The sequence below is a fragment of the Oryza brachyantha genome, chromosome 2, assembly GCF_000231095.2.
Source record: "Oryza brachyantha chromosome 2, ObraRS2, whole genome shotgun sequence".
NCBI lineage: Eukaryota > Viridiplantae > Streptophyta > Magnoliopsida > Poales > Poaceae > Oryza > Oryza brachyantha.
The window spans coordinates 26,123,323-26,256,838 of record NC_023164.2 but is presented as its reverse complement, the minus strand read 5'-3'; the positions used below and the strand labels follow the sequence as shown (position 1 = coordinate 26,256,838).

At 42.6% G+C, this 133,516-nt stretch overlaps 18 protein-coding genes and 1 long non-coding RNA gene across 27 annotated transcripts in view; 11 read left to right on the top strand and 8 right to left on the bottom strand.

The window, feature by feature from the left end:
• Positions 1–13,107: 13,107 nt before the first annotated feature.
• Positions 13,108–17,915, top strand: LOC102708689 (E3 ubiquitin-protein ligase WAV3-like). 2 transcript variants are annotated; one of them, XM_006648016.3, is made up of 2 exons: positions 13,108–13,952; positions 15,554–17,915. In XM_006648016.3, the coding sequence occupies exons 1-2, from the start codon at positions 13,665–13,667 to the stop codon at positions 17,447–17,449; spliced, it is 2,184 nt and encodes a 727-aa protein (XP_006648079.2). In that variant the 5' UTR covers positions 13,108–13,664; the 3' UTR covers positions 17,450–17,915. The 2 variants fall into 2 exon arrangements, with proteins under 2 accessions (XP_006648079.2, XP_040377438.1); XM_040521504.1 differs by lacking the exon at positions 13,108–13,952 and adding an exon at positions 14,011–14,739.
• Positions 17,916–24,072: 6,157 nt separating this feature from the next.
• Positions 24,073–29,644, top strand: LOC102708411 (clathrin interactor EPSIN 2). Its single transcript, XM_006648015.3, has 14 exons — positions 24,073–24,285; positions 24,685–24,780; positions 24,895–24,946; positions 25,105–25,184; positions 25,269–25,347; positions 25,470–25,553; positions 25,665–25,810; positions 25,926–26,255; positions 26,415–26,456; positions 26,545–26,643; positions 26,722–26,927; positions 27,135–27,334; positions 27,726–28,662; positions 28,744–29,644. Exons 2-14 carry the CDS (start codon positions 24,746–24,748, stop codon positions 29,289–29,291), a joined length of 2,838 nt encoding a protein of 945 aa, XP_006648078.1. The 5' UTR covers positions 24,073–24,285; positions 24,685–24,745; the 3' UTR covers positions 29,292–29,644.
• Positions 29,645–33,871: 4,227 nt separating this feature from the next.
• Positions 33,872–36,728, top strand: LOC102708127. The gene is made up of 2 exons (XM_006648014.2): positions 33,872–35,618; positions 35,707–36,728. Exons 1-2 carry the CDS (start codon positions 33,872–33,874, stop codon positions 36,726–36,728), a joined length of 2,769 nt encoding a protein of 922 aa, XP_006648077.2.
• A 1,498-nt stretch (positions 36,729–38,226) lies between these two features.
• LOC102711784 (GATA transcription factor 11-like) lies at positions 38,227–43,444 on the bottom strand. 3 transcript variants are annotated; one of them, XM_040520531.1, is made up of 3 exons: positions 42,539–43,444; positions 40,599–40,966; positions 38,227–39,929 (listed from the first exon to the last, which is right to left on the bottom strand). In XM_040520531.1, exons 2-3 carry the CDS (start codon positions 40,926–40,928, stop codon positions 39,015–39,017), a joined length of 1,245 nt encoding a protein of 414 aa, XP_040376465.1. In that variant the 5' UTR covers positions 40,929–40,966; positions 42,539–43,444; the 3' UTR covers positions 38,227–39,014. The 3 variants fall into 3 exon arrangements, with proteins under 3 accessions (XP_040376465.1, XP_040376466.1, XP_040376467.1); XM_040520532.1 differs by having other exon boundaries at positions 39,015–39,929; positions 41,097–43,444; XM_040520533.1 differs by having other exon boundaries at positions 39,015–39,929; positions 40,599–40,949.
• A 17,355-nt stretch (positions 43,445–60,799) lies between these two features.
• On the bottom strand, positions 60,800–65,796 carry LOC102707841. Its single transcript, XM_006648013.3, has 3 exons — positions 65,598–65,796; positions 64,779–65,175; positions 60,800–61,488 (listed from the first exon to the last, which is right to left on the bottom strand). Exons 1-3 carry the CDS (start codon positions 65,725–65,727, stop codon positions 61,209–61,211), a joined length of 807 nt encoding a protein of 268 aa, XP_006648076.1. The 5' UTR covers positions 65,728–65,796; the 3' UTR covers positions 60,800–61,208.
• A 163-nt stretch (positions 65,797–65,959) lies between these two features.
• LOC107303562 (mRNA-decapping enzyme subunit 2) lies at positions 65,960–69,271 on the top strand. Its single transcript, XM_015833326.1, has 8 exons — positions 65,960–66,119; positions 66,238–66,389; positions 66,484–66,611; positions 66,936–67,034; positions 67,530–67,682; positions 68,253–68,356; positions 68,516–68,580; positions 68,911–69,271. Exons 1-8 carry the CDS (start codon positions 66,034–66,036, stop codon positions 69,102–69,104), a joined length of 981 nt encoding a protein of 326 aa, XP_015688812.1. The 5' UTR covers positions 65,960–66,033; the 3' UTR covers positions 69,105–69,271.
• Positions 69,272–70,211: 940 nt separating this feature from the next.
• LOC102711509 (protein ACTIVITY OF BC1 COMPLEX KINASE 3, chloroplastic) lies at positions 70,212–75,857 on the top strand. Its single transcript, XM_015834066.2, has 17 exons — positions 70,212–70,686; positions 70,777–71,013; positions 71,107–71,273; positions 71,370–71,550; positions 71,638–71,690; positions 71,828–71,971; positions 72,121–72,225; positions 72,689–72,814; positions 72,903–73,100; positions 73,368–73,474; positions 73,616–73,778; positions 73,922–73,987; positions 74,086–74,179; positions 74,294–74,406; positions 74,626–74,696; positions 74,843–75,041; positions 75,166–75,857. Exons 1-17 carry the CDS (start codon positions 70,284–70,286, stop codon positions 75,607–75,609), a joined length of 2,871 nt encoding a protein of 956 aa, XP_015689552.2. The 5' UTR covers positions 70,212–70,283; the 3' UTR covers positions 75,610–75,857.
• A 601-nt stretch (positions 75,858–76,458) lies between these two features.
• LOC102711234 lies at positions 76,459–78,084 on the top strand. Its single transcript, XM_015834106.2, has 4 exons — positions 76,459–76,667; positions 77,256–77,367; positions 77,453–77,503; positions 77,667–78,084. The coding sequence occupies exons 1-4, from the start codon at positions 76,498–76,500 to the stop codon at positions 77,745–77,747; spliced, it is 414 nt and encodes a 137-aa protein (XP_015689592.2). The 5' UTR covers positions 76,459–76,497; the 3' UTR covers positions 77,748–78,084.
• Positions 78,085–78,158: 74 nt separating this feature from the next.
• Positions 78,159–80,024, bottom strand: LOC102707557 (quinone oxidoreductase PIG3). Its single transcript, XM_040521027.1, has 6 exons — positions 79,683–80,024; positions 79,409–79,588; positions 79,256–79,337; positions 79,044–79,151; positions 78,707–78,865; positions 78,159–78,517 (listed from the first exon to the last, which is right to left on the bottom strand). Exons 1-6 carry the CDS (start codon positions 79,938–79,940, stop codon positions 78,321–78,323), a joined length of 984 nt encoding a protein of 327 aa, XP_040376961.1. The 5' UTR covers positions 79,941–80,024; the 3' UTR covers positions 78,159–78,320.
• Positions 80,025–81,815: 1,791 nt separating this feature from the next.
• On the top strand, positions 81,816–84,639 carry LOC102707282 (PAP-specific phosphatase HAL2-like). Of its 3 annotated transcripts, none has more exons than XM_040520727.1 (4): positions 81,816–82,466; positions 83,087–83,771; positions 84,089–84,450; positions 84,531–84,639. In XM_040520727.1, exons 1-3 carry the CDS (start codon positions 82,085–82,087, stop codon positions 84,390–84,392), a joined length of 1,371 nt encoding a protein of 456 aa, XP_040376661.1. In that variant the 5' UTR covers positions 81,816–82,084; the 3' UTR covers positions 84,393–84,450; positions 84,531–84,639. The 3 variants fall into 3 exon arrangements, with proteins under 3 accessions (XP_040376661.1, XP_040376662.1, XP_015689503.2); XM_040520728.1 differs by having other exon boundaries at positions 82,085–82,466; positions 84,521–84,639; XM_015834017.2 differs by lacking the exon at positions 84,531–84,639 and having other exon boundaries at positions 82,085–82,466; positions 84,089–84,451.
• Positions 84,640–84,988: 349 nt separating this feature from the next.
• LOC102710955 (kelch-like protein diablo) lies at positions 84,989–86,639 on the bottom strand. The gene has a single exon (XM_040520729.1). The coding sequence runs from the start codon at positions 86,464–86,466 to the stop codon at positions 85,300–85,302; it is 1,167 nt and encodes a 388-aa protein (XP_040376663.1). The 5' UTR covers positions 86,467–86,639; the 3' UTR covers positions 84,989–85,299.
• LOC102710672 lies at positions 86,424–90,917 on the top strand. Of its 4 annotated transcripts, XM_015834015.2 has the most exons (11): positions 86,424–86,479; positions 86,668–86,761; positions 87,711–87,837; positions 87,933–88,130; positions 88,227–88,319; positions 88,475–88,598; positions 88,689–89,670; positions 89,763–89,928; positions 90,045–90,215; positions 90,291–90,443; positions 90,562–90,917. In XM_015834015.2, exons 3-11 carry the CDS (start codon positions 87,760–87,762, stop codon positions 90,760–90,762), a joined length of 2,166 nt encoding a protein of 721 aa, XP_015689501.2. In that variant the 5' UTR covers positions 86,424–86,479; positions 86,668–86,761; positions 87,711–87,759; the 3' UTR covers positions 90,763–90,917. The 4 variants fall into 4 exon arrangements, with proteins under 4 accessions (XP_015689501.2, XP_040376660.1, XP_015689502.2 ...); XM_040520726.1 differs by lacking the exon at positions 86,668–86,761 and having other exon boundaries at positions 86,447–86,479; XM_015834016.2 differs by lacking the exon at positions 86,424–86,479 and having other exon boundaries at positions 86,602–86,761.
• A 3,886-nt stretch (positions 90,918–94,803) lies between these two features.
• LOC102707003 (transcription factor PIL1-like) lies at positions 94,804–97,335 on the top strand. Its single transcript, XM_015833864.2, has 8 exons — positions 94,804–95,241; positions 95,319–95,417; positions 95,496–95,561; positions 95,674–95,739; positions 95,950–96,252; positions 96,364–96,433; positions 96,531–96,672; positions 97,040–97,335. The coding sequence occupies exons 1-8, from the start codon at positions 94,816–94,818 to the stop codon at positions 97,095–97,097; spliced, it is 1,230 nt and encodes a 409-aa protein (XP_015689350.1). The 5' UTR covers positions 94,804–94,815; the 3' UTR covers positions 97,098–97,335.
• Positions 97,336–97,681: 346 nt separating this feature from the next.
• Positions 97,682–99,732, bottom strand: LOC102706724 (proliferating cell nuclear antigen). The gene is made up of 4 exons (XM_006648010.3): positions 99,308–99,732; positions 99,065–99,217; positions 98,863–98,960; positions 97,682–98,179 (listed from the first exon to the last, which is right to left on the bottom strand). The coding sequence occupies exons 1-4, from the start codon at positions 99,624–99,626 to the stop codon at positions 97,958–97,960; spliced, it is 792 nt and encodes a 263-aa protein (XP_006648073.1). The 5' UTR covers positions 99,627–99,732; the 3' UTR covers positions 97,682–97,957.
• Positions 99,733–102,277: 2,545 nt separating this feature from the next.
• LOC102706447 (auxin-responsive protein IAA9-like) lies at positions 102,278–103,429 on the bottom strand. Its single transcript, XM_006648009.2, has 3 exons — positions 102,986–103,429; positions 102,741–102,843; positions 102,278–102,636 (listed from the first exon to the last, which is right to left on the bottom strand). The coding sequence occupies exons 1-3, from the start codon at positions 103,368–103,370 to the stop codon at positions 102,594–102,596; spliced, it is 531 nt and encodes a 176-aa protein (XP_006648072.1). The 5' UTR covers positions 103,371–103,429; the 3' UTR covers positions 102,278–102,593.
• Positions 103,430–109,487: 6,058 nt separating this feature from the next.
• LOC102706167 (AP-1 complex subunit gamma-2-like) lies at positions 109,488–118,269 on the top strand. Its single transcript, XM_006648008.3, has 20 exons — positions 109,488–109,592; positions 109,662–109,964; positions 110,063–110,204; positions 110,566–110,739; positions 111,064–111,243; positions 111,713–111,867; positions 112,190–112,280; positions 112,717–112,880; positions 112,957–113,011; positions 113,378–113,500; positions 113,590–113,685; positions 114,363–114,490; positions 114,723–114,827; positions 114,919–115,208; positions 115,928–116,035; positions 116,153–116,218; positions 116,297–116,371; positions 116,454–116,623; positions 116,945–117,049; positions 117,815–118,269. The coding sequence occupies exons 1-20, from the start codon at positions 109,513–109,515 to the stop codon at positions 117,908–117,910; spliced, it is 2,706 nt and encodes a 901-aa protein (XP_006648071.1). The 5' UTR covers positions 109,488–109,512; the 3' UTR covers positions 117,911–118,269.
• Positions 118,270–119,215: 946 nt separating this feature from the next.
• LOC102705882 (ribonucleoside-diphosphate reductase large subunit) lies at positions 119,216–125,513 on the bottom strand. The gene is made up of 17 exons (XM_006648007.2): positions 124,871–125,513; positions 124,691–124,752; positions 124,518–124,605; positions 123,046–123,309; positions 122,728–122,968; positions 122,566–122,642; positions 122,311–122,481; positions 122,143–122,235; positions 121,906–122,055; positions 121,745–121,831; positions 121,470–121,634; positions 121,275–121,394; positions 120,697–120,899; positions 120,473–120,622; positions 120,240–120,387; positions 120,026–120,109; positions 119,216–119,659 (listed from the first exon to the last, which is right to left on the bottom strand). The coding sequence occupies exons 1-17, from the start codon at positions 125,096–125,098 to the stop codon at positions 119,558–119,560; spliced, it is 2,433 nt and encodes an 810-aa protein (XP_006648070.1). The 5' UTR covers positions 125,099–125,513; the 3' UTR covers positions 119,216–119,557.
• A 1,254-nt stretch (positions 125,514–126,767) lies between these two features.
• LOC107303586 lies at positions 126,768–128,742 on the bottom strand. The gene is made up of 2 exons (XR_001549543.2): positions 128,280–128,742; positions 126,768–127,093 (listed from the first exon to the last, which is right to left on the bottom strand). It is a non-coding gene; the product is annotated as an uncharacterized LOC107303586 (long non-coding RNA).
• Positions 128,743–130,558: 1,816 nt separating this feature from the next.
• The window catches only part of LOC102710382 (chaperone protein DnaJ), a 6,849-nt gene continuing 3,891 nt past the window's right edge, over positions 130,559–133,516 (top strand). The window contains exons 1-5 of the mRNA XM_040521013.1: positions 130,559–130,986; positions 131,843–131,911; positions 132,109–132,201; positions 132,389–132,510; positions 133,247–133,442. Of these exons, the coding sequence (XP_040376947.1) occupies positions 130,690–130,986; positions 131,843–131,911; positions 132,109–132,201; positions 132,389–132,510; positions 133,247–133,442 (777 nt within the window). The 5' untranslated portion in view covers positions 130,559–130,689. The remainder of the gene's footprint in view (positions 130,987–131,842; positions 131,912–132,108; positions 132,202–132,388; positions 132,511–133,246; positions 133,443–133,516) is intronic.

The window sequence follows — 133,516 nt, the reverse complement described above, 5'->3', positions numbered from 1 at the left end:
AGCTCACTTGGGCCTAGGACCCTACCTGGATCGGCCCTAGGCCATCCCCTATTCACCATGGCCCGCTTGGTTGTAGTTGTACCATCGGATTTTCCGTTGCAGCTGAAAACTCAAAAAAAAAAAGTAAGGAATAAAATGCCTTGTGTCTCTCAAGACCTCACTTGATTTCCATCATGGAGGAAATTTTAGTAGGAGTGAAAGAGCATTCCCAATAACTTATCTATCTCATTCTTCATCCTAAAAATAAAAGATAAAGACTGTAAATTAAGCTCCAACAGAATGATCATTCTATCATTTATTTTTGGATATCATCCATATTAGGAGAGAAACTTTATATTTGGATGATCTCTCTATCCTCCAAAAAGATATAGAGGATGTTATATATGGATGATCTCTCTATCCTCCAAAAAGATATAGAGGATGTTATATATGGATGATCTAGTGAAGTACAAAGAGATATAAAGGATAAAATTATTTTAGATGATCATTCAAATGAAGATATAAATAACCAAATTTAGATGAGCCGTTATATGAATAACCAAATTTAGATGAGCCGTCAGGAATGATCTTATGCCGTAAAAACTGCGTATCTATGATTGTGCATATACCATAGCATTAAGGGAATAAAGTAGTGGTTCTGTTGAACCAACCGATTCATTAATCTAACTCATAAAAAATGGCCGGTTCACATGTAGTTTCCAGTGGTCCAATCACCGGGGGCCCCTTGATTAGGTTAGTACTCTAACTGTTGGTCCGCTACTAATAATAAGTGTAGTGTGCTAGCTAAAGGATGTCACAAAGAGTGAGAAGAGAGATTGAGCTGACTTCAAAGAAAACAAGGCCCAAAACCAATCCATATGAAATATCAATATGTACGAAGATAAAAGGCCGAGTGACTGTCTGGCTTATACAGCAAGATTGCAAGAAAGCCTATCGATATATTTATAAATAAAAAATATTCTATAAAAAATGATGTATGTTTTTATAATCTAAAAGAGAAGACTAGAAAATAAACTATAATAAAAACTTTAAAATATAATTTAAATTCAATATTAAAAATTCAAAATTTAACTTATAGACATAAGAAGAAACAAAAATATGAGACCGACGGTTGAAAATATATATCTTATTTATTATTATGTTAATAGTCAACTATTATATGCCATATATATGAGTAAATTTACATGACATGGCGTAGACATAGTTAATTACACTATTAACCTTACTCTTTCTCCGTTTCAGTTTTAAAAGTATTTTTAGGCATTTTATCATAGACTAAAGATTTAGTAAAAAATATCATTATCATTAAGTCGCTTTAGTGGTTAAAAAATTGAATTAATTAATTCGCTTTCAAGTATCTAACTAGCTCTAGAGTCATTGAAATAATTAAAATCAATACATAAATATTTATATTATGGTATAATATTTGAATCCTATAAATACAATCATATTTTGTAACGCTAATTGTGTAACTCGTGAGCATTCGCCAATTGAATGCGCTCATAGGCCCATCCAAACAAGGCCTCGTTGTAATGGGCCGTATTAGGCCTGGCGGCATGATATGGGCCTCGCTATCTCCTTCGGCCTTCTCAGTGTTCTTTGTTTTCTCCAAGTGGTTCTAACTTCTATCTCGTGTTACCTTTTATGCAGCCGTCAAAATTAAGCTGGAGTCTAGCCTTTGATAATCTATCCATGAATTATGTCACCACTTAGAGGTTAATTCAAGACCTAATCCTGATTTGAGTAATATGACGGCAAAAGGACAAGCATCAATGCATCATTATCTCTTAGCTGTCTCTCTGACTCTACTTGTGTCCTGGCCGCCAACTCCATTCAGAGTATGTGGTTGCTCCCCAACTCCAATAGCACATGTCATATTGTACGCCAGTGACAGTTGATCCACAATTTCTCTGACTGGTCTTTTCATTTTTTTTTAATATCTCCCTTCAGAAGTGAAGTTATACAGAATGTGTGGCCATAATTTTTCTAATTTAAAACTATTTAGGTTGTGATCAGCTGATAAGCAGAAGCCACATGAAAGGAGCTACAAAAAATATTTTGTGGATAAAACTTTTATATATGTAGTATTGATTGTGGTTTTGAAATCCAATGCTGGAATAGATAGACTATGATAAGAAAAGTCCAAATTAATTCCAAAGTTAAGTAAAAATTCAAGATGATGAGAATGTTAGATTGATCATGAATGTTTTAAATGGTCGAAGTTTTTGTATTTGAAATGATTCCAGGTCCAGCGGCTTATGTTCTTGTGTATATGAAACACAACCTTTTATTTGCTTTAGCTTCGGTTCTACAGTTGTCTGATGAAATAGAAAACGTCAGGGATTTTGCTACTGTCCGACAAATCCATATTGCTTTACACATCACATTGATTACTATCTAACGAGACTAATACCTAATTTTAATTAGTGGTCACTACAAAGTTGAGTGATGGCTAAGCTCTCCTGAGAAGCACATGCGGCATCACACGGTTAATGGCATCTTACCTTTGGTTCTGGCCTCAATTAACTACTGACTGGTTTTTTTTCAATGAAGTCCAGCACTTGGTTAAAAAGAGAAGCATGCTTATTAGATAAAGTGGGTACTAATTCTATACCCTTCTTGTAAAAGGAATTAAACATGATTCAGAACTCTTCAAAAGGCAAGGAGATGAGCTGCACATCATCATTGGACATATGTTTATATATGAAGCATGTAGTCCTAGAACAATGACCTGGGACTAATATATTTGAAAAGTGATTACTTAGTAGTATTCTGTATGTTATGAATGTACTTTGTTATGCAGAAAAAAGTAACACAATGCACATATATTCTCCAAATGAAACAGCACCAACACCCCACCTGAAAAGCATGCGTCAGTCAGATACCACATAAAGCACTGGCACAATCAAACAGTGGACATCCATAGGATTCTCTCATGATATTTTGTTGGCATATGGCATAATTCTCTCTCAGGTTTTTGGATCAAGGCAAGAACAGAAGAAAAGAAGTGCTCAGAAAAGAAGATGTGATGGATGCGTCCATTGGAATTGGGGAATCCGATGCAGCAATTTGCAACCTGCTGGCCATTTTTATTCCTGCTCTGCGCGTCTGAGCTGCTATCTACTACTGCTAGAACAGATAGACTGCGCCCAGATGTGTGTTCTTGCCTGCAATTATTCAGACTTATCCCTACATTTTTGCAGTTACATTTTCTCTCCTATTTCTCAGACAAGGAAGAAGATAGGATTCATCAGCATCAGATTATATCAATTTATCTATCATGGCCTGCTTAGTAGAAAAAGATTGCAATCTTTAGTAGTATATCAGATTGCTGACAGCCGAATATATATCAGTGCTCAATGTGTCAGCCTTCAGCAGTAACCTCTTCAACTCTGTCGAAGGGCGAGTTGCTCGTCAAAAAACTGAATATTTCAGAACGGCGACAGCATTGTATTCTGCTGTCAAATGATTGTGGATCAGAATGGCACATGTATTTCCTTCCGAAGACAACAAAATAAAAATACAATACAATACAACACGCATGCACACAAGAAGCTCGTCACATGCTTTGTCTGAACAAACAAATGACAAATCTCTAGATCGAATATGTTTGCGTACAAGCTAAGTACTCTACGTCTACGATCGTCCAAGAACGACGAGGAAGACGGCTACTTGGTGAGTCGCTGCCATGCATTAGAACCAGTGGTGTGTATATATATATATTTTCCATCTCAGAAAGGGCTAGAAATTTCGTGCTTTCTCTGATGGCAATGGCGTTCTGGGCGGCGATTCTCCCTGCTGGGTTTCGATCTGACATGAGCTGATGAGTGCTACATGACCACACGACCAGTCGAATTGTTTGTGTGGACCTCAGGTCGGATCTGAACGAGTCAAGCGATCGACTTCTGATCCTATCAAAACGACATCCATCCGCAGCTGGCTGAGCTGCCTGATCAAGAGGCACCATGTCGTAGTCAGGATTGAGCTAGCTGGAACGCAGCTTAACCGGGCTATTAATCGCCGGCCAATATCGAATTGGCCTCGGTAAGTAAATGCAAACCGAAAAAATGTTGTGGCTTCAACTGTAGCTGATCGATTTTGAACGGGACAGTGATCAGTGATAGCTGCATTGCTAAAAAAACCTACAGAGACTGTGATGCAGATAAGAGGATGGAGACCACATCTTGCGAAGAAAAAACCAACACGGGATGACGATCAACGAGAGAGAAGCTGTAGAAAGAACTAGAGTAATTCATTCATTAACAGATGGAGCACATACATCGGGTTGAGACAGAAAACTAATTCGATTTAATTCAGTAAAAAACGCAGCCTGAACTTGAGTACCAGTCTTCATTTCCAGAGAGTGACTCCAAGTAATAAAAGCAGGAATGCTCTCTTTGATAAATACTACTCTGAATTCTTTGATAAATACGTCATATGGAGATAAACTAATTTAATTTACACGCTTCAGTAAAAAATGGAGCTGAGCCTGGATTTAATCCCGAGCCTCATATTCTGGAGAGCTACCCATGAAACGGAATACTGGATTGATGTACAGTCTTGCCGAGCTTCTAAACAGTGTCACTTTAGTAAAAGTTTACATATATAAATTTCTTATATTTCTTATAGCACTGTTTTAAATTCATTTTTTAACTTTATAACATTTGATCTATTCGTTTGTACCACTCAAATAGTTATTGTTAAATTACTCGCTATATATTCAGAACAGAATAATTCAGGGCTACCTTCTTTGACAAATGGGTACCACAATCTGAAGTCTGAACCTAATGTTAACCTTTTGTGCGCCTGCTAATGCAAACACAGTAGACCCAGCATATTCTTAGCGTGCGGATCAGGTAAAAACATCCAAGTCAATCACTAGCTAGTGGCGCATGTGGGAGGCAAGAATAAGAGCACCTCGAAGACTAGCACTGTACAGCCATTCCTTCTTTTTACTTGGTTGCGACAGACAACGATTTATTCCCCTACACATGATATTGAATATTCCCTTTTTTATAAATTACGGAATAATAGAAAATATAAAGACACATGAATATGAAAGTACCTTTCATTATTTTTGTCCCACGCTTGAAGTGGTTTATACCACTTCATCAGTTGTAACTCTTTATTTATAAGAGATGTATCAAAAGTTCACATTTATATCTTATCTGCTCTTTTAAGTTTTTTTCCCAGTAGCTAGTTTTTATGAACTAAAGACAATAATGTCAACTATGAGATGATTTATACTGCGGTACTGCCTTACAAGCACCGGAGAAGGTTATTCGCACTATCGTCCATACATTTTTGTTCTAGTTAGAATAGAGCACTTGTCAATTATATTTGATAGATTTTCTCGATATATAGCTACCCAAAGGATAAGCGAGACCCTCCTTAGACGAATAGAGTGAACATCACCACACAAAGCACAAATTACACACAGCCAGATGTTTTCTTATTTTCCCAATAAAACTGTGTGTTCATATGCAGCAACCATCTTTTCACATACTCCCTATAATTTTTTTTTTAATTGACATCATTGACTTTTGGATTTACGTTTAATATTTCGTCTTATTCAAAATTTTTGTCCAAGTATAAAAAACTATAAATCATACTTATAGTTGCTTTAGTAATAAATCAAATCATAACAAAATAATCAATAATTATATAAAATTTTTAAATTAGATGAAATGTCAAACATAAATCAAAAGTCATCAGCGTTAATTAAGAAAACGGAGGGAGTATTTTTTTCCCTGATTGATCTGCACTAACATGTCAGAATACAAAATAGCCGTAAAAATAGCATTACAGAGAGAATGGTGCCGAATTGGCGAGAGATTGCGTGCAGCGTCCCGGCGCTGACCGCAACCGGGAGACTCCAAAAGAGAAAAGGAGGGCGACGGGGGAAGGAGATGCAAGCGCACAAAAGGGAAAGAAAGCCGCCTCCTTTCACGGGATTCAATAGCGACCCAAAGCCCTCAAATCGCTTGCTTAGCATCGTGGCCAATCCTTGAATTGAATGGGGATCGCCGTGCCACCATCAGGACTCCTCTTTTGTACTCTTGCACTACTCTAATGCGCACAGCTTGGCACAAGGTGATAAAAAAAACAAACTTGACATATTTGTAAAAGGAAAAAATATTTGTGAATAAAACTTTTATGCATATATTCTTTATGATCTAAAGGACCAGTCTAAAAGATAAAGTATGGTGAAAAGACTCCAAAATTAATTTCAATTTTAAGGTTAAAAATTTAAATTTTAGCTTATAAACAAAAAATAAAAGTGAAAACATGGGTGGAAAAGAAAATCTCATATATGAACGGTGAAAGGGACGTAATATGTAAATTAAATTCGATCTTGCGTGTGTCATGCTTCCACACAAAAACCCTAGTAGTATATCTCTCCTAAAATCGTCGCTAACCGTCACGAACAAACAGGTCCAGTCAAATTGTATGGTAAGCGAGACTCACGTGTCAGCGACCGTTTATAACGATTTCGTAGAATACAAGATATGGCTGAGAGTGGGAGGCGTTGATGATGCGTTACAACTAATCTATCCATGGATGTCCATTGCTGCTGCTGTTGCCGCACTGATCTGCTTAAATTAGGGTCAAGTGCTGGAAATGGGCAGCGGCAGCTCGCTCTATTGGCGCTGCGAAAGAGACGCATCATCCAATCCACCGTCAGAAGAAACTTCCGCCTTTTAAGGCCATTTCGTCAATTTGCCAAATGCGATCGCGATCGCCATCTCCAATGGTAGGGACAAAACAAAGCAAGACTTTCACATGCTCATCTCTTGTTACATTGCATTACACTGCTAGCTACCACTTTGGTCTTCGGAAACAAAGCGAATCCGCTTAGTTTAAGCACAGCAAAAATCTGATGAGCAAAAGTCATGAGATGAGTCGTAGACCAATCTTTTTCGAACACAGCCGATAGCTGAGACCAGTGTAGTTTTTGCAGCAGGTTCCAAACTCCAAAGGCAAAAGGCAGCAAAGAAAGTGAGCCGGATTCAGCTCAGCTCAGGCTCAGCTCAAGCCTCGGCATGCATGTGCCCGGCCGGTTGAACAGTCTACACTGCTGCATATGGATGCTACAATGCTTTGACCCGTCTCTCCCAGAGTCGCCACATCGGGAGAGGAGATTTATTATTCGCTCCTTGGCTGAATCCAGCATGGCATCGGAGACTGCAGCGTCTGCTCTGTCTACTCCATCTCTGAACAATGTAAAAATACTGCAACTGCACACACGGGATTAGTGCTAACAACAAGTTGAGAGCTGGGTGCATGGATGGATGGAGGAGTGGGTGGGCGTAGGCATCATGGATTGATGGCGAGGGTCAAAGAAAAGCGCATGGAATGGATGTGTCGTGCAGAGGCAGAGGCAGCATCTCAGCTGGGGGCATGCAGTGGAGCCAGGCCATCCACCAAGCAACAAACCGAACCAGGCCGAAACAATCTCTGCACTGTTGCGTGGATTGACATGTGTGGATTGTGGGGGCTTCTCCTCTCTCCATTTTGGTAAACTAGAGACAGTACTACACTAGAGAGTGTAGCAGTAGCTTGAGGCTGGGGAGGGGAGGACCCCCCTCTGATTGATTCAGCTCATGGTCAGGTCACTCACATGCACGCCATTGCCATTGCCATTGCCACTGCCAACCCCACTGGCCACTCCTCACTGGCTCACTGCCGACGGCCGGCGCCCGCCCGGTGGCGTTGCGTTTGTTTGCTTCCGCCGGTTTGGTGCGTGCGCGTCCAAGAATCATCAGGTTTGCCGTGCCGGTGGGTGATCGTGCACCGGCGCAACAGATTGATTAATCGCGAAACGTATGGGTGCTACAGTGCCCGTAAAGCAACGTTTCTCCTCTTGTTTATTAGTTTTCATCCATCCATGGTCCGAAGGTCAAAGAATGCGGTGGATATGATATGGATCGGGCGTGCAGCCTAATTCCAGTCCGGTGTAACGATCGGCGGCGCTTTTAATTATCTGTTGCAGATTCCATGCTCTACCAATGCTTCTCACTGTCGACTGGCGAGGGAGGATGTGAGAGCGAGACCGAAAACGCTAGGAAATGATGCCATTCTCTTTTTTTTTTCCCCAAAAAAACAAGAACGGGTCAGAAACTTTTATACTCCGTATTTGTTAACTTTACTATTTATTCTCGATTTATAACAAGGCATCAGAAGAACTTACAGAACAAATCCAAGAGGAGAAAGATTATAAGGGTTGTTATGGATTTTAATCGTATTCAACCTAAAATTGGATTTAGGGAGAGGGGGGAAAGGAACTCACTTGTTTTCTCGAGCACGCAAAAGGCTTGCGCGCCAATATATTAGAAGAAACACAGTTTTGATATACAAAGTCAGACTGATATCACGAAGAGACCCCAAAAGGACGACGCTAGTACAAACACAATAGACATGAGCCAGAAGGAGAGGAAGGGCAGAGGACAATACACTAGCTATTCTCCCAAAAGGCCGACAATAGACATGAACTAGATAGAGTCAGGGACGGAACCAAGAGCAAATCAAGTATAGAGTTGAATTAGCATGCACTTTATTATTTGTAAAATTTTTATGGTGAATTGATAAGATATAAACGTGATTATATAGCTATGAGTATGGCTTAAACCTTAACTAGCAGGTGGCCCGCGCATTTGCGGGGCTAGATTTAGTGTATATTTAACCTTTGTTTCCTTTTGTTATCCAAAGTCTAAAAACATATTAATATATATCGTTTACTTCACTTAATTGTTGTCTATTTTAATTATATCCAATATCTATATAATGCAAAATTAGTCTATTATAATGGTTGATAAGCGAAAGTTACTTTCGTTCATCTATAGTTGTCGATTTTTATTAGCTTTTCACTTTATTTCCCTTATCATAAATCACAAAACAAAATAGCTAAACTACTCCTTTGTCCTTTCTTTTCCTCCAGCCTCGCACCCCCGACCACCCAATCTTACAACTTAACAATACATTGTTGTTCGTGAGACCATACCAAATATCATCCTCTCGAGATCACTTGACACTAATAGCGCTTCTGCCCTCGCTCTTGCATGTTGTGCTTCTCGAGCTATCTTGCCTTCTTTAATCTCTGTCAGGATCCCATACAACACTATTTTATATGTCCTTGAGCTTATCTATAGTCATTTGATATTGAGCTCGTATGGGTTGTTAGTACGGAAACGATAAATCGATCTGTCGAGAATTCCCGTTTTCACCCGAGGCGGTGAGCGTGGGTCTTTCTGATGGAAACACAAAGAAAACAGCATGGTGACACGTACGGGCGGCGCCTCCGCTCCGCTCGTCCATCCACCTATCTATCTATCGAAATCGGGTTAGGCCGCTTCCCACCACGAACCGCACGCGGAAATCCTCCCGCGGCACGCACTGTTGTATGCTGCTGTTGTGCTGGTCGCTCGGCTCGCTCACAACGCGCGGCGCGGCCACTTCAACTGGGCGCCGGGGTAGAGCATCGTATCGTAGACCGCGCGCGTGCGGGTGCGGGTGCGGGTCGTTGCTGCTCTCGCCTCGCTCGCTCGGCACAAAAGATTGCTGCACAACACGGCTTGCTTGCGTGGTTCGGTCGTCCGCCCGGCGTTTGTCCGTTCCACGCTGCCGCCACGGCGTCGGCACGGGGATGCACGCCGCCGTCGTCTGCGTCCTCGCTACCCACTGCTCCTCCTGCACCTGCGTACGCCTGCGACATACTCCCACATTAAGGATTTTCATCGCTACTATTTTTCTATACTTATATAAACGGCGTCGTAACAAATATATACTACTGGTACTACCCCCTCGGTTCTACAGAAAGTGTATTTTTTTCACTAATTATATTCCACGTAATATTTTTATTATTATTAGATGATAAAATATAGATAGCACTTTATAAATGACTACTGTTTCAAAAAAATATTTTATAAATTTTCTAAATAATATAAATAGTCAAAAACATTTAACACGAAGATTCACAAATAATTATATTGAGACGGTGACAGTTCTATCCACCGAGCACCAAATTTACTGCGGCATTGCAGTCAATACCTCCATGGGGGTCGTAGAATTACTGTTTGGTCTGTACAAACCAGAACGCCAGTGTCATCAAGGGGTGTAGGATAGGTGACTGTTGCTCCTCATTTTGGTACAGCTAGTGGCGCCCTTAAGGGCTTGTTTGGTTTCTTCGAAATTTATTTAGTCACTGTTACATCTAATATTTAGATATTAATTAGAAGTATTAATATAGACTATTAATAAAACCTACCTCATACTTTAGACGCGAGACGAATCTATTGAGCCTAATTGGTTCACAATTAGCGAATGTGGTGCTACAGTAAACATTTACTAATTGTGACTTAATTAGGCTTAAAAATTTATCCTGTGAAATAGTCTTTGATTATACAATTAGTTTTGTTATCAGTCTATATCTAATACTTCTAATTAACGTCCCAATATCTGATGTGACAAGGGACTATAAAAAATTTCTGGATCCAAACAGCCGCTAAATATAGCCCACGATGGGAGGTTGAGAAAATACGAATATGGATGGCATACACTCCTTTTGTTAATGCAAATTGTACAATTATATTAGCGTTTCAAATAAGAGCAGGTACAGTAGCAGACTATAAGCTAGCTATAAGCATATTTAAAAGAGATAAGAGATGAAAGAGAAGAGAATGTGTTATTAATTTGTAGCCAGCTGTACACTGGCTCTAAGATAAAATGTGTGTATGACATGTGAAACTATATATTAATATTTTGTAAGTACCTATTATATGAATTGATTATTAGATTGACTATAGATGAATCGAAGCCGGTAGTTGACTACGCTGTTGAACTTGCTCTAATACTGCTATTACTCAAATCAATAATTGTGTATTGGAGGAATAGTACTAGTAGTAGTACAAGCAAAGTTGCAGTTGACCTCATCAGTGCTGGAGGACAGAAGAGTCACAGACATCACAGCAGGGCGAGCAAAAGTGACCGGCCCCCACACCACATAGGAGTAGATTACTCCATGCATTTGCTCTCATTCCCTCCTTTATATAAAGTCACAGCCTGCTTTTCTATGACTATTTGCTCACTTATTATTATTAAACTGATTTTTTCTCTCCTTGGCCCTTGCTTGCTGCTGCTGGTTTGGGACTTGGGATTCCTATTTTGGGTCATGTTTTAAGGTTCAAACTCTGGAAAGGTGTCACTCTGCTTCCCTGGACTGGATTATGAATATAGTCACATTTGTTTAATGGCTGTAGTGAAAATAAAAACTTACACCACCATTTTTTTCCTTTTTTCTGGATTAATTAAATACATGATTTGTAGTAATTGCTAGTAGGCCCAACAAATGACACTGGAGTAAACTAGTGGTAAGAGTACATAACAGCAACTCGCCAATTGTAAATGCCTGTGCCCATCAATGGCGACAGGAGGAAACCCGTGAAGAGAAAAAAAAAGCACAAGCAATTAAACAGGAAAGGCAAAAAAAATAAATAAAAGAATTTGACACATTCTTTTTTTATCCTTTAATCATCGGGAGAATAAAAAGAAGGAAACAAAACGGAACACGTCCGAAAATAAGTTGAGGCAGAGGAGGCAGAAGGCAGCAGAGGGAGACAAAGCAAGCCAGAGATCCAGCTCCGCTTGTCGGAAAGAAGTTGCCTAGCTCTCCCACACACACAAAAACTCCAACAATCGAGTGAGAATAATAACAATAAAGAAACGCCGCTAGTTAATCTTTGAGTAAAATTCACGGATTGTTCTTAAACTTTAAACTTGTATATGAGTGTGTCATTTAGTTATCTAAACTTTTAAAATATATATGTCTAAATTATATAACTTGTCAAAATATATCGTTTTGGTTCTGATTTGCCGCTGTCCTCTAGGATCCTAGATACCAATGACCCGTGTTACGACACACGGATATTGACGTGATATCATCGCAATGTCACCCACTTAAAAATCACTTTCCATATAAGTGGTTCCATATTTGTTCTAATTAGCTAGTATTCCCTCCGTTTTTTATCTCAGTATGTTGACTTTTATATCTTCATTTGATCATTTGTTGCATTTAAAAATTTTGTGCAAATATACAAAATTATAAATTATGTTTAAAGCACCTTTGATAATATTGTCAAACAGATATCCGACTATAGTATTAAAGGATGTAGAGTCGTTCGATACCAAGTTATTCGCTGGACGATAGCAATGAGAAGAACATCGATGTTTATATGGGTTCAACCAACCCTAGGCTTATTCCTATTGACTAGAGCCAATTTTGGTATTATATCGATCTCATATCAATAAACATGTGAGGACAAAACCTTAGTTTAGTCTGTAAGTATATTGACATGGTTGTCGACGGTAGGCATTGTCGAGTCTTTCTAATAGCAACCGGACGAAATTGTCTTATATGACTTTTATCCACCCTAATGATCTATTCATCCCCCAATGCTTATTTTATGAGCAATTTTCTCATCGTTAAGTAGGTAACAAAGAGGTATCACTGTTTTCTATGTAAAATTTAGTACCTTTTGATATTTTATGTACTAGAATGTATTAAATTTTATATAGAAAATAGCGGTACCTCGTGATACTTACTCAAGATAGGAGAAATGCTTTTATTTTATACCCATGACTGCTTATTCGTCCAAATAAAACTAAGGGAGATAAGTATAAAATCTACTAAATACTTTTTTACCCCCGGTTACATGATCTTTCCTCAAACGTATCATTTTCTATTTGCTTCGGGATTACCGATTGTATGGAACTTCCTTCTGTAAAGAATTTGATATGTTGTAATCATACCAAAGTAAATATACAATTATAATATATCCGATATCCATAACACTATACATGAAAAATAAATCACGAAAATAAATAATAATTATGTAAGTTTTTAGTAATATGAATATCTGAACATGGTTTTAAAAGTTAATCATGCCAAATAAATATACCAAAGTAGTATATTTCAGAACGAAAAAATTAATACGAAAGGAGTACTATTCATATATTCTTAAAACGGAGGAAGTGTATTTTTTTCTCGCAAATACTACTGCTGCCAGTGGCCAGTATACAGCGCCACTAGACACACACAGCTCGGACTTTGAGCTGAGGTCTCCACTTCTTCTTCACTGCTCGCCATCATCTCCTTCTTTCCAAGCCTCCTCCTTTTTTTTTTCTCGCCATAGGTGCCCTGTGCTCCTGCTTGCTTTGCTCGCTGCTGCTTTTCTCTTTCTTAAAAGGCTGCTCCCTCACTCACAGCTCCCCCCCCCCCCCTCTCTCTCTCCTCCTCTTCTTCTTCTTCCTCTCTCCTCACAGTCACTCATCTCATCACTCTCTCTGCTGAGCTTGGTGCTCGAGCTGAGGTCAAATAGCCATCGATACACCTCTTTCTCCTCCTTTTCTTTACCCCATTTCTTTCTTGTTTTCCCAAGCTAAGCTCTAGCTGCCTGCTGCTCCCACCCATGGCTTCCACGCCGGCGGCTGCCAGCGACCCGTCGGAGCAAAAGCGCCACCAACTCCGCCTCCTCCGCCTCTGACCTCACCTTCCACCTACCTACAAGTAGCTTAGCTAAAAGCGAAGCTCCGCTCAGATCAGACAGTAGTAGTATATAGTAGAAGCAGTAGTTGAGTGTGGGGGAAGACGTAAGCTTGCTTTGCCGCGGATGGAGAGCAGATGGAGGAAGGCCAAGATGTCCCTGGGGCTCAACCTCTGCGTCTACGTCCCCAGGACGCTGGACGACGGCGACTCGCCGTCCACCGGGTCCTCCACGGCGGCGCTGGTGTCGCCGGTGGCCTCCTCGTCGTCGGCCGCAACCAGCGCGAACACCACCCCCACGGCGGAGCAGACCGGCGGCAAGGTGAAGGGTGGCTCCGGCGCGCTGATGCCGACCACCCCGACGCCGACCTCCGCCGGCCTTCGCCTCTCCAAATCCGGTAGCAAATCCTTCAAGGTACAGCCCTCCTCACATCCCTACCTACCATCTCTGCCTGCGTATCATCAAAAAAAGCTTGCAACTTTGCAAGCAAACAGCCAAGATCTATCACACTACCTTATTTTTTTCCTCTCTTGATTTATGCCTGCTGGGTTAATTTCAGTTCCAGTTATTGTAGCAAGTTCTGGTTCAGGTTGTACACCTGTGATGGATGTTCTTTTGCCCACACACGAATACATGATGCATGCAACTGTGCTAGTACTCCAGCCTTGCTTTCATGATTTCATCACACACACAGAAGAAAAAAAAGAAAGAGAGAAAGAAAGAAGAGCTCAAGAGGAAAAAGGAGATGCAGGAGAAGATGGGCAGAGAGGGCAATGGTGGAGGAGGAATATAATCATGAAGTGGGGGGGAGTTTGTCTTTCTTTAAGGATGGGGTCCTCCTCTACTCTCCTCTCTTGCAGCTCACTCTCACTGCTCCATAGTCCAGATAGCCCATAGTCCACACCTCTTTTCTTCATCACTCACTTTTTCCCCCCCTTTCCTCTAGCCTCCTCTCACTTCACTCCTTTTCGTGGAGGAGGCATAAAGAAGAGGACAGTGCCATTGCCATTGCCATAGCATCCTTTTCAGAACAGCTTGGGCACTGTTCTCAGATCCCTTCTGCGTTCTTGGTGTTCCAACTTACTTACAGCACAGGATGGGGGTACGGATTCCACAGAGCCCACCACCGTCTCTCTTTAGGGCCGCCCAGAGCCCAGAATTGCAAAAGGAAGCTATATTCAGAAGATGCCAGTTTGCAAATGTTGTTAGTAAATTGACGCATCCTAGCTAATCATATGCCAAAACCGGTGTACTGAAACTCAATAGAGACATGCCATTAGAATCGTGTTTTCAAATGTCTGTGGGTGATTGCTGGTCAACCGTTTAATCTTCTGTCATATAAGGGTGAGGTGTGTGTTTGTTAGTCAGCAATGACTAATCCGGATTAAACCACCTACCTCACTTGATAATGTTAAAGATTCCTTCTTCCATTTGTAAAATTAGCTTGACCATGGACTGCAACTTGCCACATGACTAATGAGCGATTGATGTTTTTTTTTCTCTATGAGACAAATTGCTATTGTAATTTTCTTAACAAGTTTGTTTCTGATAAAAGTCTGAAACTACGGCATTTGACCAAGGTTTTGGGAAGACTGAGGAATCATATTAATATCTCCTTGGGGATCAGACAACTCTGGACTTTTTCATCGTTGTGAAAAAATACTTATGAGCCAGCTGCATAATTTCTGCCTTTTTTAACTTTGTTTTGGACGTTCTTGATGTTGCTTTATAGTATTGTTAGTTATTCTTTGTATTTCTATTATATTGTACAAACACGTCTTCAACAAATGGAGATAAACCAAGTATATATATAGTACCTGATTAGAGATTATCACAACATCGTCTTCTTGAAATATGCCTTTAATCTTGCAGTCTCTAGGTGGTTGTCTCCTTTCTTTTCAGCTTCACCAATAAGTATGTCTTGTATACCATAGAAGCATGCATGCTAAACACTTCAAGTTTCATGTTTGACCATTGTTCATTGTCTAATCCCTTTGCAATTTTTTTCCTTCCAGAAAACATGCGCAATATGTTTGACCACAATGAAGCCTGGTCAGGGCCATGCTCTATTCACAGCAGAGTGCTCCCATACCTTCCACTTCCATTGTATAGCTGCAAATGTTAAGCACGGAAGCAACAACTGCCCAGTTTGCCGCACCAAATGGAAGGAACTTCCATTTCGAGGTCCCTTGCCTGCTGAATTTCCTCAAGGAAGTGCCAGGATTAATCCAGTTAATGGGCACCAAAATGGTGGGCAGATGACCATACTGCGACCACTCCCCCGTGCTCGTTCTTCTGGTCGGCTGCATCATATGACATCTTTGTTGCCTGACACTGACCGTAGTGTTTTTAATGACGATGAACCCTTGGACTCACTGTCTGAAGCAAATGAAGGATCAGAGCAGGGGTGTTTAAGAACAGTTGAAATAAAGACATATCCCGAGTTCACAGAAGTTCCAGAAAGTACTTCAGAAAGAAATTTCACCGTTCTAGTTCATCTAAAGGCACCCCTTGCTCAGACTTTGCAAACAGACAGCAAACTTGGAGATGGCAATAGCTTGAGCACAACGCGAGCCCCTGTTGATCTCATCACAGTGCTTGATGTCAGTGGAAGCATGGCTGGTACTAAACTTGCATTGCTGAAGAGGGCCATGGGATTTGTCATTCAGAACCTTGGCTCTTCAGATCGACTTTCTGTCATTGCCTTCTCATCATCTGCACGCAGGCTCTTCCCGCTCCGGCGGATGACTGAGTCTGGTCGTCTGCAAAGCTTGCAAGCGGTTAATTCGCTGACGTCAAACGGTGGGACCAATATTGCTGAGGGCCTGAGGAAAGGCTCCAAAGTGATTGAAGAGCGGCAGGCCAAGAATCCAGTGTGCAGCATCATCCTACTATCAGATGGGCAAGACACATATACAGTCTCACCAACTGCTGGCGTACACAAAGCAGCACCAGAGTACTGTGCACTACTGCCATATACTACTAGCGGTTGTCAGCAGGTACCAGTTCATGTCTTTGGATTTGGTGCTGACCATGATTCAGTATCACTGCATTCAATCTCACAAACCTCTGGTGGCACCTTCTCATTCATAGAGACAGAGGCTGCCATCCAAGATGCATTTGCCCAATGCATTGGTGGACTCTTGAGTGTTGTTGCACAGGATTTGCATGTAAAGGTGGAGAGCCTCCACCCCGATGTACACTTTGGCTCAATCAGATCAGGCAGCTATTCTAGCAGGCTTGCAGATGATAAGAGGAATGGCTCCATAGATGTTGGTGACATGTATGCTGAAGAGGAAAGGGATTTCCTTGTGTCAGTAAATGTTCCCCCAGGTTATGGTGAAACAGCACTTCTCAAAGTTGGCTGTGTCTACAAAGATCCACTGATGAAGGAGACCATCAATATGGCTGATGTGCAAGTCAAGATCTCCAGGCCAGCATTTGTCTCAGTGCAAAGTGTGTCAATCGAGGTGGACCGCCAAAAGAATCGTCTTCATGCAGCAGAGGTCATGGCTGAAGCAAGGTTGTCCGCAGAGCGTGGTGACCTTACACATGCCGTTTCTTTACTCGAAGACTGCCGGAAGATGATCATGGGGTCAACATCAGGACAATCTGGTGATCGGTTGTGCCAAGCATTGGATGCGGAGCTGAAGGAGATGCAAGAACGGATGGCCAATCGCCAAAGGTATGAGGCATCCGGTCGCGCCTATGTCCTCTCGGGCTTGAGCTCGCACTCATGGCAGAGGGCAACAGCACGAGGTGACTCCACAGACAGCGAGAGCCTAATTCAGGCCTATCAGACTTCATCCATGGTCGACATGCTGCTGCGTTCGCAGACAATGAGCCGCTCCTCGACCCCTCGACAGATGAGGCACGTGAAGTCCTTTCCAGCACGCCCGCAGCCTAGGTAAACTGCGATTCCAGTGTTTCGGCAACGCCAATAAGGGTTCGGCTAAAATCCTAATTGTGAATTTGGGTGAAGGTAGTAGTAGTAGTGTCAGTTCAATTCTTGGTTTTGTGGTGGGAGGATGGGATGGGGGTATAGTTTGTGTGGTATAAGGGGGATTTTAACGGTGTAAATTAATTCGGTGGCGGTGCGGATAAAAGGGGAAAAGAATCTGTATTTGGGAGAGGATGGTATAAGTGTTGGGGAAATGGGGTAAGCTAGGGTGGCTATCATTTTTTTTTCTTCCTTCCTTGTTGGTTACTTGGTATACTCCAGTATTGTACTAGCTTCTCCTTTGTGTGGTGATGTACATAAAGAGAAGGGTATACATTTGTGAACTGAAATGTGGCCGGGGATGGGGATGGATACCTGATCCTTGCAAGGCTTGCCTCTTCCTGGAAATTGGGAATTCTGATCCTGGCATTGTGTTCTGTTTTCTTTCTGTTTGCATCTGCTGTGAGTCTGTGATGCTGCTTCTGCCGCTGCATGGTGTCATCTTTGGAAATTTTTTTATTTTTTAAACATTTTTAAGAAATAATTTTATTACTGAACCTTCGGATAAAATATTTTCACCGCAGGAACCTTTTGGCCACGCCATCAACATTAGCGTGGTCAAACGGCTTGCCACGCCATTGTTAGTGGCGTGGTAGCATTGTCTTGCCACACCACTGACAGAGACTGCCACACGACGTCGAAAAGGCTGCGTGGCAGCGTTATCTTGCAACGTTAATGTGGTGGCGTGACCAAAAAGTTTAGATTTGGAAATATTTTCTCCGGAGGTTTAGTAATAAAATTATTTCTTAAAATGGTTTAAAAAAATAAAAAAATTCTCATCTTTGTGTGACGCAATATTGATTTGCTGTTAGCTTGGTAGACTAGTAGAGTGTGATGCCACCTGGGATCTTCAGCATGAGGAGGCTCAGCTGGGGATTCGGTTGGCAGATGAATCTGATGAGGAAAAATCTGCAATTCAGGGAGATGAAACGATACAAACGGGAACATATTATCATCTTAGCATGTACTCGATCTGGCGAGACGGAATAAAGGAACAGGAGGAGATCTGCGGAGATGAGTTGACACCTCCACCGCCGGCCATGCGGCGGCGTTTCTCCTGCACGATTTGCCGCACCGAAACCGCGCGGCGGCGAGGAGAAAAAGCAAAACGACAGGAGCGGCGGCGCCAGGAAACGCAATTTGACCTGTGGCCCATATCACCAGAAACCCGAGACAGAATTTCGATTCGATACGGGAATAACGGGGGCCTACCTGCGGCCCATACGACGTCCGGCCCGTTTGTTTTGGGCTGGGGAGAGTTTTTTGGGTCTACGAGTGGGCCGAGGTATGTTTGGGCCATGAAGAATATAAAAGAAAAAAGTCAGAAAAGGTCCCTGAACTTTAAGCCCTGAACTTTAAGCCGAGTTTGTTTTTCGTCCATTAATCGGAATACCAGAAATGTATACCTTAAACTTGCATAACCTGTTAAAAAAGGCCCCTCTGTTAAAAAAGGTCACTCGGCAGTATTGACTTATTTCTTGACTGGTTTTGCTGAGGTGGCGTCTAGTAGGTCCCACATGTCAGTTTTTTTATTTTTTTCTCACCCCTTTTTTTTTTTCTCACCCGTTCTCTTCCTTCGTCTCCTCTCTATTCTTCCTCCCTTCTCTGTTGCTTGATTGGTGGCAGCGCGCAGCTCTGTTGCCGGTAGCAGCGTGCAGCTCGGTTGCTTGATTGGTGGTGGTAGCCGATGGAGGTCGGGACGTGGACGGTGGTCGTGGCAGCCACGGCCACGTCCTCAAGGGCCCCTTCTAGCACGGCGTGTTCGGAGACCTGCACCTGCTCGGCGACAGCATCTTCAACTCCGACGGGGAGACGTGGGTGGCGAAGCAGAAGACGGCGGCGCTCGAGTTCACCGCTCGCACGTTGCGCGCTGCCATGTCGCGGTGGGTGTTGAGGTCCATCCACAACCGCCTGCTGCCCATCCAGTCTGACGCCGCCGAGGCCGGCGCAAGCGTCGACCTCCAGGACCTCCTCCTCCGCCTCACCTTCAACAACATCTGCGGCCTCGCGTTCGGCAAGGAACCCAAGACGCTCGCCCGTGGCTTGCCGGAGAATGACTTCGCCTCGGCGTTCGACCGGGCCACTGAGGCCACGCTCAACCGCTTCATCTTCTCGGAGTGCGTGTGGCTGTTCAAGAAGTGGCTGGGGCTCGGCATGGAGACTACGCTGGCGTAGAAAGCCGGGGTCAAGTGCGAGGGCGCGGTTGCAGTCGGCAATGGCGTCGGCTGGTCGCCCCGACGAGCGAAATGCCTCAGTGCGTTTGACGAGGCAAGCGGTGGCGAAATGGCGCACGGCCTCAGCAGGGAGGCCAGCGTCCAGCGCCACCACCGCGACGGCACACCGACGGAGCAGGAGCTTCACGTGCGCGAGGAGCTGCGGCACCGACTCCCCGTCGCTTGCCACTGTTCCTGACGCCGCACCGGACTTGGAGGCCCTTCGGCTGGCCAGCACGGACATAGCGTTGCTCAGTCTGGAGCAGCGCGGCGACGTCCTCCATTAATCCGAGGTGGAAGCAAGCTTGGCCCAAGATCAAGTATCTCCATTGGGTCTCGGCGGTGGTGTTCTTGGAGAAGCCGGCGACGACACGGTGCTTCAGCTCGGAAATGTCGAAGCAGCAGAGGAAGCGGGTCGCCCCGGAGCTAGCGTCGGAGCGGGTCGCCTCGGTGGTGTTCTTGCTTAAGAAGAGCGCCGCGGCCCGCCTACCCCCGCCGCCGCTCGTCCACCGCCGTCCGCCCTAGCTCGCCTGCCACCGGTAGCCCACCGCCCAAGACGGGAGAGAAACGGAGAAGAGAGGAAGAAGAGAGAGAGGAGACGAAGGAAGAGAAGAGAAAAAAGGGCTGAGAAAAAAATAAAATAATCTGACATATAGCACCTACTAAACGCTACTTTGGTAAAATCAGTTAAAAATAAATCAATATTGCCGAGAAACTTTTTTTTAAGACAGACTGTATAAGTTTAAAGATATATATTTCTAGCATTTCGGTTAAAGAAAAAAAAAACAAACTCAACTTAAAGTTAGGGATCGGACTTAATCTAATATAAAATAGTTGCAGGCCCGCGTGGCGGAAAGGAAAGGGACGTACGGGCGGTTGGTGGTGGGCTGACGTCAATGCCTCAGCGACGACCTGCGCTGCTTCTGCTGCGGTCGGTCAGGTAGCTACGCTTCGCCAATCTCCGATAGCGATCGACGCAATCACGGAAACGCAAACGCAAGCGCAAGCGCAAGCGCTGATCGATACCATACGCACCGCCCGGACCCGTCGGCGACGTATTCGTACCTCAGGGGTGTAAACTGTATAAACAAGATGTTTATATTATCTTTTTTCGACCATTTTCCTTTCTAATATTTATTTTTTTAATCAACAAAGTTGTCATGAAAATAGTTAAATTCATAAATATAGAAAAATACTAATTGTTTACATAAAAACTGTTCTATATTGCAAGTGTTTTGGCCCATCTAAATTGATTAAAAAAAATAAAAATATATACACACTATCATCCATATTAATGTAGGAAAAAGAGAATATCTTATGACATGAAACACCATTTTCTTCCGTACAGTTCCTCCTTAGTACTGCATCTTTTTTTTTCTTTTGTTATTATTTGTGCACTACTGTTAGCTGATAGGAGTACTTTTAATTTTTTTTTCTCTAGTTTCATCTGAATCCGGGGTCGCCGGTCTTGCTCGGTCGGCTGCCAGCGTTCAAAGCGAAAACGACCCCAAATCATCGTGTTACGGCGCAAGGCGTCGCCGCCACCACTCGCCCGCCCGTCGTCACCTTTCGTGCTGCATTACCATTAAAAAAAAGACATTCGTAAATTTGCCACTGATTTTTTCTAAATTACAAAAATACCACTCGAACGACAGTTCTAATGGTATTTTTATAATTTTTTTAGTAGCAGTTTTATAATAATATTTCAAATTTGTAATTGTAAAAAAAACGAGAGAGTAAAAAAAAGAGCGAGAAGAACCACCCGCCCACACGTAATCACGACACGGCCATATGGGTAACGCATAGCATCGAGTGCTTCCTGCTGCTTGCTTATCGTTAGATCTGGCCACCAACAAAATGCGAGTAGGATTCTTTCTAATCTCCTTTTTTTTAATCATGGCGTCTGCGTGACTGCGTCGGTGCAAATGCTGCTGGGTTGTTGGTGAGATTAATACGACTGTATCACAGCTTGTTTGGCAACATTTGTGAAGACGGCTGGAGGTTTAAAGGAGGGACCTGATAATTAAAATGTGAGTTTTATTTATTTTTTTACTTCCATTCGCTTATTTGAAAGTATATACAAGAATAAAAAAGTTTCTGTGATGGGAATTATTAACTCTATTTTATGTTATAAGATATTTTGTTACTCTATAATTAACGTGCTAATTAATCTTAACACGTATAAAAACATATTCATCATTAACTATATATATATATCCGAAACATATTATAATATATTAGAGAGGGAGTAGATTTTAAGTGATGATCCACTGTTCCTCAAATCTATTCTCTCTTTTTTATTTTTAGAGAAGAATATTTTTACCTAATCGATACTTTTTTATTTTTTTGAGAAGGGACTTAGCCCCTTAAATAACCAATATGAAATTCCTCTCATGAGGATTTGAACCCAGGACCTTTCGTGCTATTCAGATTATTCAGGTCACTGTAACCACTAGAATACATTCCCTCCTAATTTTCAGTTTGCGCATACACTGTCCCATCAGTCCCTCCCAGAACTTCCATACTCATCCATGGTACTTCGCACGTTTCATATTTTAAGACGTTATAATTATATTAATGTACATTGTTTATATATATATTTATTTATTTATATCAATTAGAATATGACATCGCTATAAAATCTTATACCGTAAAATAGTAATAATTTCCCACACCAAATTTGCCCTTAGGAAAAAAATAAAACGAGTAAGCAAGGACAGTAGACAGATCCCGTTCGAAGCCAACCGAACGTTGTTTGGTGTTTATATGGGAGGGGGTTCACATAATCACATGAGGAGGAGGAGGAGGGAAGGGGCAGGCAGATCTGTGTGGTTCACAGCAAGATGGCCAGCTAAGATCCACGAGGAGGAGAGATGGTCGCCTGTCGGTTACTATATCGGTTGACGCCTCAATTTCTTGCAAGTTTTTTTTTCTCCATTTTTTTGAGTAGAAAAAGAACAACCCACATAAAAAGTTATTCCATCCATGGAATCTCATAACAAAATAAGTCAAGGAGCATAAAAAAAGGGTTTTCACGCACTCATTTGCAACTTTTCTGGAAGTCTAGAGGAATTGTTCGATCTGCCTGCAACTTTATTTATTTAGTTGGAATATCTTTTTTCGACATACTCCCCCGTTATATTTTTTAGCTATGTTTAGATTTATAAATGCGAATTACTCTAGACATATATATAAATTATATATATTCATCGATGAATTTAGACATGACTAAAAGTCTTAGGATCTAAAACAAAGGTAGCAGTGATTTTAAGTTTTTCATATAACAAATTCCCTTGGTGTTCTAAACTTTTCACAATAGCTACCCCCTTCTTGCATTTTCCATGACTCTCCTGGTCACTGTGATTCTGTTTGTATTTTTTCACAGATACAAAATGTTTTTGACATAGCAACAATAACAAACAGTAGAAGAGAAAAACAGAGTAGCTGTAGAAACAAGTAAACAACATAATTAAGGTCTTTTTTGGGTGGCAGAAAAACGGTTTGAATACAACAGCTGGAAGTTTTAAAAAAAAACCCTTCAAATCGTGGAATGCGAAAGGCACGAGTTTTCTCTAGAAGGAAGGAGCGTTCAACGTGTTAGTCAGTTGACACCGTCGCAATACGCGGGCTTTATTCACAGTGGGCCCAGCTGTCAGCCAACAAGAAATAACTATGTACGACGTACTTGCCATCCAAAATCTATTAAAAACAGAGTACAGACGAAAATTATAATACAGAGTCATAAGTACACACAGTTAAAAAAAAAAAAGGAAAAGAGACCTCTCATGTCATGTGCTTTCCCTTTCCACGAAGCCAGAAAAATATATTCAAAAAATATAGATACCGCATACGTAGTTAGATACTACTTCCTCTCTGTTTCGCTATATAAGATATACTAATTAATAAATAAAGACACATATAAAAATTATACGCATGACTGGGTTAAAAGTCTTACGTTATGAAACGGAGTATCAATGGGTGATAGTTTGATTTTAAGTATTTATAAATAAAATTTTATATGTACGTTTTGCTGGTTAAGAGATCATGCTAAGAAATAAATTAATATTAAAAATTTAATAAATTTAAATTTAAATATAAAAAATTAAATTTCGGCTAAGCAGAGCTGCAAGAGGGGCGGTGGATCTCGGCTAGTGCCGCATCGTTAACACGCTAATCAGTCACCAATTAATCAATTAACTAATCAGGAGACACCAAACCACCGCGAGAAGAGAGAGAAAAAACAGATTAATAGTAATAATAAATAAATAAAATTCGCGCACCTTCTCTTTCCTCTCGACCCCGTCGCGTCCAACTCGTCCTCAATCGCGGGCACCGGCCGACCGAGCCAGCGCCAAGGGAGGAGGAGGAGGAGGAGGAGAGCGAGAGCGAGAGGAAAGCGGAGGAGAAGCCCGCGACCGCGGCCCTCCATTTCTCGGTTTCCCTCGCGTGGAATCCCCCTGGACTCCCGCCGCTGCGTGCTCGTCGGCCCCGGCGAGCGGCGCCGCCCGATCTGCTTTGCCCTCTCTCTCCTCAGGTTCGTTCGTCTTGCTGGATTTGGTTTCGTCCCCCACCTTCCCCGGTCAGATTCGCGCCGTGTTGCTACGCGCTTTCGCTCTGGGGTTTGGTGAGCTACGCGCGAGGGGAATGATGGGGGGCTGCCCAGATCTCTCCGGGGATCCGAGGCTGTGGGTGATTGCTTGCTAGATCTGGCGCGTGCTGTGCGATCGCCGCCGCGAATTTGACACCGCGTAGATCTATCTGCTCCAGTTTTGGTTCTCTGTTGCTCGGGTTGTTCGCGCTGGGTTCCGCTGCTCTGCTGTTCAAATTGCTGGGTTCGAGCTAGGCTATTGGGTTGGATGCTCTGTAATGCTTCAAACCTGGGCGAAAATGTTAGTGGTGATTTTTTTTTTGATCTTATGGATGGATTGTACAGGGCTTGCACCGAGGAGAGGAGGAGAGAGCTGGGCAGAAGAAGCTAGATTCTGAACGGCGCCATGAAGAAAGCATTCGATCAAACTGTTCGGGACCTGTACGTGATTTCTCTGCAATCTTATCATATATCATCTGCAGTTCGAGCTCTGTTCGTTTGCTAATATAATAGATATCTCCCGTAATTTAACTTGTTATGTTCTTGTTATTGCAGGAAAAGAGAGGTGAACAAGAAGGTCCTCAAGGTGCCTGGTATAGAACAAAAGGTAACAGATATCTCTGCTGCTCTCTCACGCAAAAGCACGCATGTGTTGAGCATGATAATGACGGAATTGAACGGATTGCTCGGTTTTCAATTCTCACGATGAGGCGTAGTTAGTGAGATGAGACGTCTTATTTCATTTTGCTCAATCTCCCCATACAGATTCTTGATGCCACAAGTAACGAGCCATGGGGCCCACATGGATCACTCTTGGCAGAAATTGCCCAAGCAACAAATAACTAGTATGTTTTCCAGGCTTTTGTTATTCATCACCTTTGCAACAAACAGAACATAATTTTCCTACTGCTAATGTGCTGTGCTTACAGCCATGAGTATCAGATGGTCATGAATGTTGTGTGGAAGAGGATCAATGACACTGGTAAAAATTGGCGGCATGTTTATAAGGTGTGTTTCTTATTTGCGTTTCCCCTCAACCCTAAGTTCTCTCCATCTATGGATGTAAGTGGAAATATCCACAACAATATGTAGGACCATTTGTTCTGATGCTATACTATGCTGCCATGCAGGGATTGATTGTCCTGGATTACTTGGTTGCTCATGGTACAGAGCGGGTTATTGATGACATAAGGGAGCATTCTTATCAGATATCGGTATTGCTGGAAATCTTTTTTCTGTTTTATATACTTAGTGTAGTTTCTACCTCAATTTTTCTCAGTATCTGAGTTGTTTGATACTCATTAACTTTATTATTATAATTGCAGGCGCTAGCTGATTTCCAGTATATCGATTCGAGTGGGAGAGATCAAGGTAGCAATGTAAGGCGGAAATCACAAAGCCTTGTTAGTTTAGTTAACGACAAAGAGAGAATACAGGAAGTTAGGCAGAAAGCACTTGCTACCAGAGACAAGTGAGTACACCAACTTTTCGTAATATCTTGTCTGGATACCTGGTTAGTACATTGTGTTTTGTGGACATATATGTTTCTTCTATTTTATTGACTACTTCCCTATGTTCATCTGAAGGTACCGGACCAGTGGAACACACAGGAGCCCAGGTGGCTATGACAATGATCGCTACGAAGGAAGCTATGGCAGTAGGTACGATAACAGAAATGGCTATGGGGGAGAAAGAGAGTATGGATATAGAGAAGATGACAGATATGGCGGTGCTGGAAATACACCCAATCGGGAAGGAGATCGTTATTCTAGGGATTCTAATGAGCGTTATGGCAGAGATAGAGAAGATGAGTACAAAGGGAGTCATAGCAACCATGAATATGCAGAAGGATCGGGTCGCAGGAGCTATGGACGAGATAGGGATTCATATGGGGATGATGAAGCTTATTCATCCCGGTCTGTTTCATTGTTTTTCCTGAATTTAATTTCTTAGACATTGTTCATATGACAGCCAGTAAACAGCCTATAAGATTGTTATTTCTTTAGTGGCTAATATACTCAGTTATTTATGTTTCTTTATGGACTCTAGCTAACATACATTTGTTTCCATTACAGTGGCCGACAAAGCAATGGTGATGGGGCTACTCAGGATGAGAGGTAAATGATGGAGAAATGCTAAGCTCATAAAATAATAACTTGTCTTATTTGAGCAAGTTATCTTATGTTCTGTTGCCTGCTTTGATAGGCCCATAGAGCGGAAACCTTCTAACCAGCAGATTGCTTCACCGCCACCAAACTATGAAGATGTCACAAGAGATGCCCAGGACAATATTCACAATGAACGGTATGTATTTTACGTTATAATGTTTGGTATGTAGACAGCAGAACGATCTTTGATTTCTGAACCACAATTCAATATCAGAAATGGAGGGACTGTGCCTGTGCCAGTTGCTGCACAAAAGGTTGGTGCACAAAAGGTTTCTTCACCTCCTGTTTCTACAATAAGCGTACCCCCAGGTCAGGTGAATGGTGTCCATGATAGTACAGTAGAAGATGTACCTGCACCACCACCTGCTCATGCTGAAGCTAATGGGTTTGATGAGTTTGATCCTCGTGGATCAGTACAAGGTATAAATGTTCCCCCTTTTGGCACATTGCATTGCATATGAACCAAAATCCCAGATTAATGGAAAGCATCACATGATACTGTTTCCTGATATGTTTATGAAGAGAACAAGGAATGAAGCCTATTCAGGCATTATACTATTATCAATATCTTTTGGTAGTAATTAAGCACTGATTTTTTTTCTTTTCAATATTTGCATTGCTTGTCAGATACTTCGGCTCCAGTTAACCCCTCTCCAGCAGTGAATAGCTTGGAAATGGATTTATTCGGATCAGATCCTATTAGTTCATTGGCTTTGGTATCTGTGCCTCAGCCAACCACCAGCCCAATTGTTGAGCCATCAGCAAATTCGGGATTTGAGACTAATGGTTTTATGGGCATGCCACCGGCTTCTACTGGATTTGATGAGGTATGCATCTACAGAACTTACGGCCATTCATAATACTAGTGACATGTTCTAAATGTGGTTATGGACTTATAGTGCTGTTGTTGACTGGGTGACTCCTTTGATAAGTATGAATGTGTCATACTGAATTACAGTTCTATGATTTTCTGGGCTTTAATAATTGGACAAGGCAAACACTATGAATGGCAAAACCTTATTGAAATAGTGCTATTTCTTTAATGTATTTATACATCAGTAGTAGTGGTGACAGAATTGTGGTCAGTACAAATGTTTTGAATTTATCATCAAGAGACTTGTTTTGGTGATGTAATGGTTGTGTTTGATTGGGGTTCACCATATCTGAGTTAAATCCAACTATCTGTTCATCTTATTCATTTGGCTTTTGACCCGGCAGTCCTTTGATGCAACAAATCCTTTTGGGGATCCAACACCTTTCAAGGTTGTTCATGAAGAAACCCCTGCAGTTTCTCAGACAAATGCTGCACCTGCTGGTTCTTTCCATGCTACTGGACCTGCTGCAGATGCAAATCCTTTCGAGCCTGCTTCAGCAGCAAGCTTTGGTTTTGGAGACACTCTTGGCGACCTTTCTTTTGGATCAAATGCTGCATCTGGGCAGCAGGATATTTTTGCACCCACCTCCTTGCCTTCAGATGTATCACCTGCAAACCCATCTATGCTCCCCCAACAGGCACCTCAGCCTGCAGCTGCTGGTCCACCACCTGCTACTCATGTTGCTGCCACTTCATTTGCTCCTCAAGCGCATCAAGCAGGGCCATCCTATCCTCATACAGTTACTCATGCTTCCTCCACATTTCCTCATTCACAACCACCTCATCCTGCAGCCACTAATCAATCTCCAATCCCTCAGACAGTTGCCGCAGCATTTGCTCCTTCACAAATGCTTCAACCTGCACTGAACTTACCATCAGGCCAATTGAACTTTTATGCGCAACCAGTCCCAGGGACTGGCATTGATGGCATGTCTGGGGCTCCACAGAATGGAGCACCATCCTACACTCCTTCACAGCCCTCTCAATTTGCAGCTCCAACAAATCTACAGCCATCTCAGCCAGCCTTCCCCCCACAAACTGCCACTACAGCTCCACAGGCAACATCAATTTCTCAAGGGGCATCTCAGCCTCTTGCACCGCCGAATTCAATGCCTTCTGGTGCGAACTTCCAATTACAATCAAGTTCATCAGCTCCCCCAGAAACAATCATTTCAGCCTTGCAATTTAGTCAATCTGAGCCAGTGAAGAAATTCGAGCCCAAATCTACAGTTTGGGCAGATACATTGAGCCGAGGTCTAGTCAATCTGAACATCTCTGGACGTAAGTGGCTTCTCTCTGGCTGTCTTCTACACTAAAATAAGTTGTACTTTTGTGAGCTGATATAATCATGTCTGTTTACAGCGAAGGCTAATCCACACGCCGATATTGGAGTTGACTTTGATTCAATCAATCGCAAGGAGAAAAGGCAAGAGAAGAAAGTCTCTCAAGCTCCTGTGGTGTCTACGATCAATATGGGCAAAGCCATGGGAGCTGGTTCTGGCATTGGTCGGGCAGGTGCCAGTGCCATGGCACCTCCAGCCAACCCAATGGGCGCAGGCAGGGGCGTTGGCATGGGAATCGGTCCTGGTTCAGGTTACGGTGGTGGAATGGGAATGAACCGGCCGACGGGCATGGGAATGGGAATGAACCAACAACAGATGGGGATGGGGATGGGAATGGGAATGAACCAACAACAGATGGGCATGGGCATGGGCATGAACCAACAGCCCATGGGAATGGGAATGGGGATGAACCAACAACCCATGGGAATGAACATGGGCATGGGGATGAACCAGGGGATGGCGATGCGGCCTCCTATGGGAATGGGTCCAGGTGGAATTCCCGGTGCTGGCTACAATCCAATGGGTACTGGATACGGTGGTCAGCAGCCATACGGCGGGTACAGGTGAGATTATACTGTACAATGGGATACTCAGCAAGGGGTTGAGAAACAGCTTAGGAGGCGTTTGGATTTTGGTCGGCTGGATTTTCTTTCTGTATGATTCCTTTTGTTTGGGGGCTGGGGGTATAATGTTTCATCACTATTCTTTTTCTATCCATGTTGGATATTGTATCTACTAAATATATGTGACGTGAACGAGGGCGATGCTACAACTGCTGTGCTGTGTTGGATGCAAAGCCTTGATACTATAATCATCAATGTAGCTGTATAATTCTCTATAGGATGCTTTTTCAGTAAACATTGTGATTGTTTCAGCGTTCTTGCTGGATTGACAATAAAGAGGCTGTACCATTTTGTATATCCTCTTTTCATTGGCATCGCAGTTAGGTACAGTTGCTGTTGGATGTCGTCAGTCTGCAAATATCTGAGTCCTTTATCCCTGTAGTCCATCTCCTGTTTGCACTGTGTTAAAACACTCGGATCATGGTGGACGCAGCACCAGATTAGAACACAGGATGCAACCTACATCAAACAGAGCATTCGCTACGTTTTTTCAATCCTGTTCATTTTGAGTCAGCCAGTTGGATGCAATGTTTCAGAAAATGGAATCAAACCAGTTGGGAATTGATGATCTTTGGTGTGATATCTTTGGGGTCATCTTTCCAATTTCCGAACTGAGAAGCTAAACGACGTATTTATAAATAAAAAAATTATAAATAAAATTTTTATATATGTATTTCTTATTTATCTAAGCAAAAACTGACAAATAAATTATGATTAAAACCCCAAAATCAACTTTAAATTTGAGATAAAAAATTTCAATTTGGCTTATAAGTTTAAACATAAGGTAAAAAATGGTGGTGTTTGTGTTCTGAATCGAATTTTGAGGTTTGAACGCTTCGTAGGATCAGCAACTGAGGCTTTTGTAATCAGCAGGTTGGACCCTGGGAAATTGTAAGGTTCAGGTGGCACCAAAACGTGTATGGATCGGCGTATGCACGGATTCAAAATTTCAAAGCCATTTTGACTTTGCTCATGCTACGCTACTAAAAAATCTCGTGGCCACGGTTTCCATTTCCCCTTTTGAGAATCCCACGGTCACCAAAGGGGACGCCTCTTTCTAAAGTCAACACTGGTTAAAGTTGAGCTTGTACACCAATGCATTGCACTCTAGTAACCTGTGTAACAAATCGATAATATCATTTTTTTAGAGAAGGGTATTTTTACCCGAGACTTTAGATGTTAGTCAGGTCGCTGCAACAACTAGGTTACATGTCCTTTCACAATCGATAATATCATGAGCTAGGCTTACGCTTGTACACAAATGTTTCATGAGATCACTCATTTTCTGGTTAAAAGAACACAGGTTAGTTGATCTACACTTGTCAAAAACTCAAAATCATGGGGGGTTATTTTTAGTCGTTTTAAGGGAAAAAGCTAAACAACATACGAAAAATAACTTAAGAATAAAACTGTATATAACTGTTCTTAGCGATTTAAAAGCAAATGCGGAAAAATAAACTACGCTAAAAAACCCCTTTAAAATCAACTCTAAATTTAAGATTAAAAACTTAAATTTTAACTTATAAATATAAGTGGAATCGAAAAGATGATTTTGTTCCTTGCATCATGGAGGCTCAAACTTTAACTAAATGGCTATGGATGGTATCATTCTTTCAGGCACAAAAGACTCCGGTTGAGCTGTGTCGCCAGTACCATATTTGTGATGCAACTTTGACCTAAGATGCAGTATCCCTTAGCTTGCTTGCTCCGGAAAAAGAATTATAAGATGGTTGCAAACGGTGTTTGAACTCAAATAATCAAAATGATTGGCTCTGAGAAGTCTGACCACCCACAGTTAGAGGAACAGAAAATTATTGACTGTTGCTTGCACCGAAGGACATATACCAATCAATTGATCAGGGGTTTAACCCTTCGGGTTATAATCATAAGTGAAGATTTAAAATTTTAAACATAATTTTGGAGTTCATTTTTGTGTTAGTTTATTTTTAAAATTTGCTTTAAAATTGCTAAGAACGTGTCTATAAAAGTTTACCTGTAAATTATATTTTTATCGCTAATAAGTTATTTCACTTTAATAAATAATCTCATGTTTACAAGACCTTTTATTTGTATCTAGACTCATCTATAACAGTATATTATTTACATATATATTTTTATTCGTAGTATTTATATTGAATCTGGCTAGAAAATCCTAATTGTGAAATAGAGATAGGCTGTGTTTGTTCCATCCGCTTATCCTTAGATTTTTTTTTATGGTGTTTTCCACACCCGTTTACTGAACTACTAAACATTGTGTTTTTTGGCAAAAAAACCGATATAAAATTTATTATATCACATATGTAAAATATATATTTTAACTTTATAATAGTTAGTTTTATCATTTATACTAATTATTATTTTTTAATTAAACAGGGTGGTCCCCACCTGAATTGCATAACCGAAATCAAATAACATTTTATCTTTTATCCACCCAAGAACGCAGCCGTAGTATAAGCGAAACGACCACAGGAATTCATCTCCCTTATCTAAAGACTTTACCGGTGGTTGTGCAGCAAGCATAATCTTGATCACGGGCGGATTGCTTGTTCAAACTGTAGAATCTGAATCTTGACAGCAAGGAATTGCATCTTTTTCCCCTGTTTTGTGCAGTATACAGTGATACTGATACAGAGTTACAGACATACAGTGCATTGCCCTGGGCTCAGAAAACGAGAGAGATCACTTCTTCAGATGAACCCGGCATCTCTGCCCTCGCATTGCAGCAAACTCGATTGCAATGTTGGCGTGAATGCATGTGCAGATGCTCTCGCGGCAATGCCCATGCTTGGTTTCTTGGTTTCTAGATGTCGCGAGATCCATGAATGCCGGTGTGGTCTGCGTGCTCTAATGGCGAGACGCGACGCGACGACGCTCGCTTGGATTAGCTGCATGCACGCCGTGCTGTGCCCCTTTCCTTGCTTCCTTCGTCTCTCCGAGCCACCACCGATCCTGGTTTAACCCATAACTTATCTGGTTTAACTAGGGTTCACGCTACGTGTGTTGACATTTTGAAGATCATCAGTCTTGGGAACTGGGTTCCGTTACTAGTCCTCTATTCACTGTGAATTACTCGTGTCTTCGAAACTTTCAGTATGTGATCCAACGTTTCTAGCTTAACTGAATCACAAATCCTTCAGATCAGAGGCCATTTCTTGGGAATTTGTTGGCTTCTCTGTCTGTGTTCTGCCATTGCATTGAACTCTAGCTTGTTGACAGAGTCTCCTATTATAAATTTGCATCGTCCAATGTGCGAGAGTGAGTTCGAGTTTGATAAGAAAAACAAAATCACATTTTTACCGCCATAATCTGCGGATGCAGAGATGGTTTTTTTCTCGTGATGCAATGTGCCAAAGCATGCATAGTCTGCAAAATTAGTTTAACTCTGTCTGAATTTCTTCATGTGATGTGCAGAGCAATATAGCTAGCTCTCGCTTTGTTGACACTCGCCGTCGTCGTGCCTAGTGTCCCCACCACGCACATTCCTCTTTCCTCTCTCTCTAAGCTTCATCTTTTCTGAACCTGACAGGGCCGAGTGATTACAGCTTGATTTGCTTCTCAACTAATGCTCCAACTTTGCATTAGCTTATAAAAGGGAGTGTTCATGGTACATTTGAAACCTAGAGTCCGGTCCATGCACGATCATATCTTCTTGCCTTCCTCTGTGGTCGACTCTCCTGTATCTTCTTCCCTTTACTCACTCTGAATCTCTGATTTATCAGAGGATCGTTCATCTCCAGTGTCGCATTCTGCTGCAGTAACTGTTTCTTGTTCTGCTCCTGCCAAGCTGCTTATGAATTTTCATGATATGTACATGTCCATCTGAATTTTGAAGAGCTACCTAGCGCTCTTGCTGGGGCTTCTCATTTTCTTAAGGTAATAGCAAAACACTTCCTCTGAACTTCATCAGTTATACGTGCCACCTTTTGTATCTCAGTTGAATCACTGTACCAACTCTGTTTCGACCCCCCATCTTTTTGCTCAAAATTTGAATTTTCAAACTTAAATTTATAATGTATTTTGGGGTTTTTTCATCACAGTTTATTTTTTCAATATTTGATTTTAGATCACTAAGAACACATATATAAATTTTTTATTCATAAATTTTTTTTTGTTTACAAATACAAATATGTCTGAAAAAAACGAAAAGATCACTCGCTTCGTTCTTGTGCCTTGTATTAGCAGCCATCAGGCTACAACTAGCTGCATATACAAATAACTTAGGCTAGTCATAAACAGGTTGCTTGTTTGTCCTGAATCCAGTGTGCACTTTACTGAATTCTTACTGCATCACTTAGTAATTCATCGTGTAGCTTATAGTCTCATCAAGTCAAAAGTAGCAGAGATTTCTAATACGTTCAAATCACAGTCACAGACTCACAATTTAGCTGCATGCTATATATAATTTTTTTTTGGATTTCGTTAATTTCCCGCCACAAAGTGCATACTAGCAGAGACGTTATTCTGAAAGAATTTAAATCGATCGACAGGGCGTGGAGGTTGGCGCGAGGCGAGTGAGTTCCCGCCATGGGAGTGACCCGCGCGCACATCGTCAAGAATGACGCACTGGAGGGCATGCTGGGCGAGTTCGTCGGCGGCAAGGGCGGCGGCGGCGGAGGCAAGGCGGGGCGCGCGGCAAGGCACTCGTCCAGGCTGGTGGCGGCGCTGACGTGCCTCCAGCTCGCGTTCGCCATCTACGCCACCTTCCTGCTCTACTACATGAGCCCCGCCGTCGACCTGCGCACCAAGCCGGACTTCGCGTGGGCGACCCGCATCGCGCAGCACTGGAAGCAGCTAATGGCGCAGCCCGGCGGCGGAGTGGCGCCGCTGTCGCCGGAGGAGGTGTGCGAGCACGAGAGCATCGACTTCGAGCAGAAGAAGTCCACGGACGCGACGATGATCCGCCTGAAGCGGGAGCTCTACGAGGAGGTGCGCGCCTTCCAGCAGCGGAGCTTCGGCGCCGAGACGCTGCCGGAGCTGCTGCGGATGCGGTCGCGGTGGAGCGCCGGCGGCGGGAGCCAGCCGCGCGTGACGGTGATCCTCAACCACTTCAAGCGGCGGACGCTGTGCGCGCAGCTGGAGACGCTCCGGCGGCAGACGCTGCCGTTCCACCGCGCCTGGGTGCTCGCCTTCGGGAGCCCCAACGAGGCGGCGCTCCGCCGCATCGTGGAGAGCTACAACGACTCCCGCATCAGCTTCGTCTCCTCCGGCTACGACTTCAAGTACTACGGCCGCTTCCAGATGGCGCTGCAGTCGGAGTCCGACTTCGTCTACCTCCTCGACGACGACATGATCCCCGGCGCCCGCATGCTCGAGATCCTCTCCCACGTCGGCGGCACCGACAAGTACCGCAACGCCGTCCTCGGCAGCATCGGCCGCATCCTCCCCTTCCGGCAGAAGGACTTCACCTTCCCGAGCTACCGCAAGTTCCGCTCCAAGGAGGCCGGCCTCTACCTCCCCGACCCGGCCTACGACATCACCGTCGACCGCATCGTGCAGGTGGACTTCCTCTCCAGCTCGTGGTTCCTCGCCGCCGACCTCGTCAAGGCGCTCTTCATCGAGACGCCCTTCACCTTCATGACCGGCGAGGATCTCCACCTCAGCTACCAGCTGCAGAAGTACATGGGCGCGGGCTCCTTCGTGCTCCCCGTCGACCCCGCCGACAAGGAGACGTGGGGCGACAGCGAGCACCGCCTCGCCTACGTCGCGGAGACGACGGTCATCTTCAAGGACATCGTGCAGGTCCGCGACGAGCAGTGGTGGCGCGCGCTCACCTCCGGCTACGTCACGCAGTGGGCGGCCATGCACCCGCAGAAGGTGGACGCGCTCTTCTACGCGCACTCGCTCGGCGAGGTCCGCGCGCTGGCGCCGCTGCTCGAGCGGTTCCGCACCACCGCCGGCCGGAAGGCCTACCTCGTCGTGTCCGGCGGCGGCCACTGCCCCTGCGAGGAGGCGGCCACGGTGCTCAAGTGGCCCAAGGTGGTGTGCAAGGAGAGGCGCTTCAAGATCTTCGACCTCGGCCTCGGCGCGCTCTCTGGCCCGTCGCCGTCGGAGGTGCCCGTCGTCCAGGCCGTCTACTCCAGCATGCGCGGCATCGTACGGATGCACAACCCGAGCGTCATCGTCGCCGTCTCCGACGTCAACGCCAAGGTCAAGGACGCGCTCCGCATGGCCGCCGACGCCGCCGTCAACCGCACCGCCCTCGTCCTCCTCCCGCGCAACTCCATCTCCAAGGTGCTCTGGATGGCCACGCTCCGTCCCACCTCGCTGCCGAGTAAGCAAGCAAACCCTTCTTCCACCTCACGATCATCCATTGCAAACAAAAATTGCAAAATCAGTTCATTGATCGGGACGCATTGCAGATTGGAACAGGATGCGGATCTCGGTGAACATCATCACGCAGAACCGGGCCAAGTCGCTGCGGCGGCTGCTGGCGTCGCTGCGGAGCGCCTACTACGTCGGCGACGAGGTGCCCATCAGCTTCAACATGGACAGCCGCGTGGACGCGGCGACGCTGAACGTGGTGAACTCCTTCGAGTGGCCGCACGGCGGGAAGACGCTGCGGCGGCGGATCATCCAGGGCGGGCTGATCCGCGCGGTGAGCGAGAGCTGGTACCCGGCGTCCGACGACGACTACGGCCTCCTCCTCGAGGACGACATCGAGGTGTCCCCCTACTACTACCTCTGGGTGAAGTACGCCCTCCTCGCCTACCGCTACGACCCGCAGGTGGCGCTGCCGGAGCTCTCGTCCATCTCGCTCTACACGCCGCGCCTGGTGGAGGTGGTGAAGGAGCGCCCCCGGTGGAACGCCACCGCCTTCTTCGGCCGGAGCCACCACCCCAACACGCCCTACCTCCATCAGCTCCCCTGCAGCTGGGGCGCCGTCTTCTTCCCCAAGCACTGGCGCGAGTTCTACGCCTACATGGCGGCGCGCTTCACCGAGGACGCCAAGCAGAACCCCGTCCAGATACCTCGCTCCCGCACCAATGGCTGGCAGGCGTCGTGGAAGAAGTTCTTGATCGACATGATGTACCTCCGCGGCTACGTCAGCCTCTACCCCAACTTCCCCAACCAGACGAGCTTCTCCACCAACCACATGGAGCCCGGCGCGCACATCAGCGCCAAGGACAACGTCCTCAAGCACGACAGGCGCGACTTCGAGGTGCCGCTCGTCGCCGACGACTTCTCGCCGCTGCTGCCCGCCGGCAAGATGCCGCCGGCGTCCAAGCTGCCCGTGCTCAACCTCTTCAACCAGCCCGTCTCCTTCAAGGGCCTCAAGGCCGCCGGCGCCAAGCTCCGGCAGGACGTCATCGGCTGCGCCGCCACGCAGCTCGTCGCCGTCGACCACGTCACCGGCCTCCCCAAGAACTGCACCAACTTCTGATCAAATCACGTCGCTACTGCATATATTGCATTGCATTGGACTGCTTCTCGATGCATGCACGCTCAACGATCTCATCCATATGCTGTTTTATCATTCGATGTTATTCTTTTGCTCATCATATTTACACTGTATTTAGTTGTGATTTTGTTGTGTCGGAGAACTCGTTCTTTCGGTTTCTTTGTACTACCATTTAGCAGTGAAACCGAAGGGAATTGCAGCTCGTTTTTGCACTGTGGTGCAATGGTCTGTAAAGATGTTGCCAAAAGTGGCTTCTCTTTGTAATTGTTCTTGATTTTCACAACAGATTCATGAAGCATTACTACCTCAATTAATAAGAACTATTCTAGCTGTACAGTCTTCAATTCCCCCTTCTGTTTTACAGGCTCATTTCACTGTCCAAGCTACAGTTCATCCATTAGTATTTGCTTGTAAATTTAGTGCATGCCAGCAATCTTCAGATTGACAAAGAACAGTTAACAGGAGGAGCATGCTTCTGATCGACTAACCCTGCTAGCAGCCGATCTTGATTTTTCATCCAAGGAGAATTCTGGTTCGAGATGGAATGGTAGTAAATGGGAGAAAGAAACAGAACGCCTCTGTTTTTAGTCTCAGGAGAGCAATGCAGACTTGCAGAGTGCTGCTACACATGATGTTTGTCATTTGTGAAGGGCTGACGACATTGTGCTACATTTTATTGGACCTGGGAGGCCCAAATTTTATTATCACTAGCAGCCCAATACTAAAGAGGCCCAAATTTTATTATCACGGCTCCTCCGGTCCTCCCAAATCTACTGTACTTCCTTCTCAACCAGTTGAGTCCTCTCACAAAATCACTAGAAAGATGAACATTTAAATGTTCAGTCTCCGTTCCTCAAAGACTTCAACTTTAGAGCAATCATGCATTGGAGTTTGATAAAGTAGAAAACAAATACATAGCAGTTTGCTAAAATGAGGATATGAATGGATTAAAATTTGATAAGGAAGGTAACAGATGCATTGAAGTATTAGTGTGAAGGTCGTTTGTCTTTTTAAAGATCTGTATTGTGTATGAGATGGTCAAAAAATGAAGTATTTTTTGGAATAGAGATAATACAGGGTGGAAACCAGTAGTATGATACTACCTCCGTTTTCATATGGTTAGGTTGAATTAAGTTTTTTTTGTTTTTATATCATTGTACGGATCCGGGATTGCAGTAGATTTGCTATTCATATTTCTGCATGACAGAACAGAGCAGCAATGTTCAAGTTGCCACTGGTCCAGCACATTCTTAGGCTGTCCAACTGCCCAGTAGAAGCCGCAAATTGTGAGTTTGTTCAACTTGTCAGTGTTCAGTAGTTGCGCATAGTTATACCAGAGGTAGGCAGATCACAACTAAAAACAAGTCCAGAGCATAAGGAATATTGAATCACAACTTGCACAGAGGCAACACCAAGGCAGCAGAAACAAAAAGGCATATAGAGATATATAATTAATTGCTACAAAGTAATTGCTAGTATAGAAACCAAATAACACTTATCAATCCCTAGACATAGATGAACTGCAAAAAGAATTTTTCGGAGTTCAGTACATCAAGCTCCAATATAAACTATGATGGATGTCCCCCTGATTGGTAGCTACTACTCCTTCCCTGAGACAGCAAGAAACTTCTAATTAGCAAACCAACAAACTCCACCTCCTCATCACTCCCCTGAAGAAACACCTCTCATTTTAATTTCTTTCTCCTAATTGACTGACTAGCTGCAAAGTTTCCTCCCTAAATCTGTCTCCCTCTGCTGCTGGTTTAGCTCTCCTTCTCACCTACCTAATTTTGCAAGCAACTGCAAATCTGCAATGCAACAACCACTGTGATTCATCTATTTCTCCTGCCCTCCTCTCACCCACCTCTATACAAACCAAAAAAAAAAACTCATTTTTAAGGGGAACCAATTAATCAATAGACAAAAAGGAAAAATAAACCCCAAGAAAAGCCCTAGTGAACTAACGCCAGGATGACCGACGATGAACTGATGATGCTGACACCCCCAGTATGACCGACGATGGATCATATTGATGATGATGCTGATGGAAACCAATGCAGAGCGGGCGGTGATGGATGGCTGCAGGAGGGCAATGCTGTTGATCACACTGCTGTCCATCTCCATGGTGATGTTGATGATGAGGAAGACGACGACTGACGACTGAAGCAAGGCATGCATGCATACATACTAACATGTATACATATATAGCTAAGGGGGACGAGACGGACCAACCGTCCGGCGGTCAGCGCCGCCGCCGCCGCCGGGATATTAGTCCCGGCGGCGGATGTACTGCAGGAGGTCGCAGGACGCGTCGGCGCTCCGTGTAGCCTTCTGGCGCATCTCGACCACCTTCTTGTGGGAGTTGGAATGGATGGACGGCACGAAGGTGGGGCTGGCCGCCGGGCGGTACTCCGGGAAGAGGCGGCCGGACTTGTAGCGCACGCCGCAGGCGTTGCAGAGCGTCTTGGGGCCGAGGGGACCCGCGCGCCACTGCGGCGTCTTCTCGATCTGGCAGTGCGTGCACCGCCGCACGGTGCCCGGCGGGAGCGCGCGCGCGCCGCCTTCCTCGTAGTCGGCGTCCCCGTCGGCATCGGCCTCGCCGTCGGCGTCGGAGGTGGCGGGGGCGGCCGGCTTCTTGGCCTTCTTCTTCTTCTTCATCGGCGGCGGGTGCGGGCTGGACTCGGCAATGCTCTCGGGATCCGAGTGCGACGAGGTGGACGAGTACATCGGCGTCGGCACGAGGATGGTGGTCTCCGTCTCAGCCGGCGAGGTGCGAACGGCCGGGAACGCGGACGGGCGGGACCGCTTGCTGCGTGCCCGCGCCGGGATGATGAGCACAGGCGGCTCCGGGCGCGGCGAGACGGGGGCAGACCACGCGTGGCCATTGCCCGAGAACGACTCCGACGACGAGGACGCCGACGACGAAGACGACGACGACGACCCCCCATTGGGGGCAGCATTGAACCCGCTGTGCTCCAGCACCGAGATGGGGCTGGAGCTACGGAACAGCGCCTCCTCCATCTTGTCCGGCAGCACGACGCCGGCGTTGGCCGCCAGCGCGGACGCCTTGATCGGCGCCGCGCAGTTGGCCCCGGGGAAGCTCGGCTCGTGCGGGATGGTTCCATCGTCGAACAGATCCGACAGCCACTCCAGCTGCGCCATGTCCATGTCCAGGTCATCACACTGCAAAGCAACAAACCCCATTGCCACGTCAGAACAGCCGCGCCGCTAATTTTGTCGTGATATTACTCGCTGTTCAGTAGTACCACCACTATTATGACATCATAATTTCTTCCATCCACTACACTACACTACTGCTGTGAATCAAACTCAAGCATGATTAGCGGTTGGAGGACGGGACCCAGGTTTAATTTCGGTTGCTTAAAGCGGAGAAAAAGGGTTACTGCAAGGACTGGTTGTACCACGTTTGTTGTGTTGGGTAGGCTAGCTAACAACCGATCGGAATGGGGGCCCCGGGTAGGGTTTACCAGTGGATTTTGCACCACCACGTAACATGGCTGGATGGGCCACCAACACCGTAAAAATCCAACCAAACCGAAGCAAAAAAAGAAGGAAAAAAACTGCCGTAATTTTGATCACGGTTGCGTTTGCAGACGCCGACGCCGTCCACCGACACGGGCATCCACCACCCATGACCCAACCACCCCCAACCATTCGCACACGACGCGCGCCGCGTGGCGACGTGGCGTGGAGCGGAGCGGAGCCGGACTAATTGGCGCCTAGCTGTTTTGAACTTGAACTTGGGACGCACCACCGACGCGGCGGCGACGGCGACGCCGGCGATGTCAGTTCACCGGATTATTCAGGCGGCGGAGGGAGGGGGGGACGTACCGAGCCAATGTGCGCGTCCTTGCGGTCGAACGCCACGGCGTCGAACAGCCCCGCGGCGTCGTCCTTGGCGGGGGCCGGCGGGGGAGGCAGCGCCATCATCTGCCCCGACGGCGGGGGCGCCGCCGCCACGGCGCCACGGCCGCCGACGTCGATGATGCGCGACGTCAGCGGGCTGCCGGGCGCCGGCGCGTCGAGCAGGAGCACGTCGGCCGCCGACTCCTCCTTGGGGAAGTCGAGCAGGTCCTCGATGTGGTCGAACAGGTCGCCGCACGTCGCCTCCAGGAGGCTCTGCTCCCGCAGCATCTCCTCCACGAATCCAACGCCCGCCATTGCCGCCTACCGAGTCACAATCTGCGCAACGACGCAGCCTATAAATACAGAGACGAAACGCGTGTCAAATAATGCCAATGCTAAGATCATTTTTGGATATGCATGCATTTAAACGGGCAGTATCCGCACTAATAAGGAAGCGAATTAAGGCAACACGGATTTATTCACCTATTCGAGAAAACAAAATATCAATTAATTCCAAAGATATGATTCGATGAAATTCGTATAAATGGCTACACAAAAACACCACCCCACTACCAGCCAGAAATGGATAGGTGACGAGGCGTTTCTAATCTACTGCCGCTACTACTAGAACGGCAATCTATCTATCTATCTGCGTGTGTGAGGTGTAAATCAAAAAGGCTGCAGGAGAGAGAGAGGAGAGAGGAGAGAGATTATATTTTCAAAGTGACGGCAGGAGCGGGCTCCATATGTATGCGGTGCATGATGACGGGTGGGGCCCACCCACCCCCGCCATGTGACCCCGCATGTGACGGGTGAATTTTCTTTTTCTTTATTCTGAAGCAACTAGCATTGGCTACTGTATAAATACATGGTGGCGTATAGTAGTACTTCCTTGAGAAGAAAAATAAATACCTTATAAATAATAAAAGTAACTACTACTAGTAGTAAACGGAAAATAAAAATCAGGGCCGGCGTTTCTCTTGTGTTTGATTGATTCACCACCAAGGATGAGGTGGAGGAGTAGTAGTAGTAAAAGTCAAAGCGGCCAGCACAAGGAATTTGTCAAAAAGCAGCTTGGCTGACGTGGAGGCGGACTATTGGCCCGGACGCGTCATTGGCGTGCCACATGGCCAAAGGGCCCCCTCCCTCGGTAAAAGCATCTAATTATTGCCAAAGTCCTCGGGTGAAAAAACCGAGGAATTCCTCATTTTCTTTCTGCGCATCAATCGCGCGGCCATTCCGATCAGCAAGTACGGATCATGCAAAACGAATCTTGCCATGGCGGCAATGGAAAGAATCTTTATAGTTTTTTTTACAGCTGCCGGCGTTGGTACTATTATGAAGTAATTTTATCCTCCAAAGTCTGCACATTTTTTTTCTTTTTCTCACCGCGTCCCTCGTCTTCTTCCAGATAATCCAGACTGGAAATTTATGGGGGTTGCAAAAGTACAAAATCAGGGACGCGGTGGAAAAAGCTTGGAATAAGAACAGTATACGTGTGAAATCTGACAATCCCATCCAGTTTTTCCAGACTCTATCCAATATCTAGTAGCCCACCATGACGCTGCAATCGGAAGCTTCCCCCTTTTTTCAATTTTACGCTCACAAGTTTTGAATTTGGTTGCGAAAAATTGGAAACCTTCAGAATTGATGAGAAAGAGTCCAAACCGGAGGCTTTCCTCTTCCTCCTGATAACCTTCAAATTTTCGTCGGGAAGACGAATGAAGCAGCAATGAACGGGAGAGTTGGTGCAAAAAACATGGCAATGAATTTTGGCCGCGCGAAAATGCAAAGCGCGTTTGAATTTCCGATCATCTCTTGCCATTTTTGAATTTGAAGACAAACCGGCGGCCCATTTGCAGGTAGAAATGGGAAAGAACGGCAAGCGGGGAACACATCACATGCAGCAGCGAGGCTAGGCTCACCTGTGTGGGGAAAAAAACTGCTCTGTTTCCTCGCACACCGATCGATCAACACCGGGGCTGGTTCTCCCTCGATCAGCTTTGCTTGGCTCACGAAAAAGAAGCTCCTTTTGCTTCCGTTCTAGCTACCTCCAGTTGCACTCTAACTTGCTAGCTGCTGCTGCTGCTGCCGATCGCGAGGCTGCCTGTCTGCTGGCTATTTGAATGCGTGTGTATGCAAGTAGGGAGCAGCTGCGAGCTTAAGTCTATCTAGTACAGCTCCTGCATGGACATGGTTGCTCCAGAAGCAGGAAAAAGAGAGAGCAGACGGAGAGGAGGAAGAAAGTTGCTGCCTGCCTTGCACCACCGCAATTATATGGATGTGCACTTCACTGTACTCCTAAAGACAGAGGGATGGCGCAATTCTGGAGAACTATATAGGTGGAGGTAAAATGGAACGGTGGTGGAGAGGGGGAAAAAAAGATGTGCGTGGGTCGGTGGAATTCAATTCTGAGAGCTAGGGAGGGGAGAGGAGAGGTGAGCCCTTCTTGTATATAGGGATGAAAAAATAATTAATAAAATAATAATAATGGAGGATTAAATATGGGTGTGAGAACGTGAGGGAAGGTAAGAAACCAGTACAGCTTTCAGCTGTAGAACGAGAGAGATAGAGAGGGAAAAAAAAAAAGATGACAAGGGTGTCTGGTTGCTGGGCTAATGGCTCCTGGGTTTTGAACGTTTGGGATACAGGCAGACAGGCAGGCAAAGGTTGAAGCTGCTAGCTATGGCGGAGTGGAGATCCACTCCCACTCCTCTACCAGTACCTCCTTTTACACACACACGACCTGCACGGCACGCGCGTGAGGGGAGAAAAGAGACGATGCATCGAGCTGGAACGGCACGAAAGAGACGACTACAGCTAGCCTCAGATTAGCTGCTTCCGTCAATCACTGCCTTGTGAAAGGAGAGGAGACCAAGGACCCAGCAGCAACCACAGCTAGTAGTAGTATTACTTAACTGGTAATAATTGCATGCCATTTACTGGGTCGAGAACGACCGCTTCTCCCCCAGAGCAGAGCTGCTACGGTTGCGATTACGATTTTAAACCCGTCGTCAACCCCTTTTTAATTGCGTAAAAATGAGTGTGGTAATTAGGAGGATCAGCAACCACAATTGCTTGCCGGGAGTAAGTGCTACAGTACAGGAGAGATGGGACGGTAGGTGAGCCTTCCTCCCTCACTGCTAGCTGTCCTCCTCCCCTGTCGTGACGTTGAAGTTTCCTCCCTCTTTCTCTCTCCTCTCGTCTCTTTTTTTTATTCCTTTTCCTCCCAGTTTTACAAAATACGTATATACAAAATGCTAAAATCACCAGCTCAGATTTTTTTTTCTCACTGCTACTGGCACACATGGATGGCCATGAGATGCCAGCTGCTGTCACGACTTTCCCTTCGCCGCTGCCGCTTCTTCACACTGTTTAGCCGACAGCGACCGCTCCCCTCGTCGTCGGTCGTCGGATCGGATCGGATCGGATCCTCTGCGGCCACCGGTAGATAGACGGAAACGAGGCACTCCCCGCCGCGCGACTAGTCGCAGCTAGCGTCCAGCCGCGTCGCGGTTAGTGCCACCTCCGCGAAGCATCCGCCTGCCTAAAAAATCGCCGCCGCCACCGCACCGCGGCCGCGCATTGACCGCGGGCCGCGTCTCGCTTGCTGCTGCTGCCGCCGCCGTGCTGCGTTTGGCCGCCGACTGGTTCTGCGCGTGCGCGCCTGCGGGATTTATATTTTTCGAAGAAAACCGATCGAAAATCGCGAGACTTGAAGGTATCTACGCCGGGACTAAAGTAGATTTCGAGTGAAATTTGAAATGTTTTATTGAGAATTCAAATTTAGAACTGTAAAATCTTTGAAACAAAGTATAAATTTACCAAAATTTGTTGAAAAGCGAGGGCGTAGCCGCATACGACACGACTTGGGAGACCGCGTCCATATGCGTACGCAGCAGCACGGCACGAGACGCTGCGGAATTGGCTCTTGATTGAGAAGGACGTACGCACGTACGCGTGCGAAATTCGAACCCCGGCCGGGCGTTTCATAATTCCTTTTCTTTTTTCTCCCTCGGACCAAAAAGACCGTGGGCAAGTATAAATTCAAAACTTGTCTAACTCGAACACGTCGATTCAGTTTTGTGTTCTCCCGTGTGCCTACCTTGGTCAACGTACGTATATGCTGGCTCGCCTAACCCTTCTTCGCCGTTCTGGCGCCTTGCCCAACCCATGGAGGACATATGCGCACGATTGCACCAGCGACAGCGCCACTAATCCCACTATCTCCACCAAGTTAAAACCGTTTATTCGGTAGATCTTCATTACCCAACTTAATTACCGCCCCTGTTCGTATTACGAGTATCATTCATATAGGACGTACTAGTAGTAGCTGATCCGTTGATGCATTACTAGATTAATCTTATCCTGCATGCCGATCGATCGGCAAGCACATCTGCACATGAACGATCGCATCTGGATCGAGCAGAGCAGTGGTGGCCAGGTCGGGTCACTCGACCTACCTACCAACCTCTCTCTGTGTGTGTATGTATACGTGCGAAATGGTTCGTGCAAGCAGGTGGATGCCACTGGTGACGACTGATCACTAGCAATCAGGGCGAGAGGCAAGAGTTGTGTTTTTGTCGTCCTGCATGTGACATAACGACCATCGTAAAATCGCACGGAAAAAGAAAATGGGCGATTAAATGAGAGATTAGATGGAAAAAATTGGAATGGAAAAGGGGGGCAACGGAAAGGGAAATGGGGGAGGGAAGAGTAAAGTGACCGCACAACCGATGGTTGTTCGGGCCTCACTGCCCGGCAAATCATATGACGGGCCCCACTCCACTACGCTACTGATCACCCCCTCCTCCTCCTCTTTTTTGTGATTGTGTTTTTTTTCTCTTCTGAGCCTTCTCCTTCGCATAACTAACTTGGGTTGCACTCCTTGCATCCATTCCTTGAGCTTTACTACTCCCCAACTCACACTCACTCTCTGACCGATCGCACCTAAAGCCGTCCGGCCACGCCAGCAGCAAAGCCTGTTCCACGTGTACCTCGTCCCAATCACGATGCTTTGTCCTAAGTCTGCAATTAAACGCCTGTTATTGACGTAACTTTGGTGTGGTATATGAGTCGTCCATTGACGTAACCGTAAGCTTATCTTTCAGTGTAGCGAACAGTGAAAAGCTTTCTCAGTCTTATCTTAATATCTTTTCGTTTATACTTATATTATAAGCCTAAATTTAAAGTTAATTTTAAGATTTTTTATGATAATTTATTTTTAGATTTTGTTAGATAAAAAACATAGATATAAAATTTTTATTTACAAATTATTTTTTTTACATATATCGTTTAGCGAGTATGTTCCATATCAAAAAAAAAAAAGGTGGATGAATGCAGCGTTAACTTTGAAGCATGCAACTTGGCAGGAAGAAAATCATGAACCATTTTGCGGTGACATTATGCCTCTCTGCGTGTGTGTGTGTGTTTTTCAAGTGGCTGTTGCGGTTGCCACTGCCGTTTTCGGTAGGCCAAATGATAACGACGTTTTCCACCGATCGCGCGCTGCGGAAGCAGCAGAAATTCGTGCGCGGGCATGTTCGCCACCGACGGGGCCGGAGCCGATCGATCTCCCATCACTCTGCTCTGCTGCCGCCACGCAGAGCAGAGGCCCAACAGTTAACATCAACCGGCACCAACACCAACCCGTACCTTGTCAAATCAATCGGCGCCCAGGGCAACTCTATCAGTGCTAGCTGCTGCTCTCAGCTCGCTTGCTGTGGCTGTGGCTGTGGCTAACTAGGTACGGCTTCAATTTGTTGGTGCCGGATCACTCCACTCACTCACTCATGGATCGATCACTTGCATCTTCAGCAAGCAACAATACAACCGTGCACCATTTCTGGTCTCATTTTATCCATCTTCTCCTCCTGCATATACACGGTTGCATGATTATTGCTCATATGGAACGGAAGCATGGAATACCGGTACACTGTTGGTAGTAGACTACTAGTAGGAGCAGTATCAGTACCACAGAGCGACTGTATACACACACATGCTGGTTAGCTAGCTCCGACATCTGCGAGTGCATGTCATCTGGGGATGATTGAAAAAACAAAACAACATATTTACAAACGAAAAATATTTATAAATAAAATTTTTATATACATATTTTTAGTGATCTAAAAGTTAAAAGTTAACGTTGAAAATAAATTTCTGTAAAAAAAATCCAAAATTAATTTTAAGATGAAAATTTAAAGTTCAGCTTATAAGTATAAATTAAAGTGAAAAGATAGATTGACATCCGGACAGACAGGGATTAATTATAGTTTGTTGCAACCGAGCCAGCCAGGTAAGGAGGCTACGGAGCGGGCGAGAAGGGACCAGTTTTATCACGCGCGAGTCGTCGTTTAACCACCTCGTTTGGTGGATAGTTAGCTGTGCGTATTAGCAGCAGCAGCGATCGAACAAACACGTACTGTACTACTGCTACTGGTGGTTTCAGCGCGTACGTTTTTTTTCTCTCTCTCATGGTCACCCTGTCTTTTTGGCACTGGAGAACTCACAGAGAATCGAATCAGGCCTCCCTGTATTATTGTTACTGATGCTGCTGCTGCTGCTGCTACAACTAGTAGTTGGCCAGGTAGATTGGCATTAGCAGCGTCATGCCATATGGCTAGCTGCAGCAAGAAGTACACGCTAAAATATAACCAATTCTATTTTAAACTAAGTATTTGTTATATTTAAATCTTGTGCTAAAATATAGCTAATTCTGATAATATTTATAGGAATAATTGTTCCATCAAATACTTTTAATCCAAATTTATTTATATTTTATCTATAAATAACCGTACATTTTATACTTTTAATACTTATTGCTACCTAATATAGAGTATTGTAAGTATTTATATTTTGAAACAAAGGCGGCTGAGAAAACTAGAGAGTGCAGTGAATAATCAGTGGGAAGAAGCGACAAGAAGCACCCGATCTCTGACAATTATGGGATATTCAAGTCCCCTGCATCGATCCCAAGAGGGAGAGCGGATTATGATTGCTGCATGCTCAACATGCCCCTTTGTGCTGTCAGTCTACTATGCGAACAAATAAAGTTTTTTTTAAAAAAACATCACATCAAATTTTTGGACATTAAATATAGATGAACCAAAAAACTAATTGCACAGTTATGAAAGAAATCTTGAGACGGATCTTTAAGCCTAATTAGTCCATAATTAACCATAAGTGCTACAGTAACCAACATGTGCTAATGACGGATTAATTAGGCTCAAAAGATTCGTCTCGTGGTTTCTAGGCTAGTCGTGAAATTCGTTTTTTCATTCGTGTCCGAAAACCCCTTCCGACATCCGGTTAAACATTTTACGTGACACTTCTCTCAAAAATTTTCTCAATCTAAACACCGCCTTACACTACTGCAGCCGCAGGCCGGGCACCAATCATTCAATTCAAATGTGCCAGTAATTAAAACGACGCTGTCTAGTTTATCTCTGCAGTACAATTACTTGGTTTTTAATCAACCGCGACCGATGCTGACGGATCACTGGAAATCAAGATTCCCGATCCCTTGTTGCAAGTAAAAGCTATAGCTACTGCATTCTGGTAGAAATGTGCTGCTACTACTGATTGATTACTTGATTAATTTGGAATGAAATCCATTTCACCGATGGATAGATCGAGCCATTTGTCAATGCACCAAGGGTTGATACAACCACCGGCCGGTTAAGACCAAGATGAGAGTTATCTCTGAATGAGCCGGCCGGCCTGAGTAACATGGGATTATATCATCTAGTAACATGTACATTAGTTGCTAGTATCATGGCCTGCTCTCACTTACTGTACCCTTGTGATCGATAGACTAATGGGGGCAAGACAGAGAAGTAAACAAACAATTCATCAGGAATCACAACCATATATGTTTTTGTGTATCCTTGTGTAACAGATTAACTCTCTTGATCGCCTGTTAGTGAGATAAGCGACATGCTAACTGCTTGGAATTTTCTCTGGTTTCACTCCACAGATTAATCTTTACAGATACTGTAGATTTGTTATTATAAGGCGGATCATGAAATGGGAGGAAGATTCAGACAAAGCAGAGACGCACATGGCCGGAGTTAAAAGACAAACCAGCCCAAATTTATGGTTGCATCACCCCCCAATTGCGCAATTTGATAATGAACTGACATAAACAAATCGAGGCCATAAAAAAGAAAGGGAGCAGATGGATGAATCAAACCGCAGTGGCGCGAGAGAAGTAGAGATACTGGAGCAGTAGTGGCACTGGTCAGCTTGACACTGATTGTGATGGATGGATGGCTGCCGATTAATTAATTAAATTAAACAATTGGTTAATAGGAGAGGAGATTCAGAGCTAGAAATCCCACTAAATTATTATACTGGTGAGAATTAGGGCACTAAATTAGTCCGAAGAAAATTAGGGATTATTTGACACAACCCAACTGCTTAACTTCCCAAAAAATAGCAAAGCGGTCTTCAAAGAAGGGTCCCTCTCCGATGCATTATGTTGGTAGTGTTATACTATTAGTAAAATTAATTTTAGTTAATGACTAAAAATAATATTTTAATACTTTGTTAATTAATTAATTAGTAGTATTTTGTAATTTTATTTTTTAAATAAAGATCATAATAAAAAGAATAATATTACCCCTTCAAATTTTCATTACACTTAATATTGTTAGAAGTATAATTTAATCATAGTTATCTGATAAAAATAGATCAACGGTATCGATTAAATCCTAATGCTAGTAGAATGCACCGGAGATGGATACTAGAGAAACACGAAGAAATATAGCGAGGTTTGGATCTCTATATACACTCCGTTACGAAATTTAGATATAGGAGTGTGAGCTCTACCAAACAAACATTTTTTATAAGTAGCAGCTTAGCGAGACGAGCTAGCATGTGGCTTGCAAGCTCGATCACCCTGGCCGTCGTGTTCGTTGGTTGCCCGGTCGCTGGCTATAGCTTAGCTGCTTCGCCTGTGCTTAGCTATATATTTGTACTATACTATGCGTGTGCATGGATGCACGTATATATGCTAGACCGATCAGTAGCTGGTGCGATTTCTTGGGTGGATCGCCACCGTGTCCATACATGTTCCTGGTCAGCGCAGCATGCACGCACGTACAACTTTGATACCGTCCAAATTGAGATTAAGTTGTTAATCATGTCATGTGGTTGCCCTGGCCTCTATTATGCACTACCAACACACACAGTCTCAGTCAGTAGCCGTAGTGGTAGTGGCACTACTACAGCTACCAGTTGTTCTTGTATAGTACTAGTAGGAGTATTATTAGCAGCTAATTGTTGCTTTGACCGGAGCTGGATTGGAGGTTCATCGCCTTGACTAACTAACCGCATGCAGTAGGAAAAAAATGTTGCAGAGGTAAATAATGCGATGGGTTAAAGTTGACCATGGAACGAGAAAATTTGTCTTCGTTTAAAATTTACTTTTACCAGCAGATCGAATGGAGCCTAATGTGAAGGACCGGTTCCTCTCTGCCCTTCACGTTCGAGTTCGTACTCCGTCAAAATGTTGTGTTTTTTCTTCATCCAACTGCTTGTCTCGTGCCAAATGTTGAAGAGGTAATACGCGCGTCATAGCTTCCTTCTTGCGAGGCAACTCTCTGTGTGAATTCGTGATCAATGCAGGCACGTCATGTGGCATACCTCGTCAAACTCGATCGTTTTTCTTTTATGTTTTTATGGGCAAGATTATAGTACCCTCGTTTGAAAATATAATTCTTTCTAGAATTCTCTTCTGCCATTTTATTAATCATTTTTTTAGTTTTTAAATTGTTTAGATTATCTTTCCAAGCATAAAATTAACTAGAAAATTATTAAAATAACGATCTTCAGTATACGACTGTTTATATTGTATTATAAAATAGAGGAGCAAGTAGGATTTTTTTAATGATTCGGTTTGACCGAAAAATGAACATACCTACAGATTATAGTGATGTGCACGCAGTAAAAAAAAACTCCTATACAATTGAGAAGGTCAACATGGTTGGCTAAATCCGGCCGTCGATTTTGTGGATGACGGAGCAGGCAAGGCAGCTGACCTCGGAACTGTTTCCCAAAACGGATGCTGCGACCAATGACCTTCTAGGACGGACAGAGAGACATCCAGTTGTCCATGTTTAAGCTTGTACTAGCAATAAGCGAAACAATATATTTATAAATAAAACTTATATTTATATATTTTTAGTGGACTAAAAACCAGGACCATAAAAATAAACTACGATAAAGAAAACGTCAAACAACTATGAATTTAAAGTTAAAAATTTAATTTTAGTTTATAAGTGTTAGCATAATTATAGGTTGAAAGATAAGGAGGCGAAAGAAAGCTAATGCGTCGCTGGTCTACTGCATCGTTGCGTAATGCGTACATCAAAGTGCAAGTGGAGTTTGAGTAGCAGCAGCTAGCATTTGCATCCATGCAGATGCTGAGCTGAGAGAGATGCAGCTAAAGAAAAGGAAACGCCGTGATGAGAAAGTATCCGTTTGCAAATGGCAACAGCAGTTCGTTGCCTGGAGAGGAAGAGCGCTGGAGAGCAGAGCATTTTGAGCATTGCAGAACGTGGGTGCAAGTACATGAGCACTTTACTTTTAAGGCCTTTCTTACCAACGCTAAGATGATGCATGTTACCCCTCATGGCTGATGGTGATGATGATGATGTCCTTTTACGTTCATCATATTAGAACTATCCCCGTTCTCAAGACTTTCATCTTTATCTTGCATTATTTATCCTAGAAAGATTTTATTTTTCAAACAATTAATTAGAGTTTTTTTAAGGAGATTCGCTCTCGTCCAACAAAAAGTAACTCGAGGTACCGGTACCTCACGGTAGTAGATCGTTTCTCACCATTAGATCCAGCTGAGCAGGATGAACATTATTAGATACCGGTACCTTGAGATATTTTTTGTTGGACCAGAATAAATCTCATTTTTTAAATAGAGGATAAATGCTTTGAAATTTCAAAAGGTAAATGATAAATTACATTTTAGTATGTATTGCTTTTTATAGGTATACGTGAACTGTGCTGAAAATAAAGTTTTTTCAATGATAGAGGGAGTAGCTAGTTTGGGGTGATCACCTAATTTATTCAGCACCAGTAGTATATTTATTCTAGCTGTACCCAATGCCCATCCATTCAAGTGAGGGCAGGCATCTTAATAATGTGATCTAATCCACTGATCAATACGATGTTCTCTCCCTGAATCTGGGGCCCACCACGAGAATGAGTGAGTGGTGCGGCGGCACGCAGCGACGACGAAGCAGGAAGCCGGCAGAGAATACTACAGGAGGAGGAGAGTATATCTGAGAGCTTGTTCAGTCTGAAAGAAAAATAAAAGAATCTAGATGTCTAAGGATTACTAATTCTCATACGTATCATTCGGTCGACACATACAAAACGAAAGGAATTTTTTCCACAAGTTGCTGAGAAAAAATAGATAATATTATATTATATTTGTTTAACTATATTTAGATGCAGGTTGGATGGGTTTTTTCATAGCACGAGAAATTATGTGAGTCATTAGTGTAATTAATTATGTATTAATCATTACAAGCTTAAAATTATGCTTCTTTGATATTTTCTAGAAAATTCTATATATTATTTTTAAAAAAACACACAATTTAGCACACTGAAAACAATGAAGCATCTATCAAACTACCCAATAAAGAACACGATCTTAATACACTTATATCTGTTCTTTAGTTTTCTTTTTTTTTTGAAGAGAACCAGCTCTAATAATTTTTTGAAATATAAGAAATGTTCTAATTTTTTTATAGCTTTAATGCTATAAACGATATAATTAACTACTATAAAATTAAAAAAATACCCAAAAATGTACGATGATAGTATTCAATATTTTTCTAAAATAATACAATGTTTAACAATTCAAAAACACATTTTAAAAACCAATGATAAACTGACAGAACACATATGAAGAGATGCAACGTAATTACCCCGTTCCAAAATAAGACCATTTTTATTTATAGTTATAATTTTTGCTCTTCATCATATTTAATTTTTTATAAATAAATTTTTATTTTTATTAAATAATAAAATATTAAATAGTATGCCATATGTGCCTAACTTTTAATAAATAAAATTTTAAAATAAAACAGATAGGGAACATATAATCAAAAAATTGTTTCTCTTTTACGGAGGGAGCAGAGCAATACAACGGGGACAGCTCACGCGCAGCGGGGGGCAGCGTGGTCGGCGGCACGTGACAGCCCGCCTTGCTACTACTACTGTTCACTCACCCGCATCACCCACCCATGTGAGTCCTGATCCTCCGATGAGCGGGCCGTCGATTCCGAATCCGATGGGCGCGATCGGGTTCACGCGTCCGGCTCCGTCCGCCGGGGCGGGGATCACGCACGCGTTCACGCGTCGGTGTCGGCTTGATTCTCAAGAACAGCGAGCACTCTGTCGATTCCTTTCCGCGACGCGATGCGATGCACTTGGTTCCTTATCCATCACTCACAAACACATCTGGTTTAATAAAAGATCATCTTCAAACATACTACTCGTACTGTTTATTTGCTGGTTCAGCTCTGAATGTAGCAGTTTGGAATAGTCTGACGATGATCCATCTGATGATGTCTTACCAGGCAGGGGTGTTCATCTACATTTCTATGCATACTGCCTAGAGCCTGACCGAGTAAATCTTAGCTAAGGATTAGATTAGCAAAGCTATGGATTTCTCGTACCGGACCGATGACATAAACCGCTGGTTTTTTAGTTGAGTTAAAAAAAACAAACTAGATTTTAAGTTTTTGTTATATTATATGGATCTATTCTTTTTTAATCAACGTTTTTGTGAAATCTGAAGATGCCACTTGTGAGGGTTCAAGCAGGTGGGTCGTGAAACTTAGAGCATACTCAACAAATCATTTAAATTTAGGGCCCCTTTGAATTATAGGAATGAAGAAATGGAGGAATAGAAAAAATATATGATTATGATAGGAATGCAAGTGTAAAACAGAAAATTGCAAAACACAGGAAAATCATAGAATTGACCGTTTGATTGGACCACAGGATAAACATAGGAATTTGAGGAGAGATAAAAACTCAAAGAATTTTTTCTATGAGGTTTTATCTCTCGTTAAATTTCCTCTAAAATTTATATGGAAAGAGGCATTCCATAAGAATTTCATAGGATTTCATAGGGTCCATTCATTTGATTCAAAGAGCTTTGTAGGTGTAGGAAAAATTCCTATAGGAATGAAATCCTCTAAGATTCCTATGAATTTCCTTTAAATCAAATGGGGCCTTAGTTCCCTATATCTCCATTCGAATTATAATAAAAAACAGATTTCTCCTTCATATCTGTTGTACTCAAGAAATCGTCCCTATTATACCATTCAGACCACAAACAAAAATATTTAATTAATATATCAACTACCTATTTTCCTTAAACATATAATATTTAAGAAATAGTCTTACATCTTATTTAAAGTAATGAGATATTTCTTCCTCCCCATACGAATGATGACTATAAATAAAGGATGTGTTAGAGGAACTATTGCACCATATTTTTATCCTTTGTTCTCTATTTTATAAATAGAGATTTGTTCCGGTCCAACAAAAAGTACCTTAAGGTATCGGTAACTTGAGGTATCAAATTATTTTCTATCATTGGATCTAGTTGAGTAGGATGTGCACGGTTAGATCCAACGATTAGAAACGATTTGGTACCGCGAGGTACTAGTGCCTCGGAATACCTTTTATTACTTTTTGTTGGACCGGAGCAAATCTTTTATAAATAAAGTATAAGATAGATGAGCTACTGGCTCTTACGTGAGTCCTGTTCATCGATCAACACTAGAGCAGTTCCCCATTTTGACAGCATATAGCCAAATACCTTCTCTTGTCATCTTGCCAGGTATCCAACTCGTAATTCCCAGCTAGTAGGACACGACCTATATACAACATTGTATTGATATTAGCCAGGAAGAAATTCCCCTTGTAGGATCAGACTTTTGCTGCGAAATGTGCGCAGCAACATGAGCTGATCAACAAATGTCAACTCCTTTTCCAGTCATTTAGGTCTCTTGGACTACCTGAAGCAAAGTGAATGACAGGTGTAGCTATCATATTCATACATGCTGGGGAGGGAGGTCCACACGACAGTGGCTGCAAAGCTAGCGCTACAGGAGCATTGGCTTGCAAGGAAGGAAATGAAGAGGAAAAGACAGTGGATCACCCAATCAATGGATCAGGTCTAAGGCTGGGTTCTTTTCCGACGGTTGATGAAAGATCAAAGCTTATCTAATTTTTATAATAGTAATTTTTTTAACTACTACTAAGTTTAAAAACTACAACTATGAATATTTATATAAAAACATTTTGCAAACAATACAACATTTAATAATTTAGGAAGCGCACGCGTAAAAACTGATAAAAAGCTACGAAAATAATAAAACGTAAATGCATTCCTTCCGTTCCAAAATAACATTATTTTTCGTCCATCCCATACATATCAATATAAAAGCAAAAATATTATAATGCATTCCACTTATAATAAATACTAATACAATTGTCTTCTGCTTTATCTAGTCCTAGCATATTTATTTCATGCTTTCACTTACTCAAATACAGCTTAACGATAAACTTACTTTATAATAGTAACAAACAAGAGTCAACAAAAATGTTTTTTGGGGGATGAAGGTAGAAGCAATTTGGAATATTCTGATGATGGACCACTTGACCTAACATCAGTCTCATAGGAACGTCTTACCAAGGCAAAAACATAAACTGCTTGCCTTTTTGATCAAGTTTAAAAAACAAAGTGAATTTTTAAATTTTGCCAAAATTTATGTGAATTTCATATAAATTCACATAGGAGCGTGAACCCTGGGTCCTACTGCAACCCGGCATGTTCATCAATGAGCAATTCCCCATTTCGACAGTCGGCAGCATATAGCCAAGCTGCTTACATTCTCTTGTCATCCTGCCAGGTATCCAACCTAGCCATAGTTCCCAACTAGTAACACACGACCTATACAACATTGTACATTCGTACTCGCATTAGCCAGGAAGAAATTGCCATCGTAGGATCAGACTTTTGCTGCACATTTGTGTGCAGCAACATGAGCTGATCAGCCAAAATGTCAACTCCTTTTCGAGCCAGGTCTTGGGCTTGCATAACGAAGCAAGACAGTTGGTGTAGCTATCATACATACGTGCTGGCTGCAAGGAGGGGGGCCCACACGACAGTGTCAGCAAAGCTAGTGCTGCAGGACAGGAGCATTGGCTTGCAAGGCAGGAAACGGAGAAGAAAAGGATGCTCGCGTTCACGGTCATCCAATCCATCAGGCGATGGCAGCATGGCCGCCACCCATATGCAAATATGCTCATGTGCACATCGACGTTCCTGTACACATAGATCATTTCTTTCTATGGGCCACACCGTGTAATAATTCCTCTTGTTTTGTAGCTGAGAATTTTCAGGCCACTCATCGCAGTTCAGTACACCAAAAATCAATACTAATTAACTTGGAACATAAGAATGTCATAAATTATTGTTTGTGATAGGTGATTAATTGAAATGCTAATTATTTATGCACACACTTATTTCTGCCCGGGATGAGTCAAGCTATGCTCCCTCTATCCCAAAAAAACCAACCTTTTGGTTTTTTTGTTAAGCATTTGACTATTCGTCTTATTTGAAAAAAATTTAAATTTTTTTTAAAAATTAGTCATAAATAAAGTATTATTCATATTTTATCATCTAATAAAAGTAAAATTATTAATCATACAAGTTTTTTGAATAAGACGAAGAGTTAAACATTATATTTAAAAACTGAAAAGTTGATTTGTTTTGGGACGGAGGGAGTAGATGAAAAGCCAAAGCAAAAAAAACACCACAGACAAAAATGACTTATATATCGTACTTTTAGCCATATAAAAGTCAATATTAAAAAATCAACCATGAAAAAAAAAGATAAAATAAACTATAAAAATCAAATTTTAAAATTTTAATTTCGGTTACGGAAAAATTAGCGTAGACCATGAGAACGTTTATTTGCAGACATCATGGTTGACCAATAAACGGCAAGTGTGCGATCAATGTATGGCATGCAATTAGCAACAATACAAAAAAAGATCAATTGTGCAATGTGTTTGGAGATGTACGCATATGGAGCTCGCTGTAGCCACCAATCCATCGCTTTCGCTGTGTAGGAATATTGGTATGAGTTAGGTGCAGAGACTTGGACCTGAACACCCGTGGAATTGATAAAAGATTTTCAAGCTAATCATATCATGTATATTGCAATTTAATTACAAACCGGTCGAACTCAGCCAATGTCATGGCAAATTAGGTACAGCTATTGGATGGCAGCTTATATATAGCTTCCTCTGTTTCGACGGCTAAGCTGAACTAACTTAGTACGGCACATGTAACATATTATGGGTACTCATTTTCATGCACATTATTTCTAAGCTAGATTGGATAGTGTGAGATTATGAAGACAAAATATCCTTTAGTAATTTTATTACTTCGAATAAAGCGCAGGAATTTTTCGTAAATTTAATATGAACTAGTAGTTTGTTCTTTAAAAATAACATAAATTCCTTTGTTCGAAAGAGGCACGAAGCATAGAAAATCCGTTGATAATTTTATTTACATAAATAGTACATTAGAATATGATAAATATCCATTTTCACTTTATTTTAATTTTCATTTTTAATATACTTTTTTTATGTTATTTTGTATTGGTACAATGTACATGTGCATGGGAGAAAAGCTTCTGCACGCCACGCTGCTTAGTTTTGTAGTACCGTGTACCATGCTCTTTTGTGACCTGTGAGCTGTCGTGTAATTCTGACCTGGCGACGCCCCCTGAATCCGACGTGCCACTGGCAGCTTCTTGCGGCCAGCTGGCACAAGCTGACAAGCTGTTGCCATCGCCACGTAGGATGGGGCACCACGGCAAAAGGGACTCGCTTGCAGTGCTCGTTTAGTCGCTGCTACTTGCCGTTGCAACTTCTTAATCACATAAATTTGTGTACCAATGTATGTATACACACCCGAAAAATGGAGTACATTAATTACTCGCTGCATGTCACAATCCCTAGTTAGTAGTTGTAATTATTATTTGGGTACATACAGAACTAAATTTGGAAGCTAACCTCCATGGCTTTGTTTCTTCTTCGTAGAGGCCGATCATTTGGCTTTTTCGTGTGAAAAAGCTAAACGGCATATTTATAAATAAAAAATAATTTATAAGCAAAGCTTTTATATGTGTTCTTAGCAATCTAAAAGCCAAGACAAAAAAAATTTGATAAATAAATTAAATCTAAATTTAAGATTAAAAATTTAAATTTTAGCTTATAAGCATCAACAGATGAAAGCGAGGAGAACGTTAGCTTCTTACCTGACTACTGTTGCAGATTGGTTGCTCCATTTTTAAGAAAACAATTTAAACTTTACTGTAATGCTTGAATCACTTATTTCAAACCATTTATTAATTTCATTTCTAACATTCTAATTTATTTTCACAATTAAGTAGATAATCAGTGGTAATAATTCAGAGAACAATATGTTCCAACACATGGCCTACATGTTTTGATGGATACATAAGTACCTGGCCCCTTTTAATTTGCACGTACTATAGTGTTTTGCCGTGCTGGTAATCTTGCTTCTAAGACACGTTGCATCATTATTATGGCAAAAATATAATAGTAAGACTACTGTTTTAGCAGCTGAATTAGGTGGTGGGATTTATCAAGGGGATGCTGGAATTGCATGCTCAACCATCAAAAGAAATGGTTTAAAAAACGTAAAGGAAAAGGGAAAGGGAAAGAGAAAAAAAATTAAAGGAAAATAAACATGGGATCACGTTGGTTGCATGTGCGCCAAAGACTAAGCTCCGTATTCTAGACCAAGTGATGACTAACTAATCTATAGTTTATGAGAGTGCAAATAAGTGGAGAATCTGTATTATTTATTTTTTTTTGCAAGTGGAGAATCTCTACTCTTTATGTCCATTTTATCACTTTGGAAAAATGGAGAGAAAAATAAGACAACATTTGGTCACACAGTACTACTTCCTCTAAAAAAGAGAAGAAAACTTTAGAGTACGTATCACTGCATATGTGATAAAATGAAGTTCACAAAATAACAAAAAAAAAAAAGCAATCACAGGCATTGTACCAAATGTCACATAAAATTCAGTTAGGGGACCCAACTAAGCAGTATTTCAACCAAGTCTTTTCAAAGAAGAAATTATGTAATAATAAACTCCTATTGATATGTAGAGCTCTCCCATATTATTGTTGGGATTTCTCTATACAGTTTGCATAGTTAGTTAGGGAGTGCACATCTTCCTTTTTTGCCTAGTCCCTGGACTACCTTCCCTGCATTGATTTCCCCTTTTTTCTATGTATTTTCATTTGCCCCTTATTTTCTTGTCCGTATCATTAATTTCCACTAGGTTTTCCATCACATAAGATCAATTTAATTTCATCCAAATTTCTCCGTACTACTCCCTCCGTTTCATAATGTAAGACTTTCTAGTCGTGCTTAGATTTATATGGATGTTAATATATATATATATATATTAACATCCATATAAATCTAAGCACGACTAGAAAGTCTTACATTATGAAACGGAGGTAGTATCATAAATATTTCATAGAATACGGTATATGCAGCATCGTTTAAATTTACAGTTTTCGATCATAATTTTCTAACCAGAGAAATGTCTGCAGCATGATATAAATATGCCAGTTTAATTATTCTCTTGTTTTTCTCTTGAAAATTACGGGAGTCATGGGAAAGTGGGAGGATGGAGCTGTCGGTGATATGGGGTATGGCCGACAGGGAGGAGTGTATACTACACAAAAGTCACAAAAATACACTGAATAAATCAATTTCCTGCAGCAGCAGCAGCAGCAAACAGCTCATCAGGTGCCGGTGATACTACTACCTATGTTCCGAGCACCGATTCTGCATGCGGCCGCGCGTCGGCCACCGACACCGGCGACGCCACCGGCTGCAGCCGGTGAGACAGCCATCTTTCTTCTGCACTGACAGGCAGGCTAGACTATGATTCGTCTTTGCCTCGGGATTCCCACCAAAGCAGAGATGTCAAATGGTCCTGGTCAAACTGCCCTACCCAACCACATTATTGAAAACTGCTAGTTTAATCGTTAAAAAACAGTAAGCTAAATACCAAAACCAAGTGGATGCCAGTAAACAATGCCTGAACATGCAGGTTAACAACTTCATGTGTCTACATCCCAATGCTAATGCACTAACATGAAGAGAAGCTAATTGAACCGACATTTGACAAAAGGAGAGGTCTTTGAATTTTTGGAACCATTTTACACGCCTAAAGACAGATCAACGAATGAGAACATCAGTGTTAGAGAGTAGTCACCAATGCGAAACTGTTAACAGTTTTTTCACAGTTGACAGTCTCAGTAGTCAGATTTTTTTTTATCCCATTGAGCCACTGTCCATGTGCAAGTATTCCTTTTCTTGTTCCAAAATAATTAAGGCCGATCTGAATCTTAATGGTGCAATGTGTGTGTTTGTGCAGAACATAATTCTGGGTCCTAAAGGCAGATAAGTGATGTTAAAATTTGTTGAGTCACATGCATTATGTGCAGATCTATCCATCCATCTGCCTTATTGGTGTGGAGGATGATGAGAGGGCTCCTCCCACAGGACAGTGCATACAGGATGCAGATGCATATGCATCCCATGTGACATGTTCTTCAGCTTTCATCCAATCCATCTCCCAGTCCTCCTTCCTCACCCCACACCACCCACTCACTCAACAGCAAAATCTTTTTCAATTTCTCTCAATGAAACCAGCAGCACAGAAGGCTCTCAACAAAGAAACATTATCAGCAATGATCCAACAACCATACAGTTCAGAAAAGGGGGTTACCAGGTTGGTGCCAAACATCATAAAGATCACAACCCACACTACCACCCCTCTTGTTAACATACAACAGTCTCAGGGTGCTTATTGTTTACGATACAAGCATTGTTGTAGCTGTGTCAGCAATTAATCAAGGTCTTGGTAAGGAAATATAAAGAGCTGAAATGCCTGATGAACTTTCACCTCCAAAGCTACAAGAATCCAACCTGAAGCTAAAAGCAACACACATGTACCACTTGACAGTGCAGATTCATGGCATAGACCAGTGAAATAATATCAACCGGCACAATGAAACGACAGCACTGCATTCTGAATATCTGATATCTTCATGCACACTCGTCATACGATTGTTACTGAATGAATATACTCTACAGAGGAAAAAAAATCTAATATATATTTAGAGCATTTTTCCTTCTCTAGGCTACTTGTCAGGAGTTTTGAGTGAAGAAATGATGTCATGCTTACCACTTTGAACCAATAAATATTTGTGGAACAATGAATAGCTATTACATACCATACAATGTACTCTCCAGTCTCCACTATACAGCTGCTATACATGTGAAGCGATTGACTTGGGAATCACTGTAGTATCTACATGTTTCGATTGCTCTACTCTGATTGTATATACTTCAAATCTTGGGTAATAGCTTCATGCTTCATCATGAAGCTGTATCTCAGTTTCTCTGATCTGATCATATACACTTTACATCTTGGGTACTAGCTTCATCATAAAGTTGTATCGCAATCCTTGAGCTATCTTAGGTTCTGGCCACTTAGCATCTTGTGGTACAGGGATGCATTTGTATCCTAGTTTTTTGTACAGATGCAGCGCAGCAAGGTTGTTTACATCACAATGCAGTGCCATGGAACGGCATCCCCAACTCTTTGCCCGTGCCTCCGCTTCGGCGACAAGCATTTTAGCAATTCCTTTACGACGTTCTTCCTTTCGGACTGCAACATTTGCTATATATGCAATGCCTGTTCTGCATGTTTCAAACAATTTTGGATGATGTCAGGCAGAAAACTATTAATACATGTATATTAACTCTCCTAAAATATAATAATGGACAACCTTCTACATCTTATACAGAGTGAGACAAATGAAAACAATGTTCCGTTGGATTTGTATCCAACCAAAAACAAATTATTCCATACATGCTACAGTGCTACAGCCCATGTAGACTGCAGTAGGTATTAGAAGAGATGGTAGCAGGTGTTCAGATGGATGTCAGAGATGTACCATGCTCTATAATGCATTGCAAAATATATTAGAAAACTGGAACATAAAAGAAAGCCAGATATATGGGGCATTTGGTGATATGAAAAGGCTGTGGCACAAATATAATGTTTGTTCTAATCTAATTCAAGCAGATGGTTTACTCCCGAGACATGACAGACTTCTCTGATTGTATTGGATGTTCATTAACCAACGCTAGTTGCACTGCATTTTAATGTGTTACCCCAAAATATAAAAACATGCAAATGTTATTTTCCCTATGATTCCAATCAAGTCAAAACTCAAATTCTATTAACTGTTTATAAAGATTCTGTTGAATCATGAACAGGAAATTCGTGATATCTATTGCATTCTTCAAAACTCCATAGGTAGGCTGAGCACTCTTGTTTCACACAGTTCTTTCATCCTGTACAAGTAAATTTAGGTGAGAGTCACCCAAAGAAAGGAATGAGAAATCTTCAAATAAATTTCAAGGCAACACATGGTGGTCGCCATAGTGGATAGTCAATACAGGAAAAGAGAGTGCACATGGAAGTGTGTTTGTCCAGCTGTTGATAACTGTATCCCCCTTTGGATCTTAGTCAAAGAACAAAAAGGAAGGTTAAGAAACAGCAAAGTGTATGGCTACATACAAGCCATAACATAAATAGGAAAGGAACAATTCATGTCTTCGGTGCATGGCTGGAGCTTCTAAGCTCAGAGAATTCCTTAGTAGGTCGCTAGCCCTGGTTGGGTGAGGTCGCTAGCAATGTTATGCATCTCTCTTGCACGTTAAAAAAAAGAAGAAGAAACAATTCATGTTGAAGCATCAGGACAGTATAGAGATTTTTTAGTAGAAATGTTGAGAATGACATAAACGGTTTAGAGGAAAACATAAGATGGCTAACTTTAGTGCGATGAAGCACATATCATGCTAAACTAAAACCTGGGAGTAAACGAACTGTGTATTCCTGGAACAAAAAATGGAGCACAACATTTTATGTATTATTTCTAAGTTTTTAGTTTTCTTAATTTTGATTGATTCAAACTAACTGCCCTGAAGACTTATGATATGAGGCACCGGGGATCAAGAGGTTGAGGATGGCAAAAACAAAGAAGATGATAATGCTATGTGCAAAGCCTTGGAGAAAATTAACACATCACAGATAGGACTTTTGTTGCAAAAGGAGGTTTTATCTGAAGATTGAGTTCACGCCTTGACGGATCCTACGGATATTTAGTATTCATGCTGTGATTGGAGTGTGCTCCTTTAATTTAGTACTGCCTCCGTTTCACAATGTAATACTTTTTAGTCTTGCCTAGATTAATATGGATGCTAATAAATCTAGACATATATATAAATTATATACATTCATATATTGATGAATTTAGGCAACGCTAGAAAGTCTTACAATATGAAACGGAGGTAGTAGTTCTTTCTAACTTTTAAAACCTTTCAACGAGACATAGGTGCAACAAGGTCTAGATGACATAGTTTGGAAGTTATATTCTTGACTACAATTGTACAGAGAAAACATTTTACTTAAGTAACTACTCCCTCTGTTCCATATTGTAAGATGTTTTTGGTTTGTCCTAAGTCAAAATATTTTAGGTTTGACCAAGTATATAGAAAAACATATGGTAGCAAGTAGCAACAACATCTACAACACCAAATTAGTTTCATTAAATCCACCATTAAATATAATTTTCTAGCATATATGTTTTGTTTTGGAAATACTGCTACATTTTTCCAGAAACTTGGTCTGACTTGAAGAAGTTTGACTTAGTATAAAACTAAAACACCTTACAGAATATAGTAGAGGGAGTATTGTAATGCAAGAAACACTTACCCTATGTATTATGAGAGAAGGGAACATTACTATATCTTCTTAAATACTTTCTCCCTATTTATGGGATGAAATCAAATTATAGCTTATCAGTGTGCTTCTAGACTTCTAGTCCTCAATCACAACTAGTTAAGACAATTCATATTTGACATTTAAGTTTTGCTTGTAACTGAGGTTATATTATGTGTGGTTTGCTAAATGTGTATGTATTGAAACTTCTAGACCTTTCAACCTTTTAGTGCCTTAGGCTAAGTTTGAGAGGGAGGGAAAGAAGAAGAAGAGGGCACACAAAACGATTCCTCCGTCCTAAAAAGAGTTCATTTATAGACTACCTCACATATATCTACACAAAGCTATAAAAACTAGAATGTCCTTCACCTTTTCAATTCCCAATGCATATATCCCCTACCTTTTCAAATCCCCGTGAATTTCTCTTCTACTTTACCAAACTTCAATGCAATAATTGATTACAAAATGAAGTCATTGTGGGACAAACAATATGAGCTAAGATGAGTTTTTTTGGGGACGGAGATAGTAAGCCATTAGCACATGATTAATTGAGTATTAATTGTTTCAAACCTGTAAAGTGGATCAATGTGATTCTTAAAGCAACTTTTGCATAGACAATTTTGCAAATAAACGAGGGAGTTTTCACCCCCTTCACCCACAAACGAACGCACCCTTACTAAGGTGTTCCCCATTTTTGCAATTAGTGGAACACCACATGTTTCTGTTTTGTTCCATAGAGATCAACATTCACGACTAGTGCACAATTATGGCTACCATCTTCAAGGCTCCAATTGCAGTATAAATTACTGATTTCTCACATTTTTACTGGTTTGGTCTCTACCAAATATGCAAAGGCAGATCAAGATCTTGATATTTCCTTTTTCACGTCGTTCAGAGATGGAAAGGCATTGTAACATTATCAATTTTGTAGCTTCGTACGAACTGTTAAAAATTCCCAAGCCAATAATAGTATGCTTCAAATGTAATGGGAAGAATAATTACTTGGGTGAGGGTTACCCAAAAAAGGGACCATCAATGTCAAGAGTCAAGAGAACAACATAAGTAGAATGGACAAACAAGCTTTGACTAAGTAAGTGAAACCATTTAAATTGTACGGAATAAGCACACCATTTATATCTTACACTTGCTTATATGTATATGTTGCAATCTTATAAGGCATTTGAAGCAAATAAAGGTGTACCTTCTCTGCTTGAGAGGCCCTTTTCTAGGAAGATAGTCTGCTACCGTATCCACTGTAAGAATGCCAGCTATGGAGACTTTACTGAGACCGTGTTTTTCTTGAAAGTCAGCATCTCTTAAATCTCCACATTCAATGCTGATACTTCTACTAAGTGCATTAGTGTTAACCGCGACAAGACAAGTTCTCATGCAACCAGGTGGAACCGAAAAACCGGATAGGAGGGCAATGTAACGATCAATCCGCAGAACAAGGTCCAACGGAAAAGTGTAATCTGGAAAGAAAGAGCTGCAGTGAGTATCAGCTACTTCCCAGCAGTCCTCAAGCCGTGCATCTCGAACCAGGATGTCTGGGCTCAAAGATGGCAACAGTTCAACCGCAGGGCTAGCACAGCAAATTCCTGCAAACAAAGTAGAACTATCATGGTCACATAACACCAGGATGAGATATAGTCCATAGTTCAGAAACAAATGTATAAACTGATGAAAAAACAGATAAATTTACAGTTAACAGAACAACATATACCACACTGAAAGTTCAGAACTGTCAGTCAAATTGCCGCACTATGCTTCATTTTCCGGTAGCAAAAGGAGACATTTTTCTAACGACAGCAAAACAATCCAAATATCCAAATAGTAGGAGAACACTAATTGATGCGTATGGCTAGAAGACACCCATTCTCAACTAATCAACCACATCGACTGCGTGCGTGCTGTCAAATTAATCCTTTCCGGATAGTCCAACGCCCATTCGCAAAGAGGATTACGATTATAAACCTCAATTACTTATCAATGCCAAGAAATTGGGAACAGTTAGACAGACCTGCAGCGGGGAAGGACGGGCGGTGACGGTGCCGGACGGCGACGACGGCGGATCGCAGGCCGGGGTAGGGAGGAGAAGCTGAGGCGGACGACGACGGAGAGCGAGACAAGCTTAGCGCCGGCGGCATCATGGCCTCCTCCCCCTCCTCCGACGCCCCCCGCCTCGGCTCCTCCGCTCTCTCTCTCTCTCTCTCTCTCTCCGATTTTTAATCTACTGTTTGGCGCAAGGCGGGACCACTCTCTCCGCCTTCCGAACCAAATTACGTAAAAATATATTCCGTCTTCCGGTGAAGTTTACGTAAAATGAGGCTACGCCTGGTAGATGGCTAGCGTAGTGTTCATCGAATACGCCTCGTGAACTGAGCAACAACTAACAAGCCAGTGGATTCTGGAGGCGACGAGAGAGGAGAGGTGGGAGCGGGCGCGACGGCCGGTGGATGGCGATGGCGGGCGGCGGGGGGCTCAACCGGTCGTCGTCGAGGGGGCAGCTGCCGCCACAGGAGCTGCTCGACGATCTCTGCAGGTAGCCCTAACCATCGACCCCCCCATCTCTCGAGTTCCTCCTCGGCGCTTTTTGCGCAGATCAAAACCTTCCCCCAAAAAACTGAAACCGAAATCGCCGGCGGGAATGGGAATCGCAGCCGCTTCGTGCTCAACGTGCCCAAGGAGGATCTGGAGTCGTTCGAGCGGATCCTGTTCCTGCTGGAGCAGGCGCACTGGTTCTACGAGGACAACTCCGTCGAGCACAACCCCTCCCTCAAGTCGCTCTCCTTCAAGGACTTCACCACGCTCAGTGAGCTCCCGTCTTCTCCCCCCTCCCCGTGTGATCTAGGGATTCATGGCGCCGCCGCCCGCTTTGTTTGATCCCTCTGTGGTGGTGTGTGCAGTGTTCAATAGCTGTGCTGCACTCAGGCCCTACCGCGCGCACCTTGACGACATTTACAAGGATTTCACTCACTACAAGTTCAGCGTCCCTGTCGCCGGCGCCATCATCCTCGATGACACCTATGAGAAGGTAGCTACACCCCCACACGATCACCCTGTATTATCAAGTTGCTTGCTCCCTAGATTAAGTTTAGCTGAGTAGCTGCTTGGTTGCACAATTTGGTGGGCTTGGAAACGATGCTAGTACACAAATTATGTTATTTTGTCTTTTGCTGTTGTAGATTTGTTTATCATATATTCGCTTCAATATGTATAGTTTCAAGCATTATACTGCAGTGCGCTCAAATAATAATTTCTTCTTTAGTTCTTTAGCCCTTATACAACCTTCAATCTGCACTTTTTTTTCCCACATCGTTGCATCCCAAGTTTCATCGACCTTTCCCTTTCTATGCAGTGCTTGCTTGTGAAGGGATGGAAGTCTAGTGCCAGTTGGAGCTTTCCTCGTGGAAAGAGGAGTAAAGATGAAGAAGATCATACATGTGCTGCTAGAGAAGTAAACCTCTGGACTGGATTCATGTTATGCTTTGCAGTTTCCATCAAGTAAATTTGACCAACAAATGATATAGATCTGTATTTGTCAGTGAACAATCCATTTTCCTTTTTCTAGGTCATAAAAATGATTTATTGGTTTTTTTACAATTCAAATTACAAAGCTCTCGATATTCTACAATGCTCCAACACTTACAATTTTCAGTTAGTGTTTTGCTTATTAATCCATTGTATATGGCATCTCATTAGGTTTTAGAGTTTAGACCATTCTGTTGTTTCTTCTCTAACAATCAACCAGATTTGCTCCCATCACCACCTCATGTTTCCAAAAAGAACAAAATATCTTAGCAAGCTAGCATCGGTTAGCTTCGGTTCCTAATGGTCCTGTCCTGTGTATAAATTCCTTAGCTTTTATTAGCTCGCATCCATGTTCTGCAGTTCCCCATACTTATTGCCTTACTAGTTTATGCACGTGACACTTATTTACATAATAATGCAGGTGCTAGAGGAAACTGGCTGTGATGTTTCTAAGCTTTTGAAATTGGAAGATAATATTGAAGTTTCAATTGGGCGGCAAAGAGTCCGCCTTTATATTATAACTGGTGTTAAGGGAGACACTGTTTTTGCGCCTCAAACTAAGAAGGAGATCAGTGTATGCAAACATTCAATCATTTATCATATTTACTTGTAAAAATGCACTTCATTTCTGTTTTCTCAACTTTATTTATAACATTTTGGACTTTGTATCTCGAAGTGGAAAAGAAAACTATATGGCATGGCATGGTTGTTTGATTCCGTTGTGTCTGCTTGGTTTGTAATAAGGAATAACTTCTTTCTGAATAACAGGCTGTTTTACAGATAAAAGAATAACCATAATGTTCTGCTAGATTCCAACCCATTGAGGACAGTAGTATTGGAGCATTCTGTAATTACTTAACTGGCAAGTTAGTATATGTACTTATTTGTATGGTTTGCAACAACACCTTTTTGCTTGCTAACTGCACTACTTTATCTTTTTTTTTTTAATCTGGTGTATGAATGGCTTGCACTGTTAGCTGTCTTGTGTTCACTACTTTGTGTCTACTTGAAGACTGAAGTTACTGTTGCTTCACTTGATTGTTTTTGTTTGTTTCTATCCTTTTATCTTTTGAGTTATGAACCTCTCTTTGGTTAAAAGGAGTGAAATAGATGTTGCTGAGCCGTGGTCCTCTGAATTTGACAGGAAATCTCATGGCATAAAATTGATGAACTCCTTCCTGCTAGTGATGACGCAATATCTCGTGGAGTGAATGGGTTGAAGCTCTATATGGTCGCACCATTTTTGCAGTCAGTACCTTTTTGCCCCACATTTAATGTATCTAGTTGGATAGACATTGCTTCAAGCATCATGAGCATGTTGGCTTCTTAAAATATCAATATACATGAATTTGAATTTGAATTCGTTGGTTCTACATTGTTTAACTTCTATTTTACCTCTTTCTCCAGTGGTTTAAAAGCTTGGATAGCTACACATCGTCCCACACATCAGAAATCAGACACATCTGCCAGAGGTTTCTTCTTATCCCTCTTTTCTCTTTTATATTGACATCAGGATCTAAAAAAATGTAAATGATTCGCCAACGGATTTTTTAACAGTTTTAATTTAAATTTAGTAAGTTTTGTTTTCTGAAGCCAATCAGCTGACATGTTTCTAAACTGAGCAAACTATCATACATATTTTAAACAGTTCTGATCCTGGTATAGACATGGACTTGAGGTTTTATATATGACCAACTTTTAGTACTCAGCGTATGGGGTACCGTTGGTGAACCTGGTGCAACATTTACTGTTTTCCTATGGAACCAATTTGATAACATTTATGGTAGCACATCATTTGACAGGTACCGTGTGGAAAGCGAAGAATTCCTCAAGTGGTGTCCCAAGTGGGGCGGTACCTGTTGAGAACCCAGTAATCACTAGAGCAGGATCTGACCCGCAAACTGTTGACAGCCGCCCAGGTAGAAGCTTCCGAAACTTCAGGTTCGAGACAGCGAGTATCCTGCAGTCCATGGAAGCTTCCTTTCTACGTACCTAGGAGCCTGACAAAGCATAACCTCGTGTGCATGCTTGATGTGTATAGACTTGTGTAAGGGTGCCTTATGTTGTTAACCCCGCCTTTTTCTTCCTTTCTTTAGCTGTAACTGTAACCCTGAACGCAACAAATGCTTCCACCTTTGTGATATTATCCCTACAGTTCGTGCACATGAATGCTTTTTTCTTCTCGTCCCTTCAGATAGTATATACTCCATATGGGTTTGAAATGTTGCTCAAAATGGAGTAAGAATTCCTGTGCATTGTGATCTTGTTCAGTTATTTTCAGATTATTCTTGCATCAGGGTAAGAAGTTAGAACTTAGAACTGGTAAATATTTCAGGCCTTAAAGGAATAAGTCCATTAAGATCCATCAACTTATCGTTCAGTCTGTTTTTCGTCCTTGGACCACAAAACCGAATAAAACCGGTTCCTGAACTATCAAAACTGGCGCAAAAGAAGTCACCCGGTTTGGTGTCTACATGGCTAGTTTAACTAGGTCACCGTCTCACGTGGCGTTGACATGGCGCTTACATGGTAATTATATATCGAAAAACAGTGGGCCCACCTGTCAGCGCACACAAAAAATGGTAGTATTTATTTCTTTTGGGTAGCTGACTATGGGCCCACGTGGGCCTGTCATTTTTAAATCATTTTGTGTGTATGCTGACAGGTGGGCCCACTGTTTTTCTGATATATAATTGTCACGTAAACACCATGTCAATGCCACATGGGATGGAGACCTAGTCAAACTAGCTATGTAGGCGCCAAGTCAGCTAAAACGGCCTTCAAAACTGCCGAGGAACCTCTTTTGCTCCGGTTTTGATAGTTCAGGGACCGGTTATATCCGGTTTTGCGGTCCAAGGACGAAAAACAGACTGGACGATAAGTTGAGGGATCTCAAGTAGACTTATTCCGGCCTTAAACCAGAATTACTACTGGGCTGGATAGTGTCAGTAAGCAGTTTGGACAGGCCTATCCATTTGTAGTGATGGGCCGTGGGCCTTGAAAGAGAAGCTGGCTGGGCTTTTCTTTGTTCTTTTGCGACTTGTGGAGATGAGTGATGCGCCGATGACGTGTGCAGAGCTTGACCAGTCATCTTCTCCTTCACGCTTCCGCTGTGCCACCACGGCCACTACTTCTCTCCTGCTGCTAGAAGCTTCTGGAATCTGGGGCCGACGCGATGGCGGCGCTGGTGCGGCCCGCCGTACTGCCCGTCTGCGCCATGAGGAGCGGCGGGGGAGACGGCGGTAGCGGCAAGCTGGCGCCGGGGCAGCAGCGGTCGTGGTGGGGCGGGAGCAAGCAGCGGCTGCCGCACCAGCCGCGGCGGCAGCCGGGCGGGAACGGGGGGCGAGGAGGCGCGCTGGACCAGGTGCTGGGAGTGCTCCGCCGCGACGGCGAGTTCCTCCAGGCCGCGGCCGGCGCCCCGCTCCGCGACATCTTCTGGCTCCGGTTCCTCGAGAAGAAGCAGCGGCGGAAGCAACCGAAGCCCAAACCTAAACCCCCGGAGCAGCAGCAGGAGGAGGAGGAGGCTGCGGCGGCGCCTCGCCAAGGCCCATCCGTCCCACCTCCGTCTTATCCGCCAGGTTTGTCGCCGCGCGGCAGTAGGGCACCTCAATTGGGCTCGGTTGCACACACATTGCCATGTCGATGATGACAATTCTCCCGATATGTAGGATTATCATGCCTGGAGCTGATGGCGGCTGATTTCGAAGCCCTCAAGCTGTATATCGGCTACTCGAAGCATGCAATCGAGCAACGATTTCTCGGAACTAAGGGGCAACCTCAACACCAGGAACCTCCTAAACCAAAACTCAAGCAGAAGCAGAAGCAGCAGCAGCACGAAGAACAACAAGAGGAGAAGTACCAGACACTTCAACCTCCGGCTTTCCCTCCCCCCTCCTACCCTCCAGGTTGCTCACACTAATCAGCGCTCGAATTGGCTGCTTCTTAAACATTTAAGCTTCATCTATTGCATTACTAACTTGTTTTATGATTTTTCCTAGGTTTGTCTTGTATGGAGCTGATGAGGGCTGATGTCGAAGCTCTCAAGTTGTATATCAACTACTATGTAGCCATTCTCACCACTCCTCTACCCCAGCATTACGATCCAGAGCTCCTCTCTCGTTACTTCACCTCGCGTCCTCATATTCTTGCCTTTCGCACCATTCAGGTAAAACTGTAATTAAAGTAACATTCCTCTTTGCTCTTACTAAACCTGTGCTGATGAATCTAATAGTTCGGTGTACCATGCTTCTGTACTCTGTAGATAATCTTCGCATTTGTCTCGGGTGCAGTAAAGATGCAAATTTCCAAAAGAGCAAACTTGATCACAGATGCCACCAACAGTGGCAATAGCATCAGAAGCAAAGGTTTTGATGCTTCACAATACATGTTTGGCCAGCTTCTCAAAGAGACATTTCTAGATCTTGGGCCTACTTTTGTTAAAGGTCAGGTTTTCAGGTTCAATAGCTTTAAGTCATGGTGGTGGACATCTGGCTTGGGTTAATCTTGACATGCCTATCTTCGGTGTGCAGTTGGACAGTCCCTCTCAACAAGGCCTGATATCACAGGCTCAGAGATTTCTGAGGTTAGGTAAAATTACTGCAGGATACAACCACATTTATGCAATTTTATTGCTTCATCATCTTAACAGGTGTTTGGCTGATAATTAAACAGTCTCCATAATCTTTCTCAAAAACTAACTGGCACACAACCCAATCATAGGCACTTGCTGAGCTACATGAAAAAGTTCCTCCCTTCCCAAGAGAAGATGCAATGAAAATCATTGAGGGAGAATTTGAGCTCCCTGTATCGCATATTTTCAGTTACATTTCTGATGAACCTGTTGCTGCAGCTTCTTTTGGACAGGTAATCATTTCTTGCAGAGCTTTTCCCATTCTTTTTGCAATATTAAAGATGGATGGTTTCTAGTTCCTGATGAATCCTTACAATATTTATCTGTACCATCTCTTTCATTTTTACTGTTATGCTCAGCACTCTTGTTTGTTGTATTTTAGGTTTATCAGGGACGTACAATTGATGGTGCTCTTGTGGCCATAAAGGTTCAACGGCCAAACCTTCTTCCTTCAGTATTGAGGGACATCTATATTCTACGCCTTGGGGTATGTATGCAGCTATACCTCTCCATTAAATCTTTAGGCTTATCAGATTTTCAGTGTTTTTCATTGTGCCAACTGCCAAGTGCTAATACCCTTACATCTGCTCATAAAACATATACTCTAATACTCCATATGATCCTGAGGGTATGAGCATAGTACCTGGTGCCTTTCTATTTTTATTGTCCCTGAACATACTTCTTTGATTTTCATTGTTTGCATTGACCTGTTCATGGTAATTGTCAATACTAACAAGCTTTACTTTTTTTTTCCTGATTTGTGATTAATTGTCAATTAATTTCTTTCGATGCGGATGGACTTTGTCTGATTCAAGTAAATTTGTACTCGTATTTAGATTTACTGTTCTTGCTCTTCATTTATTTCTATATTTTGTGTACAAAATTATAACATTTGCAGCATTTTCTACTATAGTTCTAGTTACTTGATGCCTTTCTACCATGTGTTTCAGCTTTCTTTTGTGAGGAAGATAGCAAAGAGGAAAAGCAACATTGCCCTCTATGCTGATGAATTGGGTAAAGGTTTTGTTGGCGAGTTGGACTACAATATTGAAGCTGCTAATGCTACCAAATTCCTGGTGCTTTGGTCTTGTCTCCTACCTATACTTGTCTAACATATGCATGTTCCTGTTTTGGTGTTTTATCTCATAATTTTCACTCCTGTAGGAATTTCATTCCAGATATTCATTTATGATGGTTCCAAAGGTTCTCAGACAACTTACTAGGAGGAGAGTTTTGACAATGGAGTGGGTATCTGGTGAAAACCCCACAGATCTGCTCTCTTTGTCTAAAGGAATTTCGTCAGAAATTGCTGAATCATCAAAGAAGCAGAACATCGAAGCAAAAGGCCGTCTTCTTGACCTGGTATTTAAATTTGCACAAGTTCTAAATTATCTGCCTCATTTGGAACAAAATGAGCACCATAAATAAATTAATCCCCAGCAATCAGTGCTCCTTGGTAGTCAATATTTGAAATTGAGTTGTGCTCATTGAATAGTGCTTCTTTATCAGTTAATATTGGTGCTCTTCTCTCTGCTGTATTAGAAATATAAATAGTTACTATATTTCAAGAAATATTTTTTTGCCTCTGGACAAAATGTTTTACCATTTTGCTGTTACCATGATGATAAGGTAAACAAAGGTGTCGAAGCATCATTAGTTCAGCTCCTTGAGACTGGTCTGTTGCATGCTGATCCTCATCCTGGGAATTTGCGTTATACACCTGAAGGTCGTGTCGGGTTAGTGGCTTAGTGTTAATTTATCTTTTAATGTATGCTCTATAAGTAAATGTCTTCTTACTATACTCAGCAGAATCATGATCTTCTACAGTGTGCACGGTGTTTTTGTAATAGTTTACCCCACCTTCCAAATTATGTCAGGTTTCTTGATTTTGGTTTGCTTTGCATGATGGAGAAGAAACATCAGAATGCTATGCTTTCAAGTATCATGCACATAGTAAATGGAGATTGGGCTTCTCTTGTTTATGATTTGACTGAAATGGATGTTGTTCCACCAAGAACTAATCTACGCCGAGTGACCATGGTAATTCACAAGAATGCAGATTATTTATTTATGGTCATTACCAGATGGAAAAGGACAAGAGACTTTCAACTCGTAACAAATATAAGTGGTAGTGTGATCTAGTTTTGTATTCTATTACCGTTTTTAATATCTTCAATTGGTAGGACTTGGAGGATGCGTTGGGCGAGGTAACCTTTGAAGATGGAATTCCAGATGTCAAGTTTAGTAGGGTGTGTAGCTTTTCCTACTTTAACTTCAGTTCTATAAATTGTGGAATGTTTCTCTATCAATTTGTTCTGTCCTCCTAAACTGTTAAAAACATCTTTAGGTGCTTGGAAAGATTTGGTCTGTGGCATTTAAGTACCATTTCCGTATGCCGCCATACTACACGCTCGTCCTGAGGTCACTTGCATCTTTGGAAGGTTAGTTTTAGCAGTACCGATCTAGTTTGATAATATGTGTGGCTTGTTTATTTCCGATTTATCCGTGTTTTGAGTGTGTTTTTTTAGGCCGTCCGTTCTTTTTGTAATTTGTAGGGCTGGCCATTGCAGCAGATGGAACTTTTAAAACATTTCAAGCAGCATATCCATATGTTGTTCGGAAGCTTCTATCTGATAATTCAGTTGCAACAAGGAGACTCTTGCATCAGGTATTATTTTTTAGCTCATCTGTTTAGGTATGTATAGTGAAGTTTATTTAATTTATCACTTCACTTTTCTGAAACGATGAACTCATCCATTTCCATTTTATATGAGCTGTATAGAAATCCAGTAATAAATGCATTTTGTAAGTTCATGATACAAAATGGCAAACAGCCAACGGAAATGACATTTGTGATACTAGCGTACTGACACTAATTAATATACAGGCTATCTTCAACAAAAGGAAAGAATTTCAGTGGCACAAGATTACGGCATTTCTGAAATTAGCATCAGCAAGGTGTGCTCTATAGATCTGAACAGTATTGTGTGTGAATATCATGTTTTGTCACTAAACTGTACGAATAGAATTGCTTCTACCACAATCCATAGTTTTCTGTCCTTAAAAACCATGGTATGCATCTGATTTTATTTTCTTATGTGAAGGAGTAACTTCAGGTATAACACTGCTGTTTTGCCCGAGAGGAAGGGTTTGGATGTTGCAGAACTTGTAGAGATCAGCAATGCATCTTCACTTGATCTTAACCATGCTACACCAGAAAAGGCACTACGTGCTGCAAATTTGTGCTTGAGGCTTTTCCTAGCAAAGGAGAGCATTGTGATAAGGAGACTTATAATGACAGCGGTATGGATTATTCCCTGTTTCTCCTCTTTACCTGAATCAATTGCTCTTCTGGCTGGATTTTCTGGATGTATAGAGCACAATAGACCAGAAATATACTGATACCACCATTCTTCTGGTTGCGCAGAATGCAAAGTCGCTTGCTCATGACCTGATTTCCAAAGACGCATCAGTTTTCCGGGTGCTCATAAGTCGGGTTCTTGCCGATGTCATCTACCAGTGGATGGTGAAGGCAAGTGGCTTTAAACGAGCCGGACGGCTCGAGCCTCATCCACGCATGGCTACAGGGAATGATGCAGACCAGAGGCTGTCAAAGGATGCACCAGCCTTGGTGACGTTCCAGACAGCAGTAAGAGATCGCAGGCTGAGGGTAATATTCTCCAAGTTCGTTAGGGACATAAGAGAGGATCCCATCCTGATGATCAGAGTCAGCTGGAACGTGCTCGCAATCTCGGTCGTCTCCGCTGCGATTGGAGTTCACCATTTTATCGTCTTCTTGTCGGAGGAATTTCTGACCGCATTGCCGCCGCCTGTGCGTCCGCCGCGGCTGGTTCAGATCCAGGGTTTATGAGCAGTACGTCAGCACAAGATGCTTTTTACTGGGTAACCAGTAGCTGTATATAATCGTTGTCAGGAGCAGAACCATCCGTACTGTAGCTGACAGTAGTGTCTAGTTCTTCGTAATTTTGTCTTCTACTAATTACTTGTATATTATTGAGGCTTTCTTTGAACACGAAGTTATTCTAGAGAAATTTCGCGTGAATTGAACTGATTGTTGTGAAAATACTGCAAAATTTTACTTTATAAGATAAGATGTTTTGGGCATATCTAAATTTATAAATAAATATATGTTATATATGTGTTAACGTCGTTAGTGTATATATATATATATATACATCCAGAGATATTCAGAACCTCTTTATCTTCTTTTATAATATAAAATAGAGGTAATATGCTAATTGTAATGGGAGTATATCTATTCTAAAAGAATGTAATGGTATGATGGTGGTGACAAGAAATCTGTCATTCACTAACTATATTGTTTTAAAATACTCATATATATTGGTTCTATTTTTTATCTTAAAAATAAGTTTTCAACAATACTGACGTGTGTATAATTCATATGTGTCTTTGTAATATGCCTCTGTAACAAAAGCACGGATATATAACTGGTATGTATGTAGAAGAGAAAAACCGTTGAAGCCAAGGAGGGAAAAAACAATTCGAACCTTAATGGGCTTAGCCCATTGGGTAAAATCCATCGTAATCATATGGGCTTTTGCTTTTTACCTTTTGGGCCGACAGATGGGCCTTGTGAGAGTCGGGTACCGGTCGGCACCGGCGACGAGGCGGCAGCCGCTGCTGCTGCTGCTGTGCGTGACCTGACATCTGGAGAGCGGAGAGGGAGAGGTGGAGCACCGTGTGATCCAGCGCGGGAGGAAGGAGGAAGCGGCGGGGGATGGTGGGGGGACGAGGAGGAGGGGGAGGGGGAGGGCGGAGGCAGGAGAGGCAGGCGCTGATGGTGGCGTTCGCGTTGGCGCTGCTGATGGGCACCGCCGTCTACTTCCGCATCTGGGCGCGCCAGTCCACCGACCCCTCCTTCACCGTCGACGATCGCGAGGAGCTCCGGTTCGTCCGCCTTCCTTCCCACTCTTCCCTTCCTTTCTCTCCCCAATTGACCCTAAGGAGCAAAACGAAGGAAAACCTCTTGTTTGGTGAAATGGATCCATGGCTGGTCATTCCCATGGGGCGCCTTGCTTTCGTAACACGAATTGCTAGGGGAACCGGAATTAGTGGGCGTTTGGCACTGGCTAAACCTTCGATTTAGACGTGTAATGGCATCTATGTGGCCTGTGGAAACTTGGCAATCTTGACCTCCATGGCAGGGATGATATCAGTTTCCTGCTAAAACATAGGTGAAACAAAAAAATTATGAAGTATAATTAGAATGTTTTTTAGTGTTATTGAATACCTGCTGAAGTGCCAATAATGCTCATAGTTTTATCAATGGAGTTTGCTGGAGACTACTGTATTCTGTCCTTGCGGTTGTTGTCTGAAATGTGTTCTTGCCAAGATAATCCAGGCTTAGATTAAGTTGTTTCCTCGTCCCCTTTCTTCCACGCTGTTAGATTTGTGTTGAGATATTAACCTGTTCCTATGCAATTTGGTTGAGCATGTGCATGTCTGATTATTTCAATTGCACTTGTTTCTGCACAGGAGGCAATTTGAGCGTGCCAACCTAGAAGCAATGGATGAATCTGCTGAATGGAGAATGAAATATGACACGGAGTTTGCAAAAAACAAACAGCTGCAAGATGACCTTTTAAAAGTCTGATCTGTTTATATTATGTACTTTGTACACAGTTTTCCTTAGGTTCCATCTACAACGCTCATTCTTGTTGTTCTGATTACAGGCTAAGGCATCACTTTCTACTTCAACCAAGAGATTTGACCTATTGAAGAAGGTAATTTTTGGGGGCCAAACTTTGGTGCTACTTCTTGTAACATACTAACATAATTTTTGCTCTGCTTCCTCTCTAATATGAGTTTCTGCTTTCTCTTGGTCTCTCGATATGTTCCACTCTTTCTTAGGTGCTACCATACTTATGCTCGTTTTTTAAACTGCAGGATAACGAGGTGCTGAAGAGGCAGATTGAAATAATGAAAAGGCAATGCAATTGCACTGTTCCTGTACTTACACAAGAATAATGACAGTGCTACATTCTTCTTTGGCAGTTTAACACTCATCTTCCTTAAAATTAGACATGCGAAGTAGAGGGAGCCCAAGTAGAGTGGTGCAGTATGAAATAGGAGAAAACTATTTTAGCCAAAAAAAAAAAGAGAGAAAATTTTGTTTGCCTTTGTTAGCGAGTTACACACATACCATTTGAAGTGGTTGCTCCTGAGTCCCAACTAGCAAACTACCACTGCAAATAGCGGGGTTTTGGTTCATTTAAGTGGTGTATTCAGTTCTAAGTTATCCTGAAGATCCGTTGGTGCATCATCATTTGGAATATCTGAATCAACAATATGAAAATTGGAAACATCATGCATCATCATTTGGTGCTAATCATGCTTCTTAAAAATCTAATTGGTGGCAACATCATGAAGATCCATTGGTTCAGAGAAGATGAGTATATAACTTTCATCATGTGTTTTGACATACAATTTTCTGCCACATAAGTCCACTCTTGTCACATGCAAGATCAAAGGACAAACCAAATATACAATGTTCAGAGTGTATCTGCAAGTGAACATAAATTAAACGCATTAATGACACATCTAGGGAATCAATAGTATCTTGCCAATGTGGGAACTTTCTTCCATCAACTTGTGAGCTTCAGCTGCTTCTGACAGAGGAAACGTCTTGTACACCACTGGTTTCACCTTGCCTTCCACAACGGCAGGCCATACATTTTTCTCCACCTCACTGACAATCAGAGCTTTATTGTCAAGGCTTCTGTTGCGTAGTCCAGCAGCTGCACAAAAGCATACCAATTCCACATATGGTAAAATCAGCGATATTGTTTAGGTATAAGTATCATAAAATCACACAAGTGTGAAGTGTGATTCAAATAAGGCAACAGCTAACATTGGTATAAGGTCATAAATAACATAATTATAACCACAAAAAACTAGAAGGGGCATTGTTGCCTTATAGATGTTACCTTGTATGGTCAATCGTCGAGCAAGCATAGGTTGCAGGTTCACTTCAGTTACAGCACCTCCTTGGAAACCAATAATGAAAAGTCTACCATCAACCGCCAAGCTGTTCAGATTGCGCTGAAGATACGATCCACCGATGTTGTCCAGAATGACATCAACACCTGATAAATAAACTTCCATGTCAAGACTCAAAGAGTCTCTTAACCATATTCAAACCTGAAGAGCATCAAACAGTATTGACAGCTCCATCTTGAAATGCTATTGGGATCCATTCAACTACCAATATCATGGGAGAAAAATCTGAACATCACAGGAAAATAGTGCGAGCACACAATATACCCTTTCCATTGGTTTCTTCTTTGATGCGTGCAACGAAGTCTTCAGTTTTGTAATTTATGCATACATCGGCACCCAGACCTTTGCAGGCAGCTAGTTTTTCTTCACTACCTAGAATACAATAGTCATCGACAATGTAACAGCATTACTTGAGCAATATCTGTGGCATCATATTATATAGAGTAAAATATTTGTTTTTGTTGTAGTGAACAAACCTGCAGTGACAAAAACCTTAATTCCGAGGTGCTTTGCAATCTGTATAGCAAATGTACCGATTCCACTTGATCCACCATGGATCTGCAAGCGTTGAGGATTTGCACCCAATGAATCACAGGGTCAAGGGGATGGAAGGAGAGAAGCTCCCTTACGAGAAATGATTCGCCGGGGGAGAGGTGGCTGGTCATGAAGACGGTCGACCAGACGGTGCAGGCCACCTCGGCCAAGCCGGCGGCGTCCGTCAGAGACACCCCCTCCGGCACCGGCAGCAGCTGCCCCGCCGGCACCACCACCATCTCCGCGTACCCACCGCCGCTGAGCAGCGCGCACACCTGAGAGGGGAACACGGCGAACGCTCCAATCGATTTAACCTAATCGCAACGGCAGAAGCGGGAATTCACCGATTCACCACCATGGCGGGGTCACCTGGTCGCCGACGGCCCAGCGGGAGGGGACGTTGGGGCCGAGCGCGAGGATGGTGCCGGAGCACTCGAGCCCCGGGTAGAGGGAGGCGCCCGGCGGCGCGGGGTACCGGCCCTGCCGCTGGGCCGTGTCGGCGCGGTTGACGCCGGCGGCGGCCACCCTGACGAGCACCTCGCCTTCCCCGGGCGCCGGGAGGTCCTCGACGTCCCGCTCCTCCAGCACCTCCGGCCCACCGGCGCGCGCGATCACCACCGCCCTCATCTCCTCCTGCTCCTCGGGGTTCTCGCGGTTGGTTTCTTGCTTGCTTGCTCCTCTCGATAGGTCCACGCCGCGACACTGAGGCAGTGTGCTGCGCGACGAAGTGCTGATGGCTTCTCCCCTGGGCTTTGGATGGGCCTTGATTGAGTGGGCCCAAACCGTTCAATCCAGCCCGGCCTTTTTTATCTGCACGTCCGTATATTAGCAACAAGACGCGACAGGCCAGACTGGCCTAAAGTGAGGGCCCCACACGCCCCCGGCTTTCTTATAAAAACCAAAAAGAAATAATAAAACTAATAAAAAAGAAATGGGTTTAGGTATATTGATATATAGACCAAATGTTCATGGGGTAAAGTGAACCGAACAGACAAATTTATTGGCCTACAGTGTATGTGCTTATAAATAAATAAATATTAATTTATAGTGATTAATGGTTTCACATTTAGCACTCCCTCCATTTCACAATGTAAGATTTTTTTAGTCTTGTCTAGATTCATATGGATGCTTAATAAATCTAGACATATATATATCTATATATATATCAATTGATGAATTTAGACAAGGCTAAAACGTCTTCCAATATAAAACGGAGATATTATGTTACATTGTATCATAACAAGGACAAATGAGGAAAAAAAGAGACAAACTAAAAGGACAAATGCTGGCACGACTGAAAGAAATGTTGGTAGGGACACAATCTGTGTGGCTCCGTTTCACGCAATCATGGAAGACAGAATGATCTAGGCACCATTTATGCATATTTCTAAAATAAAACTGGTTCAATGAAACAGCGATTCAATGACTAGATATGAATTTCATGATTTTTTTTATTCCCTGATACGATCGCTTTTGTATCAATAGCGGATATTAGTATAAAAGAATAGCAGGGTTCATAAAACCCATTTGTTGGTAGAAAGCTACTCCTTAGCAGTTTTCATACTAAAAGTATCATAAACCAATGAAATTTAGGACAACTATACCGGTGGTGGTTTAAAACGTTATTACAAATATGACACTAAAAGTGGTTTAAAACGTTATTACAAATATAACACTAAAATTGTTGTTCTAGTGATATCCTTATAATTTAAAAAAAACAATGACAAATTTACAAAAGCCCTATAAAATTTAGATACACTGTCTCTACTATTTAAAAGCATACTCGTCCAATCATCTCCGCAGCCACCAACTCCAAAAAAGAAAAAAAATCCTTTTGTAGACCCATACAAATTATACAGATCATTTTTAATCATATAAGCTCATTGCAACACGAGAATATGTCTACTATTAAACACAGCTCCATGTTATACTGTCAAGGCATTAACAAAACAAAGTACTGATGGAAAATAATCAGCCACTGACAAGCCAAAAATATCAGTTGAGTGGTGGCTACGGTACCACCATTGACCATTTAATTTTGATGTGGGGCACGAGAGTATCAGGAACAGTATAGTATTCATAATTTCTATATTATTCATGTCATAAATGTCATAAACAAATATAATAGTAGATAGTACTCTTACGATACTTATTATTTACTTTATTTAAATTTAATACTACTTAGCTTTTATTGTGTTACATAGAAACTCCCTCCAGTTTTGCTTTTTGATGGCATTGACTTTTGGTTAACCATTTATTTTATTTAAAAATTTATATAAGTATTAATTATTTTATTATGATGTGATCTATTACTAAATAAATTATAAATTAACTTATATATCTATATATATCTATATTTTAAAAGATTAAATAAGACGAATAATTAAATATAACTTAAAAGTTAACTGCATCAAATAAAAAGACGTAAAAGTATAAGATATTGCTTTATTCTGTTTGTTGTTTAATCATTTGTGAATTCACAATCACTTTTATCATAATTTATTGTTTTGTGAGTGACTGGAGGAAAGAAAGCTTTTCAGATGGACATGGATTCCCACGGTGCGGGGGCTTCTCCTGCAAGCGCGCACGCAGCCGCCGGAGCCGGAGCCCGCGGCGGCTAACCGAAGCATCTCCCAAGTGCGAGCTGCCGGATTCCGGCCAGTACATATACCCTGCCGTACGCAGATCGCAGATCGATCCATCCACCCATCCATCGGGAACGGCGGCGCGGGCGACAGCGAGGAGGAGGGGGGGTCTTGGATTCTACCGCCATGGGATGCAGCAGCCTCCGCCTCCCCGCCTGGGCGGCGGCCGCGCCGCCGTCGGCGCCCTCGGACTGGCGGGGGCGCCGACCCCACCGTGGGCTGCTGGCACGCCGCTGCTGCAGCGCCCCGTCGTCCACGCCCTCGGCGGCGGCGGCGGCGGCGCCGTCGCACCTCCGGGTCGGGAGGGAGCACGAGTGGGTGTGGGATTGCCGCGGCGGCGGTATCGGCGGAGGCGGGAGGGACTACGCTAGGGAGATGGAGGTGGCGGTGCGCGTGGTGCAGGCGGCCTGCACACTCTGCCAGCGAGTGCAGGGCTCGCTCCTCCATCCCGCCTCCGGCGCCGGTGGCGTCCACTCCAAGCTCGACCGCTCCCCCGTCACGGTTGCAGGTTGTTGTTGCTGCCTTCCCTCCTAAGCTCGCTGCTGCCCACATCGTTAGTTGACTCAGTTCGTCACTGCAATTTAGTTGCCCCAAACACAATCCACAGCGTGATTAGTCAACTAGAACTTCACCATACTAGAATATTTGGATTGATACTGACTCTTTATGCTTAATTCAGTCTCGCGCCTAGATGGATTCTTTATGCTTAATTCAATCTCGGCGCCTAGATGGAATGGTGTGCTTAATTGATTATTATTTTTTTACTTTGAAATCGAGCGATTGTGTGCGTATTAGTCTTATATTCTGGCATTTCCTGAGAAGATTGAATAGCTGCACTTGTGGACTATTTGGCCTGTTAGCCTCTAAACAATAATGGTCCACAGTACCAGTGAATGGAAGTGGTAGCCGTTGTACCACAAGTTGCCCACATACCACCATCTCATACCTTAAATAGTCTTATGTGAAATCAAATCTGATCTGCTGCAATACTATTTGGAGCACAAATTTAAGAAGATATTTGTCTCATTAAGAATTATGACTTTGTGGTTGGTACCCTTTGGATGCAATAAATTATGCTTTTGTGGTTAGTGGTTACAGCAATAATCTTTGATTCGCTCCTTATGCCAGATTGGGGCGTCCAAGCGATAGTAAGCTGGTTACTCTCAGATTGCTTTCAAGATGAAAACATATCTATAGTAGCTGAAGAAGATGATGAGACACTGTCTAGTAGAGATGGTGCAGCTTTTCTTGAATATGTTGTTGATGCTGTTAATGGTTGCCTGATTGAAGCTCCAAGGTATGGTCTGAGGTCCCCTGAGAAAGAGCTCAAAGCTCACGATATTCTTCAAGCTATTAGGAGGTGCAACTCTACCGGAGGTCCAGAAGGAAGGTTTTGGGTGCTTGATCCTGTGGATGGCACGCTTGGGTTTGTACGAGGGGATCAATACGCTGTTGCTCTTGCGCTAATTGAAGATGGGGAGGTCGTACTAGGAGTTCTTGGCTGCCCAAATTATCCAATGAAAAAGGAATGGCTCAACTACCACCAGCGATATTACAGGTTGATGTCTAAGGTTTCTCCGCCCACATCAGGATCCTGGCATAAGGGTTGTGTGATGTACGCTCACCGAGGATGTGGCCAAACTTGGATGCAACCATTAGTTCATGATGTTGGCAAGCTTGATTGGCGTAATTCAAGAGAGGTCCGAGTATCAACTGTTAGTGATCCAGTCTCAGCAACATTCTGTGAACCTGTTGAGAAAGCTAATTCAAGCCATTCCTTCACTGCTGGGCTTGCTCATAGTGTAGGCTTAAGGTCAGTTCTTGAGTTTATTGTGCGTGCAATACTCCTAACCTTATGGAAGCTGATATTGTGTAACTACAGCCAAAAGCCCAAAACTGGTCCATAAATTTATATTTTATATCTGCTAGCCATTGCTGGATCTTTCCTGAATGGTATACTTTTCAAAAACTGTTTCCTGAATAGGTTACTGGTTTTACATACGTAATAAAATAAAATGAAATGAGACCTTCATTTGACAGCTGTTCCTTTTTCATCTATGTAGCATGTGAAATTGCATGTTTTGGGTTTCTCTTACTGTTATATTGGTATGTGTTTTGGTTGTGTTACAGGAAGCAACCCCTTCGTGTGTACAGCATGGTGAAATATGCCGCAATAGCAAGAGGGGACGCAGAAATATTCATGAAATTTGCTAGAGCTGGATACAAGGAGAAGATATGGGATCATGCCGCTGGGGTGGTCATCATTCAAGAAGCTGGTGGAGTGATCACAGATGCTGGTGGCCGCCCACTTGACTTCTCCAGGGGTGTTTTCTTAGAGGGCTTGGATAGAGGCATAGTAGCTTGTTCCGGACCATTGCTTCATCACAGAATTGTGGATGCTGTCGATGCAAGCTGGAACTCATCAACACTGTAATGCAAATAGTACGGATGACCACGGTCCATTGGCTCATTGTTGTTCATAGAATGCAAAGGTGAGTTTTACAAAGAATTTCTGTTGTGCCCTCTGATTGAAATCTGTTCAGCCATCTTATTTTCTGATAGCCTCTTACAGGAAAATAAGCTAATTTTAGCTTGCAGAATTACTAAGTGTTCACTTCAGTTTGATCACAAAAAGGTAATACTGCAGCAAGTAACACGGTGTATATTGTTGAATAAGCAAGTTGTGAGACGATGTTGGCATACTCTTGTCATGGGTTCACCAAGAACCTTTCAGGTGCTTTTTAGCTGATTCAGTTAGTTCTTGTATCCTTTTTCCCCGTTTCTGCCTGTCAAATTGTCAGCGGAAGCTCCTGAAGGTCACAACTTGATTTGCTCATCCGCAACATGTCAGCACCATCCGTTGACACCTGAAATAACTGAACCTTTGATTAATTGATTGAATGACCACATGATGTATTCTCTGCCATGCTTTGCCCTTATATTATGCTCCCTTTTTTTTTAACATGCTTTCAGTTCCCATATTTCACATACGCTTTGTCATCATATACCTTACCAGTATCCATATATTGCAACCGTGCCATTATAATTTTACAAAGTTAGAAATATATAACTGGTATCTCAAAGACATGTAGGGCTCACATGAGTCAATGACATGTGAGCCAGGATAGCATATCTATGATTTTCCAAAATTATAATGGCATATTTGCAAAATTATAATCAATCTGAGTTCTTCACTTTTCAGCAAAGATGAAACCATTTTTAACTTTACATTAATTCACCACAGCAGATGAGGTAGAGTGTTTTGGTGTTGTGATCAAAACCATGATACATAAGTATATCGTGTAGAGACTTTGGACTGGTGAAAATGTATAATTCTGTAGCTAGCTGGAGAGCTGCACTGAGCAGCACTGGCTGAGCAATTCTTTGCTGCCATCCTCCACGCTCTCCTGATCCATGGTGGGGTGGAAGCTGCTCCATGCCGGCATCACCCCGGGAGTTGCACCGGTGTCGAAGCTGTGCACCAGGGAGACGGTTCTGAAGCCGTCGCCGGCGTCGGCCACCGCCACCTGGTAGCCGGCGAGGAAGTAGAGCTGCGTGTCGACGACGGCCATGGTGAGGTACAGCCGCTGCGCCGACGGCGGGAGGGTGGCGAGCAGCGACAGGTCCGGCAGGGTGGAGTGGTCCATGATGCTCCAGATGTTGAGCTCGCCGTCGTACACCTCGACGTGGCCCTTCCAGCTGTTGAGGCAGTCGCCGGAGCTGAACAGCCGGCCGGCCACCGCCACGATCTGGTTCGGCGGCACGTCGAGCTGCCACATCCCCGGGATGATCTCCCACACCCCTCTCGCGCAGTCGAACACCTCCGCCGAGCTCCGCTCCAGCGCCGACGACTGCGGCAGCACGGCGGCCATCTCCCCCGGCGCCGGCTCGTCGGCCGGCGGCGTGCTCTCGGCGAAGCCCCCCACGACGTGGAAGCGGCCGTGCCACGTCACCCCGACGCACTTGTACCGCAGCGTGCTCATGTCCGGGAGCGCCGACCACTTGCCCTTCCCGGCGTCGTACACCTCCGCCGCCGCCGTGCCCCGGGCGCCGGAGAGCGAGCACTGCCCGCCGGCCACGCAGATCCTCCCGCCGCACGGTGCGCACGCGAAGTCGAAGCGCGGGACGAGGAGCGGCGCGCACCGCTCCCACTCCCCCCGCCGCGCGTCGTACCGGAGCACGTCGGCGCGCACGGCGACGTCGGTGTCGCGGTGGTGCTCGCCGCCGGCGACGCCACGCTCCCTCCGGCACAGCCGGCCCCCGATGACGTAGACGCACTCGCCGAGGGCCACGACGGCGAAGCCCTTCACCACGTGGCCGTCGGGGACGCCGGGGAGCTTGCCCACGCGGCGCCACGTGTTGGCTCCGGGCTCGTAGCACTCGAGGCTCGTGAGCCCGCCATGCGCGAAGCACGCGTATATCCCAACCCTACCGCCGCCGCCGCCGCCGCTGCTCCCGGTGCTGGAGAAGGACGGCGAGGTGGCAGCATCGCCATCAAGTGACCCCATGGATTCGCACCAGGTAAACCTCACCTCTCCTCTCCTCCTATCTACCTATCTAGTTGCTTCTTGTTCTTGTGCTACTCATCAAGCAATTTGGATTGGCCTGGGGAGTCTTGCAACGAGGACGTAGTAGCCAATTTATAGATCAATTTTGTGCTGTTTCCATGTGATTATTTTGGCTGACGGACCGATCGATGTGTTGCATAGCTAGCCAGCTACGTGTTTATTGGGAACTCCGGCCATGCCAAGGATCGGTCAACCTGCTTTTCTTTCAGCTTGTCTTCTTGCTGGAACAAATAAGGTAATTATGCTGAAAGAGAAAGAAACAAGTGACCGTGTTAGGAGTGGTGCTCCACCTTTGTGTTCTTTTGTGACTTCAGCCAAGCTAAGTCAATATTGTAGACTAGATTCAATGTTGCATAATAGAAGATCCTCTGGTAACCTGTTTTGTCAGTTGATGATGAGGTTGCTGTAAACCATTCAGAGTCCATGGATCAGAGTGTCACAAGTGATGTATATATTGCATAACTTGAGGCAAATATGTTTATGGCTATGTCCACCTTTTTTTTGTTGGGGGGAGGGGCGCACTTCCAGCCTTATCTTTCTGCGTATGCTTATATACCAACATTTGAATTTTTAACTTTAAATTTAAGATTAATTTTGGGTCTTTCTCATCGTAGTTTATTTTTATTCTTTGCTTTTAGATTGATAAGAACACTTATATAAAAATTTTATTAATAAATTATTTTTTGTTTGTCAATATGATGTTTCGGTTTTTCTCTCGACCACCCAAATGATGACCACTTTCCTTTGATTACCCTCCACACAAACATATAATCACATGTCCTCATCTTTAGCTTGGATGCTCAATTTTAGCCAACACTGGCTGCCTCAAGAAACTATTCTGCTAATTATAAACCTCTCCAATTTCCATCGCTGTGTTTCTGATTCAATAAGTCCTTGCCATTTTCCATCAGATTCTTTAGTCCCTCCTCCCATTGTCTGCATATATCGTGTAGATTGTCCTTGTTCTCATGGGGCCATCCTCTTTCTGTGAGGGTCACCACTCACCATGCCTTGAGGAAACGCATTGCCGGATCCTCTTGGAGGAGGCCCCCTTGATTTTCACACACAAAAATCAGCCAAACCAACATAATAATCCCAAAGCATGACACATCGCTCCTCAGAATAAGAATCTCTGGTGCTTATTAATCCGAATTTGAGGCTATGTGATTGTTCCATGTAAGCAGGTTGCATTGATCCAATGAGATTAGTTTGAGTAGCACAGCACGGTCAAGGATGGCACCAAGCATCCTTCACCGTGCCTCGTCTTTCTCGAAGCCGCCTGTTCAACGTCACAACTTCTCGACATTTCAGGTCAGTAGTTCTTATTTTCCAACCAATGCGTAAGTGCGCATGAATCATTGAATTCTGTAACCGATCATGGGATGAAATATCTGACCAATTTTCAGGAGGCTTCAGATGTTTCCAACAGACATGAAGGCCTGGCATTACTGACAACAATTGTTGAGAGTGATGGAAATTGCAATCATTCTAGTGATTCATTACCAAACCAGTCCCTATTGTCAACAAGCCTCATTAGCAAGATCCTCCATCTGATAGATGCTCTAGATCTGCCATGCCAGAGGTCATACGTTACGTTGGATACGGTACTGTACTTGCCAAACTAGATTGAATTATGCTAATCTTCTTACGCATATTTCATGGGCATATTGGTTTTCATTTACTTGTTTGAATTCATTCAGTTACTTTTGGATACCCTGAAAGCGCTGAAGATTGCCTACCCAAAATGTTTGTCAGGCTTGTCTGCATACCACAATACTTCATCTGTACAACAGGTAAATTACTTGAAGCCTTGTATCTGCCGATGTCTTGGCAATACATGCAAATCATCTTTGCGAACTTGATGAGAAAAACATGCTGCCCTTCTTAATCTCAGTGATGTATTCAGCACTGCTGCATTAGCTTATGTTTGCTATACAAAACAAACCAGGGTCTGGTTCATCTCCATGAGGTTCTCAGTTTGGTTCAAGACGGCAATGCACAACACAAACAACTGGGAAACTCAGGATCTGATAAGCACACAACCACATCGAACCAGAGCTTCGAACAAGTTGGTATGCACTACCCTGCTCACATAGTAGGTTATGCTATTCAAGTATTTCAGTGTCCAGATCAAAAGAAAATCGGGCTGCTTTTATTTGCAGGTGAGCATGTCATCGAGATGCTTGATCAGGTGACTCCATTTGCGAAAGAAATGTTGAGTTCTATGGAGAACTCCAAGATCTCGGTAGCAGCTTGGCCAGAGGATCTCCCGGAAAGAAGAAGCCTGCCTCCTGTCATTTGCCGGCCAGAGTCTCCGCCGCACCGGGAAATCGCCGGCGATCCATCAGACATTGCTGCGGCCGTTGGAACATCTTGCAAGGACGACGGCCGCACGGTGAGGACCATGGATCAGGGCATTTGCAGCAAGCAGGGAAGCCAGAGTGAGCCGCCACCGTCGACCCCGACCGGCGATCACACTGCACTGCAGACGACGCCGTCGCCAGTGTCGCCGCACCCGCTGTCGGCGCCGCCGCCGTCTCCCATTCCGTTGGAGGGATTGCCCATGCTGCTTCTGTCCTGGGAGGCCGTGCAAAACGGCAACCCCGCCGTGGCGATGGTGGCGCCTCCTGCGGCGCATCCTGTCGAGACGGCGGCCTCGGCGGCGCAGCATGGCACGGGCATAGCCATGGTCTGTGATGGCAAGGACGATCCGACAAGCTCCGCGTCAGCCGGAGAAGCCCAGCTAACCTCGCCGGCGCAGCAGCAGTCCGTGGACGCCAATGCAGCTGCGGCGAATGGACCTCCGCCGCCGCCGCCGACGACGACGACGACACAATCTGCAGAGCCCGTCGAGGCCATGGCGAACGGGCCGCCGCCTGCTAAGGGGCCATCGGCACCGCCGCCACCGCCACCTGGTGGAGACGGGAACATCGCGAAAGCTTTGCGCGCGAAGAAAGCTGCGACGAAGCTGAAGCGATCGACGCAGATGGGGAGCATGTACAGGCATCTGCGTGACCGAGTGGAAGGCGGCGCTTCTCACCAGCATGGCGCCAAGAGCTCGCACGACAAGAAGTCCCGGTCGCCGCCGGCGGCCGGCGGCGCAGGTCAGGGTATGGCCGACGCATTGGCCGAGATGACCAGGAGGTATGTACACGAACACCAGACGCCATTGGCATCGATCATTTCCTAGAGATTCTTGCGGTAACCTTCACTTTCTTGGACATTGGCACGGAAAGATCCGCCTACTTCCGACAAATCGAGGAGGACGTCGTCAACCACGCGACGGCAATCCTGGAGCTTAAAGACGCCATTGGCGCGTTCCAATCCAAGGACATGGGCGAGCTGGCGAGGTTCCACCACCACGTCGAGCAGCAGCTCGCGAGCCTGACCGACGAGACGCAGGTGTTCGTCCGGTCGCGTGCTACCAAGTCACCCCCTCGAGCTCGGCTGCTCTGTCATGGCGCCGTGCGTGCGCGCGTGCAACCGACCTGACCGGCTTCCATTGCGTTGCGTTGCAGGTGCTTGCCAGATTCGAGGGCTTCCCGTCCAAGAAGCTGGAGACGGTGAGGATGGCCGCCGTGCTCTACTCCAAGCTGGACGGCGTCGCCGCCATCCTCAAGGGCTGGAAGCTGCAGGCGGCAGCTCCCGTCTCGCCGCAGCTCGACAGGGTCGAAGCCTACTTCAACAAGGTTAACACAACGTTGGCACCCATGATCGCTTCGCTTGGTCTCTGAGCTCGTCGCCATGAACGTCCGTGCATGCAGATTAAAGACGAGGTGGACACGATCGAGCGGAGCAAGGACGAGGGGACGAAGAGGTTCGTGTCCCACAACGTCCACTTCGACTTCGCCATTCTTGTCCGGATCAAGGAGTGCATGGTCGACTTGTCATCCAGCTGCGTCGAGTTGGCTCTCAAGGTATCAACACTCGATTTCACAGGAGTTGGGAGAGAAATCTCAGCCGAAAATGCGGCGTAATTTTGATCAAGTAGTGATGGCTGAATCCATGGCCATGTATGTTCGTGCGTATGTGCAGGAGAGCCAAGATGCAAAGGACACGGCGGCGGCGAAAGCTCAGGCGAGGAATCCATCGACCAGCGTATCGAGGATGCTGTGGCGGGTGTTCCAGCTGGCCTTCCGGGTGTACAACTTCGCCGGAGGCCAAGACGAACGGGCAGATAGGTTGACGACCACGCTGGCGCGCGAGATCGAAGCGCATGCACGCATCCCCCTGTAAAGTAGTAGTACCCACTTTCATCGGTAGGTTGGACGTTCACTTCCATTTAAATAATTATTAAAAAAATTAATATGATATACTCCGTATGTAACTTCATAAACATGTAAACATGTAAGTTAAGTTATAAAAAAAGATAAATCAAACTAAAACTAGCATGCCCATATTTACAACTAAATATGCTATTTTTATTATAACATATTGTGTGATTAGCATTATTATAAATTAGATTAATCCCTTCCGTACACTTAAATTTTGGCTAATGTTTTCTATGTCCCCGAATTTTACTTCCTTCCTTGTATACCCTTAAATTTTGGTTTGATCTCTTCCATACCCCTCCCGTTAGTTGACCGTATAATTTCTATAAAATCGACCATTTTATCCTTTAAATAAACATATAAATTTATAAATTATATTATTAAAAATGTAAAAGTTTATCTCAGGAGACTATTAGTATTTATGAATTTGCTATGCGATAAATTATTTATGAAAAATTATTTATAGATAATAAAATAAAAAATATGTATTTATTTCGTTTTTAAAATTTCATAAAAATAAGCAGTGTCCATATAAAGATAGGACTACCAATGTTCACAATATTTTTTAAGAGTGTTCCTAATAAAAAATATATTATCCTATTAAATTTCAAATAAAATATTAATTTAATATATTGTTTTATTTTAAAATTTATGTCAGAATTTGTTTTATTAATTATGTTTGTCTCATTAGTTACTTAAAATACACATACTATGCACTCAAATAAAAATTTCAATCATTTTTCAAGCTTATATTCAAACATAAATCATCAAGGCCATGAAAGTCATTTGTCAAAAAACTTAACACTGAAACAAAGGAAAATCTAACGGCGAGGGCATGAAAGGGATCCAGTTAAAAAGGATCAGGTAATTTCAAAAGTACAGTAGAGATTGAGTGAGTTTACATGTGTATACAGGGAATTTTCTCTTATAAATTCTATCTATACATGAGTTGTTATCTTAATATTAAATTATTTTTATTTTTAATTTATTTATTTTTCTAAATTACATTTCTACGTGGAACTCCATTTTACTTTATTTTAAATTATCAATATGTATTTATACTTATATTCTAAACAGTACTCATACATAAAATCTTTTCTGCATAATATATATTTTTTATGTAAATTTTACATGCTTCTAAATTGTATTAATATCTTGACTCTTTCTCTTAATATTAGTTTTTTATTTTCTTTATTTTTACACATGGACTCCAAAAATCTACTTCTGGACTCTTTTTACTTTATATATATAATAATAGAAGTTTTGACGTGTTAGCTTCATCGAGGAAGTTTTAGAAATATTAAAAACAACAAAAAAAGAAACATAACCTAACGCTATCATAAAATAATATATGACGTGTTAACTTCATCGAGGAAGCTTTAAAAAGATTAAAAAACAAAAAAATGTTCCGACCTGCCGGATTCGAACCAGCGACCTAAGGAGTAACTCTTATTTTTCATTATTTTTACACGACGACGTTTTTTATTTTTCGTTATTTTTAATTCCAAAAATCTACTTCTTGACTCTTTTACTTTTTTCACATGGACTAATTTGTTTCTTTATTTTTATTTTATTCAAAAATCTACTTTTAATCAGATTATATATTTATTCAATTAATGTGGGATTTTCGAGTCTTTAAGAGTAAGCGCAATGACTCATTTTTCTATTACTTTATATGTGTAATTAAATTGTAGAGTTTAAATTTAAACTTGCATGTTAGTGAAATGATATGTCTTGAATTAATGTATCTTGGTTTTTTTTCCTTTGTGTTTTCTCTTTTAATTTTTTTTAAATCTTTTGCATCTATGAAATAATTAAAAGTTTATGTGATTTTTTTCATCTATTGCTGGATTTGGTCATGAACGAGATCAGGACAAATTGTGTGTTATCATTTTTTTCTAAGGACCAATCGGTCTTATTTCTTGATGACCGTAAAGAACAAAGAATAAAATTGGATTATTCGGTTTCAACGAATGGTCACCCCTAGTACAATAGGACATTTTGTTCTAGATATTTTCATGATGAGATTTTTAGATTTTCTTAAGGAACAATTATAAAGTTTAAATTTTGTTTTAAAAATAGTAGTCCATTTGTTTTATATTTCAAGAATTTCTTATCATGTCTAGATTAGTTTATTGATTAATACATATTATTTATATATATGTGTAAACTTATTAGTATTCATATGAACCTAAATAATGTTATAAAATATTACTGAGTTGTTTGGTTGACGTGCTCAATTTTTCTAAGTTTGTCACCGTATTTTAGCTAACTCGACTAAGGCCCGCCCCGTCAAGAGGGTGGTAAGTTAACTTACCTAGCATAGAAAACGAAAATATAGTAATAAATTAGTACATGATTAATTAATTATTAAAAAATATAAAATAGATTAATATGATTTTTAAAACATCTTTCTTATAGAATTCTTTTGCAAAAAATATATCGTTTAGCAGTTTGTTAACTGTGCGTGTGAGAAACGAGGGAGGTAAGTTAACTGATGAGCGGGGGCGAATGTGGCCTAAGGTCATTCCCAACCTAATGACTAGAATGATGTCCATAACATTAAATAAGTTGTCACCTAGGATAAAAAATGACGTGGCAAGTGAATAAATGAGAAAATGGAATGAAACCATGTTTTGCATGAGACATGGTTTCTACACAACATCCAAGATATCATGTGAGATAAGTAGCATTAAATTGAAGTATGAAATAGTGGTGTTTGCAGTAGAAGAATAGTGTCTTGTTCTAGTTTCTTGATGATGGAGAGTTTATGGAAACTATATCTAGTGTTATGAGTACGGAATGGCCTAAGCCCCGTTCGGTAAGGGAAGGGTATAAGTTAACTTATTCGGTACGGAAAACATAGTAATAGATTAGTACATGATTAATTAATTATTAAAAAATATAAAATAGATTATTAATATGATTTTTTGAAAATAACTTTCATATAGAATTTTTTGCAAAAAATACACGTTTAGTGTGCACGAAAAACAAGGGTATAAGTTAACTTAGGCGAGTCTCAATGCATGTTTCATAGGGGTGCCATGCACATCAAATCGTGTGTCATATTTGCAAAATTTTTGACTTGACAGTGTTATTAAATAAGAGAGTTTCATGAGATGAGAGAGAAGTTTCATCCCCATAAAACTCATTTGGCTCGACTATCTAGTTTACAGTCTCTGTAACTATCTTATGAAACTATGCATTGAGATCGGTCTTAGAGCAAGTTCAATCATATAGTCAACTGCTGGCTATAAATTGTCTGTAGCCAATTCATACAACAGTGATATACTACACAATTAATATTTAGCTCCACCTGTCATACACACACGTATTTTGCAGTCTGTGCTGCAGCTGGCTACAGATACATAGCCCGCAACTTTTCTATCTGCTCTCTTATCATCTTAATATATGCTTATAGCTAGCTTATAGTCTGATAATATACCTGCTATGGGGGACGAAAACGACCTAATTAAAGTCACACTTTTAACTAACATACGAGAAGTTTATCATATTTTATTATTATTGACCCACGAAACTTATATATCAAAAAGTAAACTATGTCATAACCATTGACATAAACTAAACACGCATAAATTTAAATTTGATTAATCGACACTTTCGTATGCTCAGCTCGGTGGTATACCACCAAACAACCCCTCAAAAATGTGCCTCATTGACACTTCCGTATACATCCGCTAATGCTGCAGCTGAGGTCAGGTCACGGCATTGACACGGCAACAGTGAGACCGATACGCTCGCTGAGAGCACGCGCGGCTCGAACAGCAGCGCATCAGCATCTGCTCGATCCGTGCGGCGACGAACTGAACTGAGCTGAGCTGACGGCTCCCGAAAGGAGCCGGCGCGAACGCTGTATCGTACCAGCGAGCAGCAGTGGTACTGGTACCATGGTGTGTGTAGTCGATGTCCATGTCGCACTGTTCAGCCCTGAAAGCCGAGCCCAACACGCCACGCCATTAATGAACCGCGCGAACAACCTCCACCTCCCCATCAATGCATGCCCCCAGCTCGCCACGAGCCGATCCGGAGCCGTCGACTGGCCCGACCGGCGCCGCGCTGCCGGCCGGAGAGAGAAGAGACGTCGTCAAAAGCTCTGCCTCGCTCGCTGCAGCTCTGCAGCTTTCTCGGTCCGGAGGAAAAGCCAACACAAAACCAGAGAACAGAGAGAGAGAGTGGCAGCAGCAGCAGCAAGGTATGGGCAGCTCATGAGCAGCAGCGTACGACCTCTCGCTCTGCTCGCCATTTCTGCGCGCTTAAAAAGGAGTTCTTGGTGCGTGGTGGTGGTGGTGGTGGTGTGCTCTGTTCGCGAGCAAGAACTGCTACTGCTGCGGCCATGATGGAGGACGGCGGCGGCCAGGAGCACCTGGATTTGATCATGCGCCACCACGGCAGCATGGGGCTGGATCGCTGCTGCGAGAGCGAGGTGCGTGCCCGCGCTCAGTTCGATCGGATGCTCCTGCTTGCTTTCTGGTTCGATTTCCTTGGGGGTTCTTGTTGTAGGAGGCGCTGGGGTCGTCGGAGTCGGAGCCGACGACGAGGCCGGCGCGGCCGCGGGGCAAGAGGAGCCGCGCCGCCGAGGTGCACAACCTCTCCGAGAAGGTTAGGCCATGGCTGGCGATCGTGTTCTTGGTGTTACCCGGCTAGGATTTGATTCTGATGACGATGAATTGGGCGCAGAGGAGGAGGAGCAGAATCAACGAGAAGATGAAGGCGCTGCAGAGCCTCATACCCAACTCCAGCAAGGTCAAACCAAATCCTCTTTCTCATCCTCTTTTTTGGTCAGTGGATTTGCCGATTGGACACCAATAATTTTTGTTCTTGGAATTACTACTAATAGGGCGCTTCGCAGATGCAGACGGACAAAGCCTCCATGCTCGACGATGCCATCGAGTACCTGAAGCAGCTTCAGCTCCAGGTTCAGGCAAGTGAAAATGGTGCTGCATTGCTGTTGGATTGCTGACGCCAAGTGTGAATTTTATTCGGTTAGGACGTTAGAAAATGTTGATCTAATTACACCATGTCACATTGTTGTTTGCACGGCATTTGTAAGAAAAAAAAAATAGAACACATCAGTATGCATATATGCATTCCTTCAGCTAAGTGCTGTTTGATTGCTGAATTTCTGCTCCAGATGTTGTCCATGAGAAATGGTCTATATCTGCCCCCGGTGAACTTATCTGGAGCGCCTGAGAATCTGCCAGTCCCACAAATGTGTGCTGCACTTGATCAGAACAGTGCCAAAGCATCACACCCCTCGGTCGTTTTGCAGCCGGCGAACCAGATTTCAGGAGCACATCTTCCATTTGAGCTGCCAAACCAGCATAAACCTCTTTTCTTACCAGGTGTACCTAATACAACCACTCCAGAGCCCCGGTTACTTGTAGAGTCTTCAAGATCCAATCTTCAATCCTTACGTTTCACTGAATCCGCTGAGGTAATCCTTTTGTATTTTAAGATCTTTAGTATAGTGTGAGCATCTTTCCTTACAAATAGAATAGCACTTCACATGGTCATTTTTCACTTGTTTTATCCATTTATGTTGAAGATGATCTATCCAGATGAGATGATGTTAAAGCACCGCCTGACTTCAGCTAATGAGAGCACAGCTGTGCCAGGTTAGAGAATACTATTTCCAATAACCAATAGTGGTTTCAGATTGAATTTTGGTGAAAGTTTTTTACATAGACTGATCAACCTTTTTCTTCTTCATAGGAACCGATGCAAAGTCTGGTAGGCAGGACACATACATGATGAATGCTGATCGTTTTGATACATATGCACTCAGCAAGGACCAGTTGCAGAACATTATGCCGGAAAACACAGAAAATGTACTTGATATGCCACACTTGCATAGGTAGATGCTTTTGCCACTAATTTATACTAGTATTGAAACTTGAATTATGCTGTGTTGATCATAAGCATGCTTTAGGGAGATTGGACTGGATGGTTTAGAAGATTAGTGCAACGACAATGTTTTTTTGGTTTAAGATATATGAGCGATAGAGAAATGAGCCTAGAGTTCGAGCTGCAGGTTTTGAATTGCTGGTAATTTTTTTTTCTAGATTACGTAGCAATAATCACTATCCAACAACCATCTTTTGCTTATGCTTTTTAGGCACAACCTACAAATTATGAGATCGTGTGAAGAGTATGTTTTACTTGTTTAAAACTAGTGTGTTTCGGATCATAAGCTGACAGTTCAACCTCCAATCTTTGGACAGGTTGCAAACTGGTGACGCTGAAGTTAGGGTGGAGGGCAGGATCAAAGTAAACCTATGATCTAATTTCCTATTGGACTTTGTGGTTGTGGAATGCTTTTGAAAATGTAGTGTAGCTTAATGATGATTGGTGATCATGAGCAGAACCTAGAACATTATGTACTCTGGTGTAGTGGTGTGAAATGCTTTGTAAAGAGACATTATAAGCTGCCAGTGACAATGAAAATATCCTTTGTTAAGAAATGTGGAAGATAACATCAAATTATATCAATATTGCCAATGTGCCAAGGCTGGAATTTGGGAGATTTCTATTTTCGCTAATTGCCGTTGTTATGGGGTTTTCGACGAAGACCTGCATAGTTTCTCATTGTTAAAACCGATGTTCATATTCTCTTTTATCACAAGTGGCTCCGAAGAGCTTGAAATACTCCCTCGGTCCAAGATTATCTATAACGTCTCCGTTACAAAAGGAAAACAAGTTTGAAGTTTGAATCTTGTACCAAAATATTGAAGACAACTCCGTCCAAATTTATAGTGAAACTTTTGGAAACCTTCTCCAATATGGAAATTAGGCAGTCACAGCTTGACGAGGATTAACAGTTCTGGGCCCAAATACTGACGAAAGTTTCAACCGAAACGCAGCTCTTCTCCAACAAATATGTAACCACCGAAATGAACGAGCAAATTGCAGCACAAACATGCTACATCCATGCAGTCACAACTCACAAATCTACTAAACCTAACATTCAGAACTGTAAATCCACGGATTTACAGAAGTCACAGATACAAAGCTAAAGCATTCCGCCGTAAGCGATGATATAAGCATAACATCATTTTTGCTTACAAACAAATGTTAAGCAGAGGATGGTTTGACGACCTAGAAGAAAAGGTAGGCAACATTTGGCATATCCCTATGTTGCATTATGACTTCATTTCCTCATCTTCTTCAATTTTCGGTGCGAGATAAAATCTTATGTAGCCCATCTCAGCAACCTTATATTCAACCACCACTGGCAGTTCAGACGAAAGGCTGATTGTCACTTGATCAGAGAGTGGGCTCGCCTTGGTGAAGGAGTTCATGTACCTCAAGGCGAAGGTTAGTGAGACTGGTTCTTGCATCTCTATAATAGTAGCGTCTTCTGGCTGCATCGACCCAAAAAAAAAATGAGCCTGTGACGAACCAAGTGTTGCTGTGTGATCCTAAGCTGGTACTCCAGTATGAAAAAGTAACAGAAACCTAGTAGTTGCCGTTACTACTAGCATAATATTCGACTAAGATTTCAGGTCTATTGCAGCAAAAAAAAGGACCTTTTAGATGGTTTAAAGAGAAACATTAGCCTATTTCCTCAAAGAAATATATACGGATACAAACACAGGTAACACAATCATTGACCCAGGACCATACACATTATAAACACATAATAGAAAATTTAACAAGCAAACAAGGGGGACCACAGATATAACTTAATAATTATAAGTACTTTACTGTAATTGAATCTAATAATTTCTTCAGTGCACTGTATATTGTTCTCCGTGGAATAAGTAGCCACTTTAGCTAACATGTCTTTCTTGAACTACAATAACAATATCCAGTAAGGCCAGTTTAGCTATAATGTTTTTTTCTTGAACTAAAATAACAACATCCAGCAAGTCACCCCAATCCGTGGACAGTGCTGTTAACCAGACTATTTAACCAATATAAACAATTCCTGACGGAATGGCTTTCTTAACTATCTTCCACAACAGCATTCCAAGTTTACTAACCAGTGATAAACAGTATACACCAACTTCATAGCAATTTAAGAAGACAACATATATAAAATTACCTTGTCAACGGTCTTGTTCTGCCTGCAGACAATGTTAGCAGTTCCAATATCTCCAGCGGTGGAGAACTTGACGCCCTCCTTGGTCACCGAGATGATAACTGAAACGCCAAGCAGTCCAGAGATTTAAGAATTAGGACAATCCACAACAACAAAATTAACAACAAGAGTTCTGCAGAAACCACAGTAGAACAATCCCACACACCAGTGTCGCCGATGCTGCTCAGATCCTTGCAAATCCTGGAAAACTCAGCGGACGGCATCCGCACGATGGCCTGGTACTCAGAGTCAGGGATGCCGAGGTGCTCGCTGTCGATGTCCATTAGCTTCATCTCGAAATCAGCAATCTTATCTTGGTCTATTCACCCAAACGACAAAAAAAAACCACGGCCACCATCAAGCGCCGCAAAAATCAAGAACAGGAGGGAGAGGGGGGGGGACTACTCACTGGGCGACTCGAACATGAAGGTGACGGTGTCGGAGCCGTCGTCGGCCTTGATGGTGATGATGTCTTCGTTGCCGGCGCAGCGGAGCATCTTGGCCATGTTGTTGAGGTTCATCCCCATGGAGAGGTTGCGGTCGCAGCGGTAGTGCTCGAACCCCTCGGAGCGGAGGAGGAGCGCGACGAGCGCGACGTGGCTGGAGTCCATGGCCTGCAGCGAGAACCCCGTCCCGGAGCAGTCGAAGTTGGCGTCCGTCACCAGGTCCCGGATCGCCTCCAGCACCTTCTTCAGCAGGCTCCCCTGCACAAGCCTGAGCTCCAACATCCTGGCAGCAGTGGCAGCAGCTTCCCTTCGTCGGCGGCGGCGTCGGCGCGGCGAGGCGGCGAAACCCTAGGATTCGTTTGGGCGGGTTTGGGAGGCGGCGGGGAAGGAAGGGGGAGGGGAGATTAATAGGGACGGGTTTCGGGGACGCGGAGCGGAGGGGAGAAATTGGAGGGAGAAAACGCCGCCGCCGAAATGTTTCCCGCTTCTTGCAGTGGAAGATTCACCTGACGGGTGGGGCCACGGGAGGATGCGGGCCCACCTGGCAGCGGGTGATACTTGGATGCGCGGGGGCGTTCGGTGACCTGGCGATTTGGAAAAAGGGCGGGGCATTTCGGGAACTTGGCGGGAGATGGAATTGGCTTTCGCGCCATCTCACGACTTGGCGCCTTCCCTCCAACGATTTTGATTTTCTTTTATGGATTAGTGTTTGAAGTACTCAAGTACCCCAAACAAATACTACGGCTTGACTAATGGCCGAAAGAACGTACGATGCAGCTGGAAACCATGGGCATGATCGTTGGCTTTTTCCCAAATGTTATATTTATAAATAAATGTTTTCATATATTGTTCTTAATAAACTAAATATTAAGACTAAAAAAACTATGATAAAAAAAACTTAAAATCAATATTTTTTTTTACACATTTACGCATCCATTTGAGCGCGGAAATGGAGTGGGTACACTGTTTGATCCCAACCGTCGATTCGATCCAACGAGTGGAAGCCGGCCCAGCCGGGCAACCTCCGTGGGCCGCAGTTAGCTCTTCCCGGCCCAGCTTGTTGGTCTACGAAGAGTGCGAGCGGTCCATGGTGGATCTGCCCCAAATCTCACTTGACAGCCCACGGTACGAACTCTGCTGTGGCGTCTCCGCGTCTGCGAGTGGTAAAGCCGGCAATAAGTTTCTTTTTTTTTTCTTTCCTTTTGCGAAACAAACACCGCAAATACACGAGTTCATACTATTGCCCTATGATCAGTCTCCAAAGGCTAGGTTGGTAGTAGTATGTGATAAGATTGATAAAAGCACCACGAGATATCTTAATATTGATGGGTATATCGTCTATCACTAAAATAATAATTACTACCTCTGTCTCCCTAAATATTTTACGCCGTTGACTTTTTGACACATTATAATTTATGACCATTCGTTTTATTTATTTTTTAAAATATGTAAAACTATATATATACATAAAAGTATATTTAATAATAAATAAAATGGTATAAAAATAATTAATAATTATGTAAATTTGTATGCATGCATCATCTAGGTCCTGAACTCTCAAAATGCATTTTTGGGTTTCTGAATTTGTGGGGTATCATATAGGTCCAAACGGACTCCGACCCGCTCCATCCGCTGACGTGGCATTCCACGGTAGCGCCTATGTATTGCTGTTGCCATATGGGTCCCACATGTTAGTATTTCTCCTCCTTATTCTTTTTTGAGTGAAGTGCACCGGCGGTCCATAAACTTGTGTGCATGTGTCATCTACGTCTCTGAACTCTCAAAATGCATTTTTGGGTCCTCAAACTTGTCCGAGGGTGTCATATATCTCTCTTCCTTATTCTTTTCTCTCCCTTCTCGTAGGCGCCACCGTGGCATGCCACGTCAGCGGATGGAGCGGGTGAAAGCCCGTTTGGACCTATATGACACCCTCGGATAAGTTCGGGTACCCAAAAATGCATTTTGAGAGTTCAGGGACCTATATGACACATGTACACAAGTTCAAGGACCGCTGGTGCACTTCACTCTTCTTTTTTCTCCCTTCTCGTAGGCGCCACCGTGGCATGTCATGTCAGCGGATAGAGCGGATCGAAGCTCGTTTGGATCTATATGACACCCCCGGACAAGTTCGGGGACCCAAAAATATATTTTGAGAGTTCAGGGATCTAGATGACACGTGCACATAAGTTTAGACACCGCTAGTGCACTTCACTCTATAAAAAAAAGTCAGCGGCGTCACATATTTAAGCAGAGTATTAGTCGTAGATACGAGCACCCATTGAATCCATGAGAAACTTAGCCAATTGAACTACGTTCACTTCGTGTGTGCGGTTATCTTCGATCAGCTAGTGCCGCTGAGGCTTTCCTGATTCCAGGCTGAATGTATGTATGTACTAATAATTGATCATTTACGTATTGCTTAACAATTTCACCACGTTCTATTTTCTGTGAACGTTCGTATGCTGTAGTTGCCCGTACAGTCTGGCTTCAGAACATCAAACAGGGGCAGGGTTGCGTGTGATATGTCAGTCTACTGTCTCCACTGAGAGGGTGTTTAGATTGAGAAAATTTTTAGGAGAATTGTCACGTTAAATGTTTGATCAAATGTCAGAAAAGGTTTTCGGATACGAACGAAAAAACTAATTTCACGGTTAGCCTGGAAACCATGAGACGAATCTTTTGAGCCTAATTAATCTGTCATTAGCACATGTTGGTTACTATAGCGCTTATAGCTAATCATGAACTAATTAGGCTCAAAAGATTCGTCTCAAAATTTTTTCCGTAATTGTGCAATTAGTTTTTTGGTTCATCTATATTTAAAGTTTTATTTAGATGTCAAAAAATTCAACGTGATATTTTTGGAAAAAAGTTTTAGGAACTAAACAAAACCTGATTCAAAAGAAGAATCTCACATCCAGTTTGGCAATGGAAATTTGTAACAGTATTTGCTTCAGGTGAGAAAAATGTTTTTTTCAGAAGTTTGATAAAAAGAAAAGGAGAAATAAAGCAGTATTATACAAGAGATCAGTTTAGACCAAACAGTTGGTGTAAAAGCAGAAAACTCTTCGAAAACATCATCAAAACCTATCCCTGGGCAAACATGAGAAGATGTGACCAGCTACAGTATAATCTAGCAGTACTGTCTTTGACAGAAAACCCTTAATTTCATCCTAAGACTCCCTCATGAAAATTTTACATGTACATCAGTGCAGCCACACGCAGAGATTCCACGCAACCAAAAACATTCAGCTAACCCAGTATCTTGAGACGTTTCACCGACCGCGAAAAATCACTGAAACAAAAACCACAGAAATGAACATGTCAGTATTGCACATAATCTAATGCCCAACCGTGTCAAACTGTCAACCCATCAAGCTAGAAAGTGAACGAACTTACTCCCATGGCACGTCGCCGACCAGCATCCAATCCCCATCGCCGTCCTCGTAGGTGACCACAGGTTGACGACGACGATCATGGTCATCGGTCGTATCCTCGTCGGCTGCAGTTATCGCAAGAACCAAACTGATCAGCATCAGATTAATAATCGCAGCTGAACTGAGTGATTAGATTGTGTGATCGGTTTGCGATCGCATGTGATTTATGAATAATTGGATGCGGTTTTGGTTTAATCAGCTGCTGACCTTGGTGGTGGTGGTGGTGGTCGCCGTTGGTGGGGAACATGCGGGCGAGCGTGGCGGCGAGCTCGTCGTAGGAGGAATGAAGAGCCAGGTCCAGCTTCCTCCCGATGGCGTCGCCCTCCTTCTTCACCTTCACGTAGTTGGCGCCGCACGCCCGCCGCGCGGGCCTCACCGGCGGCCACCCCACCACCGGCTTCCTCCTCCCACGGCAACCGTCCTCCTCGCTGCCGTCGTCGAAGAGCGGCAGCGTGGTCGCCTGGAACGCCTCCGGGAAACCCCTCTTCCCGCGGGCAGAGCCACCGCCACCGCCGCCGCTGCTGCTGAGCTCGTCGACGACGAGACGATGGGCGTGGGCGTTGGGCGGCGCCAGCCCGAGCTCCAGCTCCATGGCGGCGATCTTGACGATACTTCCTAGCTGGCTGAAGAAGCGTGCAAGTAGGAGTAGTAGCTGTGATCTTGATTTCGTTGTAAGTTGAGATGCCGACGCGGGAGAGTGGTATATATGCGGAGACGTGCGGTGGTGTTGGTGTGAGGGAGGGAGGAGATGAGGAAGAATCGGTGAAGGGGGAGGCAGGGTGTCGGGGGCGCGGGAAGCACAGAGGCGGGCGACCTGTCTCCCTGCCTCCTACCTTTGCCTTGATTTCTTCTTTCTTTTTTTTTTCTTGCTGCCAACCGACGCGCGCGCGCACACTTCTCACCTGCGCCTGCAGCGATCGCCGATCGCGTTCGCGTTTGCCACCGGTGTGTTCTGTCGGTCCGTGTGATCCTGTGGGCTCTCTGAGATTCAACGCTTCAGCTTTGCCGCCGGTGTAACGGTATTTACAGTGTTGTGTCTATGATAGTATATAAACTTAATGAGTTGTGATGTGGGGGTAAAACATCATATGTTAAGTAAGAATGAGAAAAAACAAGTCTTACATAAAACATATTTGTGAATATAATTCTAAGATTTAGTGGAAGATGAATAGCACTAAATTTGAATATAAATTAATAGTATTTGTATTGCAATAGTAGTTTCTAGTATTGGTATTTTACCTCATCTATCATTTCATTTCACAACATCCATTATTCATTTATCAAGGGCATCATGTTATTTTGTTATTAGTCTTAATTCGTACTAAACAATTATAGGGATTCTCGTACCCATATTTTTTAGCTTTTGCTTATGTTTATAAGTTAATTTTTTTCAACTTTAAGTCTAGAGTTATTTTTGATGTTTTTCTCATAGCACTTTATTTTTCAACATTGACTCTACATCTCTGTGAATACATGTATAAATATTTTACTCATAAATTATTTTCTGTTTATAGATATGTCGTTTTAATTTTTTTCTTAAAAAAGAAAAAATAACCCCTTAAATTAGGATAGAGTCATTATCTTATGCCTTGTTTAGTTTGAAAATTTTTTTGCAAAAATATCACATCAAAACTTTAAACACATATTTGAAGTATTAAACGTAGTCTAATTACAAAACAAATTTCAGATTCCGTCTGGAAACTGCAGGACGAATTTTTTGAGTCTAATTAATCCGTTATTAGCGCATGTTGGTTACTGTAGTATTTATGGCTAATCACGTCCTAATTAGGCTCAAAAGATTTGTCTCACTATTTTCTCCATAACTGTGTAATTAGTTTTAATGTTTATATATTTAATAATTTATTTAGATGTTCAAAAATTCGATACGATGTTTTTGAAAAAAGTTTTTGAAAACTAAACGGGACCTTATAGTAAAATGTTGTAAGTCGGACGACCTGTCCGAGTGACTGCATCCGTTGCACGGTTGGGCATTGACGCGCGGCGGGTCACGCAATGCAGCTGTAGCAACGCGGGAGGGTTGGCACTTGGCGGGTGCCAGGAGGGGCGGCGGTGTTGCCGTCGGCGTGGAAGGCGGCCGCGGTCGGCGCGCGGCCGGGCATGTGGCCTTCCCGCGGGGAGGGGCGGCTGTGCGACTCCCTGTGCGTGGGTGTTTCTTGCGAGCCGTCAAGCACGCGGCGCGTGCGCGCGGCATTGTTCGTCGATGAATAACATAGTAGTTTTGAAAAAAAAATATTTAGAGTTACCATGAAATATACTTTTATTTTCTTCTTAAGATAATTGACACCAATATTTTCTGGTAGCCCCATCTTTTCGCTTATGTTTATAATCTAAAAATTATTTTTTAACTTTAAATTTATAGGATGTGTTAGAATATTTTATCATAATTTATATTTTTCATCTTTGATTTTTAAATCTCTATATAGATATAAAAATGAGTGGACATGATAATACTTCCCCAACTGAAACTCTCCATTTTTTTTGGGAGATTTAACTTTTTGCTACTCTTACGAGTGTCAAAATAAATTTGTCACTCGTTGTCTATAACATATAAACCTCTTATGAGTCTATAACATGTAGATCTAATGACAAATCTGTTAGAAATAGATGTAAAAGTGAAAAAAAGTTAAATGTCCCATTTTTTACGCCTTTCACCCTTTACCCTTTTGTTGCCTCCTTATGCTCTGATGCTGGTGCCATGAAGCTATACAGTGTATACTACCCAAAACTCAAAAGAAAATTCATGCAGATGGACAAAAACGATGACCAGTTCCTGAACTCGGAACCAAAATTTCCGAGACATGCCAAGTGTCCTTGTTCATTCGGCGGGCGGCGTTACAATAATCCTCGAAACACGACCGCTGTTTATTTAATCAAGCACATGCTCCTAGCACGAGATATTCGTTGCCACTCATGACTTGACATAAACAATGAGGTGAGATTGTTTTTTTCCTTCGAAAAATCAAACGACATATTTACGAAAAAAAATATTAATATAAAACTTTTATATACGTATTCTTAGTGATATATCCGTAAATGCCGAAAAAACAAACTATAGTGAGAAAACTCTAAAATCAATTATAAATTTAAAGATAAAAAATTAAAATCTAGCTTATAAATACAACAATATTGAGCTCTTCTTCGCATTTGCGATGGAATAATCCGGCTAATTTTCTCCAAGCTTGAAGCTTACGAGTGGGCCGTGGCTTGGAGGAGAAGGGAGACGGAAGCTGCCGTATCTGGCGTGTCCCCCGGACATGGCGGGTCTCATGGACACCTTTGTCCGCCCCACCCGCCCCTGTCGGAGTTCTTCCACTCCTCATGCGCCGCACCTGCACAGGTATTCCAATTTCCAAGTTGCTACCATTTCGCTTTTTTTTTTGGTTTGATCAAACAATGATTTGATTGATGCTACTAGTAATGCTATTAATCACTCGGCTTCTTTTTGTAGAGAAAGTTTATTCGTTAATTCCATCGGATTATTTTATGATTATTATATAAACGTTCTATCAGTATCCTGAGCTTAACAATTCACATGTTGGAGAGAATATTCAGAGAAACTAGCTCGTGGGAAGCTAGTTTATGCTTTAGAACTGCCGTTATCTGAAGATTTTGGAGATACAAGATATATGCTCCCAATCCTCTTCGGCAGCCTCAGACTCGCTGTACTCAGCAGCATTGATAAATTCCAGGAATGTGCTGTTTATAGGTTCCCTGAATACTTTACTCGAGTTGATGATCATTGTATTTCTGCGACTTGATCATGTGAATGTGTGATGAGGCCAGCTGAAAATGTCAATGGTGAACGACTCAGAACACGGCAGAAGGAAAAGGATTCTTCAGAATTAGTCACTCTCCGTGAGAAAAACACCTGGAATTCTGCAACCTTCTTGCTTGATATGGATTTTTCTTTCGTTCGTTCTTTTCTTAGCCTTGACGTTTAGCACGTCCTTTTACCTTGAACTCAACGGTTGGAGCAACTAAAATGCCAAATCCACTCTCCAGTATAAAAGTCATGGGTTTATGTCAGTTTTGTAAATTCCCTCGTCCTGCGTCGAATAAAACTCCTCTCAAATGCAAAACACACACAAACACATGCACACAGCACACGGTGCTATTTATCCGTCGACCGACATGTCTGGATGCCATCAGTTTTAGATTGGATGGCCTAAGCAACTGGGAAAAAATGGCGTGGATGTATAACCGGTGAGGACTGCGAGAGCTCTCGGTGTTGACTGCATCCAATCTCCAGCAAGCTTAATACTTTTTTGAGACAATGAGAGCGGCTTTATAGAGGGAAGAGTAGCCTAGACGAGGAACGACGGTGGTGGCAAAGCTGCAAAAAGATAGAAAGTGTGGTGAACAGGAGGCAAAGGACGCACGATGCGGTTAGGAGGCGAAGGTTGGTGGCAATGGATTCGATGTCACGAGTCAACATGGGGTGCGTTCTTTTCAGCGTATTCGGCTGGAGTACTCTTCGATTTTCTGTTAGCACGCTTTTCAAACTACAATATACATGTATTTCGTGTAAACATTTTTCTATATAAAAATTATTTTAAAGACCAAATAAATCTATTTTTTAAATTTTTAATAAGTAATACTTAATTAATCATATACTAATTAAGTTGTTGTTTTCCGTGCGAGCTAATAGGCTGACGCAAGACCTACCTTCGAACGCAGCCAAGGAGCTCCTAGAATAGATAGGGAAGGGGAGAAGATGACAAGGGAAGAAGACGGCAAGAAAACATGGTCGATGGAGGTGAGGCGGGCGCATGCACAATAATGCACTTGCGCATGATGGTGTGATTGACAATATCTAGTACCTAGATAGGGACTGAGCGGAGGGCACGACTACGTATGGATCTTGAACATCAAACCACCCCTTAAAAAAAGATGATATTATTAGGAATTATACAATTGGCTAGATTGTTAATGATAATATAGGACCGTCTCTAGAAATTAGGGGCTCCGGTTCGAAATGCTAATTGGGGCCCTTCAATTGGCCAGTGAAACTAATTTTACGCATCAAGTAGATAACTTTAATATATATTCTTCAATACAAATATACAATATACAAAAATATAACAAACATTAGTTGTTGCTGCCGGCGACGGAGCTGTCACCTAGACGCTTCATTCGTGTTGATGGCTTGTTGCTGTTGTCGGTGACGACGCAAGATCGATATGAGAGGGCGCGATGATGCGAGATGAATACGAGAGGTCGCGATGATGCGACTCGGAGCTCGCCGCTTGCGACGATACTGTCATTTCCACTTCCAACTATCGCTCGGTATTGGGTTGAGGGATGCAAGGTGAGGGCCCATGAATTTTGGGGCCCTGTTCGGTCGTCCACCTCACACGTGCTTATGGATAGCCCTGTGATAATAGGGAATAGGGTCTCTATCACCGAAGAAGTGGTGCGGCCTAGCGTCACGTCATTGAACGTTTGAGCGTGTATTTGCTATCTTAGATCTACATGAAAGTGATGTGTGGCTCCCAGTAGTGAGGAAACACTACACCCCGATATGGAGCAGGGAACCCTAAGCTAGTTACCCTTGTGCTCATGCTCAGAGTCACACCTGTATAGGAGTTAGCTGACCTCGAGGGCATCACGCTTCTGTTTCCCGAGTCAGTAGTCTTCAAGCTCTTACGACCCAAATACCTAAACTACGGTTGCCTTTGCATTTAATGTGAGGGAATATAGCACATTGCATTGCTTTGACTCTATAGGATCCTTGTTAAGGGAGATGATATAGTTGTCTATCCGTTGGTTACTGTGCTATCCGATGGATTCTACTGTTTCACCTACTCATCTAGAGGGTGATAGGTGGGCCTTCATAAGGGCTTTCTGGAGTAGAACATGCCACCTTAAACTTATTTCACATAGATGGTCATGCGGAGCGTGCAAGATAGAAGACTATGAAATTAATGTTGCGCACCAAACAATTGCGTTTAAGGGTGCAACAGGCCTAAGTCTCCAAGCTCAGTCACCGTGGTAGCCCTGTAGCTTATAAAGGGATATACAAGGCCAGAGTATGCCTATGTGTTTATTTGGATGCTTTATACATACCTGCAATTATCGTTTCATATTAACATACAACTTACTAAGACATGAACCTATGTAGCTCGTTGCACATGTTCCCTTTCATCTCCACTTCAATTCTAATGTGCTATTGCATCGCTAATCTCTAACCAAACTAGCTAAAGGAATACCCTCAGATCCCAGCTATCAATGTTGATCTACGGGCGCGTAGGTTCTCACTTAAACTATGTAAATTTTATTCGCCCGAAAAGAGGGTCAATAAGTAAATTAACAATCTAAATACCCTATATAGGAATGTTTACGGACTAAGGCGTGAAATACACTGAACGGAAAACTTAAAAATGGATTTAGGCTGAACTCCCACGCATTAGAGTCATCAACTCCAGTCAGATTCGCTTCTCACATTTTGAATTTGATAAATTATCTCTAAATCCCTGCAAATTTCATCATCTCTTAATAAACATGTAAATCCAAAGCCAATAAGGGGGTTTTGCGCAATTTTCAGTTGAGATCCATCCAAGGCCTTCGTCCTCCTCTGCCAGCCTCGCCTCCTCCCCCATTGCTTCCCGCTCCAACCACCTCGGGAGGCCAGATCCCGCGAGCTCTCCTCCCATCTACTCGGCCGCGTGTGGCGCGCCACCCCGCCGAGATCCCCCCGCCCCCGCCCCCTGGAAATGGACACCGTCGAGAAGATCGTCGAGGACTTCGCCTCGGACATCGCCATCAGCTCCTTCTCCTCCGGCACGCGCCTCCGGTCGGTAAATCTCCCCAGGATCCACGGTGCTTGTGCGGAGCAACGGTGTGACGAGATTCCCGCGTGCAGGGACATGATACGGGCGATACGCGCGTGCAAGACGGCGGCGGAGGAGCGGGCGGTGGTGCGGCGGGAGTGCGCGGAGATACGCACGGCCATCAGCGAGAACGAGCAGGAGCTGCGGCACCGGAACATGGCGAAGCTCATGTTCATCCACATGCTCGGGTACCCTACCCACTTCGGCCAGATGGAGTGCCTCAAGCTCATCGCCGCCGCGGGATACCCTGAGAAGCGGATCGGCTACCTCGGCCTCATGCTGCTCCTCGACGAGCGGCAGGAGGTCCTCATGCTCGTCACCAACTCCCTCAAACAGTACACCACCACACTAACTCTGCAATGCCACCGCTGCCAGTTCTGTTTCCGCATGTAATTCTGAGTTTTGAGTAATTTTAGTGATTAATTTGGGGCAGAGATCTCAATCATTCGAACCAGTTCATCGTGGGGCTTGCACTGTGTGCGCTTGGGAATATCTGCTCTGCTGAAATGGCGCGGGATCTGTCGCCTGAAGTTGAGAGGCTGATGCGTAGTAGGGAAGTTAACACAAAGAAAAAGGTATTGTCTTCTCACGGTAATTCAATCCCTAGTGGCCCAGTGGGTTAGTCTATTAGTGTATTCATGTCAATATTCCATTATCACATATAAAAGCTACCAGGAGAATTGTTGGTTCTTGTTATTTCTGGAGATTGGAGTCCTGAAACCTCACTTGATCATTATTACATATAAATGATACCAGGAGAATTATTGGTTATCGTTATTTTTGGAGATTAGAGTCATGAAATCTCACTTGATTACGTAACTGTGCATAATGGCACTAACTCTAAACAAGTTATTATCTGTTAATACACATCGCAACAATGTAGGTCCTTTTTTTTTCATTTTGGATTCATGGTATATCCTCTCCCTTGTTCATTAGGCTGCTTTGTGCTCTATAAGAATTGTGAGAAAAGTCCCAGACTTGGCAGAAAACTTCATGGGTCTCGCTTCATCGCTATTGAAGGAGAAACATCATGGGATTCTGATATCTGCAGTTCAACTCTGCACAGAACTGTGTAAAGCCAGCAAAGATGCACTAGAGTACCTGAGAAAGGTAAGTACCCGTATTTTGTACCCCTAAGGCCGTTTTTACAATAGCCATATTGGGGACCGACCATTATTTGCTTTTATAACCTCTTATGTGTTACACATTTGGCTTATCAACTAATTTTGTTGTTAATACCAAAGCTTTTACCTATAGACATGCAATATCCCCAGAAATCATCAATAGCACCACACAGGAGCATGCCGTTGCACCTAGTTGCGTGTTTGTAGAGAAAACACACATTATAGAATATAATGAAAAAAATGTTAATATTTTCTATGTAGAGAACAGCACTGTTCTCATGATCATTTTTTTTTAAAAAAATCCCTGCAGAACTGCATTGAAGGTTTGGTCCGCATACTGAGAGATGTCTCCAACAGCTCTTATGCTCCTGAATATGACGTTGCTGGCATATCAGATCCTTTCTTGCATATTCGAGTTCTTAAACTGATGCGCATTTTAGGTCAAGGAGATGCAGATTGCAGTGAATATATGAATGATATTCTTGCTCAGGTGATTGATTAGTATCTCTTTTTTTCACATGCAAAATACTGACACTTTGCTCTCCATTCTAAGCATGCATCATTTGGTCAATTCCTATGTCTGATTTACTAATTATTTTTTTCTGGTTTCTGCAATATGCCTTGTGGACTTGCCTCCCATCAGGGCATAAGCTTTAGTACATTTGTTGTATATATCACCAAGATCTTATTTTGTATTTTTTTACTCATGTGAAGAGCAATAAAAGTGTATTTAACACATGGCGCTTGTGGTTCATGATGTGTTATTTACACTAGAGGTTGTTTCCAAAGGCCACACTTAGGGTGTTCCTGCATATTTTGGATTGTAGCACCTATATACTGTTAAACATTCATGTTCTGTTCCATATTTACTTAAATTTTACAACAATGCACTTCATTTTTGTAACTGAACTTGTTTGCATATTATTGTGGAGTATTAACCATGGTATTGTTTTGTGCAGGTTGCAACGAAAACTGAGTCAAATAAGAATGCTGCTAATGCCATCCTGTATGAATGTGTTCAGACTATAATGGGTATCGAAGCTACTAGCGGTTTACGAGTGCTTGCAATCAATATTTTGGGTAGATTCTTGTCAAATCGTGATAATAATATAAGGTCAACACATCCTTGCCTGTTCCTTGACTGCTTATTTTTCTTTTGAGCATAGACTACCTGAATAGTCTCGTTTACCTTCTGAATGCGCCTTCTAGTTTTTATTGGGAAGTTTGTTCAGCTTGCAGCTGTAGGTTATGAATATTGCCTCAGCTATATCAATTTATTGCTACTATACACAATATGGATGAGGGTCTGATATTCTTTTTATTAGCATAGTGTTCACCCATCTCAGAAAAGGCAAAAATTTTATTGTGTATGTTAGCACAACATTCACTTATTTCCTCCTAGACCAAGTAATTTACTATGCAAGTCATTCTTTCAGATATGTTGCTCTGAACATGCTTATGAGGGCCATTACCGTAGATACTCAGGCAGTACAGAGGCACAGGACGACAATACTGGAGTGTGTAAAGGTAACAGTGCAAATACCATTCTAGTTGTTTAGATGTCTACTTGTGAGGATCAGGTCTATGTCCATTTGTGGACGATTCAACTTACGAAAGAGGGCCTAAACAAGTTTTGTAAAGAGATTGTGCTCTGAGAATGAGTTATCCATGCATCCTTGAAGTAGAATTTTTTTCTCTCTTTAAAAACAATATTAAATCAAGATTTTTACATATAGTCTTTTCAAGTTACCAATTCCTTAATACTCATTCCCTCTGTTTTTATTTAAATGACATTGGTTAGTTCATTTTTGAACTAACAAACGTCATTTAATAAAGGATGAAGTACACTATACATGATTAATAATATTGCAATCTTGCAGCCTAAGTCATTGTTTCTGCCTTTCTGGAACCTAATTATGTTATTTTGGCTTTTAACGTTTTTTAATTCTTGTTGACCATTCAGGATGCAGATGCTTCTATTCGCAAGAGGGCCCTTGAACTTGTGTATTTGTTAGTCAATGATACAAATGTAAAGCCTTTGACTAAAGAGCTTGTGGACCACTTAGATTTAGCTGATCCAGACTTCAAAGAAGATCTCACCGCCAAGATATGCTCAATAGTTGAAAAGTTAGTATCCACTATATATAATTTTAAATTTTCCTGCTCACTTAAGGCTCTTGTAACAGTGTTGCATCTCTGCTAGATTTTCTCAAGAGAAGTTATGGTACCTTGATCAGATGTTCAAGGTTTTATCCTTGGTAAGTGCCAAATACCAAAGTACAGTAGGCATTTTATATCTGAAACGTGTGCACTCCAGAACATATACTTTTCAGTTTCAGCAATTCCTTCCTAGAAAACCTATCAGCCAAACTACTGATGACCTGGGTAAAAAGCTTACTACTAGCTGATATTTGGGACATTGTTTATGGGGGACACCTACTATATAACAAAGTTAATTGGGGGGCATTTCCGGTAATTGCTCATATTAGAATTGTACCGCACATTTGTTATGCTTTTATTTGATGTCAATTTTATTGAATGCATGCATACATGAGCATGACATCTTAGTTTGACCAATAGAGGAAAATGTCTTGAATTCATGTTGTACTCTTATCAATTAACAGGCTGGAAATCATGTGAAAGATGATGTATGGCATGCCCTCATTGTTGTAATAAGCAATGCATCAGAACTTCAAGGATACTCAGTGAGGTCATTATATATGGCTCTACAATCATTTGTTGATCAGGTTTGGAAAATATTTATTTTCTTTATGATGCATATTGTTCCACCTCAACCTACCTGATTTGTGTAACTTGGTTGCACTACACTGTGTAGGGAAGTTTAGTAAGAGTGGCTGTTTGGTGCATCGGTGAATATGGTGAAATGCTAGTGAACAATGTTGGCATGCTGCAAGGGGAGAAACCTATTACGGTGAGAGGAGAATTCTTGTAGGCTATATTATTTTTGACCTTTTGATGTGGCTATCTTCAGTTATGCCCCAACTGTTGAAGCATCGGCATACTTTAAGTTCTATTTTTGTATGATCCACCAGTGTTGTTTTTTTACTCTTATTTCTGCTTTTGTTAACTATTTATTCTACACTTAAAACAAATTATTATTGGCGTTATTTTTTTTCTGCAAATCATTTACTAAGCTGTTTATGGTAGATGATTTTGTACTCCCCATTCCAAAAATATAACCATTTATAGGTTGTTTAGTAAATAACTAAATACTCCGACTAAGGCTAGGTCAAAAGATTACCTTTTAGTTACTTAGGTGATCAATTTTTGAATTTTAAATTCCTTAGATTCTCTTTTCAAACACTTCATTGTCTTTGGAATCATTGGAATGATGAATATCATGGGAATTAACACATGAATGCTTATATTGTGGTACAAAATTTGAATCCTAAAAATTCTTATATTTTAGAACAGAGGTACTACATACTTTAGGCAACTAGTTCAAGATAACTGATCGGTTTAGGATCCTTGGCCAATATAGATTAGACTATGGCTTGTTTGCACCTGTAGTACAAACATTCAATTTGGCAGGATTAATTTGTACAGTATGTTTTCAGATGTCATGCGAATACACATTAATTTTTTCAGGTAACAGAATCCGATGCCGTGGATGCTGTACAAATCGCTCTTAACCGTTACTCTGCTGATGTGACTATTCGAGCTATGTGTCTTGTTGCTCTTTTGAAGCTATCGTCACGATTTCCATCAATATCAGAGTAATATACCTTTCAACTTGAAGTACCTTGTTTCCTGGTGAATATTATGCTCAAACCTGCAATTTAGTCAGTGGAAACCTGTGTATGAACTGCCCATCAACTTAGCCTTAATTTTGAAGCACCTTCTTTACAGGCTTATTACATCTTCACTCTGATGGAGCTAGTTTTATCTAGATTAGTCTTATATCTTATTACTGTTTGGTTAAATAATACAATCTTACTGTATTAACAGGAGAATACAGCAAATAGTTTCCCATAATAAAGAGAATATTGTGCTTGAACTACAGCAAAGATCAATTGAATTCAGTTCCATCATGCAAAGACATCAGTCTATCAGGTGTGTTATATGATGTTATCGTGGAAGCTTCCTTCAATACTGTGGCACTTAAGATAGGTATTAATGTTAGAGAATTATGGTGAAAGTGCAGGCCATCTTTGCTTGAGCGTATGCCTGTATTGGATGAAGCTAGTTATTTGCTGAAGAGGGCTAGTACTACACAGGCAACTCTTGCAGCAGATAAGCCTACCCCAGCAGTCACTCCTGGGGGCCTTAAGCTTCCAAATGGTGTAGCAAAACTTGCCACCAGTCCTTTAGCTGATTTGCTTGACTTAAGTTCTGATGATGTGCCAGCCGTTACCACTGCCTCCACCACTACAGCACCTAACAACTTCCTAGAAGACCTTTTGGGTATTGGTCAGATAAATGCATCAACTGCAGGTATTTATTTCAATATTTTCATTATTGTCCAATTGGACTTCCCTTGTTACTTTTCTAATCTGGCAACATAAATGTAACAGCATAGTCCCTTCCTGCTGACATGTTCTGATTTTGCTGCATTTTGGGGATACAAGTTCAATGACTTTCCAATTAATCATATTTTTTCCTTAAAATTAAATTCTGTTAATATAGCATCGTACAATTTCTGCTCCAATAAATTAATTCTGTCAATATAGTATCCTATGGTTTCTTCTCCAGAAATGTGCATGCAACCTCCTTGCCTTCTTTAGTCCAACAAAAAGAGCAAAAATAATATCAGTTTGCTTTTTCTTATTCAATAATTGCATAATATAGTAAACATTTCACATGCCGCAGCAATTTCTGAAATATTTGTACTCAGTCTTTTTTTTCAGTTTAGCACCTCCATCTTTTCACTTTTGCTTATGCTTATAAGCCAAAATTTAAAATTTTAACCTTAAATTTAGAGTTGATTTTGTTATTTTCTCATCGTAGTTTATTTTTCAGCCTTGGCTTTTAGATCACAAAGAACACATATATACAAGTTTTATTGACATTATTTTTCGTTTTTCGTTTGCAAATATGCCGTTTGGTTTTTTCACAGAAAAAAACAAACAATCACCCCCTAGATTGTTACATTCTTTTTGCATGCTATATAATTCCTAACATTAGACTTGAGTGTCTTTCTGTTTTATGTTCAGGTGCACCTTCATCTGCGAGCACAGATATTCTTATTGATCTTCTATCCATTGGGTCATCGTCATCACAGAATGGCCCACCAGCAGCAGGCTTTAGTCCACCTTCCCAAGGTAAATGTACTTCTAATTGTGCTAGTCACGTATTTCCATATTTTCTTATAGCCAATAGCCATCACTTAATTGTTGAAGACTAATTACCTGTTAAACTACTTTCTACTGTACCTCAAGTTGGTGCTGTTGTACCTGAAGCTACAGATCTGCTTGGTAATTTGTCATCAAGTACACCTGTTTCTGGTTAGTTTGGTTTAACACTAGTTGTACCAATTGCTTCCTTTATAAACATTGCCTGAATGTCTGATACTTGTGTTGCAGGGACCAAATCCACTCCTGCAGTACCTCAAGATATAGATCTGCTTGATGTTCTGCCATCTAATACATCTGTTTCTGGTTAGTTTGATGGTAGATTATTTGCAACCAATAATTGAACATGATACTATCATAATTACTAATAAACCCCTTATGTGAGCAGGACTTGATAATCACTCATCAATAACGGCTTTCCAGAGTGCAACCTTAAAGATCAACTTCGATTTGAAAAGACAGCCTGGAAAACCACAAGAGACTGCCATCCATGCTACTTTTACAAATTTGACGTCCACTTCTTATACAGATTTTGTTTTTCAGGCAGCTGTTCCAAAGGTAGCTTATGGTACCTTTATTTATTGTCTTCAATGTTTTAGCTGTCCTTACTTGCATTAGTGTTATGGCATGCAAGTTCCCAAGTCTCATTTGATGAGCCATTATCGTTCTCCATAATAGTTCCAGGGGCAAATCTTCTATTGTGAAACCATGTGGTTGCCCAATTATTTTTGTCATTAGTTATTATATCTATTGTGTAATATTGAAGTCTTCTATAGAGTTTTGCATTGCAGTTCATTTTTGTTTTATTTTGTTTTATTGAATATAAGTTCTAACAAGCCTAAATATTTATTTGACACTAAATTGTCCAATAAATTGCAGTTTATCCAGTTACGTTTGGATCCAGCTAGCAGCAACATTGTTCCAGCTAGTGGCAATGGTTCAGTCACTCAAGGGTTCAGTGTCACCAATAACCAACATGGGCAGGTATGTGGAGACCTGCATCCTTCACTTTCGTCACCTTTTATGCCACTATTTGACTGGATGGTGTTTTCGTGTTTTCTCTTCACTACAACATTCCCACACTTGTGCTGATCCATATAGTTTATACCGCCATGGTCCAGCCCTTGGGCATGCTTAATTTTGTAGATAATAGATTGGCATTACATCTACTGGTGTTACTGCTGCAGGCTACCTTTTTTGGGGACATTATGTGTGCTTTTTCACCTTTTAGTTTGTAGGTAGTTGCTGATCATCGTCTCATCTACAGCTACTTCTAGGATGCATAAATCCATCTTGCTTAGTAAATATATGTAGCAGATAAAGCTCATGCCTGCTCTTTCAGTAGAAAAAGAGAGCACAAATCCTCTCTATCCACATGTCTGCTGTCATCATTGTATGCCATTCTGACAAGGCATAATCTGCAGATATTTCATAGTTAATGTGCTTTGGATTTCGGATTATTGCTATTATGAGAAAAGAATTGCGCTTCACAACAATTATTAGCTGGCCTATAGTTTACTTTCACAGTACCTTATGTATAGACAATCTTTTGATACGTAAACACGATTCGTATGCTGCTAGTGATTATTGTCTTTCAAGTTTTGAGGTCTTTGGATTTCAGAATAGACCTATTTCCTTTCAAGTTTTGAGGTCTTTGGATTTCAGAATAGACCTATTTCCTTTCATGTTTTGAACCTTTTTGACTGATGCTTATAGCTGATTTCTCTGTGCTATTCTTCTTCTGAGCAGAAACCACTTGCAATGCGTATCCGGATGTCTTACAAAGTGAACGGTGAAGACAGATTGGAACAAGGCCAAGTCAGCAATTTTCCTCCTGGACTATAGTGCTCAGTCAGTGCCATTTTGTTGTTACATTATTGTCGTGATGATAGTTATCTCCATTTGCGTCCCTTATTCTTTCTGTTCTCTGTACGTCTGCATCCCCTTCAGAGGGGGTGGTTCATCAAATAGTTTTTATTTTTGCTCATTCATTCTTCCTATATATTGTATAGTAGAAAGGAACAATTCATCACCAAGAGCAACTCCCGAAAATTCATGAAAAATTTCTCATCCTCCCTTGATTGGAGAAGGCTGATTACCTTCTGTTGAGGCAGCTGGGATGCAAGATTGGTCATTGAGAGCATCTCCAACAGCATGACTACTTGACTCTAAGCTAAATTTTACTATCTTGTACAAAATTACTCCTCCCATCACTGGCCAGTGGCCAATGATGGCCAGCCAAAAGAGACTTATCAAACGTGGGCCTCATACATGGCCCACACACAGTACTACTACTCCACCCATAGGCCACAACACTGCTACGTCGAGGGGTCGCCGTTGCCAGGGGGCTGCCACTGCTGCCGCCATCGTCGTCGGCGCCTAGCAAGTCGCCGTCGTGTCGGGTGGTCGTCGACGCCAGCCCGAGGCCGTTGCTATTGCCGTGTAAGTTCGCGGTCATCGTTCGTGGTCGTCGCCGTTCGGGACCGCCACCATCTAGTGTCAAGCCGGGATCTAGCCGCAACCGCCGTCGCCGCCCGCCTCGTCGTCGTTCGCGGCACGAGGAAGAGTTCGACCCAATGCTTAAATCTTTTGCTCTGTAGTGGATGTCTCACCTTTTTAAGTAAGAGGGTGATTATTTAGTTGTTTCATATAAAAAGACAAACAACATATTTAAAAAAATAGTTTATGAATAAATATTTTATATATATATATATTCTTAGCGATATAAAAAGTGATAAGTGATAAAAAAACAAGAATAAAAAATAAACTATGATATTTAAATTTAAAATTTAACGCGAAAATATAGAGGCATAAGTACAGATCCACCGCATGAGATACTATTGTTCGTGCACACGTCACACAAGGAATAAGCAACTCGAGACAAACGTGCATGCGAGAGATGTAGCAACAGCAACACATGTGCATCCTAGGCTCCTTGGTCGCCATTCTGGAGAGGCTGGTGATGTCCGGCGACGCTAACAGGACCTGATTTTGAATTTGTTTTTGCTTTTATTTTCATCGTACCCTGATCTCCGGTCTTAGCTTTAAGCCACTAATAACATATTTACCCACAAATCATTTTTAGTTCCGTTCAATTTCCACGAGTTATCGACCATAGCTCAAAACCTACTAAGTTGCAGTTATATAAATATATATCACTATATTATTAGTAGTATATAATAATGTGAGCATGCAAAATCCCTGTTGCACACTATACATACGGTTCCAAGCACTAAGTGTTCCAGGCAAACATTATACATGATGGGTGGATTTAGAATTTTAGATAGATAGACATATATAAAGTCGCAGTAATCTAAGCATAAGTACACAAGCCAAAGGTGAAGTTCTGAAAAAGGAGGCTTGCATGGCACTCTCAATCCAGGATTTCAGAGTGCACCAAACACAGCTTTACCGCTACTGAGATCGGTGCCGGTTTAGCCTAGTATATGGTTATATGTAGGTCAGGGTAAGGTGGTGTGATCTTGGCGAACCTTAACTTCCACAGGACAAACACTCGTCCCGGTTGTTCAGGGAACAGACCACCTGTGCCATTTTAGCCTGGACATCCTCTTCATCTGCATTGTGCTGTTTATCCTGCACATCCACCATTTCTCATAGTTAAGACGAGGTGTAAAGTATGGTGCAAAAGATGTATATAGTTAGAGTTTTTTTTACCATACTTGAAAAAATATCCAAGATATCATTTTTTTTTTCAGTGTAAAAGTTTAGTACCTTAAAGTATATTTATATCTTAAGGTAACAATTTTTTTTATGATTGTACACACCACACAAGGTGTGGAGTTGTGGAGGCCAGGTTTAATCTAATCCATTATCTAAAAAAGGGTACTAAAATTTTACACTAATTTTTTTTTGGTAACTCAAGATAATTCTTAAGAATGGTAAAAAGGCTCGTATAATTAGTCCATCGGGACAAGGTGCCAGAATATGTTTTCCAATCACCTTAAGGAGAGTAGTGTCCACTGTGAACTTGATCGCATCAGCAGCAGCACGTGTCCTTAGATAATACATCCCGGTTTTCAGGCCCTGGCATCAAACAAGTTAGTTCGCCCATGATAGATCCACCATCCAAGAAACATGGCAGCAAAAATGTGAACTGTAGAAGTTACGCGGTGCAAAGTTATGTACTGAACATTAACTGAAACTAAAATGTTACCTTGGACCAAGCGTGGAAGTGCAGGGAAGTTAGTTTCCCAAAGTTCGGTTGGTCCATGTGAACATTAAGGCTTTGGCTCTGATCGATGTAACAACCACGATCAATGGCCATGTCAACAATAGTTTTCTGCTTGATTTCCCAAACAGTTCTGATTCAATGAATAAGATACATTTAGACACATAAGTGATAGTTGGCATCTTATGAGACTACAGCTAACATGATAATCCACAAACCTGTAAATTGCTTTCAGATCATCTGGGATCTCATTGATCTTTTGAATAGAACCATCCTCATAGACAATCTTGTTTTTCAGAACAGAGGACCAGATACCCATCTCAGTCAAATCATGGAGAAGATGCTTGTTTACTACAACAAACTCACCACTGCCAAAAGGAAACTAGGTCATGCAAACCGAAATCATATTTGAATGTTTAACACAAGGAGCAGATTTGCAAACCTTAAAACTCTCCGACTGTAAATGTTTGAGGTGTATGGTTCAAAGCACTCGTTGTTGCCAAGAATTTGACTAGTAGAAGCAGTAGGCATTGGAGCAATTAGAAGAGAGTTCCTAACTCCAACTTTGGAAATCATCTCCCTTAAAACTGACCAGTCCCATCTATCAGATGGATCTACATTCCACATATCAGGTTGAAGAATGCCCTGCAGAGGAAATGCGTTTAGTACAACCTTAACTGTTAGACATAGTATTGGCTACTACAACCCAGATATAGGTCCCCATCGTTTTGCTTTTTGAAAGAAAAGGTAAAACAACTTATTTACAAACGAAAAATAAATTTTGCTGAAACTTTTATGTGTCCATAACAGTTCAAAAATAAAAAGCAAATGATATAAAATAAACTATGATGGAAAAATACAAAAAAAACAACTCGAAAATTAAGTTTACAAATTTAAATTTTGGTTTATAAGCAGTTGCAAAATAACAAAATGGCATTCCAATTCACTATCTTGCATAAACTAATTGTTGCACATGTGCAGCATAACTGGTGGGGATGTTTATGGATATCAAGTACTAACCTTGCTGACAGGGCTCCCATGGTAAGTTTCATAAGGACCTTCTTTTGCAGCAATTTCAGTAGAAGCTTTCAAAGCATGATAATAAATAGTCTCAAAAATATCCTTGTTCAATTGCTGAGCCTAAAAGGATCATTGTATTGTATTTCAGCGAAGTATAAATTGGAACAGCCATGTTTTTTAGGTTGGAAAGTTTACCTCTGGTGAATCAAATGCCATGCCAAGTAAAATGAAAGTGTCTGCCAAGCCCTGAACACCAATTCCAATTGGCCTGTGCCTCATATTTGATCTCTTTGCAGTCTCAACAGGATAATAATTAGTATCAATTATTTTATTGAGATTTCTTGTGACAATTGAAGTAATCTGCCATAACCAACAAAATATTAGTAGTAGCATTTTTTTTTTGAAATTCATTAGTAGTAGCATTTAGGCATGGGGAAGAAGCATACAGTGAGTAAATATGAACCACAAACCTCAGCTAATTTATCAAAGTCAAAATATCGGTTTGTTGACCCATTGCTACCAACAAGCTTGGCTGGATGGGACTCCATAGGAACACCCTAGACAAATTTATGTCATGAGATATAGAAATTTCAACCTCATAATAAAAAATTACACAGCCAGCAGTGCATACCTTTTCCCTTACAAAACGGGGTAAAGCAATCGAAGCTAGATTGCACACAGCAGTTTCAGTGGGACTTGTGAACTCGATAATCTCAGTACACAAGTTGGAAGACTTAATTGTACCCAGGTTTTGTTGGTTACTTTTTCTATTACAAGAATCCTGCAGACCAGATCTCAGAAAAGATCAAAAGAAGAATATGTGGCAACAGAAATGCAAGGAAACTAGTGTTCTCTTATGATTGCATACCTTATAAAGCATATACGGTGTTCCAGTTTCTATCTGTGCCTTCAAAATATCAAACCAGAGTGCCTGTGCTGAAACAACTTTCTTTGCCTTTCCCTGAAATTGCATTGCTAGGTTAAGAAATATTCTTTAGTTATTACTTGAATAAATTGCATACCCAGCATATCATACTTCTCTTTCATATTTCTTGTATAGATTCTGAAATTCATCTCCCCAGCAATCAGCCAAACCCGGAGCTTCATTGGGACAAAACAGTGCCCAGTTTTCATTACTTTGCACCCTTTCCATGAACAGATCTGGAATCCAGAGAGCATAGAAAAGATCTCTTGCACGATTCTCCTCCTGTAAATTGAACATAGTGAGTGTGCTTCTGTGTGATCAGTTTCTACTGTCTATCAGAAAATGAATTCTTTCAACAGCATTTACCTTTCCATGGTTCTTTCTTAAATCAAGGAACTCAAAAATATCAGCATGCCAAGGCTCCAAGTATATAGCAAATGCACCTAAATTAATGTTAGGAATCCGTTAGAAATCCTCAACATTGAACACATACATTAGGTTCAGGTCTATCTAACTGATGCTATTAACCTTTTCTCTTGCCTCCACCTTGATCAACATAACGTGCAGTATCATTGAAAACACGCAGCATGGGGACAATCCCGTTGGATGTTCCATTTGTTCCTCGAATGTAGCTCCCAGTAGCTCTTATATTGTGAATTGAGACACCAATTCCACCAGCACATTTACTTATGGTGGCACATTCTGAGAGGGTATCATAAATTCCCTCAATACTATCATCTTTCATGCAGATAAGGAAGCAACTACTTAACTGCATAAAACAGAGAGGAGCATAAGAGATCATTTCTAACAATCCAAGTTGGACTTCAATGATAGAAAGCATATTACTTGAGGCCTTGGAGTGCCAGCATTGAAAAGGGTTGGTGAAGCATGAGTAAACCAGCGCTGAGACATCATATGGTATGTTTTGATAGCAGATTCAATATCATCCTTGTGTATCCCAATAGAAACTCTCATTAGCATATGTTGTGGTCTTTCCACAACCTTTCCACCAACTTTTAACAGATAAGATCTCTCAAGGGTCTTAAAACCAAAATAATCATAGTCAAAATCTCTGTCATAAATTATCTCACTGTCCAAGCGGGTAGCATTCTGAAATGGTGCATAATATAGAAATTATTGAGTCAGATTGGCACAATACACATATGATAATTATGAAATGAAGCACCCGAAGAAATATACTGGCAAAAGAAATTGAAAGAGAGAACAAAGCAGCATTGATGTAAGAAAAACTCAAGAGCTCCACTAAAGGCAAAAAAAAAAAATCAGATATGAAGGGCAGCACAAGCATCATAACAGATCCAGAACAACAAAGAATACACGTGAATAAAATCTTGAAGAAACAACCTATTGTTGCAATTCTATAGAAAACTAGCATGATAGCCCGCACATATTATACAGTTAGCAACATTGTAAATTGTATTTATACATGGGTTTTTGTCTCAATATTGATTATTTTAATTTTTTATTCGAATTTCAGAATTTTTTAAAAAAATGTATTTCTACGTGGAACCTCATTTTACTTTTCTTTATTTTTTAATTCACAAATTGTTATTTACACCTGTGTTCTAAAATATACTTATACATAACTCTTTTCTGTGTAATATTTATTTTTTATTTCAAATTTAAATACTTCTAAATTTTATATGTACATTGATTCTTTCCCTTAATTTTACTTAATTTTAACCGGAACTTTGTATATTTCCAAATTGCACTTATAGGTGAACTCTTCACTCAATATTTTTTTAGTTTCTAATAAACAATTTGATTTTTCTAAATTGCATTTACACATGAACTCTTCTTTTATTTTTATTTTAAATTCCGAAACTGTTTTTCTAATCAGATTCAAATTTTAAATGTTTCCAAAATGCACTTATAGATGGACTCTCCACTCAAATTATATATTTGTAAAAAAGTTAATACAAATTTTGGATTTTTCGAAAGTGTGTATACATATAGACTCTTCTTTTATTTTTTTTGATTTTTTAATTCCGAAATTGTATTTCTAATTGTATTTTATTTTTTCAATTAATGTGAGATTTTCTAGCACGTGAGAGCGAACATGGCAACTCATTTTCCTATTACTTTATAATATAATAGATGACCAGATATCATGATTCAAAGACATTCTGTTTGAGAAATAACATTCTAACAAACAGTTAGCAATTTTGTGAGGTGATCATTATAACAACTGTTAATTGCAATCTCATGCCATATTGCAGAAGCACGCAGGCGGTAAAAATGTTAAGAAACTTCCAAACTGATTTTGATGAGAACCTTGGTTAGCATGTGCGCCTCACCTTCATGATGATCTCATAGACGCCGTCGGCAATCAGAGGAGCCATCAGCCCAGATCGTTCGTCGTAATGCATGTACATGACCTTTATCCTGCATGCAGAGATCGACATAAGCACGTCAGAACACGGATCATCAACATTTCCATCCTACATAAGAGGAACAGATCAGAACGTACGTCTCTGAGAAGGACTTCATGGTGTTCTTGTGCAGGTTCGAGATCGCGATCCTCGCCGCGAGCTTCACAAAGTAAAAGCAGCGCCACAGCAAGTCAAAAAACCATCGGATCGCGCGAGGCCGCTGATCGACGACGCGTACGTGGAGCGTACGGATCGATTTTGGCGTGGAGGTGCCTTACCGAGGCGTAGTCGGGGTGAGAGGCGGTCATGGCGGCGGCGGTCTCGGCGGCGAGCTCGTCAAGCTGGCTGGTGGTGACGCCCTTGTAGACGCCGGCGCAGACCTTCTGCGCGACGAGGACCGGGTCGCAGTGCTCCTGGCTGAGGCCGTAGCTGAGCTTCTTGAGCCGCGCGGTGATCTTGTCGAAGTGGACCGCCTCCTGCCGGCCGTCGCGCTTCACCACGTACATCCTCGCCGCCGCCGCTGCCGCCGCTCCTGCTTCCCCTTCCCGGGCTTTCCGTCGAACACGTCGAGGGCACGAACCCCGATCGGCGGTGCGGCGATCGGGAATTGGGGAATCGAGACGAGAGAGAGAGCGAGAGCGATTCGAACGGCGAGAGGTTGGTGCTTGCGGTGATGTGATCACACGGCTTCTCTTTCTTTATATTTTTGAAAAGCGAATGGTCGATGGGAGAGGAAGCGGTGGGAGAAGCGCGGGAGTTCAAACTTTTCGCGCGCGTTTTTTGCTTTTCGGGAGTGGATGGATGGGTTGGTTGGCGGGAGAGGAGGAGAGCAGCATAAAGTAGTTCTGCGGTTTAGTGGGCCCACACGTCAGTTGGTGTGGGGCAACCTTACGAAGTTTATAAATTATTATGATGCTCCCGCTGGAATTCGAAATGGATAGAATTTGTATTAAATTGGAATTGAATTGAATTGAATTCGTAGTACTGTTGAAAATGGAGGGGGTAGTACTTTGTAATGCATGCCTCCTACTGTTGAAAAGGTCGCTTTTAAGTTTCAACGTTATGTTTTATTCCCTCCGTTTCACATTATAATACTTTCTGGTCTTGGTTAGATTCATACATATGTTAATAAATCTATACACATATATAAAACATATATATTGGTACATGAATAAATCTAGACAAACCCAGAAAATCTCGTGATATAGAACGGACGGAGTAATACATACCTTTTGTATTCGGAAAAATACTACATGTCATTTACCATTAAAAAGGTTGATGATAACCTTTAAAGATTTTTTTGTGCTTAAAAAGTACCTTGATACATCACAAATTATAGTACAGAATTTTTATACCTCTAGTAACTCAAGTTACTAAAATTTTTACAAAAATATGGTATCTTGAGTTGCTTTTTTAAAGACGTTAAAAAACTCTTTTAAAGATAGACACGAATATTAAGATCAAAGTTAAATAAAATGAAGAATGATTGTGATTGATGAATGAAAAACTGGATGAAAGATATTTGGATTGGTCAAGAGGCGGAAAACTGACTATATTTTGGGATAGAATTTGAATGTTAAAGGAAGTTATATTCTTAGACGGATTAGCTTAAATTGGGAATTTGGATTAGCTTAAATTGGGAACTTGGAATAGCTTAAATTGGGAATGCGGAATAGCTTACAAATGTATTGATACAAGGCAACAAGCCAATAATGATTACAAAATCTAATTGCTGACCTAATTCCGAAAGTGACAACATAAAAATTCTAAAGATCAAATACCAGATTAACCGTGAGCATACATCCGCGATATATATACCCAGTGCAGTCCAAGCTATCCAGAAAGAACACAAGCTAGTGAACCAGGGATGCCTACAGATTGTTGAGAATGAACTGGTTGCTCTCCAGGAATTCCTTGACTTTGCTTACGGTGACGTACAACCGTGATGATATGTTGGGCAGCTTGTTGACTGGGTTCATCGTCCGAAAGGCACCGGTAGTCTGGCCTGTCTGGGGGTACAACCGTGATGATATGTTGGGCAGCTTGTTGACTGGGTTCATCGTCCGAAAGGCACCAGTAGTCTGGCCTGTCTGGGGATCCAATATTCCAATGGTGGGTTGTACAGTTCATATCTGCACTGGAATGTTCAGACAGTAAGATGCCAAAGCCATTTGCTATTGATGTTCCAAGCCAGTATGCTGCTCTACTGCTTAACGACAACAACAAATCAATGATCAGGAGCAATCCCAGTTCCCATATACACCACAGAGCTTGAGGCTTGGCACAAATGAGATTCAGGCGTAAACTTTTCATGACTAACTTGCAAAGTCATTCTGCAGCTGATTTGCCACTTTCTCTTGTAGTGTAGGTTAGATGCACATGTCCAGGACAATCCAAATGCTTATAGTCTCGCCGCCAACATGGATGCCCTCCAAATACTGCTAAGTTATCTGAGCATCTTGGCCACCAATCAACATATGGTAGCAACTGGATAATTAACTCTGCATACAAGAAAGCACTTCTTGTTACACAATCACATTTGAAGCTCCACACATGTTTGCATCTCAGAACATGGAATATTTTTGTTAAGAATTAAACCAAAGAAAATCCAAGAAGCCTGAAAAGAAATTCTCAAAGAGAAAGCAACAAAACAGTGGACTAAACTCCTCAGATGTCTCTTCGTCTCCACAAATGTGCAGCATCCCATAGAAGCTGCCTTCAGGAATTGGAACGATATATAATGTGAATTCAGTCATCACTGGAGTATCCAACCTATTAGAAGAATATTCGGTACAGTAAATCCCCTTTATACCTTTGCGTAAAAGACTAAGGGGCTGTTTGGGACCCATCGAATGTTTGGACCCTTATTAAAAATAGTAAACATAGACTATTAATTAAACCCATCCATAATCTTAGACTAATTTACGAGACGAATCTATTGAGCCTAATTAATCCATGATTAGCCTATGTGATGCTACAGTAAACATACTCTAATTATAGATTAATTAGGCTTAAAAAATTCGCCTTGTGGATTAGCACTCATTTATGAAATTAGTTAACATACTCTAATTATAGATTAATTAGGCTTAAAAAATTCGACTTGTGGATTAGCACTCATTTATGAATTTAGTTAAAATACTCTAATTATAGATTAATTAGGCTTAAAAAATTCGCCTTGTGGATTAGCACTCATTTATGAAATTAGTTTTTTATTAGTTTATATTTAATACTTCAAATTAGTGTCCAAACATCCGATGTGACATGGGGCTAAAAAGTTTCTAAACAACCCCTAAAAGCACAGATAACATGAGTCGGAAAAAAGATCCCCAAATGCAACACGGTCCTTAAAGCCAACGCTTGATGGAGTATTATTACTCGCACTACTCAGATTAAAGATGTGAATCGTGCAACCGAAAACGAAGCAGATCATATTATTAAACGGAATCGTGCAAATAAGATGGGAAAAAAAAAGAAACTAAACTGATGATCGGTGCGGGTAACGCATGATGGATATTACCCAGCTGAAAGATAAGATCTGTGCAGCAGCAAATGAAGCAGATCTTATTATCAGATGCAATCATCCAAAAAAAAGGGAGAGAGAGAAAAAAAACTAAACTAAGAGCTATGTACAGCACTGGAAGTAGGGTTTACGCGATTATGAGGATGGAACGGAGGGAGTGGTGGTACCATCCAAACGCAGGGGAATGTCGTCGAAGCACCGCACCTCCCCCGCCCGTCGGCTCGCGCGGCCCGCGGCAACCAGTGCGCCATCTCCCCCGCCGCCGCTGCAACGAAGAAGAGGGAGCACCGACCTCTGTACGGCGAGGTAAGTGGCGGCGGCGGCGGCGAGACGTCGCGGAGCGGCGGGTGGCACTGCCCTCTGTACGTCATCTGCCGGCGAGGCAATGACTCCCAGGTGGCCGTGCAGATCCTCCGCGAGAATGGGTTCCTCCATGCCAGTGATGAGGGTTGGCAACGGGGCGGAGCGGGGTCGGGGAGTACTGGAACGCCCCCGGCCCCGGCCCCGAATTGGGTCCCCGGCCCCGAAACGAAATTCGGGGTGAAAACGATCCCCGTCCCCGCCCCCGCCGGGTCCCCGCACCCGAACGGGGCCCCGACATCCCCGAGAAGCCAAGCACAGAGAAGAGTAGAGGACTCACCGTGCGTCCGTGCCAGAGCGCCGCCGCGCCACCGCGCCCGGCCGCCAAGTCGCCCCCGCTGCCGTGCGTCGTCGAGAGCCCCAGCCCCGCCGCCGCGCCACCCCGGTCGGCCGCCGAGACACCCCACCGCCGTCGCGCCGGGTTGCCGTGCGCTACCGCCGCCGCAGCGCCGTGCCACTTGGCCGCCGAGCCGCCCCCGCCACCACGCGGCCGCTCCAGCCGTCGTGCCGCGCGGCAGCTCCCGCCGTCGCCGCGCCGCCCCGCATTGTCGTTGCCGCCGCCGCCGCGCGCCCGGCCGCCGAGCCGCCGCCGCCGCTTGCGTGTTCTGTGTGAGGGAGAGAGACTGAGAGAGTTAGGGAGGCTGTGAGGGAGAGAGAGGAGGAGCTAGGGTTAGTAATTTTAATGGGCTTTTATGTTTTAGGTCTTATATTCACAAGTTTGATTTGCCTCCTCGGGTCCCCGCGGGTATAACCCCGGCCTCGGCTCCGACCAAACCCGGGGCCCCGGCTCTGACTCCCTGCGGGGCGAAAACGTCCCCCGTCCCCGCAGAGAAAATTGCCAACCCTAGCAACATCGCCAGTGGGTTTGAGTCATGGGCCAAGGAGGTCGACCCCACCTTTCCCTCTCTACTAGCCAAATACTTACATTCTCTCCTCCGGCCAAGTTCGGTCACAGGTAAGTTAACTTATCTTATTCGTTTTCGCGCACACGCTTCCTGAGCTGCTTAACGGTGTATTTTTTGCAAAACAAATCTATAGGAAAGTTGTTTTAAAAAATTATATTAATCTATTTTATATTTTTTAAAAAATAATAATTAATTAATCATGTACTAATCTATTACTACATTTTTTTGCGCCAGATAAGTTAACGAACGCGGCCTCCGTCCACGAAAAAAACCCGTCAAATATCAAAGTAATATTAGTGGTATTAAAGAAAAATAATTATATTGTTTCTCGTTAAGAGGAAAACATTACTATTATTTCCTCCATTTCAGATTATAAGACCTTCTGATCTTATCTATATTTATATGTGTGCTAATGAATATAGACACATATATAAAACATATACATTGAGACATGAATAAATCTAGGTAAAACTAGAAAGTCTTATAATCTGAGACAGAGTAAATATCTCCGTTTCACATTATAGGACTTTCTGGAATTGGCTAGATTTATTTGTGTGCTAATAAATCTAAATACATATACGCAATGTATACATTGACACATGGATGGATTTAGACACGTCTAGAAAGTTTTATAATGTGAAACGGAAACGGAGAGAGTAGCATTGATATGTGGGTTACATGGGTAGTCGAGATATATTGACGGGTTCCAAACTTACAACCAAATTTATTTATTTTGAGAAAAAAATGGAATTATACGAGCTATTGGTAGTCGTAAATAACTCGTAGAGACAAAAACACGTAGACGATGGAAACGGATTATTGCATCTAAAGGAAAATGAAGCCTGCTGATAGGATGATTTTATTCAGTTTCTGTTCTGAAGTGTTGATGTTTAGTAATGTATCTATGACGATTATCTGAGGGTGCCAATGAATAAATTAAACAATAGAGATTTAAAGAAGCTTTCTGAGAAAAATTGACAAATCGAAATCGTGTCAGTTAGGAGCTTAGCAAACATTTACCATGTCATAATAATTCATGAGTGCAACAGACGATCCATGGATGCTGCGACACTGACAACAAGGACCCACGCTCTGTACCCAGATGGTTCGACACTGACAGGAAGGGCCCACTCCCAGTTCGCATATCGTCCCCCTCTTCCCATCCCAAACGGAGACTGCAGCTCGCTGTCTTCTCCTCCGCTCCAGAGCCCCAGACGACGCGGACCGTATAAAACTCGGCCGCGACGCCGAGCACGCGTGCCGGCGCTAGAAGCTTCTAGAAGAGGGGCGGCGCCGCTGTTGCTGCTGGCTAATGGCGCTCGCGCCATCCACGCTCCCATTCGCGCCCTCCAATCCCTCGCCGTCCTCCCGCGCCGCCGCCGCCGCCGCTTTCTCCCATCCTGGGGTCCACTTCGCCGCCGCCTCCGCTGCAGGGAGGAGCGGCCTCCCGCTGGCGTGCGCTGCGCCGAGGCACCGTCATCGAGGGAGGCGGCGCCGCGGAGGGGGCCTGGTGGTGTGGGCGTCGTCCGACTACTACGCGACGCTTGGCGTGCCGCGCTCCGCGAGCAACAAGGACATCAAGGCCGCCTACCGGAAGCTTGCGCGCCAGGTGCTCGACGCTTGTCCCCGCCCAAACCAAGCTTCAATTTTACTCGTACTATAGGAGTACTGTGGTTTCTTATTGCCTTCTAGACGATGCTGTTCTGTTTGGGTACCCAATCACCAATATTGGAATTCGTTGGATCACACACTAAGTAGCAATAGTTTGTCCTTTTAAGGTTAAGGCACTATTTGTTTTGATAAAGTGCAAGTGATAGCTATCAGGTTCGATCAATTCTGTGCACATCTTAGAAGGCGCCGTTTCGTTCGCTATTGTTTATTTCTGTTTGGATAAATTATGGCATTTAGTCATGCCTTTTAGAACAACATTTTGTGATATTATCAAATTATGCCCTCATCATAGTGTTCCATTTCTCCTGTTAAGTTAGGAGTCCTTTTTCACTGGTTCCAGCAATACTGACGCTGAAACCTTCAACTCTGAATATCCCAACTCCACCCTCAGTGGATGAGTGGCATTTGTTTATTAGTTAATAACCATCAAAGCATATAGCAAAGTTTGTAATATGCTTGCAAATAAAGCATGACTTCTGCTGGTTCCCATTTCCTCTGTGTCACCTGATTTGGACCAAACAAGGGAACTATCATAACCTTAAGCCTACATAGGAAAATGCTCTTGAACCTAGGAGAGGGTCTTATCTGGAACATAGCTAATATCTCAAATACCCCTTCAGAACAAGTCCTGGAGGGTTTTTACTGAGCTGATTTTCTTGAAAACAATTTTTACTACGTGAGTTTGCACTAAGTGGCATGCCTTAGCCTATCACCATGTTACTAAGATTCATACAGCATCTACATTTGTTTTTATAGAAGAGAGTTAATGATAACATGTTATTTTCTGTTTTTAGTACCATCCTGATGTCAATAAGGAACCTGGAGCAACTGATAAGTTCAAAGAGATAAGCGCAGCATATGAGGTATCTAGTGCAGCATAAATTTTAATTCATGTATCATCTGCTGTTTTGCTCGTATTGTATATTGTTGATAAGTTATGGACTTTCGATATTGACATGTGGATTTTTTTCAAAGTAATACCTTAGAATATCACTGTTTCTAGCTTCTCTATTTTGTGTATCATTCCCATTTTGTAAGTGCTTTATCTCATTGCCATCAGGTGCTCTCAGATGAAAAGAAGAGGGCACTATATGATCAATATGGTGAAGCTGGGGTTAAGAGTGCAGTTGGAGGCTCAGCTGGAGCTTACACAGTATGACAGTACTACTTCTAAACTATTTTTTATTCAACATTTACAAGCAATTTATTGAACGTGATCATATCATTATGCGTGCACTAACTAAATTTTTTTGGCTGATAAGGAAACTAGATTTTACTTGTTAACTGTTGCTTATATTTTTCTCACAGAACACTTTACACATTATTTTTTCTATATGTAGAGTAATCCTTTTGATCTATTTGAGACATTCTTCGGAGCAAGCATGGGTGGCTTTTCTGGTATGGACCAGGGCACATTTAGGACACGCCGGAGGAGCACTGCTGTGCAGGGTGAAGACATCAGGTTTGCTGCCAGAGATTTGAAGTTAAATCATAAATGATATTGGTATTCATGGCCAATGTGTTTATCTATTTAAAAAGATCTGTTAAAAGCTGTTTAAACGGCATATGAATAGAAGCACTAATTATAGTGGTTAGTACAAACTTTAAAACTAACTATGTGTGCCTTGGAGATCTAGCATTATCTGCGTACATTTCGATCTAGTTTTAAAATATAAAGTGCACATACGTCTTCAATGCTATTTTTCATTGCTCCTGTCATTTGTCTCTCTTCTCATTTCAGTATTTATGAGTGAGCTCCTGCACCAGCTATTCCTACTTAAACACCTGCATCAACTATTCTGACTTTGTTCCAGAGACATGGCACTAGCCACTAGGAAAACATGGTTGTTTGCCATTGCTATTATCTTGGCCTAATAACTCCCCCTTTGCCCTTGCTTGGTCAAAATACAGTTTACAGAAATGGCATGCGTAGTGCCATGAAATTGTGGTGTTGAACGGTTGATTTATTCTCTGTGCCAAATGTTTTTATGTTCCTGTTGTGTTTTGTCTTTTTGCATTCAAGCATGTCTGAAATTGGTAACTTTTTTTGCTCTTGTGCTCTAGAATGTTTTGTGTTAATGAACCATGGTCAGAATAGCAGAATGTTTTTCTACGAATTGTTCTGTAGCTAGAACTTTCTGTCGTTTTGTGATAAAAACTAGTGTATTCTATAGATTGACGTAAATCTATGCCATCAGATATGATGTGATTCTGGGGTTCTCAGAGGCAATATTTGGAACCGAAAAGGATATTATATTGTCTCATCTGGAAACATGCGATACATGTGCTGGTTCTGGATCAAAGATTGGGTCGAAAATGAGAATATGCTCTACATGTGGTGGTCGAGGGCAAGTAATGCGAACTGAGCAAACACCATTTGGTCTGTTCTCCCAGGTAACAATAGAACATCACTGTTTAAATCTGTTACATTTATAATGTTATTCCAGTGCTTGACCTTCAAAACATCT

Bases quoted from the DNA above. Each gene is read 5' to 3' on its own strand.
- LOC102708411 (XM_006648015.3), top strand. From the start codon at position 24,746: ATGAAGAAAGCATTCGATCAAACTGTTCGGGACCT. The intron at 25,554-25,664 runs GTATTGCTGGAA...TTATAATTGCAG, and splicing joins AGCATTCTTATCAGATATCG to GCGCTAGCTGATTTCCAGTA. The intron at 26,457-26,544 runs GTAAATGATGGA...CTGCTTTGATAG, and splicing joins GGGGCTACTCAGGATGAGAG to GCCCATAGAGCGGAAACCTT.
- LOC102711784 (XM_040520531.1), bottom strand. From the start codon at position 40,928: ATGGCGGGCGTTGGATTCGTGGAGGAGATGCTGCGGGAGCAGAGCCTC. The intron at 39,930-40,598 runs GTACGTCCCCCC...GTTGCTTTGCAG, and splicing joins AGGACGCGCACATTGGCTCG to TGTGATGACCTGGACATGGA.
- LOC102708127 (XM_006648014.2), top strand. From the start codon at position 33,872: ATGGGAGTGACCCGCGCGCACATCGTCAAGAATGACGCACTGGAGGGC. The intron at 35,619-35,706 runs GTAAGCAAGCAA...GACGCATTGCAG, and splicing joins CCGTCCCACCTCGCTGCCGA to ATTGGAACAGGATGCGGATC.
- LOC102706167 (XM_006648008.3), top strand. From the start codon at position 109,513: ATGGACACCGTCGAGAAGATCGTCGAGGACTTCGCCTCGGACATCGCC. The intron at 109,965-110,062 runs GTACACCACCAC...AATTTGGGGCAG, and splicing joins GTCACCAACTCCCTCAAACA to AGATCTCAATCATTCGAACC. The intron at 111,868-112,189 runs GTCAACACATCC...TCATTCTTTCAG, and splicing joins AATCGTGATAATAATATAAG to ATATGTTGCTCTGAACATGC.
- LOC102708689 (XM_006648016.3), top strand. From the start codon at position 13,665: ATGGAGAGCAGATGGAGGAAGGCCAAGATGTCCCTGGGGCTCAACCTC. The intron at 13,953-15,553 runs GTACAGCCCTCC...TTTTCCTTCCAG, and splicing joins CCGGTAGCAAATCCTTCAAG to AAAACATGCGCAATATGTTT.
- LOC102710955 (XM_040520729.1), bottom strand. From the start codon at position 86,466: ATGGGGTCACTTGATGGCGATGCTGCCACCTCGCCGTCCTTCTCCAGC.
- LOC102705882 (XM_006648007.2), bottom strand. From the start codon at position 125,098: ATGTACGTGGTGAAGCGCGACGGCCGGCAGGAGGCGGTCCACTTCGAC. The intron at 121,395-121,469 runs GTAAACTTTCCA...TGATCCTTTTAG, and splicing joins TGGCATTTGATTCACCAGAG to GCTCAGCAATTGAACAAGGA. The intron at 120,388-120,472 runs GTTTGTGGATTA...TCATTGAATCAG, and splicing joins GATCTGAAAGCAATTTACAG to AACTGTTTGGGAAATCAAGC.
- LOC107303562 (XM_015833326.1), top strand. From the start codon at position 66,034: ATGGCGATGGCGGGCGGCGGGGGGCTCAACCGGTCGTCGTCGAGGGGG. The intron at 66,120-66,237 runs GTAGCCCTAACC...TGGGAATCGCAG, and splicing joins CTGCTCGACGATCTCTGCAG to CCGCTTCGTGCTCAACGTGC. The intron at 66,612-66,935 runs GTAGCTACACCC...CTTTCTATGCAG, and splicing joins TCGATGACACCTATGAGAAG to TGCTTGCTTGTGAAGGGATG.
- LOC102707282 (XM_040520727.1), top strand. From the start codon at position 82,085: ATGGGATGCAGCAGCCTCCGCCTCCCCGCCTGGGCGGCGGCCGCGCCG. The intron at 82,467-83,086 runs GTTGTTGTTGCT...TCCTTATGCCAG, and splicing joins CTCCCCCGTCACGGTTGCAG to ATTGGGGCGTCCAAGCGATA. The intron at 83,772-84,088 runs GTCAGTTCTTGA...GTTGTGTTACAG, and splicing joins GCTCATAGTGTAGGCTTAAG to GAAGCAACCCCTTCGTGTGT.
- LOC102706447 (XM_006648009.2), bottom strand. From the start codon at position 103,370: ATGGAGCTGGAGCTCGGGCTGGCGCCGCCCAACGCCCACGCCCATCGT. The intron at 102,844-102,985 runs GTCAGCAGCTGA...CGATAACTGCAG, and splicing joins CCACCACCACCACCACCAAG to CCGACGAGGATACGACCGAT. The intron at 102,637-102,740 runs GTAAGTTCGTTC...TTTTTGTTTCAG, and splicing joins GTCGGCGACGTGCCATGGGA to TGATTTTTCGCGGTCGGTGA.
- LOC102706724 (XM_006648010.3), bottom strand. From the start codon at position 99,626: ATGTTGGAGCTCAGGCTTGTGCAGGGGAGCCTGCTGAAGAAGGTGCTG. The intron at 99,218-99,307 runs GTGAGTAGTCCC...TTGGGTGAATAG, and splicing joins CTTCATGTTCGAGTCGCCCA to ACCAAGATAAGATTGCTGAT. The intron at 98,180-98,862 runs GTAATTTTATAT...GGGTCGATGCAG, and splicing joins AGAACAAGACCGTTGACAAG to CCAGAAGACGCTACTATTAT.
- LOC102710672 (XM_015834015.2), top strand. From the start codon at position 87,760: ATGGCACCAAGCATCCTTCACCGTGCCTCGTCTTTCTCGAAGCCGCCT. The intron at 88,599-88,688 runs GTATGCACTACC...TTTTATTTGCAG, and splicing joins CCAGAGCTTCGAACAAGTTG to GTGAGCATGTCATCGAGATG. The intron at 90,444-90,561 runs GTATCAACACTC...GCGTATGTGCAG, and splicing joins GCGTCGAGTTGGCTCTCAAG to GAGAGCCAAGATGCAAAGGA.
- LOC102707841 (XM_006648013.3), bottom strand. From the start codon at position 65,727: ATGATGCCGCCGGCGCTAAGCTTGTCTCGCTCTCCGTCGTCGTCCGCC. The intron at 65,176-65,597 runs GTCTGTCTAACT...CTTTGTTTGCAG, and splicing joins CCCGTCCTTCCCCGCTGCAG to GAATTTGCTGTGCTAGCCCT. The intron at 61,489-64,778 runs GTACACCTTTAT...TGAAACATGCAG, and splicing joins GGGCCTCTCAAGCAGAGAAG to AACAGGCATTGCATATATAG.
- LOC102711509 (XM_015834066.2), top strand. From the start codon at position 70,284: ATGGCGGCGCTGGTGCGGCCCGCCGTACTGCCCGTCTGCGCCATGAGG. The intron at 71,274-71,369 runs GTAAAACTGTAA...TGTACTCTGTAG, and splicing joins TTGCCTTTCGCACCATTCAG to ATAATCTTCGCATTTGTCTC. The intron at 72,226-72,688 runs GTATGTATGCAG...CATGTGTTTCAG, and splicing joins TCTATATTCTACGCCTTGGG to CTTTCTTTTGTGAGGAAGAT.
- LOC102707557 (XM_040521027.1), bottom strand. From the start codon at position 79,940: ATGAGGGCGGTGGTGATCGCGCGCGCCGGTGGGCCGGAGGTGCTGGAG. The intron at 79,152-79,255 runs GTTTGTTCACTA...ATTGTATTCTAG, and splicing joins TAAGGTTTTTGTCACTGCAG to GTAGTGAAGAAAAACTAGCT. The intron at 78,866-79,043 runs GTATATTGTGTG...TTTATTTATCAG, and splicing joins AGAAGAAACCAATGGAAAGG to GTGTTGATGTCATTCTGGAC.
- LOC102707003 (XM_015833864.2), top strand. From the start codon at position 94,816: ATGCCCCCAGCTCGCCACGAGCCGATCCGGAGCCGTCGACTGGCCCGA. The intron at 96,253-96,363 runs GTAATCCTTTTG...TTTATGTTGAAG, and splicing joins GTTTCACTGAATCCGCTGAG to ATGATCTATCCAGATGAGAT. The intron at 96,434-96,530 runs GTTAGAGAATAC...TCTTCTTCATAG, and splicing joins TGAGAGCACAGCTGTGCCAG to GAACCGATGCAAAGTCTGGT.
- LOC102711234 (XM_015834106.2), top strand. From the start codon at position 76,498: ATGGTGGGGGGACGAGGAGGAGGGGGAGGGGGAGGGCGGAGGCAGGAG. The intron at 76,668-77,255 runs GTTCGTCCGCCT...GTTTCTGCACAG, and splicing joins GACGATCGCGAGGAGCTCCG to GAGGCAATTTGAGCGTGCCA. The intron at 77,368-77,452 runs GTCTGATCTGTT...TTCTGATTACAG, and splicing joins TGCAAGATGACCTTTTAAAA to GCTAAGGCATCACTTTCTAC.